At 52.4% G+C, this 143,252-nt stretch overlaps 1 protein-coding gene and 1 long non-coding RNA gene across 8 annotated transcripts; one reads left to right on the top strand and one right to left on the bottom strand.

Annotated features, from left to right (window-relative positions):
* Positions 1 to 67,777: 67,777 nt before the first annotated feature.
* On the bottom strand, positions 67,778 to 122,692 carry SRC (SRC proto-oncogene, non-receptor tyrosine kinase). Of its 7 annotated transcripts, XM_070801644.1 has the most exons (17): positions 122,447 to 122,692; positions 101,318 to 101,389; positions 91,301 to 91,437; positions 90,073 to 90,240; positions 88,368 to 88,646; positions 86,628 to 86,727; positions 85,665 to 85,682; positions 80,157 to 80,189; positions 79,203 to 79,301; positions 78,928 to 79,031; positions 76,939 to 77,088; positions 75,283 to 75,438; positions 73,011 to 73,190; positions 71,472 to 71,548; positions 70,596 to 70,749; positions 70,308 to 70,439; positions 67,778 to 70,005 (listed from the first exon to the last, which is right to left on the bottom strand). In XM_070801644.1, the coding sequence occupies exons 5-17, from the start codon at positions 88,633 to 88,635 to the stop codon at positions 69,797 to 69,799; spliced, it is 1,680 nt and encodes a 559-aa protein (XP_070657745.1). In that variant the 5' UTR covers positions 88,636 to 88,646; positions 90,073 to 90,240; positions 91,301 to 91,437; positions 101,318 to 101,389; positions 122,447 to 122,692; the 3' UTR covers positions 67,778 to 69,796. The 7 variants fall into 7 exon arrangements, with proteins under 7 accessions (XP_070657745.1, XP_070657744.1, XP_070657743.1 ...); XM_070801643.1 differs by lacking the exon at positions 91,301 to 91,437; XM_070801642.1 differs by lacking the exons at positions 90,073 to 90,240; positions 91,301 to 91,437.
* Positions 122,693 to 122,763: 71 nt separating this feature from the next.
* LOC109567429 (uncharacterized) lies at positions 122,764 to 125,552 on the top strand. Its single transcript, XR_002182018.2, has 2 exons — positions 122,764 to 123,207; positions 124,541 to 125,552. It is a non-coding gene; the product is annotated as an uncharacterized lncRNA (long non-coding RNA).
* Positions 125,553 to 143,252: the final 17,700 nt, after the last annotated feature.

Genomic DNA, 143,252 nt, shown 5'->3' with positions numbered 1-143,252 from the left:
AATTTTGAGCATTACTTTGCTAGCATGTGAGATGAGTGCAATTGTGCAGGAGTTTGAGCATTCGTTGGCATTGCCTTTCTTTGGGATTGGAATGAAAACTGACCTTTTCCAGTCCTGTGGCCACTACTGAGTTTTCCAAATTTGCGGGAGAAGAGGAGATCACAAAAGACTTCAAGAAATCTTTTTCGGCAACGGGTATGTTCATTATCTTGACTGCTGTTGGTTTCATGGGTGAGTTGTTGTTCAGTCGCTTAGTTGTGTCTCACTCTGCGACCCCTTGGACTGCAGCATGCCAGGCCTCCCTGTTCCTCACCATCTCCCGGAGTTTGCCCAAGTTCATGTTCATTGCATCAGTGATGCCGTCCAGCTATCTCATCTTCTGACCTCATCTTCTCCTTCTGCCCTCAATCTTTCCCAGCATCAGGGACTATTCATGGGTGTACACATATGGAAAAACTTTCCAGACTTTAAGTAGGTGCAGTATTTGTATGTCAGTTGTACCTCAATAAAACTATTAAATAAATAGGAAAATAGGACTTGTACTGGTGCAGCATGGTATCAGGGACTTTTCCTCAATTTCTCATCTCTATATTCAATTTCCCTGGAACCCAGACGAACCCCTGCCCTTCCTGGGCCAATAAATTCCCTTTTTGCCTGAGTTGTTTCAAGCTTGGTTTCTGTTGCTTACAACCAACATTGTAGACATTCTGTTGTAACCAACATTGCTTACAACCAATAATCTGAATGGAGATAATGCCTGGAGTGTTTTTAAGGACAGAAGACGGGGACTGTAACCTCATCTTAGGAACCCAGAATTGGTAGAAGGTGGTCAGAGAGAAGATGCCTAGAGAAGATGATCCTTCAGCTGATTTCTCAAGGAGTCGGGACTGCAAAAGTTCCTAGACAGAGGGAGAAGCGTGAACAATGCCATTGAGGACAGGCACTGTGAGCTGTGTGGTTGGGACATTTGGGGGCTGCCTGGAATTTGGGGTGAGAGAGGCACTGTTGGAAAACGAGACTGAAAATTCAACAGGGAACAAGATATTTGTTTTGCAGGGATCTCACTGGCTTCCATGGTGGCCCAGATGATAAAGGATCCTCCTGCAGTGTAGGAGACCCGAATTCGATACCTGGGTTGGGAGGATCCCCTGAAGAAGGGAATGTATTCTTGCCTGAAGAATTCCATGGACAGAGGAGCCTGTCTGGCTACAGTCCATGAGTCAGACATGACTAAGGGACTAACACTAACACTAACTAACAGGGGCTTGGAGAAGCACGTGGACTGAGGAGGGGTCATTGCCACGGTTCAGAGTTGACTTTGAGGAGCCCGTGGACACCTGGGGGAGGTGACCAGCAGGGAGTCAGGGCTAGAAGTCTGGTTCTCAGGTGAACATGTCACCTGGATCACAGTCAATGGCTGTGACTTGGGAAGCCTTAGAGGTAAAGAGAGCCCATCAGAGTCTGAAGATCTCCAACTCGCAACTTCAGGGGCTGTAGAGCCCGGGGCGCCTACAAAAGCCGTGGAGAGAAGGAAATGTCAGAGCCACATGGCCACGTGAGCAGAGCTGAGAGCAGGTTGTCATGGAAACTGAGCTAGCGAAGCATTTCTAGGAGAGAGGGATCAGCAGGACCAAAGGTAGCAGAAAATTCCAAAGCATTGAAAGCTGAAAATTTTCTTTTGATTTGGCAATTAGAGGGACATTGATGAGCTTAATAAGAATAATTTCAGGGGATTGTGGGCCAGTGAGGGGGGAGAGATAGAAAGGGATCAAGGAGGTAAAATGGATCAGAGTTGGTGATGGGGTGCACATTGGAGGAGGAGGGGACAGCGTCAAGCAAGACACCCCTGCCCAGGATTCTGGCCTCTGAAGGGACTGGACAGTAGTGGGCAACACTGAAAGAGGAAGATCTGTTTGGGACATCTTTATCTAGTGAACATGTTTTGGCTTTGACAATGTGCCAGACACTGTTCTAAGAGCTTTACTTGTATTACTTCATTTATCCTTGTAACTATCCTATGAGGATAGGATAGCTACACACTCATTTATCGCCATTTACGCATGAAGAAACAGACACAGAAAACAGACACAGAGGTGGAGAAAGTTGCCCACAGCAAGGAAGGGCAGAGTATGGATTTGAAGCCAGAAAAACCAGGCAAGTAGGGGTGAGGTCCCCGACCCCTGCCCCAAGATAAACAAATGGGGATCAAGGAGGCAGGTGGATCTAGGCTGGGGATGGGGTGGGGGGCTGGAGGGGGCTCGGGCTGGAGGTATAGGAGCAGCCCCACACAGGGGAGGGCCTTGATTTGCCTGCAGCCAGTGCTGGTAGGGGGTACATACTGGGGGTCACTGGGTCCAGAAGGGGATCAAAGCTTTAGGGATGGGTGATACTGCGGCCCAGACCATGCCAGCATTTAGATGAATTTGAGCAAATTCCAGGAGATAGGGAAGGACAGGGAAGCCTGGGGTGCTTCAGTCCATAGGGTTGCAAAGCACTGGACATGACTTAGTGGCTGAACATATGCACATCAGGGAGATTGGAAAGGCAGGGAAGGGGCCTTTCCTGGTGGTCCAGTGGCTAGGTCTCCATGCTTTCACTGCCTGGGTTCAATCCCTGGTCGGGGAACTAAGACCCCACAAACCTAGGGGCTGGTTTGTGGGATCTTAGGACAAAAGAAGAAGCAGGGCCAGAGGGTAGATAGGGTAGATGGGGATTCAAAATTCAAAACCTACAAAGGAATGGATGTCAGGTGACAAATGCCCCTCGGGGGCCTCTGCCCCTGTCTGTTCCCCTGGTCCCCTCCGTAAAGGCAGCCAGCATCTCCTTCCAGAGGCAGAAAAGAAAAAGTCACCATGTGGAATTCTGGAATTCACAGGAAAAAGAAATCTCAGAGTATGGAAACTGAAGGGGAAGGACGCCTTGCCAAGCGAGTGATGGAGCAGAGGGACACAGGAGCCGGGGGTCCCATGGGGAGCAGGGAAATTAGTTTTGGACGAGAACGCATGTTTCATTGAATGGAACAAAATTAAATCGTCCTCCTGCTGCCAAGTACCGTGAGCTCAGCCTTCTCCTGGCTCTCGGGGCGCCCGCCCCCGGCGGCTGCTCCCGCTCCCCGGAGTCTGTCCTGCCCCACAGCTGGAACCCTGGCCCTGCCTTTGAAACACTCCACACCTGGCAGCCGAATTAATCCCGCCAGCTGCTCAAGAAACGTTTTCTGACATGAAATGAGATGTCTGAAAGGCAGCTCAATCTTCTTTTTTAATTACTGAAACCAATTGGAGTGTCAAGGGCACATGAATGGAAGCTCTAGGGCTGAGGGACAGGAGGTGGCCGGGGGCGGGGGTTGCGGGGGGAGAAGCAGGGCAGAGACCAGGCTGCCCACCCTGAAAGTTCCTGAAGCTCTGGCTGCCTGTGGTCTCAGAAAGTGAAGCTGCAGCTGCAGGACCATCATTCCCAGAGTTGCCAGGCCCTTCTCATGGTGAGTGGGGGTGTTTGCCCCCCTCACCTTAGCAGAGCCCCATTCATCAGGGCAGGGGCTACACCACTCGGAAGCCCAAAGGACTGAGATGCACTTAGAGTTGGGGTCACTGTGTCCCCTAGTGCCTTCCCTCAGCCTCCTTCTGTGACTCCTGCTGATGCCCCCCACCCACTGGGCTTCAGTCCTCTGGTTGTAGAAACGGTGAGTGGGCTTTGCAGGGAGAGCTGGCACTGGGTGACCTCTCCATGCTGGCTTCCACCATTTTTGCCCTGACCACGTTGGACTCCCGGCATCCATCTCTATCTCTAGTGATGCCCTGGTGGCCACTTAGGACCCAGGTCACTGTCCATGGGACCCCATTGTCCAAAACATTCCAGCATCATGGCACCAGAGCAAGGGGGCACGTGGGGTCAGTGGGCCTCCTCAAAGACAAGCTTCTGGTAGGTTGAAGGGGTGAGGGCGGGGCCCTGGGGTCCTCCTAAACCTGGCAGGGGGTGTGTCCTTGGGGAACCAGGAGTTCACAGGTGAGTCTTGCACAGCCTCACTGAGTGCTGAGAGCTGCATCCAGTGTGGTCCCTGCCACCCTGGCAACACCTGGCCCCCTATTCCTGCTGCCTCGGAAAGTGGCTTTCCAAGGCCTCATTAAGTGCCGTGATCCCTGAGATGGAGGAACCTGAGAAGCTGTTCTGAGGCACTAACATTTTTTATGTACATTTTAGGCTTGTTTTGTTTGTGGCTGCACTGGGTCTTAGCTGTGGCTTGTGGGATCTAGTGCCCTGATCGGGGTTTGAACATGGGCCTCCCCCATTGGGAGTGCAGAGTCTTAGACACTGGATCACCAAAGAAGTCCCATTTTAGTATTTTTAATTGAAAATCAAACCTGCATGGAGTGAGTGCCCTGGTTTCCCTCCTCAGAGACCTCCCCTGTCACCAGGTTGTCATGAATCTTTGGGACCCTCACCAGGCTGACATCAAAAGAAGGGGAGTGGAGAGACTGGAGGTGCACAGAATGAGTTGACCCATCAGATGTGGGGTGCCTGAGGGAGGGCAGTGGGGTGCTAGAGCCTGGGCTCCCACCTGGGCTCCCATCAGTTCTTCAGCATTCAGCCTTCTTTATGATCCAAGTCTCGTATTCGTACATGACTACTGGAAAAACCATAGCTTTGACTATGTGGACCTTTGTCGGCAAAGTGATGTCTCTGTTTTTATTACACTGTCTAGGTTTCCCCAGTGGCTTAGCTCATAAAGAATTTGCCTGACAATGCAGGAGACAAGAGATGAGGGTTCGATCCCTGGGTCCGGAAGATTCCCTGAAGAAGGAAATGGCAACCCACTCCGGTATTCTTGCCTGGAAAATCCCATGAACAGAGGAACCTGGCTGGGTACAGTCCATGCGGTGGCAAAGAGTCAGACATGACTGAGCACACAGGCCTAGGTTTGTCATAGCTTTTCTTCCAAAGAGCAAGCTTTTCTTAATTTTATGACTGTTGTCACCATCCACAGTGATTTTAGAGCCCAAGAAAATAAAATTTGTCACTGCTTCCACTTTTTCCCCTTCTATTTGTCATGAAGTGGTGGGACCAGATGCCATGATCTTAGTTTTTTGAATGTTGAGTTTTAAGACAGCTTTTTCACTCTCCTCTTTCACCCTTATCAAGAGGCTCTTTAGTTCCTCTTCACTTTCTGCCATTAGAGTGGTGTCATCTGCATATCTGAGGTTGTTGATATTTCTCCCTGCAATCTTGATTCCAGCTTATGATTCATCCTGGCATTTCTCATGATTTACTCTGCATTTAAGTTAAATAAGCAGGGTGACAATATACAGCCTTGTGGTACTTCTTTCCCAATTTTGAACCAGTCAGTTTTTCCATGTCCAGTTCTAACTGCTGCTTCTTGACCCACATACAGGTTTCTCAGGAGACAAGCAAGGTGACCTGCTATCCCCATCTCTTCAAGAATTTTCCACAGGTTGTGATCCACGAAATCAAAGGCTTAAGCATAGTTAATGAAGCAGAAGTAGATGTTTTTCTGGAACTCCCTTGCTTTCTTCATGATCTAACGAATGCTGGAAATTTGATTTTTCCTCTACCTTTTCTAATCCCAGCTTGTACATCTGGAAGTTCGTGGTTCACATACTGCTCAAGCCTAGCCTGGAGGATTTTGAGCATAACCTTGCTAGCATGTGAAGTGAAAGCAATTGTATGGTAGTTTGAACATTCTTTGGCATTGCTCTTCTTTGGTACTGATATGAAAATAGACCTTTTCCAGTCCTGTGGCCACTGCTGAGTTTTCCAAATTTGTTGACATATTGAATGTAGCGCTTTAACAGCATCATCTTTTTGGATTTGAAATAGCTCAACTGGAATTCCATCGCCTTAAACTAGCTTTGTTTGTAGTTATGCTTCCTATGGCCCACTTGACTTCACCTTCCAGGATGTCCGGCTCTAGGTCAGTGATCACACTGTCATGGTTATCCGAGTCATTAAGATCAATGGCTCACATCAAAAAAAAAAAAAAAAGGCCATCAACACCACATTGCCGATTCCCAAACATCCAGCCTACCCAGCCCAGCACTGGACTCCACATCCAGGTAATAGCAGCCACCTGATGTCAACTGTCCAACTCATGCTGAAATGTGGGATTCATCCCTGACTCCAGTCCTCCCATGCCTCTCCTGACAATCAGAACCAAGTCCAGCCTGTTCAGTCTGGCTGACATTTCTTAGACCTGCCCCCTGATTTCCATCCTCACTGCCTGGTCCAGGTGCTATTCTCACTCTGCTCAGGACTGCGACAACCCCTGACCTCTGCCCCCAGGCTCACTCTGGCTTAAAACAATCTCCGCTGCTTCAAACAATCAGTGGCTCCTCACTGCTCTTAGAATAAAAATGATACTGCATGATTCTGCCCTCTGCCCTCTTTTCCGGCCTCATCGCCCACCATCCTGCCCTTCACTCACTACTCTCCCACTGCAAGGGCCCATTAATCCCTCCCATGTCATCCTCTACTTCCTGCTTCAGGGCTTTTGCGCTTGCTATTTTTGCTGTTTGAACTAACCTCCCTTTGCGGTGTGCCTCTCTCTCATAGTCAAAGCTATGGTTTATCCTGCAGTCATGTTTGAATGTGAGAGCTGGACCATAAAGAAAGCTGAGCAATGAAGAACTGATGCTTTCGAACTGTGGTGCTGGAATAGACTCTTGAGAATCCCTTAGACTGCAAGGAGATCAAACCAGTCAATCCTAAAGGAAATCAACCCTAATATTCATCGCAAGGACTGATGCTGAAATCGTTCATTGATTTCCTAAAGGAAATCAACCCTAATATTCATCGCAAGGACTGATGCTGAAGCTGAAGCTCCAATACTTTGGCCATTTGATGAAAAAGGCCAACTCACTAGAAAAGACCCTGTTGCTGGGAAAGATTGAGGGCAGGAGGAGAAGGGGATGACAGACGATGGGAAGGTTTGATGGCATCACTGACTCAATGGACATGAGTTTGAGCAAACTCCAGGAGATGGTGAAGGACAGGGAAGCCTGGTATGTTGCTGTTCATGGGCTTGCAAAGAGCTGGACACAACTGAGCGAATGAACAACAACAGCTCTGTCTACTTCAACCCACTAACACCGGTGAAGGTTCTGTCTCGGCTCAGACATCACTTCTCGGGGAAGGCTTCCTTGAAGGCCACCGTAAGCACCTGGTCTGTCTCCCTCATTGCTTATTTTTCGTAAGATTGCTTGTCAGTAGGAGTCTTTTCCCCTGCAGACGGGATGCTCCATGAGGACCAGGATTGGGGCTGTTCTATTCCCCAGCATTTTCTTTTCTTGGCCATGCCACATGGCATGTGGGATTTTAGTTTCCCTGATCAGAAATCAAGCCCCTGCCCCCTGCAGTGGAAGCGAGGAGTCTTAACCACTGAACAGCCAGGGAAGTCCCCCTCACTAAGTATTTTCTGATTGGCTAAATGTATCCAAGTGGAGATATTAACCAGCAGCCACCCTGTGCCAGGCAAAAATGCAGGAGATACAGCTGAAGATGCCAAAAACCCTTGACCACATGGAGCTCACAAGCAAGGATAGGAGACAGACAGCCAACAGGCACACAAATAACAACATCCTTGCCTTCAGTGATCATAAATGTGATGACAAAATGCAGGATGAGGGCAAGAGGCTGAGACTAGCTAGAGTTTTTCCTTGCTTATGGGTTGGGGGAAGGGTCAGGCTGTTTAGATGGGATACGCAGAGAAGGCATCTCTGAGGAGTTGGCATTTGGTCAAAGATGTAAATGACACGAGGGAGTGAGTGATATAAGGACCGGGGGGAGGAAGTGTGCCAGAAAGGGGGAGTGTATTAGTTTGCTAGGGCTGCATAACAAGTACTACAATTTCAGCAACAGAAATTCTAGGGGCGAGAAGTCCAAGTTTAAGGCACTGGCAGGCTCAGCTCCATCCTAAGGCTGCAATGGAGGATCTACCCCACATCTTCCTCCTGCCTTCTGGAGGTTCTTTGGCGTTCTTTGGCTTGAAAACAGAGCCATCACCCTGATCTCCACTATCATCTTCACCTGGTTTTCTTCCTATCTGCCTATCTGTGTCTAGATTTCTTATAAGGACATCAGTTGCACTGGGTTAGAGGCCCACCTGACATCAGTATAACCTCATTTTAATTTATTACATCTGCAGTGACCTTATTTTTAAATAAGGACAAATTTGGAGATGCTGGGGGTTGTGACATCAACATATGAATTTGGGGGAACTCAATTCAACCCATAACAGAGAGACTTTAGAACAAGGGACCTGCAGTTGGTCAGGCTGATGTGCTCCCAGAATGGCAAAGGGCCAGTGTGGCTGCAACAGAGAGCAAAGCTGGGAGTGAGACAGGCAGGCACCCCAACCTTGTTGGTGTTTATTCCAAGTGCAGTGGGGAGCATCGTGGCTCTGAGATATGATTTCCATTTGTAAAGGCCCTTCTGGGGACTTCCCTGGTGTTCCAGTGGCTAAGACTCTGCACTCCCAATGCAGGGGGCCATGTTTGATCCCTAGTCAGGGAAATGGATCCCACATGCAGCAACTAAAGAGTTCCCATAGCCACAACTAGAAGACTGGGTGCAGCCAAATAAATATTTTAAAATATATATGTTCTGGCTGCTGTGTGGAGAAGGATGTGGGGGCCCTTTCAACTAGAGAGGGGGTGAGGAGGCCCAACTGGAGTGCAGTAGGAGACAAGACACCATTACAGAAGGACAGGCTCCAAGTGTCAGCTGGAAGAGCCGGAAGGCCAGCAGGATTCCTGGAGTCAAGGGCTCTGGGGACCAAGGAGGAGACACGCTAGAAGACCTGAGCCATCTGTGTGCACCCGAGTGGGGAGGGGGCTGGGAGGTGTCTGGCATGGTTGGCATCTGGGGGGCTTAGGTGGCTTGGCCTACAGCTCAGAGACCAGATCTAACCCAGAACTCAGGCAGAGAAGGAGGAGACAGTCTGCAAGGCAAAGACACACAGAGGAGAGGAATCAAGAGCCTTACCCTAGAACTCACCGCCAGAACGGGGCGCTGGATACAGGGAGAGAAGCCCAGAAAGGCTACTCAGACAGGGCTAAGTGGGGGCTAAGGGGGACAGGAGAGGGTGGTCTGCCAAACAAGGGAGCAGGAAGGTGGGAATGGAGAGATGAGGAGAGAATGGTGACCTCCAGGCTTGGCAAGCTTTGGGAAGCTTGGGGGGACCTCTGTGAGAGAAGCTTTTCAGGAGAGGGGGTTGGGGAACAACCAGTTGAGAATACATACACCGCCCCCCCCGACCCCGAGAAGGGAAGGCAGGAAAGGGAGAAGAGCATGGGCCAGTGGGGCCCTATTGTCTAGAAAGTGAAATGTAATATACTAGTTTTCTGAGAACACACATCAGGGACATTGAGCTAGTGGGGATGTGACAGCTAGGGGCCAGATGGGGCCAAGGGTGTAGGTGAGGGGATTATCATCAGACATGTGTTAAGTTCGACATTTAATTAAACTGCCTCTCTTTCCAGAAAGCTTGATCCCTCTGTGTTCCTCTCCATGGTGATGGGGCCCCACATAGGTACCAGTTTCATCTTTCATCATGGCTGGGGGCACGTGTTCCCCACCTCCTGACACTCTTGCCCACTTGCCATGGTTGATAAAACCAATGAGTGCTGAATATATTTATGTTCAGTTCTCAGTCATGCCTGACCTTTTGTGACCCCATGGACTGTAGCCCTCCAGGATCCTCCATCCATGGGATTTCCCAGGCAAGAACACTGGAGTGGGTTGCCATTTCATACTCCAGAGGATCTTCCCGACCCAGAGATTGAACCTGCATCTCTTGTATCTCTTGCATTGCCAGGTGGATTCTTTACCACTGCGCCACTTATTTAGTTTTGTATTAAAGCTTAGTACACAAGACGTACAGCAAGCAAATCTTCCCTTCTCTAAGAAATCTTCCTGACCCAGGGATCCAACTCAGACCTTCTGCATTGCAGGCAGATTCTTTATCTTCTGAGCCACCAGGGAAGTCAAATGATGAACACATCCATGTAACCATCACTCAGGTCAAGATAAAAGCAATTTCAATCCCCTAGAAGTCTTCCAGTTAGCACCCACCACCCCGTGTGCAGTGTGGCCAGAAAACAGCTACAGCAACAAAGCTGTGGCACGTCCATCCAATGGAACAGTTCTCTGCAATAAAAAACAACAAATACTGAAACTTACAACAACGTGGATGAATCTCCAACGCATTATGGTGAGTAAAAGAAGCCCGACCCCAAGAGCTATCCACTCTGTGATTCCGTTTATATGACGTTCTGGAAAAGGCAAAAGTGCAGGACAGAGAACCATGGTAATGCTTGAGGGAATTTGGGGAGGTGGATGAAATGTTTTATATCTCAATTATGGTGGCGGTTATGTAACCATATGTAACTACTGTGTAGGGTAGTAATTACCATCCTGACTTCTCTATCACCCAAGAGTGGTTTTGCTTGTTCTCGAACTTCACATGAATGGAACTGGTGTATACAGTTTTGACAAATGCATATAGTTGCATAACCGCCACCATAACCTACAGCCCATAGGGTCGCAAAGAGTCGGACACGACTGAAGCGACTGAGCATGCGCGCACACACGGGTATGCAGCGGTTCGTGTCTTTTGCCTGTATTTTTGTTGGGTCGACTGGGAGGGTTTTGAGTGGAGGAAGGGCATGATCAGATGTCAGATATGTGTTCGAGGGCTGGCTGGAGGGGACCAGAATGGATGAGCCTGTGCCCTGGGACCTGGAAGGAGTTGGCGCGTTGTCTGGACGTTGTCTGGCCACACCGGGGGTGACTATGAGAATGGGGGAAGGAGAGAATCTGAAAGGAGTGTGAATGTATTCAGGAGGGACTGGTAAGCCTTGGCTGTTGTGATGTCCACTGACCTAGATCAGGGTCCCCAGAAGCAAAACATAGGACAAGCATTTAGAGACAGATGGCTTATTAAAGAAGTGGTCTGAAGACAAACTGGTAAGGGAATGGGATGTAGGACAGGAAAGGGGAGGAGACCCATCTCAGATAGGTCCTGCAGAGTGGAGACCCAGCCTGATCCCCTGGGGAGTTCAGGAGGGTTAGGCACACGTCCAAGTTATCACTTCTGGAAGGAAGGCAGCTGGACTTGCACACGCTTGCACCAATCAGGCATCGGCTGAGGGGCTTGGGGGTGCAGAGTGGGGCTGGAGGATGGAGCCCTAAATCCCCATGCACTTTTGGTTCTTAATACCTGTGGGGTGAGTAGCTCCTGACGGATGCCTAAGAATAATTACCCCCTAAAAGCAACTGCATGTGTGAGTTGTGGGAAACCAGACACACCAAAGGTGAGGATTAAAGGGCACAAAAAAAGCCAGTCAAAAGGGATCAGGAAGGATGCCGACAGAGTATCCACACTGTCCAGTCCCGATGACGCATCATAGCACCGAGATCAAGGCAGGCACCTTGCTGATGCTCAACAAACCCTTCGGACTGAGTGAGATGGACACTCAGGAAGAAGGGCCAATTCAAGAGGAAAAAGGAAGGGTTTGGTTTGAGGCCTGATGCCCCCGAGGCAGTGAGGGGGCAGTGGGTGCTTTTAACTAAGGGCCTGGTGCTCGGTTGGAATTCCAAATGGTTGGAATTCTTTTTATTTCAATTTGCTAACCAGGTGTCTCAGTGGGTAAAGAATCCGCCAGCAATGCAGGAGACACAGGAGATGCGAGTTCAATCCCTGGGTCAGGAAGATCCCCTGGAGGAGGGCATGGCAACCCACTCCAGTATTCTTGGTTGGAGAATCTCGTGGACAGAGGAGCCTGGCAGGCTGCAGTCCACGGGGTCACAACAAATCGGACACGATTGAAGCAGCTGAGCACGCAGGCACTGGTGCTCGGAGCGGGGCACAGGAAGGGGCGTGGAGAGAGAAGAGGCAGAAGGAAGACTGAGCCACTGGGAGTGCAGGGAAGAGGAGCCACAAAGGGTGAGAAGGTGGCCAGAGATGGGAGAGGGAGACCAAGAGAGACGTTGATGCTGAGGAAATCCAGGGGCGACGAATTTGAGGAAGTAAAGGTTGTCGGCCACCTGGGTTGAAGCCGCTGGCGGGGACCCTATGGGCCGGACTGATGACACCCGCCGGGAAGGTTTCACTTGCCTTGGAGGGCCTGGAGCGAGCCGGAAGGGGCAGCCAGAGACAGACCTGAGAAGGGGCTACTGCAGGCAGAAGGGGCAGGAGCGAGGACGGCTGTTGTAAGAGGGAAGAAGTAGGCGGGGAGGGGGGCGGGGCGGGACGTTGACAGGATCCAGGCCAGGTGGAGGGATTAGTTTTAAACAATACCTCAGTGTTGGGCTGAGCTGCCTGAGGTGAATTAATTAAGTCCTCAGCAGGAAACGTTATCCCCGTGTCCTGGGTGAACTTCCTGGGGTCTCGAATCCTCCCGGGGAAGGGGGGTTGCATCCTGCCTGGGGTCTCCACTTAACTGTGACCACTGCTGGAAGCCCCCCAAGTGGGCAAGCGGGCCAGCGAGTCCCTGGGAGCCCTTGGGAACACCAACCCGAGGGGAAGAAGGTGAGGCCGGCAGGCAGGATGGCAGCGGCTGCAGAGAACAGCTCTCCCAGGAGGGCGAGGAGAGGGACCTGGGGGAGGCCAAGGAGGCGCCTGGGGGCTGTTGAGAATTCTTATGGGCAGAGAGAAAAGAGCAGGCAGAGAGGGAAGAAACGGAGGAAGAAGAAGAAAGGGGGTGTGAAGACCAAGAAGAGAAGGGCAAGGCACAGCTGGCCTGAGACATGGGAAAGGTGCTGGCAGAGCGCTCCAGAGATGCTTGGGAGGGGAGTGGGGGGACCGGGGGCCCCCACAAAAAAGCCTCTGTTTACTCCACAGAGAAGGAGCCCAGGTTGTCTGTTGAGCCTGGGGAAGAAAGGGGCACAGGGGTGGGGGTGGTTCAGGCAGAACAGCTGTTGCAAGGGTAGAAAGGGAAGGAGTTTGGGGACCACTTGAGGGGGTGCTGAGCTGCATTTAAGACCTAGCTGAGGTTGGAGAAAATGAATCTATGTTGGCGCCAATCAGCGTGGTGATGTGATTTTCGCCTGCCGTTCTTGGCAGCCCAGAGGTGGAATGGAGAAAACAGACGGTTTTCTGAGCTCCTGCTCATCCACCGTCCAGTTTAATCTGCTGGCAACCTTGGCCGCCTCTGATTTACAGATGGGGAAACTAAGGCCCAGGGAGGGGAGACCACGTGCCCAGGATGTTGCAACAAGGAAGTAAGGTCGAGCCCAGCCTGAGAACCTGGAGTCTCTGCTTGGGGCAGACCCCCTGGTCCTGGTGCCTTCTTCTGGTTTGCAGCTCCTTGCCCCCCACCACCCAAATACTAACTGAGCCCACTACCTCGTATGCTCAGAACTGCTCAGCTCAGCTTTGCCTGCTCCCTGAAACCTCTCTGCCAGGGACCAGGAGGAAACAGAGGCTCAGAGATGGCACGTGATTAGTCTAGGGTCACACAGCATGTGACTCAACATCATTAAGATGTCTCCCCAAATTGATGTATAAATTCAACACACCTGCAATCTAAATCTTAGTAGGCTTTTTGTAGACATCGACAAACTGATTATAAAGAAGATAAAGAAATGCAAAGAACATAGAATGGTCTAAAGAATTTTATGAAAAAAAGAACAAAGTAGGAGGACTTGTGGGGCTTCCCCGGTTTCTCAGCAGTAAAAATTCCACCTGCAATGCAGGAGACCAGGGTTCGAGCCCTGGGTCGGGAAGATCCCCTGGAGGAGGGCATGGCAATCCACTCCAGTATTCTTGCCTGGAGAACCTCATGGATATAAGAGCCTGGCAGGCTACAGTCCACAGGCTCGCAGAGTCAGACACAACTGAAGTGACTGAGCACACAAGCACGCATGCAGGAGAACTTGTACTACATAATTTTGAGACTTACTATAAATATACAGAATTGACTATGTGTGGTTCTATTCGATCAAGTGGAATAGAACCACGCATACGTAGTCTATTGATGTTTGGACAAGAGTGCTGAGACAATCAATGGGGAAAGGATGATTTTTCTCAAATGGTTTGGGAACAATTGGAAACCCATATGAAACAAAATTAACCTCAACTCTTACCTCACACTGTGTTCAGAATACATAAAGAACTTCAATAACTCAATACTAAGATTGTCAAGCTGTTTTTTTTTTTAATTGGAGAAGATCTGACCAGATACTTCACCAAAGGAGATATGAGTGGAAGATAAGCATGTGATAAGATGCACAACATCATTGGTTATTCTAAAGATGTAAATTAAAACCACAAGGAGATACCACTACACACCCACTAGAATGCTAAAGTTAAAAAGACTGACGATATCAAAGTTTGCAAGACTGTGAAAGACTGACGATATCAAAGTTTGCAAGACTGTGAAAGACTGACGATATCAAAGTTTGCAAGACTGTGAAACAACTGGAACTCTCATGCATAGCTAGTGGGAAACATTTTGTCAGTTTCTTATAAAGTTAATTGTGCACAAACCATTCAATCCAGCAATTCCACCCCTATACATTCACCCAAGAGAAATGAAAAACTTGTGAATACAATGAAACACACAATGACCAGCTCACAAACATCATAGTAGCTTTATTTGTAATAGCCTAAAACTAAAAGGGAAAAATAAATGTTCATCAACATGCAAAAGGTTAAGCAAAATTTTATCTATTTACACATAGGAGTACTACTCAGCAATAAAAAGGAAACTTATACATCCAACAACATGGATAAAATCTCAAAAACATTCAGTTCTCAAAAACATTCAAAAACAAGTCGCTCAGTTGTGTCTGACTCTTTACGACCCCATGGACTGCAGCATGCCAGGCTTCCCTGTCCAACAGCAGCTCCCGGAGCTTACTCAAACTCATGTCCATTGAGTTGGCAACACTGAGCAAAATCAGTCAGACGCAAAACAGTGCACACTACATGATACATATAAAACTCAGGAAACTGAAAATCTAATCTATAGATGATGGAAAACAGATGATTGATTACTTGAGGTGGGGAGTGGTGGGAGAGTGACTGTCAAGGGGCATTGAGAGGAATTTCTGGAGGGATGGAAAACTATATCTTGATTGTAGTGATGTTTACATTGCTGTAATACTTTGTCAAAACTCAGCAAAATGTACACTTAAAATGGATGCATTTTATTATATATAAATGTTATACCTCAATATTTTATTATTCTTTATTATAGTATATAAATTTTATATATTTATATATTATAATAATTTTGTTACAATATAAAAATTATACTTCAAAGTATTATTTAAATTGTCAACACGCAAAAAATTAGAACTCTGCGGACCTTATACTTACTTCGTGGTTTTTCAATTGTTTTGTTTATTGTTTGGGTAGATGAATCATAATTTTGAAGACCCTGAAGGCCTTACGCCAGCCCTGAAGGCTGGGAGATGCCAGCACTGAGAGCAGAGAGTCAGTTCACCCGGGGAGTGTGTAAGGATTAGAGGAGGAGGAAAGGAAGACACGGGACAGACAGACAGACAGACCCTACTCAGAGCTAATACATGCTGTTGGTGGAAGGATAGGTGGGCAGACAGATGGAGTGTCTGCGAGAGTGGCTGCGGGTGGGAGCCAACCCAGACCTGGCCTGGGCAAGACGTGACCCACTGGCGGGTACACACACACACACAGAGACACACGTGCTGACACAACAGAGTGAAACTCCGCAAACTGCACAAAGAGAGGAGGAGTGAAGAGGGCCCCCAGACACACACACAGCAGGAACGACTCACAAGCAGAAATTCAACCAGGCTCCTCTGGAAAACGGGAAGGAGAGCGAGCCACTGAGCGAGGTGAAGCCAGAATCAGTGAGAGGAGGGGCAGGAGCGGGGAGAGGGGCTCAGACAGACACACAGACAGGCGAGATTCCGACACAGCCCATGGGAAGGCATAAACACAGACCCACACGTGCGAGCCCGCCCAGGCTCCAGCACCTGGAATATGCTCGGTGTCTGAGGCCAGTGGATGAACTCATGGGAGGGGAAGTGGGTCTGAAGTCACCGAGCAAATGAGAATTAGAATGAGAAAACCCATAAGTGTGACCTGTGAGACACGCACCCACAATTGCGACATGGCATGAGGACCAAATCTAGAAGGACAATGAGACAGTAAGAGAAACAGTGGGGAAAGGAAGGAGACTCAGAGCCGGAGGCTCAGAGAGGCGGACGCCTGCACACGGACGGACAGATAAACAGGTGCTTCGTAGCCTTACATGGGGACCCCAGACAAGCGAGACACTGAGGGAGGCTGTGCATAGAAGCCTGCCTGCCTTCTTTCCTTCCTTGCTCCCTCCTCCTTCCTTCTCTCCTTTCTTTCCTCCTTCTTCCTTCCTTCCATCTAGCTATCAGAATAATTCACAGCAATCTGATAATGTGGATCCATATGGGAGAATATGTTAGAAACCAGGATTTAGGGTAATCCTTCCTGCAATGTTTTACTCTTTTTTTCAAGTTGAATGTATTCACACTATCGCTTGGATAATTAAAAATTAATTTTCCGAAGAAGGAGAATGAAAGAGGAAACAAAGACAGAGTCGGAGAGAGGAGATACCCACAGGCAGATACGTCTATTTGTCCATCCATCCTCCCCTCCAGTTACAAACATTCCTCAGCCTCTCCTCTGTGCTGAGAGGCAGTGAGAACTCAGAATCAGTCCCTGCCCTCGAGATGTTCATGGTCTGATGGGAAAGAAACACGTGCCTCCAACACACCCATGTGCCTTGTCGTTCCCAGAGACGCCTGCGATACTGTACCACGGGGGCTCTCAGGGGAGAGGGGACACTGGACTTCATCAAGAAGGATGAGATGCCCGAGTCAAAAGCAGCTTTGCTGTTTGTCTGGCAGACCAAGAGAAAGGGCATCTGTGCAGAGGGCCAGCTTGAGCAAAGATGGGAAGTTGGGAAACAGCCCGTGCTTTCCTGCCACTGCAAGAGGGAACCTGCCAAGGAGGGCAGCGGGGCAGGGTACTGACCCAGCAGGGGTCAGGCCAGTAAAGGGAGAATTTTGCCAAATGGGAGATTTAGGGAGGTGGCTGGGGCAACTGCACCCAGTGTGGATAGGAGGGGCAAGACTGGAGGTCGGCATTCAGATAAGACAGCGATGGACTCCTGGGGACAGAGGAGGGTCCCCGTTTGTAACGGAAAGGACCTGACAGCCCTATGGCGGGACTGGGTGTGGCCAGGACTCAAGAAGACAACTGTGACTTACTCGGGGCTGAGAAAACCAGTGTGGAAATGGCAGGGAAGAGTCTTCAGATGTCCATAAGGAGCCCCCATCGCCTACTCCCCTGCTCGGGTACATGGATGAGCAGGTCCCTGTTCAGGGAACTGAGCTCTGGAGAGCATCAGCACTGGGTGTGGGAGGGTATGGGTAGATGGAGGAGAAATGGCAGAGAAGTGGCCCGAGGGTTGGGAAGAAAGCCAGGCGCATCCAGACAGAGCGTCTGGAAGCAAAGCTAGGCACCACAGTCTGGGCTGCTGATGGGCCAGTGGAAGTGAGCAGACAAAGGGGACATGGGGCTTGGCAAGCAGGAGTCTATGAGGGCTAGCTTAAGTACCATGATGGACTCAGGGCCACTGTGGTCAAGTGCAAAGGACTGAGTGGGGGGGGCACAAATAGAGGGAATCAGAGCCGAGGGTTCCTTTCCTGGCTCTTGTATGGCTTGAGAAAGAGAGGATGGAGCAAGAGAGAGAAACAGTGGATAAGGTCTCTGCTCGTGTTGGAGGAAAGTGGACCCTGAAAGAGGGGAAAGGATGCTGTTGCCAGGGCAACCGTATGGGCCATGGAAAGGAAGAGGAGCCAAGGAAAGCTGAGAGACTTTGGAGGAAGAAGCAGCCAGACTTGAAGGATGGAGGCAAAGAGAGAGTAAGGCTTGGATTCTTGTTCCTAGAGATGGAGGATGGGGAGCGCAGAGGAGCAGTGGAGAGGATAAAGTCTGGTCCGACTTGGTGAGCCTGTGATGCTGGCGGTATGACTGAGTGGGGCTGGGCAGGGGACTGTGGATGTATGTGGCTGGAGCTGAAGTATCTGGGAGAGGGGGAAGCCAGAATGGAAATGTGGGGCATTTGTGTAGAAGAAATCTCTGAAGTCATGGAGTGGACATGAGAGCGCTTGGAGGGGGACACACAGCCCTGGGAAGGCTCAGCCCTGGACAGATACAGTCCCAGGGAGCACTACTAGGGAAGATCAGGAGGAGGGAGGCGAGAGACTGGTTTGAAGAGATGGCCAAGGCAGACCATACACTAGCACACACACACACACAAGAGGGATGCTAAGAGTGACTTAGAGACTTCAGAATTCCCCATCTCTCCATCATTGAGCATTTGATCACTGGTCTTTCTTCCCCCGGGATTCCTTAGAACTCATCCTGGGGCTTTGGAACTCCCATCCTCAGAGTGCTCAGGTGCCTGATGGATGTCTGCTGGTGGATAGATGGATGATGGATGGATGGATGACTGGTTGGCTGGCTGGATGGTACAGTCATCCAATCATCCAGCCACACGATGCCACAGCAGGGGCTGAGAGGATGGGGGGCTTGAGGAGCCCCTTGGAGAGTTGGCAGGGAGGGGGAACAGATGGGCCATGGGTAGCTAAACAGGAGTATTCAGAGACAACTCAGGGCTCCTGGCTGCAGGACGGCACCGGAGAAGCAGTGACATTCTGTGTTAATGAGAACAAGAAAGAGGCTGGTTGGGGGGCATGGAGATGATGAGATGAGTATGAGGCACCTATGGTGGGGACCAGTCCACGCTGGCTCCAATCTGTGGCTCGAGAGAGAGAAGGGGATGGAGCAGTCCTGAGGTGCAGGAGGAGATTGGGGTGTCCTCCCAGAGGGCAGGAGGTAAGTTTGGACACAGGCCAGGTGGTGTGAGAGGAGGGGCATCGAGGGAGGAGAGGAGGAGAGACCAGACAGACAGACAGATCCAGGTCCAGAGGTCACCTGCCATTCTGCGGACAGATGGGTGGATGTGCCATCAGATGACGAGTGCATAGGAGTTATGGAGGGGTTGGGAACCAACCCTGACCATCTCTGGAGAGATGGGACTCACAAATGTGTACAAGCACACACGTACACACACAGAGAGAGAAACACAGAGAAAGAGCAAAACTCCACAAGCTTCCAGAAAGACAGAGAAGGAGCTGGAGGGGAAAGCAACAGGCGCACACGCACGTACACACAGCCGCACACACACGCAGAGCAGGAATGACAGAGACACTTGCGAAGCAACATTCAGTGAGGCTCCTCAGGAGAGCGGAGCGAGCGTGGCGGAGCGTGATGAAGACGGAGGCGGGGCTGGGGGCACATCAGTAACAAAGTGAAAAACCAACATGAGGGGGACCCTCAGGGAGACTGAGGCAGGCCGATGCAGAGATACGGCAGACGTGTGTGCACGCGCGCGCACACCCGCACAGGTGAGCAGGTGAGGGAGGGAGGAGTGGGAGGAAAAACCTGCCATGGAGCCTCAGAGAGAGGGGCCCTGTGATCCTTGGCCCACACCAAAGCAGACAGCACTTGTGACCCTCAGGACAAGGACCAGATCTGGAAGGAAGAAGAAATAAGGCAGAAGGAGGAGAGAAGGAGAGAGGCAGGCCCGCGGACCTCCGGACGGGCAGCCATGTGCAAGCTCAGACAGACAGACAGAAAAGGACCCACCTACTGGAGAGGGCAATGGCACTCCACTCCAGTACTCTTGCCTGGAAAATCCCCTGGACGGAGGAGCCTGGTGGGCTGCACTCCATGGGGTCGCACAGAGTCGGACACAACTGAGCGACTTCACTTTGACTTTTCACTTTCATGCATTGGAGAAGGAAATGGCAACCCACTCCAGTGTTCTTGCCTGGAGAATCCCAGAGACAGGGGAGCCTGGTGGGGTCACACAGAGTCGGACAGGACTGGAGCAACTTAGCAGCAGCAGCAGCAACTGGGGTCATATGGACACATCCTGGAGGGATGACCCCAAAACCAGAAGAAGTGAAAACAGCAGGAAGGGATGTCTGAGCACAAACTTCCATGGCAACTCTATCTGTCACAGTGAAAAAGAGAAAACAGCCTATACATCCTTCCACAAAAGGGGAGCTTATCAAATGCATGTAACTGTATTCTGGATTGTGCTCTGGAGCAGATTTTTAAAAGAGGGTGCATCCTGGACTGGGCTAGTGGACTGGCTCTCTGGGTGGGGGTGTGGAGCATTCCCAGTCTGTAGCTTTTGTTGATTTCTGTGGCATAAGTACAACTACCAAAGCCAATTTCAAGCTACGAAAGAGCTATCACTGGACAGAGTTGGAAAGAGATGGCTGGTGTTGGCGGTTGCAGCCGGAAGAAGCAAGCTCCAGCACAGGGGCCGTGGGTCAGCGTGTTCATGAAAGAGCTTGAAGACTGGCCGTTGGTTAAGAAAACTTGCTGGCAAAACCTGGGAACGGTAAATAGCACGTGTATTTAAAACACTCTGCCCCTCCCCCGCAGGGCAATTCTATTTTATGTAAGTAAGATGAAATGGACAGCTGCACATAGCCTGGGTCCCAGTGACTCCTCTAGAGCAGGCTGGGGGTAGTGGCGGGGCAGAGACTTCAGTCTTTCCCATCATGCTTTAAATGTTTGCAAAGAAGACACCTTCACATATCACATGTACAATGAAAAACTGCTAGGTTGGCCAAGAAGTCCATTCAGGTTTTTCCTTAAGATGTTACCAAAAAACATGAACAAACTTTTTTGGCCAACCCAGCATCATTTTAATCAGAAAAGGAAGAAAACTGGAGAGGGGAGAAGGGAGAATGAGAGGAAGGAAGAGGAGGAAGAGGTCTTCAGATCTTTGGTCTGTCTGTCTGTCTATCCAACTACATTCCTCAATCCCCTCCCCTGTGCTGAGACACAGAGAAATCAGATGCAGGCCTTGTCCTCAAGGAACTCACAGCCCAGGGAGGTGGTGGGTGAGGGTGGTGGGGAGGTTGGGGGAGACTCCCAGATGGTTAGACACATGCTCCTGTATGCCCTGAGCATGCGGAATCCTCAGTCAATAAGGTGGGGTCCCCAGGGAGAGGCTGACAAAGACTTCTATAAGGAGGATGTGGGCCTCCTGGAGAGCACCCGAGACCCTGCTCAGCAGAGGTCCAGCAAGAAGGAGGGGTGTCGGGTATGGTCAGCAAGAGGCAAGTCACCCAGGCCCTCCAGAGAGACCACCCAGAGGAGCAGACAGGGGGAAGGGTGAGCATGGGTCCTAGGAGAATGCATACAGAGGGGTGGGTGAAGCCAAGGAGGCTGCAAAGGAAATAGAAGTGCCGCCCCCCAAGCCACCAAGGTGAGCACAGAGTGACTGCCATGGAGGCTGCAGAGGACCAAGGGCTGCAGAAGGAGTAGGGGGGTATAGCCAGAGCTGAGAGCCCCTCCTCAGCTGTTCCGTGGATGAAAAGAGAAAGGGCAGGAGGGAGTTGGGGGGAGCACAATGTCAAGGGACACTGACTCTCAGGTGGGAGAGATGTGAGCGTGTCCACCTGCGGAGAGAGCCCAGGGAAGGACAAGGGAAGGGGACAACAGTTGCCAGGGCAACAATATTTACCGGAAGGATGAAGATGGGACTTTGGGGTAAGAATCAGCCATAAGTTGGACATGGGAGGCAGATAGAAGGGAAGGGGCTAATCTACATTTGGGGACATGCAGGGAACACAGAGCTGGTAGCAGACAGTGAGTCGATGATGCTGGTGGGGTCTTCAATGCATGATACTTCAGAAGAGGGGCCTAGAGTGGACTCAGAGACATGGGGGCATCTCTTTCACATATAAAACCCCACACACTGATACTCAGAGTGGCATGTAGCAGAGCTCCCTGTGCCATACAGTAGGCCCCTGTTTGTTATATCCATCTAAAATATAGCAGTGTGTACCTGTCCATCCCAGACTCCCTAACTATCCCTTCCCTCCAATCTTTCTCCAGGAAACATAGGTTCATTCTCTAAGTCTGGTGCGCTTACCCCTATATTTTTATTACAGATAACTGCTTCCTCGTGGACTCAGCTCCACCAGGATGTAACCTGGGTTGTGAAGTCTGTGTCCTCAGCAGAGCATCCAGTAGGTGTTCAGTGCATGCTTGTTGGATAGATGGATAATGAACAGATGGATGGATGGGAGGAAAGGAGGGGGAAAGAGAGAGGGAAGGAAGGAAGGGAGAAAAACAGATGAATGGATGGATAGAAGAAAGAGTGGAGATGCCTTGAGATGCTCTAGGTCTGCATTGGTTTCAAATATGAAGCTGCATCTGGGGCAGAGTCCAGGCAGTAGGAGAGAAACAAGGGTGTCAGCCAGAGGAGCAGGGCCAGGTCAGGGAGCAGGGGCCCCGTCCATGGGAAGAGTGGGGAGGTGGCCAAGAAGGAAATGAAAGGACAAGGACTGACCGTGCCTGGAGCTCAGTGAGCAGTGTGTGTGCAGACAGGAAAATGGATGGACAGATGTGGTTTACACAAGGGATATCGGCCACATCCTAGGGAGGGAATGGGTGCGGGCACATACATAAACCACGCACACACAGTGAGACTGACATGAAGTTAGAGAAAATACCACAGATCCAGAAAGAGAGGGCTGAGGGGGTGGGTGGCATGTGCAGACAGTCACAGCTGGGAGGATGTGCAGACTCAGAGCAAAATTCAAGATCGCTTTGGAGAGAAGGAGGGAGCCTGGCTGACAGAGACGAAGACAGGGCAGAGAAAGGATAGAGGGCAGAATCCTCGGTGAAGCAAAGAAGAAGGCGGCATGGATGCAGGAGACTCGGGGGTGCACACATGTGGTGGCACATAGGAGGCGATGGCTGGAAGCGGATGGACGGATGGACACTTGGGGTGACAGGGGAGACAGAGGGCCTTAGAGACACAAGTGGCTGACATGTGCGTGCCCAGACAGACAGACAAAGAGGGACACATGTGCAGTAGGCTAAGGACAGATGCTGAGAACCCTCTAGAACTATGCTAGCACGGGGGTCAGTAGCCACGTGTGGTTCTTGAGCACTTGAAGTGTGACTAGTCCGCATTGAGATCTGATGCGAGTGCAAAACACACACTGGATTTCAAAGCCTCTGCACCTTAAAAAGGTGAAATAGTTCATTAATAAATATTTACATTGATTGCATGTGTGTCCAAGGATGTTTTGAATGCATTGGATTAAATAAAATATTTATTAAAGCTAATGTCATCTATTTCTTTTTACTTTTTAAAAAGATTTTTATTGATTTATTTGGCTGTGCCAGGTCTTATTTGACCATCGTCGTTGTGGCTTATGGGATCTATCTAGTTCCCCAACCAGGGGTTGAACCCAGGCGCGCTGTATGGGGAGTGTGGAGCCTTAGCCGCTGGTCCGCCAGTAAGGTCCCTCTTTTTACTTTTCCACGTGGCTGTTACTGCTGCTAAGCCACTTCAATCGTGCCCGACTCTCTATGACCCCATAGACGGCAGCCCACCAGGCTCCCCCGTCCCTGGGATTCTCCAGGCAAGAACACTGGAGTGGGTTGCTGTTTCCTCCTCCAATGCACACAAGTGAAAAGTGAAAAGGAAGTCGCCCAGTTGTGTCTGACTCTTAGCGACCCCATGGACTGCAGCCTACCAGGCTCCTCCATCCATGGGATTTGCCAGGCAAGAGTACTGGAGTGGGGTGCCATTGCCTTCTCCACCACTTGGCTGTTAGAAAATGCAAAATTCTATACATAGGTCGCATCATATTCCTACTGGACAAGGCTGGGCTAGAACCTTGAAGAGGGAGACAGAAGAGGAGGCAAGGGGCCTGCGAGTTGGTGTCAACCTTGTATGGAATGGTGATAGAGTGAAAACAGTGGAAACAAGTTAAACATCCATCAGCGAGGGATCAGCCAAGCAAACGCTCTTGTCAGAGTCCTCGGGACACTTTGCTTTGGATCTAAGAACAGCAGGGCCTCCCCATGAGCTGCCAGGGAAAGTAAATGCAGCTGGTCATCGAGTGAAAACCCCATACAGAACTGTATACACTTAAAGTCACATTTAGATTTTGGGGGGAGGAGAACTAAAAACACTGCATTTCTATGAGCACCTAAGGAAAAGGGTCAGAGGACTTTCCCCCCACCCAACGATCCCTTCCATTTCCTGGGTGTTCAAAGAAAACATAGCCTCGTCTGTAACATGTTAATATGTAAAAAAAAAATCGTTCAGTTGTGTTATTTCTGTAATGGAAAGTTAATTATTTTTTAGAAAAAGAGAGAGAAAGCGAGGGCAAGAGGGAGAAACTAACAAAGAAAGATGGAAAGCCGCAGGCAAACAGAACTTCTGTGTCAATCTGTCTGTTTATCCTTCTGCCCAAACATCCCACAGCCTTGTTGAAAGAATCACACCCTGCCCTCAAGAGTTCACAGTCCAGTTCGGGCCAAGACCTCCCCACACAGGTGTCAGGCCTCCCCTAGGTGGTGATCATGTGGGCTGGGGATGTCGCCAGAGGAAAGGGGTCAGCAAGGCTCCTTCAGGGACGACAGAGTGCTGGGTCCCCAGGGATGCCAGGCTGTAAGTCAGACCCAAGGGAAAGGCATTCCTGGCCAAGGAATTCCAGCATGAGGAAAGGCCTGGAGATGGGAAATAGGTTTTCTAAGGACTGTAGGTGGTTCAGGGAGCTGGGCTAAGACAGAAGAGCCTCCAAGAGACTCAGGGATGAGGGAACTGACACCTGGTCAAGGGAGACCTTGAAGCTGGGCCAAGGGCCTGAGTGTGGTAGAAGGACCCTGGGTAATGACCAGGCTTGGGAGGGGCAAGCTGGCCAGGCATAAGTCTTAGAAAGGGTGCCCACTATTCACAGTAGCTGAGACATGGAATCAACCTCAATGTCCACTGACAGATGAATGGGTAAAGAAGATGTGGCACCGAATACACACTGGAATATTACTCAGCCATGAGAAAGAATGAATTTGTGCCATTGAAGCAACATGGCCGCAGCTAGAAATTATCATACTAATGAAGCAAATGAGAAAGAGAAAGATAAATACCATATGATGTCACTTGTACATGGAATCTAAAATATGACACAAATGAAGTATCTATAAAACAGATCTATGTTGTATCTCACCAACATAGAAAGCAGACTTGTGGTTGCCAAAGCGAAGGGGTGGGTGGGGGGATGATGAAATCAGAGTTACATATTGGGGCTTCCCTGGTGGACCTAGTGGTAAAGAACCCATCTGCCAATGCAGGAGACATAAGAGACGTGTGTTTGATCCCTGGGTCAGGAAGATCCCCTGGAAGAGGGCATGGCAACCCACTCAAGTATTCTTGCCTGGAGAATCCCCATGGACAGAGGAGCCTGGAGGGTAAGAGTACCTAGGGTCGCAAAGAGTCAGTCACGACTGAAGTGACTTAGCACAACAGAGCACATTGGTGGCTCAGAGGGTCAAGCATCTGCCTGCAATGCAGGAGACCTGGGTTCAGTCTCTGAGTCAGGAAGATCCCTTGGAGAAGGGAATGGCTACCCACTCCAGTATTCTTGCATGGAGAATTCCATGGACAGAGGAGCTTGGTGCAGAGTCTGACACGACTGAGCAACTAACACTTTCACTTTTTCACTTTCATTAGCAGATGCAAACTATTAGATATAGGATGGATAAACGGCAAGGTCCTACAGTCTAGCACAGGGAACTGTATTCAGTATTCTATGACACACCATAATGGAAAAGAATATGAAAACATACACATACATGTATAACTGAATCACTTTCTTGTACACCAGAAACTAGCACGACGTTGTCAAACAACTCTACTTCAATTAGAAAAAAGTTTTCTAGAAAGAGTACTCAGGCATTTGAGTGGGCATGGCAGGAGGAAACTGACCTTTAAGTTTAGAGATCAGGCTGGTGGCCTGATGGGGGGCAGTGCCAGGAGAACTGGGAGAGCTTTGGGTTACTCAGGAGGTAGAGAGGCTGAGTTGTAATGGGATGGATGGTGTGAGGGGAGGAGTAGCCTGGGATTCTGGACCAAGTTGGATAGTGTTCCCCCAAATCCACATCCTTCCCAGAACCTCAGAATAGGACCTTATCACAGAGAGGGAAGTTGGCCATGTGAAGGCAGAGGCAGAGACTGAAATCTGATAACTTAACCACCAGAAGCTAGGAGAGAGGCATGGGACAGATTCTCCCTCTGTTGTTGTTCACTCGCTGAGTCCTGTCCGACTCTTTGCAACCCCATGAACTATAGCACCACAGGCTCCTCTGTCCTCCTCTGTCTGTCGTAGTTTGCTCAGATACATGTCCATTGAGCTGGGTGATGCCATCCAACCATCTCATCCTCTGTTGCCTGCTTCTCCTCCTGCCCTCCATCTTTCCCAGCATCAAGGTCTTCTCCAGTGAGGAGGCTCTTTGCATCAGGTGGCCAAAATATTGGAGCTTCAGCTTCAGCATCAGTTCTTCCCATGAGTATTCAGGATTGATTTCCTTTAGGATTGACTGGTTGGATCTCCTTGCACTCCAAGGGACTCTCCCTCTGAATCCTCAAGGAAAAAAACCAACCCTGCACACAACTTGATCTTGGACTTCTAATCTCCAGAACCAAAAGGGGATACATCTCTGTTGTTTTAAGTCACCCAGGTTGTGGTACTCTATTATAGCAGCCCTAGGAGATTAACACAGGTTCTGACCAGGCAGGTGGGCAGGTGAGAAGGGGCAGGAGCGCATGGATTTGGGGAAAGGAAAGGATGGGGTCTGTGGTGGTCACACCAAGTGTGAGAAGGTGCGTGTGGATGTCCACAGCATTCTTCCATGTGCCGCTGGGGCTCTGCAGAGAGTCTGGAGCCGAGAGAGAGAGTGTGTGCACTTACTGGGAGGTTAGCATGTGGACAGGTAGTGCCACCTAGGGGGCGGGAATGTCCTCCAGGAGATCAGGCAGTGCAGGAAGTGCAGAAAGAAGAGAATCAAGTCCTAGAGAGCAACACAATGAGGAGTGGATGGATGCAACAAGAAACAAAAAGGAAACTTAGGAGGGACTGCTCAAATATGGTCAACTGGCGGTCAACATGGGTGCCAAGACAATTCGAGAAAGATTAGGCTCTTCAGCAAACGGTGCTGGAACAACCTGACATCCACCGGCAATAGAAGGAACTTAGACCCCTATCTCATACCATATCCAAAAATTGACTTAAAATAGATCGTAGACCATAGCTCATGAAAGAGGCTATAAAACTCTCAGAAGGAAACATAGGCATAAATCTTCATGACCTTGGACCACAATGATTTTCTTAGATATGACACCAAAGGCACAAGCAATGAAAGAAAACACAGATAAATTGGGTGTCATCAAGATTTAATATTTTTGTGCTTTAAAAGTCACCACCAAAAAGTGAAAGACAACCAACAGAATGAAAATGTATTTTTTGCAAATTATATATCTCATAAGGGACTTGCATCTAGAATATATATATATATATATAAAAAAACTATTACAACTCAATAATTTTAAAAAGTCATGTAGCCCAATTTAAGAGATGGGCAAAGGATCTGAACAGACATTTCTCCAAACAAGTTCTACAAACAGCCAGTAAGGACATAATGAGATGCTCGACATCATCAGTCATCAGGAAAATGCAAATCAAAACGTCAATATGATACCACTTCACACCCACTAAAATAACTATAGTCAGAAAGATATATAACAACAAGTGTTGGTGAGGCTGTGGAGAAATGACCAATCTCAGTGAAGGTACTGGAATCCTCAGCACCAGGAGTGTTGCTTTGGAGAACAGTCTGGCAGTTCCTCAAAGAATCAAGCATAGAGTTATCATATGGCCCAGCCATTCAATTCCTGGTCTATACTCAAGAGAAATGAAATACTACATAACATGCCCACACAAAAACTTGTACATGGATGTTCATAGCAGTATTATTCATTAAGAGCCAAGAAGTGGAGACAAGCAAAATGCCTTTCAACTAGTGAATGGAAAAATTTTATGTGGTCTATCCACGCAATGGAATAGTATTTGGCAAGAAAGGGAATGGAGTATCCGGTACATGCTACAACATGGATGAAAACATGATGCTAAGTGAAAAGAGCCCGTCAAAAAGGACTACACATTGCATGATTCCACTTCTATGAAATGTCCAGAATAGGTAAATTCATAGGGCCAGAAAGCAGATTGATGGTTGCCTCAGGCTGAAGGGGATGGGGAAGGAATGGAGGTGATGGTTGAAGGGTGGGGGGTGTCATTTTTGCAGGATTGAAAATGTCCTGAAGTTAATTGTGATGAAGGATGCACAATTATGTAAATACATTAACAACCATTGAATTGTATCACTTTAATGGGTATGTAAATTAGCCTCAATAAAGTTGTTTAAAACACAATAAGAGGTAAGGACTTCCCTGGTGGTCCGGTAGTTAAGAGTCTACCTTGCAGTGCAGGGGAAAGGAAAGGAAAGTTAATCCCACAGTCATGTCCAGACTCTTTGCGATCCCTTGGACGGTAGCCCGCCAGGCCCTCTGGCCATGGAATTCAGGCAAGAGTACTGGAGTGGGCTGCCATTGCCTTCTCCAGAGCCCATGGTACACAGCTATTGAAGCCTGCACTTCTACAGCCTGTGCTCCGCAACAAGAGAAGCCACCGCAACGAGAAGCCCACGCACTGCAGCTAGAGAGTAGCCTCTGCTCGCCACAGCTAGAGAAAGCCCGCACGCAGCAACACAGACCCAGTGCAGCCAAAAATAATTAATTAATTTAAAAAATAGAGCCATAAGAGGGAGTGCCCAAGAGGCAGGGGGGTGGTGGGGGGAATGTGAGTAGAGGGTGTCCCATGAGGAGAGAAGGAGGCAAGATAGGAAGGGCATCCGGATGTGAGGTTGCGAAGGCAGAGGCCCTCAGTGGGCTGGGAGGTGAGTGGGGAAGCAGGGCCACCGGACCCCGGAAACGAGAGGCTGGTGGGGTTCTCCTCCCACACTGGGGTGGGCTCAGGACTGACCGTGCACAGTGGGAAGGCTGAGGGGAGGGTGGTCCTCCCCAGCTCCTCTGGGCCTGGGAGGTGGGGTGGGGGAGGGGAATAGGTGCCCGGTGGGACAGGCACTAGGGAGAAAAATTCTTTCTCCTGGAGAGAGTTGAGTGTTCATCTGGGTGTTGGATGTTGCCTTGGGGACGGAGAAGAGAAAAAGACTCTGGGAGAGACAGTCAAGGGAGGAGTTGGCAGGAAGACTGGAGGGGGGAGGTCAAGGTGTAGCAGGGGGAGAGTCTTGGGATTTCTTACCCCAGAGCTGGGGCCACAGGGAGCCTGCGCAGGGAATGGGAAGGCGAGGAGGAGGCTGACTCTGCACTGGTTTGCATTGCTGGGGCTGAGGAAGCTTCCGTGGATGTGCGGGTCTAGTGCTTCCTCCGCAGGGGCTGGAGTGGACGCAGAAATGAGGCAGCCATCTCTGTGGGGAGAGGCTCTGAAAGCCCTGGGGCTGGACGATGTGGTCCTGGAGAGAGAGGAGGGAGGAGGGCACAGTTCTGGGGAGCACAGTGTAATGGGAGTATAATGGGAAGATGGGGGAAAATCCAGTGACGAAGGGAGCAAGACAGGAAACAGATCCCTCCTTTTCTCTCTTTATTTCTCCCCTTCCCCATGTATGTACACACACACACACATCACACACACCTGCAGCTCAGAGTGACAAAAAGATTTGAGACTGCTTTATCACTGTCTTCTCATGGTGTGTTAACTTACCCATGTCCTCTGGGGCTCTGAGGTCCTCAGCAAAGAACCCAGTGGATGCTCAGTAAGGTTAGAAGGAAGGAAGGAAGGATAGATGGATGGATGGATGGATATGACCCAAGCATAAAATTCTTCCATCTGAGCTGAGGCAGGGGCTCAGAGGATGAAGAGGGAGTCTTAACTTGTGCTTTGGAGGGAGACTTGGCAGGAAGAGGGCAACAAGTGGGCCATGGAGATAAGAATAGGAACAGCCAGAGATGACTTGGGGTTCCTGGATGTAGAGCCTGGGGTGATGGTGATGTGCAGTGCTAATGAGAACAGAGATCATCAAGGAGGTGTAGAAACAGTGCATGGGGCTGAGGAGCTGGGTAAGGGCTTCCGCAAGCTCAAGTTTGTGGCTGGAGGGAAAGAAAAAGAAGGTCTGGGCTGCCAGTGGAGGGAATCCACACAGAGGACAGTGGACAAGTGAATCCAGGAATGTAAGTGTGGTGAGCAGAGATCCTGGGAGGTGAGAGAGCAGGAGGAGGTGGGGAAGGACAGGACAGACAGACACTGCACTAATTAAGCAGTTTATGGATACCTACAAGAGCCAGCTGATAAACAGACAAGGAAAGAGACAAAGAGGGTAGGAGCCAACTCCAGTCATGTCTCAGAGGAAAAGACGAGACCCACACGTGTTCACACACGGTGAGACGGAGCAGAGAAAGGACATGGGTACTGGCACCCGCTGCAGGGTGCTTGTGGGTGATGGATGGGTGGATATGGGTGGGTGGATGGATGGAGAGATAGATGGAGTAACTCAGGGAGTAAGAATAAAATCAGATAATGGAACCCGAAAGAGAAAGACTCATGCATGGCCACTCTGCTGGTCACTTTCCCGATAACAGATTTCCCACGGGGAAGGGGTGGGGGAACAGAGTGGGGGGGCATCAAAGAGAATTTCAAGGCTTTAGAACAAAACTCCACAAGCCCCCAGAAGAGAGAGAGAGCTGCGGGGGAAGGGCAGGCAGCCCAAGCACGCACACACATATACGCAGCAGGAATGACGCACAGCCTCAGAGCAAAATTCAATAATTCTCCTCTGGAGAGAGGGAAAGAGCAGAGATGAGCAAGACACAGTCAGATACAGGAAGAGAAGGGGGATTAGACATCAATAAGAAAGTTGAAAAGAAGCGGGGGCAGCAAGACACGCGGGCAGACAGAGGGGGAGCAGGCAGAGACCGAGGGCTCACGTGTGCGCACACGCACCTCACCAGGCACCCCACCCACTCAGGACACGGGGAGACATGCCCGATGGTGGATGGATAAATGGATGGATGAGTGGAGGGGGCTGGGCAGATGAATGGATGGAGCAACCTGGAGACCAGAAACAAAAGCTGACAAAGGGCCTGGACAGAGAAAAATTTAGATGTCTTCTGCTGGCTCCTCCAGTTCCCCGCTCCACGCTTCTCCTCTGCTCCAAGAGGTTGACTACCCTGACTACCGCCAGTGGCCTCCCTGCTCTCCGGGTTCCAGCTGGGTTTGGCTCCTGGGCTGCCCTGGCAGGAGACTAGTGGAAGAGGAGAGAGATTCCCTGGGTCACCTCCTGCCTGCCAGTCCCTAGACTGATGTCGCGGCTCCTCTCAGGGCAGCCCCTCTTCAAAACTATTGCCTCCAGTTTCTGGGCTTTGTACCCATCCCTCGTCCCCTAAAGAGCAGAGCTGGCCACAGCCTCACTGCTGTTGTCTCCAGGTCTCTGTAAAAACCCTCAGGGTTTTTCTATGACCACACTTGGCAGCGTAGAGTCTCTGTAAATAAACTCTCCTTGAATGCTCCTAACTGTGAATGTTCCATTTCCTTCCTGTTAGGACCCTGACTAATACAAACGCACGATGAGAGCAGACAACATAAATGTGTATATATGTGCACACTCACACATCCTCACTTACAGGGACACAAAGTAATGACACATCCAGAAGGAACAGGGAGATTGGATAAGCTGAGCAAATGAGGAAGTCAAGGAGAGACAGTGACTCAGAGACCCGGAGGCAGACAGAGAAGGGACATGGGGACACGGATGTCCATGGCGATCCTGTTTTAATGGCAAAAAAGTATAAATCATCTAAATGTCTTTTACCAGAAGAAAGGCTAAATAAACAATGATACGGCTGTTCTCTGGGCTTCCCCTGTGGTGGCCCAGCTGGTAAAGAACCCACGTGCAATGCGGGAGACCTGTGTTCAATCCCTGAGTTGGGAAGATCCTCTGGAGAAGGGAAAGGCTACCCACTCCAGTCTTCTGGCCTGGAGAATTCCATGGACTACAGTCCATGGGGTCACAAAGGGTCGGACATGACTGAGTGACTTTCATTTTCATTTTCATGGTTGTTCTCTGGGATACCATGCAGCTCGTAAAAAGGCTGGTGTACACCCATATGCATTGAGAGGGAAAGAGATCCCCCAAAATTGTTTAGTCAAAAATCTCACAGCTGGTGAGAGGGAGGTCTTCCCTGTGGCTCAGTGATAAAGAATCCACATGCCAATGCAGGAGACACGTGTTTGATCCCTGATCTGGGAAGATACAGCATGCCTCGGAGCAACTACGCCCATATGCCCCAACTACTGAGCCTGTGATCCAGAGCCCTGCAAGCTGCAGCTACTGAAGCCCACATGCCCTACAGCCTGTGCTCTGCAACAAGAGAAGCCTCCGCAATGAGAAGCCCTTGCACTGCAGCTAGAGAGCAGCCCCCACTTGCCAGAACTAGAGAAAAGCCCGCAAAGCAATGAAGACCCAGCACAGCCAGAAATGAATAATTAAAATTATTATTTTTTTAATCTAACTGGGAAATTCCTTGGAGGTCCAGCAGTTACAACTCTGCACTTCCACTGCAGGGGGTAAACATTTGATCCCTGGTCCAGGGAGCTAAGATCCTGCAAGCCACACAGTAAGCCCCCCAGCCACACAAAAAATCTCACTGAACAATATACGTAGCTCAAAATAATCTCTATTGGGAAAAGTGCCCTAAACTGAAACCTACCAAAAACATTTTCCATTTCCATAGGAAAAAAGCATACACATACATATATACGTATCGTATATACACATATGTGTGGATCTAGGAATGTGTGTTTATGTATGCATGTATATGTGTCTAGGATGGAATGATACCTGCGAAAGTAAGGACCTGTGGTCTCCCCCAGAGGAAGTGCTTGGAGAACAGGATGGGAGGAAGTTCAAAAGGACCCCTTGGTCTTATCTGTGATACTTCATTGTTCATATGAAGATGATGTGTTCGTGTGTCACTTAGGCAATTAAATACTAATTTTTCACAGGAGAGGAAGAAGCAAGGGGAGCAGGAGAACAAGAAAGCTGCGAGAAGAGAAGAGACCTCTAGACAGACACAATTTCCGTCTGTCTGCCCCTCATCCTCCCCTCCTGTCACAGCTATCTGTCAGCCCCTCCTCTGTGCTGAGACATGGGGACCTTGCTCCAAGACATCCAAGCCCAGATTGGGTGTCTGGGTGTTCCAGATGCCCTGGAGGTGCTTCGCCCTGGGAAAGGTCAGCAGGCGTTTCTGGGAAGGACACAGATCTTCCTCTGGATAGACATTGGGAGGGGAAGGGGAGGCCCGTGGTGGCCATGCCAAGGGGAGCCATTCCCTCCAGCCAATGGACATAGGGGCCCAGCTCAGCAGGATGAGGCTGGACCACAGACACAGTCATATGTGGCCAAGGTAGGAACGGTCCCCAGGCCATGGGAGGCGGGGAACTGACCTGGAGGAAGCAGGCAGGCAGGTGAGGAAGGCAGGGAAGGGTCGTGGAAAGCAGAGATGCTGCAGCCCAGGGAGGAAGAGAACCTTCCATTAGAAATGGAGCAGAGACAGCTCGAGAGGTGGGAGAAAAATCAGGACCCTCGTTGTTCCAGAAGCTGAGGAAGAGCAAGGGTCCAAATGGCAAAAACAGTCTCCAGAGGCAGGGTCCCTCTGGACTGGCGGGGGTGGGGGGGAGAAAAAATCAGATTCTGTTTAAAGGTCAATGGAAGCCTTGATGGAGCACCATGATGGGCTCAAGTCAGCTGCAGGTGGTTGCAGGGAGGCGGTGGGGAGGATGGGGAGAAAGAGCCTAATGTTTTCTCAAACCAAGCTCTTTTGTGGACTTAAGGAGAGAGCAGACAGGAGGTATTGGGAACAAAAGGTCAATGGAGGGAGGTGAATGTGTTTGTCTCTGAAAAACCCAGGAGAGGGGAAACATGGTGTTGCCAAGGCAACCACGCTGACCAAGGGTGATGGAGAGAAGTGAAGGGGAAGATGGGAGTGGGGGTTCCGAGGAAGAATCAGCCAAACGTAAAGGTGGGAGGCAGGATAGGAGAAGGGGGCTTCGATTTCTGTTCCTGAGATTGGGGCGGGATGAAGTTTGGAAAGTCAAGGATTTCCTCCCAGACTTTGGTGAGTTTGTGATGCTGGTGGGACACCCACGTGGGGATGAAAAGATGTTTAGATACATGGGCCTGGGTGGACACAGACACGAATGAGGGGATGTTAGTGGTCCCCAATGTGGATGGCATGGCCCAGAGACACGCAGTGAGTGGAGATGAACAGAAGAAAACACAGCCTGAGGACAGTTATACTAGAGAGATACAGTTTGGAGTAGACACCCAGAAAGACCCCACTACACCCCGAGTGTGAGACTCAGAGACCACAACTGAGGGAGCCTTTATCCCCCTCCTCATTTTCTCCTGATGGAATAACTGTTTTGTCTTCCCCTGGACTCTTGAGTCTCCTCAGGTCACAGCTTGGGACTTTGAGCTCTTTGTCCTCAACAAAGCACACGGTAGGTGTTCCACTGGCATTTTTTGAATATCTACTGGGTATGTGGGTAGGCGGGTGGATGGGTGGGTGGACGGGTGGGCAGCTGAATGGGTGGATGAATGTCATCCAAGATCCTGGGTCGTTGCTGAGGCAGGGTTGAAGAATCAGGCAGGGGTTCTTGAGCAGTCTCCTGGAGGTTCACTTGAAAAGAAGGGGGACCATGTGGGTCATGAGTGGTAAGAGAGAGAGACAGAGATCATTTGGGGTTCCAAGCAGTGGAGTGACATTCAGCACTGATAAGAACAGAAAGCAATGCCCATGTGGGGTTTGGAGATGCTGTGGGAGTGTTGTGATGCTCTGGATTTTAGACACCCAAGGGGCGTCACAGCCAGTGTTGGCTCAGAGAGGCTCACATCTCCAGGAGCACAGTGGGGGATGCACACAGGAAAGGCATGGCAAGATGGTCCATGGAATATGTATGGAGTAGAGAGGAGCCACAGGAGTGGACCAAGGCACCGCAAGGTGGGAAGGTGGGTGGAGGAGGAGCAAGAGTTAGAGAAGAACATGGCGAGACTCAGGACACCGTGGCTCAGAGCTCTCCAAGAACCCCATTAACAGATGGGCAAGTGGATGGATGGATGGATGGATGGGTGAGTGGGTAGACAGATGAGTAGATGGATGGGTGAATAGATGGGCGAGTGGATGGATGGATGGATGAGTGGATGGATGGATGAATGGATGGGCAAGTGGATGGATGGATGGATGGATGGATGAGTAGATGGATAGATGAGTGGATGGATGGATGAATGGATGGATGAGTGGATCAATGGATGTGCGAGTAGATAGATGGATGAATAGACAGATGAGTGGATGGATGGATGGATGAATGGATGGGTGAGTGGATGGATGGATGGATGAGTGGACGGATGGATGAATGGATGGCCGAGTAGATGGATGGATGAGTGGATGGGTGGATGAGTGGATGGATGGATGAATGGATGGGTGAGTGGATGAATGGATAGATGAATGGATGGATGAGTGGATGGATGAATGGATGGGCGAGTGGATGAATGGATGAGTGAATGGATGGATGGATGAATGAATGGGTGGGTAGATGAATGGATGGATGAGTGGATGGATGGATGAATGGATGGATGAGTGGATGGATGGATGAATGGATGGATGAGTGGATGGATGGATGAATGGATGGATGAGTGGATGGATGGATGAATGGATGGATGAGTGGATGGATGGGTGAGTGGATGAATGGATAGATGAGTGGATGGATGGATGATGGACAGACAGGGAGACAGATGAAGCTGGACAGAAACGATGGGCATCAACTCAGACCGTGAACACACATGTACACACACACACACACACACACACACATAGTGAGACACAGAGAAAGAAAGACCACCCCCAACCCAAGCCTCAGAAACAAGAGAGAGAAAGCTGCAGGGGAAGCAGCAGCTACACACACACACACACACACAGCAGAAATTATGCACAAACAAAGCAAAATTCGATCAGGCTCCTCTGGAGAGCTGAAGGAGATGAAGCTAGAGGCAGCAAGAGAGCCAGCAGCAAAGTTTCAAAATTCAAAGAAAGGGAGCAGAACCCCCAGGGAGGTGAGGCGGTGAGGGTGTGAGGCACAGACACGCCGGTCCAGGACCTCCTTTCAGTCCAGGACCTCCTCCAAGGAGATGCTCACTCGTGTCTTCAGGGAGAGAGATGAACCAAAGGGGCGAGAACCAAGCCTGAGGAGGGCCCCAGACAGAGGAAGGACCTGTGCCCCCCAGGGTGCAGGGCAACTCCCCAGAGCTCTGGTCTTAGCCCTCGGCTTCCTCCCAGCTCTCAGCCCCCAGGAGGCTGGGCTGTGCAAAGGCAGGCAGTGCCTCCCAGCCTGAGACCCCAGCTTCCCTCTGAGTTTGGCCAGAGGGGCCATCTGGGGAGTTCGGTGTGTTCAGTCCCCTGGACCTCAGGCTGCTGTGTCCTCTTCCTCTCGAGGCAGCCCTGTCTACACGATTTTGGAAACTTCTCCCAGTGATAGTAACAATTCACTGCCACCATTCCTAGCTTCCTGCCTGATGGTCCCCTAATCCACACCTCGGTACCTTTGTCAACAGAGCCTCCTCAAATGCCCTTCATTGCGGAGAGTCCTGTTGGGACCTGACTGAGGCAAGGATGGGAGCAGGGGTCAAAGGAGACTTCAGTCTTGGATGCTGTGCTGTACTGTGCTTATTCACTCAGTCATGTCGGACTCTTTGCAACCCCATGGACTGTAGCCCACCAGGTTCCTCAGTCCATGGGATCCTCCAGGAAAGAATACTGGAGTGCGTTCCTCCCAACCCAAGGGATCTTCCCAACCCAGGGATTGAACCCAGGTCTCCTGCATTGCAGGCAGATTCTTTACCAGCTGAGCTACCAGGGAAGCCCCAGTCTTGTATAGGAAACTTTAATTTTTTTTTTTTTTACAACTACAAATCAGTTCTTTTATCACCTATGGAATTTTAAAATTATTTTCGAAAAGGAGAGATGAAGCCGGAGAGGAGAGAGAACAAGAAAGTGGAAGAGGAGACCCACAGACACCTGCCTGTCCAGCCTCCCTTCAGAGCAGACCCCAAGAGAAAGCCAGCCCAGCCCCAGGGAGCCAGCCACCCAGCAGGAGAGAGATGAGCACAAGCACGGGGCTTGGTGCTGCCCGGGGAGCACTCGCTGAGCCCCACAGGGCCCCAAGGAAGGGGTCAGCAGGGGCCTCTCTGGGGAGGACCCTGAACCCAAGGCCTTTTTCTCTGCACAAGGTGGGAGTTGAGAGAAGGAGAGGGCCTGTGACCCACTCCAAAGGGAGCCTCCCTCAGCCAGCATGGGGGTGCAGGCTGGGCAGAGTGGCCTGAGCTGGGCAGAGCTCAGCACAGTTCCAGAGAGGCAGGAGCCAGGAGAGGGCCCTGGGGAGCACTGAGACCCCGTGGAGGCTGGCAGGGTAGTAGGGGAACCATCCAAAGGAAACAAAGGGGGCACAGCCTGAGACGTGGGGAGAAACCAGATGTCTTCAGTGTAGGCAATGCTGGCCTCCAGCATCAGAGGCCTCTTGGGGGCTGAGGGGGTAACGAGTGAAACCGGCTAGCTGGTCATCAATGAGCAGGTGGAGGAGGCCTTGCTGGGGGGCTGCAGGGTTCATAAGTGGGGGCCTAATTGCAGAGGACAGGAGAGAAAATGACCAGGGTCTGACGTTCTGCCACCAGGTCATCTGCAGATGGAAGGAGAGAGAAGGCAGGAGGGAGACAGGGACTTCTCTCCTCAGGTGGGAGGGAGGCAAGCAAACCCACCTACCAAGAGGATCTGGGAGGAGGGGGAGAGGATGACCGTTGCCAGGGCAACAACACTGGCCCTGAGGATGGGGACGAGCAAGGAGAGATGGGAGAAAGCCTTTGGGGAAAGAATAGTGAAGAATTGGGGGCCGATTAGAGGTGGGGGCAGAAAGAGGCGCTGGAGGGTCAGATTTCTGGCTTTGAAAATGAGGGGGAGTGAAGAATTTGGTCGTGTTTTGATAAATCTGTGATGCTGCTGGACGTACTTGCAGCCAAGGAGGGAACCATGGATATTTAAGGTCTGGAGCTTAAGCTGAACAAAGGGCCTGGGTTGGGGGTAGGGAGGAGACATGAGGTGAGGCAGCATCTTGTGGAGGGGTCCCTTGAACCCCAAGGAGTGGACAACAAGGCCAGGAAGAAAGAGGGTGCAGCTTCGAGGAACATCAATGCTGGAACCACACCAGGAGGAAGGAGAAGGGTCTGGAAAAGTGGCCAAGACACACACACAGACATACACACACAACAATGCTGAGACACAGAGTCATGGGAAGCCCTGATCACCCACGTTGCCTCAGAGTGCCTGGAGGACGTGGGCTTTAGGACCCAGGTCCTCAGTAGAGACCCAGTGGGTACTTAGGGCAGGTTAATGGTATAGGTGGAGGGATGGATGGATGGATGGTCCAGGCAGCAAAGAGCTGATGACTGTAGCTCTGAGAGGCTGAGGGGATGTGGGGGGAGGGAAGCGCTGAGCAGCCCCTCAGAGGGAGCCTTGACAGGAAGAGGGGACAGATGGGGGTGGACGGCAGTAATGAGCGAGTCAGAGATGACTCCAACTCCCGGCTGTGAAGCCCCAGGTGGTGGTGATGCACAGCGCTAACGAGAGTGGGGAGAGAAGCACATTTGGAGGACTGGGAGATGATGCACTGGGTTTGCATGTGAGTCCAGAGTCAGCACAGGAGAGGGGAGAGGATGAGCAGGGAGGAGGCTGCAGGAAGAACACTGGGGTGTCCATGCCAAGAAGAACTTTGTGAACTCATCCAGGAAGCAGGTGAAAAGTAGGAGAGAGAAAGATCCAGAACAGGAACTGGGGGTCTGTCATGTGAGGGCGTGTGAAGCAGGAGGTCCCAGGGAGGAAAGACGGTCAGGACGGACAGACCCTATACAGCAATGTCGTGGATAGACGGACAGGCAGACAAACAAACAGTCGTGGAGGATGGCAGAGAGGGTGGGAGCCCATGATGACCCTGCCTCAGAGAGAGAAAGTGAAAGTGAAGTCGCTCAGTCGTGTCCGACTCTTTGCGACCCCATGGACTGTTGCCTACCAGGCTCCTCTGTCCACAGGATTTTCCAGGCAAGAATACTGGAGTGGGTTGCCATTTCCTTCTCCAGGAGATCTTCCCAACCCAGGGATTGAACCCAGGTCTCCCGCATTGTAGGCAGACGCTTTACCATCTGAGTCACCAGGGAAGTACTCTTCCCTGAGAGAGAAGCAGGACTCTTCCCGGAGAGAGAAGCAGGCCCCAAACACGTGTGCACATGTGCCTGCTGCATACCCACGGTAAGACAAGGAGAAAGTAAACTTTACAAGCTTGAGAAAAAAGAGCCGGAGCTGAGGGGGCGGGCTGTGTGCACGCGCGCACACACACAGTCACAGTAGGAATGACGCACAAATGCAGAGCAAAATTGAATAATGCTTTCTCAGGAAAGTGGGAAAGAGCATGGCTGAGAGACAGAGATCAAGACAGAAGCAAGAGGAACAAGATGATGTGTAAGTTAGAAAGAAAAGAAAAAGAAGGAAGGTGAAACCTGCAGGGGACCTACAGGCAGCAGGTAGAGACACGAGCACACGCTCCAGCACACATCCCCTAACACACACACACTCTCTCCCCCTCTCTCTCTAAGCTCTGCCTCTAGAACAGCCTCCATGTGTCTTTCTGGATGGATGATAGGATGGAGTAGCTCAGGGGGTGAGAACAAAACTTGAGAAGGTCCCCAGAGACAGGAAACTTCCTCAGATTATCCTAATTTGATGGTGACATCAGTTTCCTGGTGGGACCTTTACTGATCCACCTGCAGAGTGGGGAACAGGCAGCATGGAAACACACGCGCACGCACACACACAGACGCAATAACTAGGGCCAAGTCCAAAAAGAAATGGGAAAGATAAAGAAGAAACTAAGAGAAAATGAAGCAAGGAAGAAGATACACAGAGCTCTCAGGGAGCCAGGAGACAAACGAATGCACAGACGAGGTTTGGAGTGCCCCTAGGACCTGGAGAAGTGGGAGCCAGAAAGAGACAGCACGTATGCAGTACCATCTTATCTGTAATGATGCGAGAGTGAAAACAACCAGAATGTCCATCCTTGGTGGGGAAGAGCTAAATAAACTCCAGTGCAGCTCTTCTCAGAAATCCTGTGAGCAGAGAAAGAGAACTGACTGCGATATACGCTCTAATAAGGAAAAGGAGCCCTCGGAGAACAGTTGAGTGTAAAAGCCCACAAGAGAATCATATACACAGTATGAGACAGTTTCTTTTAAAAACAAGAACAGCGACAGTATTTTGAATACTGTTTACCAAACTATTCTCTGAATTTTCTAAAGGAATGTACATGCTTCCATTTCCAGTTATTCACTGATTTTTGTAGATTGACTTTGTATCTTGTGACCTTGCTAAACTCACTTAACAGTTCTAGGAGTCTCTTTTGTAGGTTCTTTAAAAGTTCCTATGTAGACAATAATGTCATCTGCTAAGAGAGAGAGTTTTATTTCTTCCTTTACCATCTGTATGTTCTTTTACTTCTTTTTTCTTGCCATATTGCACTGGCTAAGACCTCCAATGGGAGGTAATAAGAGTGATAAAAAGAGGATGTCCTTGCCATGTTCTGATCTTAGGAGGAAAGAAGTCTTTCATCACTGGGTATTATTTTGGCTGCTTTGGTACTCGTGTGTGTGTGTGTGTGTGTGTGTGTGTGTGTGTGTGTGATGTACTTTTTTGATAATGTTAGTTTCTGCTTGGGAAGGGAATTGAGAACCAAGATGTAGGCTGAGAAGGAAAAGGGAAGGGAATTTAGTTTCATATGTAGTGTTTTAATATTTTAACATAATATACTTGTATATCACAGAAGAGACCAAAATGTAATTTTTATTAAAAAATAGAGTGAAGTGTGGCTGAGAGGGGAGAAGGAAACTGATGAAGGACAAAGAGAAAGAGGAAACTCACAGGTACAACTCCTGTCTGTCCACCCCTCCTCTTTCCCCAGGCCTAATGTTCCCTAGCCCCACCTCTGTGCTGACGTCCAGAGGAGAAATCAGACGCAAGGCTCAGTCTGGTGGGGAGAAAGCCACCCAAACCAAAGACATGCCTGGATATTCCTGGGATATGATGGAAGATTGGGAAGGAGGCTGTCAGGGTCTTCATCAAAGAGAATATGGTGGCTTATTCTTAGAGATGGGCTTGAGAGGGGAAAGGATAGAGGCCATTGCAGCCTTGCTGACAGTGAGGAAGGAACATCCATGGGAGCCTCTCCATTGGGCAGATGGATTTTCTTTTTGCAATAGAATAGAGACTGCAGATCTGGTGGACAGGAGGTCAGTAGAGGGATCTGCCAAGCATCATGGCGGACCCAGAGGAACTAGAGGTGGCTATGCTAAAGCCAGGGCTTCCCAGGTGGCACCAGTGGTAAAGAATCTGCCTGCCCATGCAGGAGATGGAAGAAAAGTGAGTTCGATCCAGGGGTAGGAAGATCCCATGGAGAAGGAAATGGCAACTCACTCCAGTATTCTTGCCTGGAGAATCCCATGGGCAGAGAACCTGGCGGACTACAGTCCATAGGGTCACAAGGAGTCGGACACGACTGAAGTGACTTAGCACACATGCACGCATGCTAAAACCAAGGCTTCTGAAGATGGAAGGAGAGAGCAGCCAGGAGTGAGACAGGACAAGATGGAGTGTTTCTCCACAAGTTAGAGGAAAGTGAGCATGTTCCCCTGCTGAGAGCAGCCTGGAGAGAAGGAGAGCATGGCTGTTGCTAGGGCAACCATATTGGTCATGAGGACGGGCAGGAACAAGGGGAAAGGCTGGAGAGAGATGTTGGATGAAGAGTCGGCAAGAAATGGGAACTAAATTGGAAATGGAGGGCAAAGGAAAAGAGAAGGTGATGTTTAGATTTCTGATCTTGAAGAGGCAAGGTAGGAACAAGGGAGAGGGTGGCGATGCTGAAGAGCTTGATCTTGTCTTGGTAAGTCTGTGATGTTGCCGGGGCATCCAAGTGGGACTGAGGAAGGAACAGCCAGTATGCGCAAGGGCGTTGCTGCACGGAGGAGGGTCTCAGAAGCCCTGGACGTGGAGAGCTCTTGGAAGGAGAAGAGCAGGAGGACACAGTCCTGGGGAGCGCCTAGAGCCTAGTCTGGAGGGCTTGAAGGAAGAAGGAGGTCTGAAAAAGTGGCCAAAGCAAAAAAGACAGATGTCACCCCCAAAACACATAGTGTAGAGACCAAAGTAACAGAAAATCTTGGGATGCTCCATCACATGTCTCATAGAGCAGTGATGATTGGTCTGTTTTTTCCCTGGACTCTGATGAGCTCCTGCAGGACTTGGGCTGGGGCTTTGGGGTCTGTGTCCTCATCAGAGACCCAGAGGTGCTTGGGGCTAGTTTGTTGGTTGGATGTATGAAGGCAGTGGTCCAGGCTTCAGTTTTCTGGGCCTGGCTGAGGGAGGGGCTGATCAGACATTGGGGGGTGGGTGCTGAGCAGCTTTTGGAGGAAGATGCTACAGGAAAGAGAACAGATGGACTGTGGGTGGCGGGAGAGTGAGGATTCGGAGATGACTCGGGGCTCCTGGCTGTGGACCCAGGCAGGCAATGACACTCAGCGCTAATGAGAACAGGGAGAGAAACCCATTAGAGGTGAGGAAATGATGCGGTGAGCTTGTCATATTCTACGTTTGAGGTACAAAAGCCAGCTGGGAGTTGGCTTTGAGTTTTCAACATGTGAGCAAAATGGGAGTCTGTCCCAAGGGCAGGAGCCCATGATGAGGAGTGGGTGGGGCCCAGTACACACACCTGGGGGCCCTGATTGTGAAGGCAGGTGGAGGGACAGGAGAGGCAGGTGGGGCAGTGGACAGCAGACAGCCACGCACTTACACCACACACACACACACACACACGCACACACACACATCCCTGGCATGAAGCAGGTGTTTAATAAACCTCTTGTGGATGAATCAATAAATAGTTGGACAAAGTGTGAATGACAGTGACCTAAAGACTGGGAACCACCTAAGCCCAAGCCCCAAGGGAAAAGATGTGAGAGGCCAACAGATGCTCACACATACACACACATATACACACAGAGTGAGAGTGTCACAAAGAAATGGCAAAACTACGCAAGCTCCAGAGAGAGAGGGAGCAGAGAGGGAAGGTCAGCAGGTGCTTGCACACACACACACACACAGAATTGCTCACAGACTCAGAGCAAAAATTCAACAAAGCTCCTCTATAGAGAGAAAGGAAATGTGTCTTTGGAGTGAGATAAAAAAAGAGGCCGTGAAGGAGGGGAAAGGGGCCCTCAGACAGCAGGGACACAGTTATAGGCACACTGCACACACACTCACATTCTCACTGATTGGCACAGAATCCAGCACTTGTTAGATGATGGATGGCTGGATGGACGAATGGATGGACAGATGGCTGGATGGACGAATGGATGGATGGATGGGATCAATAAGTAAATAGATAGGTAAGGGGATGGATGGATGGATGAGATCAATAAGTGGATGGATAGGTAAGTGGATAGATGAATGGATGGGTAATCCAGAGATGAGAACAAAATTTAATAAAGGGCCCTGAATAGGAGTGATTCATATATGTCCACACACCCACATCACACAAATACATTGCTTAACATAGCATCCACCCCAAGGTATTTAAAGATGGAATAACTAAATTAAGTAGTAAACTAACAATGGAATGAATGAATGAAGCAAACCAGAAACCAGATTAAAACTCAGTAAGTAAGACTCAAGAATAAACCACGGTGAGACAGGCATACCCAGACATGGGTGTGAGTTCACACACACACACACACACACAGGATGATACACTCACAGTGGAGGGCCAAACCTGTGGGGGCCTGGAGAGAGAACTCAGAAGCTAGGACAGAATAACTAACACTGCAGAGCCAAGCAAGGACACCAAGGGTCAGCTGGAGTGCAGGGTACAGGAGGAGAGCTGAGAAACAGCAGACTTGACAGGGATGAGGTCACCAATGGGGTCATGCACGTGATTCATGAGCATTTGTAGAGCACCTACTATGTGCCAGACACTGTTGAATGAGTAGATTAAAGCAGGGAATTTCTACTGTAGGAGACACAGCTCCTCTTCTCCCAGAACTGATCTTCTAGTACAGAAGACAGAAAAAAGCCAAGTAAGTCAGTGAGATGTGAAAGTGTTAGTCGCTCAGTTGTGTCTGACTCTTTGTGACCCCATGGACTGTAGCCTGCCAGGCTTCTCTGTCCATGGAATTCTCCAGGCAAGAATACTGGAGTGGGTGTGGCTATTCCCTTCTCCAGGGGGTCTTCCTGACCCAGGGATCGAACCTGGGTCTCCCACATGGCAAGCAGATCCTTTACCACCTGAGCCATAAGGGAAGCCCCAGTAACTAACTACAAAGTCTCACGTGATCAGAGCCAGATCAATGTTAGACTTTGGCTCAAAGCTTGGGTTTTATAGTCAATGCACTGGGAACCATTAGAGGGGTCTAATCAAGCTGTGGCCCGATCTGACTTATAAGATTCCTCAGGTTCTGCATTCAGGAGTAGAAGCAGTGAGCTCAGGAAGGAGGCAGAGCTATTATTGTCTCAGAGAAATGGTGGGTGCTTGAGTTAGAATGGAACAGATGGGGTGAAGAAAGCAGAACGATTGTGGGTCCTCTGGAAGTTCAGTCTGTGAGACTTAAACCAGTGAACTGACCGTGAATATGTATGAATGATGAGGGTAACAAGGGACTCCTAGAGAACTTCCAGGGTTTCAGGGTGGTGTCATCTATTGATCTGGGAGAGAAACTGAGGCAGGAACAGGTTTTCAGGGAAGATGGGGTAGTTTCAGCTTTGGGGACAGTGAATTTGTGTGTTGTGTGTTGACCATCCCTGCAGAGGTGCTAAATGGGCAGTAGGGTCTGAAGTTAAGGGAAAGGTAGCTTCTGGGAGTCATCAGAGAATAGAGAGTATGTGAAACTGTTGAATTGGAGAGACTGTGTAAATGAAGACGAGAAGTGGGCCATTTAGAGGTTGGGGGAAGTGGGAGGATCCAGCAAAAGAGACCAAGAAACTAAGAAATCAAAAGAATGTCATATCATGAGAGTCAAGGAAAGTGAATGTTTCAAGACTGAGGAAGTGTTCAACCATATCCAATACTGCTGATGGGATGGGAAGATGAGGACTGAGAACTGACTGCTGGATCTGAAGACGGAGGCCGCTGCAGACACTGTCAAGAGTAACGTCAATAGCAAAGGTGGGAGTGCAAAGCTAACTAGAGGGGTTAGAGAAAGAATGGTGGGGGATGACTTTCAAGGTCTTGTTGAGATCTGAGAAATGCTCGAGAGTATATGAGGTGGATTGACAACAGGTGATGAAGGCTTGGGAATAGGATGGCTTGAAGTTGGGATTTTGGAATTGGAGCTGTTGTTGCAAGGTCAAAGAGAGACCATGGTTAAGGTCGAGTGGAGGACAAGATTGTTGGCACTTGGGAGACCATGGTAATGGCTGCACCATCCATGGGCTTTCTTAATGGTTCAGTGGTGAAGAATCCACCTGCAATGCAGGAGAACTGCATTCAATTCCAGGGTCAGGAAGATCCCCTGGAGAAGGGAATGGCTACCCACTCCAGTACTCTTGCCTGGAGAATTCCATGGACAGAGGAGCCTGGCGGGCTACAGTCCATGGGGTCTCAAAGAGTTGGACATGATTGAGCAACTAATACACACACCATCCATGTGGGTGGTGAAGTCATCAAGGATGACCACAGGACTGGGAACAGAGAGAAGAACCAGGAAACACAATCCTCAGTGATTGAGAGGGTGCAATGGGAGACTGGAAGAGGACCACCCCAATGAGAAATGCTGGTGCAGCGAGCAAAGCAGGACCGAAAGTGATGTGAAGGTACCACCCTCCACGACAGGACACGTCCTGTTTGCAGACCCAGGGATCCCAGCCGGAGAAGGACGTCTGGGGAAGATGTGGAGTCCACTTTGGGACACATGGAGTGGCAGGTGCCTGGAAGAACATCCAGGTGGAAGCATCTAGAAAATGGCTAATCACACTGATCTGAGGCTCAAGATAATGATGAGGCAGGAAATTAAAACTTGAGAGTCATAGCGTTTGGGTGGTTACTGAGATAAGGGGCAGGGAAACAGGTAGGAGGAGAAATGAGAAGGGCCGGGGACACGGTCTTGGCAAGGAGGGAGGGCAGCACGTCCTTGTTTTCGGTTCAGGTGGTGGGTGCGTCAGTTACGGAAGCGAGGGAGGCAAGGTGGGAAGCGGGGTCAGGCTCGGGGAATGGATGGCAAGGTCTCATTTGGAGCATGTTAGAGCTGAGTTGCCCGTAGACTCCCATATGGAGATGTGGGTTTGGTGGTCTGGGATTTGGGCTCTGGCTGGAAGTCATGAGCATAAGGCTTGCTGGGACTGGATAGGATAGGACTGGATGAATCAAGATTCCTAAGGAGAGAGAGACAGAGAGAGAAAATCTCCGAAGACTGAGCCATGGGCTTGCCAGTGTGTCATCCACACTTACAAGGGGTTCTCCAGCTTTCTCCAGCGGCTAGTCACGAAGGACACGAGGGGTGGGGGGTGGCAATGAATGTCCTGTGAACTGAGAGCAGCGATGAAATGCGGCAAAGACTAAAATTTAAATGTCTATTAAATCTGGCAGCAAGGAGGTCACACCAGTGACCTTGCTGGGGGTGGATTGCTGATCCCAGTGGGGGTGGAGGCAAGGGCTGGCTGGGGTGGGGTCAACTCTTTATCTCAAGCTTTGCTGAGAAGAGAGGAGAGAGATAGAGCTGTAACTGGGGGAGAGATGGGGGTCAAGGGAGGGCTCTTTTTCTAGGATGGGAGAAAGGTGCATGCTGGCCGGAGGGATCCAAAATTGGAAGGGTATTCATCCTTCCAAAAGTACAGCCTATGAGACAAGGAGGTGGAGGGTGTTACTGAGAGCAGGACAAGAGAAGGAAGGCGCAGCCACTGGGTCATTCATTCAGAAAATCTCTAATAACAACTATCCGTTTAATCCTTAATAACAGCTGCGGATGGTGAGCCTGGCCCTGCCGTAACAGCTTTTCAAAATTCATCTAATCCTTGTGACACCCCACGAGGAACGTGCTGTCAGCGGCTTCACTGGCAGAAGAAGGGCCTTGGAAAGGTGACAGGTGTTGGAGCAAGAAGTGGAGGGATGAGCACGGAGGTAGGGGGCCGGGGAGGGGGCTGCACCGCAAGAGGGGCTGCACGGGGGCTTCCGAGGGGCTCCCGGAGGGAGAGGCAGCAGGGAGCCGGCAGATGGCTGTGGGCAGAGGGAGTTGAGGAATCAGAGATGACTCCAGACTCCTGGCTGCAACCCTAGTGGGCACTAATGAGAACAGGAGAAAAACAGGTTTGGGGGCTGCAGAGACAAGGTGATGGGTTTCAGGCATCCAGGGAGAGGCCCAGCCGGCGCTGGCATCGTGTCTTTACCCTTGTGGACTACAGAAGCAGGGGACATACTGCCCAGCAAGAAGGGGCAGAGTGAAGAGACAGCAGGCTCTGGGCAGGACAGGAGAAGCTGAAAAGAGAGAGATTTCAGGGCCCTGGAGAAAACTGCTGAGAGAAAAAGTGCAGAACTGGTACCACCTTGGTTCGCTTAGAGGATGACTCTGGACCCAGGTAGCCTGGCTCGAATCCCACCTCCACTACTTACTTGCTGCGTGAGCTGGGACAAGTCACTTAACCTCTTTGAGTCTTGGTTTCCCCATCTGTAAAATGGGAATAAGAATATTATCAAGAATCATATTGTAAGGATTAAATGCAAAACACCCGTGAGGCATTTAGGACAGTTTCAAGCATGTAGTAAGCACGGTACAGGATGAGCTGTTATTCTTTCAGATGTGGTTATATTCTGTCTCACTCTGCCCCTGAGTACCCACAGCCCTTAGGAAGGCAGATATACAAAAAGAGAACAGCGATGTGACCTGAGATTTGTTTTAACACCCACACTGGTGAGAGAGCCCGGGAAGCCACTTACTAATAGGGGATCAGGAAAGATGTTAGTGAGGAAGGGTCATTTGAGCTGGGCCTTGAAGGATGCATACGAGTCTGCAGGTGGAGAAGAAAGGTTTTTCATTCTTCTAGCCACTCTCCAGCATTCCCTAAGTGCCTCACTCATGCCTGGCCTTGTGTGAATGTTGGCGGCCAAAGCTCCAGAGAGGGCCTGAGTACCAGACCAGTTCCTCTTCACGTCACCCCCAGTCTCACAGGGAAGGCAAGCATGGGAGAAACAGATTGTGATCTGAGAACGTAGTACCAGCAGCCACCAGGATGTGCCCAGAAGGTTATGGGAGGGACACCAAAAAGGAGCAGAGGAGGGAGAAGTAAAGGGAATGACAAGTGAAGGAGAACTGCAGCCCAGGTGGGGCGCAGTCACAGCCAAAGCCTTCAAGGCGGGCACCCGTGTTATGAAGGTCACTCGTGTCCCCAGCCTTCCCTCCCCCGTCCCTGCTGCCCACAGGCCTCCGAGATTCCCCTTGCTCCCTAATTCCTTGAGTATTTATTGGACAACTCAGAAGAACCACTGCTGGGTGGGAGGGCGGGAGGGAGTGAAGGAAAGAACAGATAGAAGGGACCTATAGTGTGGGGTGAACTGCCGCAGAGAAGAGACAGGGTGTCAACACAGCGGCAGCAGAGCTGACCAGCACGCGCTGGGCACTGCCACATGCCCACCCTGTGCTGAGCCTCCTTGACACGAGCCATCCCATGGAGCCTCCGAGCTCTTATTGTCCCCATTTTGCAGGTGGGGACACTGAGCTCTGAGAACCAGCATAAGATGTGATCAGGTGTCGGGCACTAAAGTCCAGAGGCTTGTTTACCTACTGTGTCCTGATGAGAGGCAGGAGACAGAGGCAGAGCCCAGGGCAGAAGAGACCACTGAGTTCTCTGAGCCAGCCGCAGGAAGAGGCTGGGTGGGTTCAGACCGCCCCACTCCTGCTGCCCTCATCCCACTTTCTGGCCCCCAGCTCCTGCGAGGCCGAAACAAGAGTGAAGCCCCTCCATGCCCAGGCCCCTGGTCCTCTGCCGCTCTCCTCTCCCCAGCTGCACAAGGAAAGCTTCTAGAAACTCCGTCCCATTTCCCAGCTCCACTGGCTGGTGGAAGCTGTGCCCTCCACCTGCGGCATCCACCCAACCCCTAGCCCACCCACCAACTCTCCTACATTCTTAATGAAAGTCACTCAGTCGTGTCCGACTCTTTGTAACCCCATGGGCTGTATAGGCCATGGAATTCTCTAGGCCAGAATACTGGAGTGGGTAGCCTTTCCCTTCTCCAGGGGATCTTCCCAACCCAGGGATCAAACCCAGGTCTCCTGCATTGCAGGCGGATTCTTTACTAAGAAACCCAAGAACAAAGGGACAGGGCAGGAAAGGGTTGGTGGGACACTGAAGGCTGCCAGCATCCTGATGGTGGCAGCAGAAGAGAGAGAGAAGGGAGAGGAAGGGAGCATGGGTCTTTCTCTGTCTCTGCTGCTAATCAACACTCCCCACCCCACTCCCTGCTATTTTTTCCTCTGGGTTTCTCTGTATAGCTTCCTCTCCTCCCCCATCTTGTATACACACACACACACACACACACACACAGGGACACACATCTGATAAAGCCCCAGAAGGAGGAAGGAACGGAGGGAGGAGACTGTCAGACAGACAGACCTTCCCAGACAAAGACATTCAGTGTAGACCAGCTGACAAAGACACACGGGGGTGTCCCAAATGGGGACCCCCCAAATGCTTCCAAAGGAACAGGTAAGTAAGAACAGAGTGAAACTGAATGTGCAGAGAAAGACACACACAGAGAAAAAAAAAGTTCACAGATACAAGGAAGATTGTGAAAAGATCCCCAAATGTTAATAGTGGTTCCTTTCTCTCTAGGAGCTGGGATTACAGGGGATTTTTATTTCATATTCTTCTGCACATTCTTTCTGGTATTTTCCACCTTCTCTGCGGTGAACACATATTACTTCTGAAACCAAAGGAAAACAATAAATGTCATTTCTGAGAGGGAGAAAACGTCCTCGGGGTGGGGAGAGGAACAAAGCTTGCCAAAGCTGCAGAGAAGGAGCAAGACTGTGGACCACACGCGAACACACATACTCCACACCCACCTGCACACTCATGGGCTCACACACCGCTCCACATTCACATGTACTGCTCCCAACAGGCACACACACAGGCCCATTTTTTATGCTCACAGCGTGAACAACCAGAGTGAAATTCCAGAAGTCTCCAAGGAAGGAAAAGGATGGAGAAGGGGAGGAAGGAGAGGCAGCCAGGGAAGTCCAGAGATGGACGGACAGACACACACACACACACACACACACACACATGCACACACGACCCTCTAGCCCAGGACATGACTCAGCGCGGCCACTGACAACAGGCCCCTAACACCTTCATTACTCTGATGGTGGCTGTGGTTATAACTTCCGCGAGATTTTCTTATTACAATGGTAATAACGTAATTTGTGTTGCTGGCAGACAATTTAGAAAAAAATGATGCTCTATTTTTTGAATGAGCAAAAGAACTTATGAATGGGAATGACCAGCGGAGACACAGGGAGAGCAAACTGTGAGGAAAGCACAGAGAGGAAGTGAGAGAGGCAAGAGCCTGCAGAGGGGGACGCACATCCGCGAGCGCAGGCACACAGCAGCGAGCGCAGGCACACAGCAGGGCAAGAACAAGATGGCGATTTTAAAGGCTGTGGAGACAGGGAGGTGGCACGCAGACAATCAGGCAGATGGGTGTCCAGGGATTCAGACACATGGACACGAGCGCAACATGCCTTCCGCCCCCGAGCTCACAGAGACTAGGGATAAAATTCCGGGAGACCTGAGCAGTGGGAGGGGACCTGCTATCCCACAGACACACGCTCTCCGGGTCCCAGAGTCTTTAGGACGGGCTTTATGAATGAATGAGTGTAGATGTGGGAGATACCTGCCCCCATGGGGAAAGCAGAGCCCCTGCAGACAGAGACAGGCACCCAGAGACAGAGGAATGGACGGGGAGAGACAGAGAGGGGCTCAGAGTCAGACCGGAGACAGCGACACAGGCTGAGAGGGGCAGGGAGTGCGAGACAGAAGGGGGGACAGAGGAAGGGGCGTGGGGGGCTAGAGTTCAGCCCTGGGGCCGGGGCCCCGCCTCTGGGAAATGGGATCAATAGGAGACTTCTGTTGTTTTCTCCAGGCTTCTCTGTATTTTCTAATCACTCAATCATGAAGATGGATGTATGACTTTGGGGATCAGGAGAAAACATGTGCCTTGAAAGAAAGGGAACAAAAGAAAAATGGTACAGAGATTGAATGGAGATGAAGCTACAGAGAACAAGCAGGGGAGTGATCAGACACATCCACGTGCACACGCACACACACACCATCCCTCCCCATCCTGGGACTGAGGACAGCCCCGCCCCCACCAAGGGGAGCAGGGAGCAGTAGGGGCAGGGCAAATAGGCAAACAGAGGCTCCAAGCCCCAGACCTCCTCACACACCTGCACTCATACAGGGAGAACAAGCTCCTGGAGGAGACTGGTGCGCATTTATTGATCACCTACTGTAAGCTCAGGGTACGGTTGGTCCCCTCAAGCCTGCTGCAGTCTTGGGGGGTCAAGTCTGGGCTGACCCTGAGGCCTGGGCAGGGAGCATCTCCCAGAGAAGGGTCCCAGAGCCCAAGAGCTTAAAGCAGGGTCCGGGGTGGGGTGGGGGGAGGAAGCAGAGTTTGCCAAACAGATGGGGCAGAAGGCCTGCGGCGAAAGGGGGCCTCGCTTAGCAGGCAGGGGGAATGCTTGGGCACAGGGCAAAGGCTTGGAGGAGCACAAGTGTCTGGTGAGAGAGAGAGAGGCAGAGACAGAGAAAAACAGAGGGAGAGAGAGGCAGAGACCAGAAGGAGGCGGCAGCGCCCCTGCAGCCTGAGCGGAGGGCCTGGAAGACCTCGGAAGCTGGCTTTGTTCTTTGCACGATGAGAGTGAGGGGTCTAGGGGTTAGGGTTTGGGTTAGGGTTTCTGATTCCTGATGGGAGCAGAAGCAGGAAGAACAGAAAGGAAACCAGGGGAGCCTTCCAGAGAGAGACGAGGTGCCCTGACCAGGGAGGGAGAGGGGCAGGTGAATTGAGAGCTGCGTGGGGGACAATGTTTGCAGGATGGGTTACTATGAGGGGAGAGGGGCCCAGCTGACCTAGACAGCTAGAGGAATGATGGAGAGCCCCAACTCCAAGAGGGCTTGGGAGGGAGGGGTTAGATTGGTGGCACCTGCCAGATGTGAGGGTATGAGGACCCCATCAAGCATGGTGCCTCAGGAGGCGGTGAAGTCACAGCTGTGGGTGCCGTCAGGAAGACACTGGTCCCCAGGCAGGGCACCCCTGGGAGTTCCAGCAGGTTAGGGGGTGGTGGAGGGAACAGGAGACCCAGGTGTGATGACACACTCACGGATACACACATGTTCACACACAGAGACACAGAGCCCTGGAGGAAGGGGAGCCCGAGAGGAGGAAGGTCAGAGGGAAACACGTGGCATGAGACAGAGTCAAACATGGGCACATCTGGAAAAGTCGAGGAGGAAGGAGAGGGAGGCCAGGAGACAGACAAAAGGCCGAGTGTGGCGGGAACAGAGAGACAGAGAGGGTGACGGTGCTGGGCAGACGGGGAAGAGGGATGAAGAGCCAGCGATGCGGGAGAGACCCCGAGTTAACGGAGGCTGAGAGATGGACAGTGGGGACAGAAAGACCAGAGCGGGAAGGGAAGCAGGGAGGGGCGACCCTACTCTTTCCACCTCCTGCTCCTAGAGCCCAGGCAGACTTCACTAACGCCTTAGAGACAGAGAGGGAACCGGCTGGAGGGAGGGGAAGAGAGAGCGTCACACACACACATACACACATACACACACACACACAGCCCAGCGCACAAGAGAGACTGGAGCCGTGTTGATTGAATAGAGGGCTGAATGACGGAGACTCACAGAATGAACACAAAAGCAAGAACCCTGCAGAGAGAGGGGCCGGGCCGAGCACGGGGCTCCTCTATCTCTGTCTCTCTCTCCCTCTCTCGCTGTGTGTGTGTGTGTGACACACGTTCAAAGAATGACAATGACCCCCGGGGCTGAAGCAGACAGAAAGCAAGGAGTACAGTGTGGCGGGCAGTCAGATGGACAGACAGAACAACACATACCCCCCCCCCACCACACACACACGACAAAGCATCTGACACTTGAAAGGAGCGTAAAGCTACCTAACGCTTCAGAGAGAAAGGCAGGAGAGAACACAGAGCAGGAGGCTCTCAGAGGGGTGGGCAGGGGTCCCCCCAGGGGGAGGCACCATCCTGGGCACAGGCGACCCAGAGCCTGAACTGACGAAAGGACGCCAGCAGCACACAGTGGGGCAGGGGCTACTCAGGAAACCCCTTCTTTCCTGAAGACACTCACTCCACTGGGGGTAGGGGGGCCGTGGGGGAGATGACTTGGATCTGATTTCTGGAGCTCTGAGGCAGGCCAGGAAGCAACACTAGGGACAGAGCGGTGAGAACTCCATGGAAGAGGTCTGGGCAGCTGGCGTCGGGGAGCTGGAGGAGCGACAAGGCTAGAGAGACAGTGGGGGCTGAGGCCTGGACTTTGATGGGGCGGGGGATGAATGATGCTGGATAGACATGGTAGGACAGACGTGCTCAGAGGCGTGTTGGAGAAGGAGCTGGTGTCTAGAAAGTTTGACCTGGGGGACCCGGGGATGGTTGGCCAGCCAAGGGGCAGCAAGAGACAGGCTGGCAAAGGCGAAAGGCAGTGAGATTCAAGAGATGGCCATGGTAGGCAGCTCAGGTAGGGAGGAAGGGAGACACAGCCTGGGGCGTCCAGGGTGTGCAGCCAGCCCGGGGAGGCCCAGATCACCCCCAGGAACAGGAGGGCCAGGCAAGGGAGGGTCAGTATCCCAAGACAAAGCAAAGTGAACAAGGTGTGGTCTCTTCTCGCACTGGAATAGTATATAGCCATAAAAAGGGACCAAGTCCTGACACAGGGGACAACATAACCTCAAAACCATTACACTAAGTGAAAGGAATCAGACTCAGAAGGCCACATATGGGAGGGCTCCATTTATCTGAAATATCTGGATTAGATAAATCATTAAAGACAGAAAACAGATTGGTTGTGACTGGGGACAGGAAGGGGGACGGGAAATGGGGAATAACTGCTTGATGGTCAGAGCATGTTCTTTCGGGGGGTGATTAAAAGAAAAAAGTTTTGTAACTAGATAGAGGTTGCACGACATTGTGGAGGTACTAAATGTCGCTAAATTGTTCACTTGAAAATGGCTCATTTTATACACATTCCACCTCAATAAAAAAGTTTGTTTTATTAAAAAATAAGGACTTCCCTGGTGTCCCAGTGGCAAGACTCCACACTCCCCATTCAAGGGGCCAGGGTTCGATCACTGATCAGGGAACTAGATCCCACATGCTGCAACTAAGACCCAGTGCAGCCAAATAAATAGGATTAAAAAAAAAAAATTAATTCACCAATTAGTTCACCAAGCAGGCATGTGCAGAAAGGGATTTCCAGGTGGACGGAACAGCACCTGTGAAAGTGGAGAGGCATGCGGGCACATGGTGGGGGTGGGAGGAGGTGTGGCAGGTGGAGGGGCTTAGAAGCCAGAGGAGAGGATGGGGCAGGGAGTGGGTGGATGGGGCAGGGAGTGGGCGGGTGGGGCGGGCTTGAACGCTTCTTGGAGGCAAGCGCCATAGAGACCCATGAGGCAGGAGAGTATATGAGCAGAGCTGTTTTGCAGAGCTGTGACTGGTCCCCCAAGTGGGCAGAGCAGGTCCCCAGGGTAAGATCAGAGACTGGAGGAGACCAGAGAGGATGCGGGCATCAGTCACTCAAGTGGGGGCTGATGAGCTGTGAGCAGCAGGCACTGGGGTGGAGGGAGGACTCAGCCAAGGCCCTGGGACTTGGGGACCGGTTAGGCACAGGTGACAGCTGATGGGGTCCCCAAGGCTGTAGCTGAGGGCTGCCTCCCTGGAACTGGATGGACAAGAAGAGGCACTTCCCTGCATCCCAGCCAGGCAGGGCTTAGACATCAGGCTGTTCAATGAGTCAGAGAACATGTACTGAGGGCCTTCCCCAGGCCAGGCAGTGTTCTTGAACCTGCAGACACAGCAATGAACAGACACTCCCTGCCTCTTCCGGGGGCCTACAGTACAGTGGCAGAGAGGATGGTGTGAGAGAAAGAAAATAAACCAAGAAACTCATGGATAAGATGATAGCTGCAGGACTTGGAGAATGAGCTAATGGTTGCCCGGAGTGGAGGGACAGTCGGGGTGTTTGGGATGGGCATGTACACACTGCTGTACATGGATAACCAACAAGGACCTACAGTATAGCACATGGAACTCTGCTCGATGTTATGTGGCAGCCTGGATGGGAGGGGGCTTTGGGGGAGAAGGGACACATGTGTATGCATGGCTGAGTCCCTTTCCTGTTCACCTGAAACTGTCACAACATTGTTGGCTATGTGTGTGTGTTAGTCACTCAGTCGTGTCCAACCCTGTGACCTCACGGACTGTAGCTCATCAGCTGCCTCTGTCCATGGAATTCTCTAGGCAAGTACACTGGAGTGGGTTGCCATGCCCTTCTCCAGGGGATCTTCCTGACCCAGGGATCGAATCTGGGCCTCCCGTATTGCAGGCAGATTCTTTGCCTCTGAGCCACCAGGGAAGCTCCTAATTGGTTATACCCCAATATATATAAAAGGTTTAAAATAAATAAAAAATTTTTTAAAGATGAAAGCTGCAGTGTAGAGTGCTCTGAAGACAAAGACAGCAAAATAAGGTAAGAAAAGCTAAACTGGAGGATTCTGTGTGAGGCTCAGTCATCAGGGAGGCCTCTCTGAAGAAAGACAGTGGAGCAGCGGTCTGAGAGGTGAGCGAGCACACAAATCTCAGGACAGAGCGCTCCGGGCATCTGGAACAGCACATGCAAAGGCCCTGGGGTGGGGCAGCACATCTCAGTCAAGGAGAGGCAAGGGCAGGGTGGCTGGAGCAGAAGGGCAGTGGGCAGGGGCTGGGGGAGTAGCGGGTAGCTGAGCCCTGCCTGCAGCCAAGGCCATTCCTGTAGGTACCAGTGGGTGCCTTGGTTTTGAAGGGGAGTGTCCCCCAGGGAGATGGACCCTAATGAGAACACGAGGAATAAAAAGGACAAGGAGGACCTGTCAGGCCCCAGCCCTGCTGGCTCTGCCCCCCGCAGGGTTGGTTGATTAAGACTTGATTAAACCCTGAAAGTTTCCCCAACAGATTCCCTCAGCAACAGAAAAGCAACAGGAGGGGCGAGAGCAAGGTGCTTTGGAGAGATTCACAGAGACTCAGGCCAGACGCAGAAAGAAAGGAAAGAAAGCTTGAGAGGTTCCAAGGGAGAGCAGGGAGCAGCCAGGCGGGACCCCACGCCGCCAGGGGCTTGGGATGACGCACGCTGCCGGCCCACGCAGGCGTGAGGTGTGACATACAGCCCACGCTCAGGCCACCGGGCACAGACCGTGACGTGATATCCCATCAAAGCTCCCAGGAGCGGGGACACAGAGAAGGGAGGGGAGGGCGAGGGAGACACGTGAGCTGGACAGCCCAGCACTGGGGGGATCTGGGGCCAGACAGACAAGGAGCCCCGAGACAGAGAGGGAAGGACACATGGACAAAATCATCCAGACAGACCCCTCCACTCAGAGAGACACAGCCAGAGACACGGTGATTCTCACAACACATGGAGATACAACCAGGAAGGACTGTCCCTGAGACACATAGATGGACATCACGCACACATGTGACACCCCACACAGACAGGAGACACACACACGAGGAGACCAGCACACACTCCTGTTCTTGGGGGCAGAGACATTCAGAATCCCCGGTCAGGACACACAGACCATCAGATAAACACAGAAACCCAGAGAGACAGACATACACATACACACAAATACAGATACCAGACAGTCAAATAAATACACACACAAACGCATCCACAGACACCAGACAGGACGACCAGATAATCACACGCTCTGGTGCATGGGGACAAACAGACAGACCTCACAGGGAGAGATACACAGACCCTCAACCTGAGTCAGACGGGAACACACACACACGGACATGTGGAGAGACGGGAGGGACACCCGCAAGGGCGAGACGGAAGGACAGGGAAGTCGGTGGAGACGAGAAGACGGAGGTGAGGCCAGGTGCCTGAACCACAGCCTAACCAGGCTCGAGGGCTCCCCTCCACTCCAGGGAGCCCAGCCACGGATACCCTTTTGACTCTAAAGTCTACCCCACAGCAGGGGGACCCTTTGACTCTAAGGTCTACCCCACAGCAGGGGGACCCTTTGACTCTAAGGTCTACGCCACAGCAGGGGGACTGAGGGATGGAGGGTCCTCTGCCTCCCTCACGTGCCCCCCCCCACCACCCCATCGTGGAGCAGCAACCGTGTTTGTTGGCCAAATCCTCCTGCCGTCAGATGCAGGCTGGAGCACAGCAACAGGTGACAGGTGACAGGACCAGACACGGAGAAGGAGTCAGCAGGGAGGGGGTAGGGTCAAGCGACGCAGTGTCCTCGGGCTGCAGAGGATGGACTTGTCTGCAGCGTCAGACCCGAGTTGGCTGGAGGGTGGGAGAGGCCACAGCGAAGCCATTTCAGGGGGTCAGGAACACAATGCTGACAGCCAGGGAATGAGAGGGAGGTGCACAGAGAGACAGCTCTGGGACGGGTGCTCTGCAGGATGGGGGAGACAGATCGGTGGTGGGGAGACGGACCTGGGGCTCAGCTCAGCTAGAGACCCCGATGGCAGCTAGTTGTGGAGCAAATAGAGTTTGCAAAGAGGTCTGGGGAGCTTTGAGGGGCAGGAGGCGAGGGGGTCAGGCCAGGCACACACACACACAGAGCGCTGGCCAGTGCTCATCCACCCTCCGAGACAGCGAGGGAAGAAAGGAGAGAGAGAGGGAGAAACAGAGCCAGGCGCACCTGGAAAATTCTAGGTGGAGCCCCCAGGAGTGGGAGAGGAGGAGAGAGAGGCAGAGGTGGGGGAAGCAAGCAGGAGCAAGGGGGAGGTGGTGGGCAAGCACACACACAAACACACTCTCACGCACACATACACTCCTGCAGTGACGCACAGAATAGAAGCAGAATTCAATAATGACTTAGAGCGGAGCGAGCAGGGAGGGAGGGAGGGAGGGAGTGGGTTAGACACACACAGCCTGTCTCAGGAGGTATTCAATAATTGTTGATCGAATGAAGGAACAAAGATGAGGGACTCTCAGAAGGAAAGCTATGCCTGAGAAAGTTCCGAAGCGGGTAGACAGAATGTCACACATATACACAGTGAGAAAAAAAAAAAAATTCCCAATCACGTTTTGGATTTAAAATAATGAGAATAAACAGTAAGAGAGTCAGAATAACCGGTTTGCTTGGCGGTTGGTGGTGATCCTGAGAGAGAAGGGGGCTGCTGGGGGCTGAGATGATTTGTTTCTTGCTCTGGGATGTGGATCCACAGGTGTAGACCCATGTAAAATTCATCGAGGTTTTTCATTTAAGATTTGTACATTTATGGTATGCAAGCTCTACCTCAATTTTTTCTAATGAGAGAAAGAGTTGATAGGAGACGGAAGGAAAGATGAGTGTCAGACAAGAGAAGGACAGATGCACGCGCGTGCACACGCACACACAGACACACACAATGTAACAATGTCCAGGTGAAAACAAACCCTGACAAAGTCTGACGAGAAAGGAATTAAAAAGCTAATGTGATGGAGAGAGAAAGCCCAATGCCTAAACCCTCACATGGAAGGAGAGAGAGACCCCAGAGAGACCTGAATTGGGAGCAGGGTCCACAGGGCAGGAAAGAAATTGCCAACTTTGGCCCTTTGAGCTGGAGGTGCCAGGGGTGGGAGCTCCCGGGGCAGGTGTCCACCACCAGCCGTGAAACAGCCTGGCCAGGATGGGTCATCGGAGGTGGAGTTGAAGCAAGCATGTGGGGGAGAAGGGGGCAAGGAAGGTGCTGAGTCTGGGGTGGACTTGAGGGGTGCAGGGGCCAGGCTTGCAGAGGGTCCCAGGAGCAGCGGTGAGCTCAGATCTGGAGCTCACAACTCAGATCAGACAGACAGGCAGATGGATAGAGGGATGTGCTCAGGCATGAAGTGAAAGGAAGTGCTGGACAGAGTCTCAGAGACGGATGGAGAAGGAGAAAGAGAGATATAGAGGGGAGTGGGGAGATAGACAGGTCGGCATGTGTGGAAAAAGCAAAATGGAGCCGGAGAAGAGGGGGAACAGAGAGCAAGGGGTGCAAGGGACTCTGTCACACACACTCATTCACACACACACACACACACACTCACACTCACAGGAGGTGTTCAGCATGTGCTGACCGAAAGAAAATACAAAGGAACTACCCCTCAGCTTGGGAGCAGAGGATTCAGGTAAAGTGGCCGAGGGGACACAGTGACAGACGGCTTGTCACACACAGATACACACACACACACACATACAACCTCTCTCTGTGAATCCACACGCAGGACCAGGTTAGCTTTCAGAACTGCCTTAGAGACTGGGCAGCTACACACTCACACCCAGCAGAGCGCTGGCTGAACAGAGGGACAGATGCAAACCGCTCAGGGCATGAGCACAAAGCAAGGACCCGAATGAGAGGGGCCAGGGCAGGGGGCTACTGGGGCCCTTAGTCACTCCGTGTCTCACACACACACCTGCCAGGGAAGGACTGATCTAGGAAGAGCCTAGATGCTAAAGGAAACACAGCCCCCTCCAACGGCAGGGACCCCCAGAGTAGAGTGAAGGAGATGGCCGCCCACACTGGGGATTCCGCAAGAGGCTCAGGGGTCAGATGAGTTAGAGCCCGGCTCGGCCACATGGACACACACACAAGCCTGAGGGCCCCACCCAAGTGTTTGGGGCGGGGCGGTGGGTAAGTGAGTGGGGGGACACATTTTGGGACCCAGACACACGGGCACACAGACGACCGTGAAGTCACATCTTGGCAGAAAAAATGAATTAATGTGGGTAACACAGAGAGTTAACCTAAAACTAAGGATGCAGATAACGTAGTGCGCGCGTGCTCGGTCACTTCAGGCGTGTCTGACTCTGCAGCCCTGTGGACGGTAGCCCAGCAGGCCCCTCTGTCCATGGATCTCCAGGCAAGAATACTGGAGTGCTGGAGTGGGTTGCCATGCGCTCCTCCAGGGGATCTTCCCGACCCAGGGATTGAATCTGCGTCTCCTGCATTGGAGGCAGATTCTTTCACCACTGAGCCACCGGAGAAGCCTGGGTAACACGTAGAGCTAACCTAAAACTGAGAGGCAGAGGCAGAGAGAGACAAAGAAAGAAGAAGCAAACAGAAAGCCAGAGACACTGAGACAAAGACAGGAAAATAGAGAAAGGGAGAAAGGCACTGAGGCGGGGTGTGGATGCAGCGGCGACAGACACGAACGCAAGAGGGGCCCAGACGCCATAACCAGAGGAGCGGCCCAGAGCCGGGTTTGGAAAGAGAAAACGGAGATGGGGGCTGAATGGAGCAGGAGAGGAAGATCAGCAGGAGACGGAGAGGCGCCCGGGCCACCAGAGCAGCGGAAGAAGCAAAGGAATGAGTGAAAGAAAGATGCCTGAACGGACGCGAGGGACCCTCAGCACAGCCCTGGCTGGCTTCAGGGGGCAGCCAAGGGGTCAGCAAGGGAGGCATGTGCCACACCACACACACACACACACACACACACACACACACACACACACACACTCACACACCCCACACCATAAAACACATATCACTCGACACACATCACACCACACACACACACACACACACACCACACCATACAACATACATAACACATAACACACACCACCCCCACACACACACTGCTGCTGCTGCTAAGTCGCTTCAGTCATGTCCAACTCTGTGCGACCCCATAGACGTCTGGCAGCCCACCAGGCTCCCCCGTCCCTGGGATTCTCCAGGCAAGAACACTGGAGTGGGTTGCCATTTCCTTCTCCAGACACACACCCCACACCATAAAACACACATCACTCATGACACACACCACACCACACACACACACACACACACCACACCCCCCCACACACACACACCACATCCCACACACACACACACACCACACCACAAAACACACATCACTCATGACACACACCACAGTGCACACACACACACGCACACCCCACACCATAAAACACACATCACTCATGAAACACCCCCCACATACACACACATCACACCATAAAAAACACATCACACATAACACACACCATACCACACACACACACCCCCCACACCATAAAACATACATCACTCATGATAAACATCACACCACACACACACACACATCACACCATACAACATACATAACACATAACGCACACCACACTACACACACACATCACACCATAAAACACACATCACACATAACATACACCATACCACACACACACACACGCACACACCCCACACCATAAAACACACATCACTCATGATATACATCACACCACACACACACACATCACACCATACAACATACATAACACATAACGCACACCACACCACACACACACATCACACCATAAAACACACATCACACATAACACACACCATACCACACACACACACACTCCACACCATAAAACACACATCATTCATGACACACATCACACCACACACACACACACACACTCATCACACCATACAACGTACATAACACATAACACACACCACACCACACACACACACACCACACCATAAAACACACATCACACATAACACACACACCACACACACACATACACCCCACACCATAAAACACACATCACACATGACACACACCACACAGCACACACACATATACCACACCCTACAATACACATCACACATACCACACACCATACCACACACACCACACCCCACACACCTCACAAATACTACACCATACAACATATCACATGCTGAACTACATACACAAAACACGCATGACCCATACACACCACACAGGTGTGTGAACACATGAACAATTGCAGGAAGCCCAGAGAGAAGACAAGGTTTCGAGAAGTCCCAGAGAAGGGGGAAGGAGAGAGCAGGAGAGGAGCAGTGAGGGCAGGGTTCCAGGTGCCTCTCTCCCCTTCCTGGGGTCAGTCTGGAAGTCTGTCCAGCTCCCTCTCACTCACTCTCGGCCCCTCCCCACCCTCCCAGCACACAATCACACTCTCCAGGAAAGGGGCGAACCAGGGGCAGAGAAAAGAGGGGCTCGGTGACTGTCCTGCCCCCGGGAGCGCTTCCCCTTCCCGCATTCTCCTCCCTGGCTTCTGCACCTGCTGCCCCAGGGCCTCAATCAGCCCCCTCCTGGGGGGGAGGTGCACTCCGGGCCCTCTGTTCAAGCTCGGACCGGCTCTACTCTCCGCAGACAGTGGGCCTTTCTGCATCTGTTCTGCTCATCTGTCCTTCCGGACACTAAGTGCCTGGTCAACAGCTGCTCTGCAGCAGATTTTTCTCACCCCTGAACCCCAACCCCCAACCAGGATCAGGCACACAGTAGGGGCTCAGTGGCCATGTGTACAATGAAAGCTTACACACCTGAGTGACAGCAGAGCTGGAAGGCGTTAGGACGAATGTGGAAGGGAAAAGCCAAGGGTAGAAGAGGAGGGCAGAGGGAGGGAGAGCCCTGGGCGGGGGACGGAAAGATGTGGCAGGCACATCTGGAATAATCTAAAAGGAGGTACGGGGGTGGGGCGGAGCCCTGGAAGCTGGCGGGCAGTGGGTGAGGGGTGAAGCACTTGGTGGGTACAGGCTAATACACGCACGCGCGCACACACACACCCGGGCAGGGCAGCTGCTTCATGACAAGTGCTTTATGAAGAGCCTGAAGAGCCCAGGGAATGAAATGAAACACCCACCCCCAGCACTCAGCAAGAGAGGGGCTGCAGGGAGAGAGCCCACACTGGAAATTCAGTAAGCCTGCAGGTCCCGGAGGCAGGTGGCCTGGGGGATAGACAGGGAGCTAGACCCCTGCTCCCTGGCAGACACACAGATGCCAGGGCCACACATGTTTGTTGGGGGAATGAATAAATGAACAGGGGACCCCAGAGCAAAAGACAAACCTGTCAAGGTGAGAGAAATGGACAGAGAGCGACAGAGACTCAGGGGGCGGGGGTGCGAAATATACTATGGGGCTTTGATGCTCTCATATGGAAGTCAGGGGCAGACCTCAGGGGGCAGGGCGGAACCCATAAGATCCAGAGAGGGTAGAAGGTGCAGAGGACATAGAGCATGCCAGCAACAGCTTTTGCCCAGGGTCAGCACAGAGAGGGCACTCAGTACATCTACAGCCCACAATACCTTTAGGGGCCCATGAAAAATGTTTTAATTTCTTTCAAAATCAGGAGAAAAAATGAACTTTAACACAAAGAAAATGTTTTCATATATAATGTTAACATATTCCTCTTTATATAAATGTTGTAAAATACCATTTTTTTTTTGGTATCTTTATGGAGGAAAGGGCCCACGAAGGCAAAACTGACCAGGGCCCATGAGTCATCATGGAGCCCTAGTTGAGTGCCCAGCCTGGGATGGGGTAAAATGAGGCAAAGTCTAGGACAGACCCTACAGAAGGGAGTGCTGGAGCCAAGGGAACCCAGGGAAGGGGCAATCAGGAAGGAAGGAAAGATATGTCAGGCAATCGTGAGGAAGCTGAGGCTTCCTCCACCAGAGACAGGCTTCTTCTGAGTAGGGCCAGAAGTGGGAAGAGAAAATGAAAGACCAGGGCAGAGGGAGGCTGAGTGATCGCTGACTGGGGCCCAGGATCAGGGAGGGACCAGACAGGAGTGGAGTTGAATTTGGAGTGGAGGGTGCAGTGTCCTGGGGATGGTTGCCTGGGAAACCGTCAGGGAGGGAGGCCTAGAGATGGAGGCTGGAGGAAGCGTGGGGTTGAGTCGGGCCAGGATGGGGAGCAAGCAGAAAGTGACCCTTGAAACCAAGTCCTAGGAGCCCTGGGAAGAGGAAAGGGGGCAGGGGGAGGTTCATTCATACACACACACACACACACACACACACAGAGAACGACAAGAAAGGGAAGAAGAGAAAGACATTTAATAAATCTGCAGGGAGATGGAGGTGGGAGGTAGAGAAAGAGACCCACTGGCACAGAGACCCAGCCGCAGACACAAGGACACACACACACACACACACACACACGGGGACAGGACAATCAGAGAAAAAGATAGGCATTTAATGACACCTCAGCAAGGGGGAGGCAGGGCAACAAAGGCAGACACACAGACGGATGGACAGATGGGCAGAAGGCAGAATCCTGGGTCCCACTGGACATACTCTGAGGGAAGCACAGGTCTGGCAGTGGGTGGGAAGAGCCCCAGTGAGAGAGGGCTGGGGAGAGTGGGATGGACAGATGGACAGAGCTTCATCTCCCCTCCAGATCCCTCACCACCACACCACCCTCCACCTCCATCGCTCCATCTCTGTGTTTCTCTCCCTGCAGGTCTCTCTCTGCCTTCCTCTCTGCAAACCACAGCTTTCTGAAGACCCAGAGAGAAAAATGGGAAAAGAAGACAGAGATGGGAGAAAAAGACGAGGGACCTTGTGTGTGTCTCTGTATGTGTGTGTGTCCAACACAAGGTCTGGTTGGACTTTTAGGAGGGAGGGGATGAAAGGAGCAGATGAGCAAAAGGACCAACAGCAGATTGAGGGGCGGGGCACAGCCTGGAAGGATCAGGAACACACAAGCCTCATAACACACCACATACTGCACACATCACACACACACTGCACACACTAGAAGTGCCATTCGTGGGAAGGAGGTCAATGAAAACATGGAGAAAAAGAGGCAGCGCGTAGAGGGTGTGTGGAGCTGAGACAGATACACAGGGGAGTGCCTTTACTCCCAAGGCCGCCTAGCAGGACTGGGCCCAGGGTCCATCTTTAATGTAAGTTTTACATATGAATGTCTGAAAGAATCAAGAATCAAGCCCAAGAGCCCAGGTGACAGCCAGTAACAATAGGCCAAAGGATGAAGAGACAGAGAGAGAGACAAGGAGACACTGAAGCCAGTGGGTAGAGGACAAGCAACAGTCCCAGATGGACACACACCCAGAACCATGTTCCACCCTCTCTAGGTGGTGGGAAGGGGTACATAGCACAAATTACCGTGTTGTTGTTGTTTTTCTGCCACATGGCAAGCAGGATCTCAGGTCCCTGACCAGGGATGGAACCCATGCCCCCTGCAGTTGAAGAGCAGAGTCTTAACACTGGATCACCAGGGAAGTCCCAATTACCACCTTTTATTGTATGTGCTTTTCTGTATCTTTCCTACCCTGCTGTAAGGAATGTTTTGTGTTTGTTTTTTTTTTGCAAACATCTTATTTTTCTCAAAAAGAAAAAAAAAATGCAAACCACTGAAACCTGGACGGGAAGGAGGAAGAGTGAGGAGGTCCCAGGGTCTCCGATCCCCTGGCGAGAGCTGGACTCTGAGGAGGGCGGCAGAGGAGGAGCCGGCAGCAGGGCGGGGAGACGGCGGCCAGCGGAGTGGGCGTCACGAGCCTTTTCACTGTCTCTCTCGAAGGGTAGAGAAAAAGCAAATTGAACAGAAGCCTAGAGTGAAAGTCAAAACCAGAGAAGGAACCAGCGATAGGTGGGAGAGACAGGCTGAGCCTCTGCCTCCCTTCCCTGAGCAGATGGCACCTCTGTGGGCCACATTTGGGTGCCTCAGCCAGAATTTCCCCAACCCTGTTTTCATTCTCTTGAGAGAGTTGTGTGAACCACTATGACAACCTCTGCAAGTTCCAGGGGCGTTAAAGAGAGCTTCCAGAGGTGACTTGTGGCCTCCGAGACATGTTTTGAAGGATGAATAGGAGTTTGCCAGGTGGCAGAGAGGCAAGAAAGGGCATTCTCAGTGGTGGAAACAGCCTGGACAGAGGCACCGGGTGGCGGGAGGGCTTGGGGAAGAAGCAGAGGCTTTGAGAGATTGGTTAAAAAAAAAAAATCTGAGACAGAAACACACACAGAGAGACTAGAAGAATAGAGATGGCCGTGAGGCACAGAGAAAAAGAGAAACTAGCAGCAGGGAGAGACAGACACATACAGACACACAGACAGACAATCAGGAGCGCACGGGGACACACAGAAAAACACGAAGAGAGCGTGGTGGTGTGGGGGGAGGGGGAGGGGCTAAGGAAGGAAAAGAAGCACAGAAAACTGTCAAGACAGCCAGAGAGAGAGCTGGAGAGACGAAGATAAAGAAACACAGGCCACTGAATCGCATGGAGAGAATAGGGGCTGGGTCTTCTCCAGGGTTCAACCCTCCGCCCTGCGCCGAGCTGCGCAGGCGCACTCCCGACCCTCATCCCGCTGAGGATGCCGAGGACAGGCGCTTTGTCCCCGCCAGGGGCTGGGGCGCATCCCAGGCTGATCGCATGTGTCCCTGCACCCCGCCCCGCCAACCGTGTGTGTGGGCCCTGGCCAAGCGGCTGGCATTCTGTGCACGTCCTGAGCCCACAAGCATCCATGTGAACACACACGATGCACAGTGCAGACAAGAGAAGCCCCGTCATTCAATTCGGGGTCCTGGCCCCAGTAGCCCACAGATTGAGGCAGAACCTCCTGAAGTGGTATCCACGCAGTACTCACAAATCACATCCTCACAGCTGGAAAAAAGCAGGTTCACACATTTGCGCACACAACCCCAGGAGCCCAGACTCACAGGCCACCTGGACACATGTCCACACACCACCACAGGCGTTCATGAGCACACAGGCCCACAGGTGTACCCACGTGAGCACAAAGACACTCCCAGGAGCGCACACTCACTCCCATGCTCCTACCTCTGCTTCCAAGACACATGCACACCCATGGAATCTCCAGATGTCCATTCAGATCTGGACATTGTGGTGTTTGGCTTGTGAACATAACAGCAAACAGAGAAACATCCCAATTTTGAAATCTGTTTTTAATTAAACAGATTAAACAGTGTCATTAGGCCAGAGGTAACTCACATGGATAGGTGTGTGATCTGATAAAAAATACATTTCTTCCTATAGACTGTTGCAAATGAATTTCCCGGGGCCGTGTGCCCTGGTGGAGGGGACAAGGGAACAAAGGAGGAGTCTTTGGAGTTTTCTCCAGAATACCCAGGGCTTTTGCTGACCCAGTCTCACCACCCCCACCCTCCCAGGCACTCCTGGGAAACACACAGCACACACACAGCCACAGCTCCCCCTGGGGACATCCACAACTCCACAAGGGCATGACAGCCCCATAGGGCCCCGAGTGTCAACTGCCACCATCCACCCAGGGCATGCTACTGCTACTGCTAAGTCACTTCAGTCGTGTCTGACCCTGTGCGACCCAATAGACAGTAGCCAACCGGGCTCCCCCGTCCCTGGGATTCATCTGAGTCCTCAACTGCTCACACTTGGAGAGTCCTGGGCTTCACCCAGACACAAGCAAGGTTGCTGCCAGGCATGGTCACTCCCCAAACACAGGAACAGATGTTCACACACAGCCACACTCCAGAGGTCTCCAATCTGATTATGTCCCTCCCTGACCTGAAGCCGTCCAGCCACCGGTGCTGCCTGCACAAAGGCTCCTCTGACACAGCCTGTCCTCCCATCCCACCCCCTGTCACGCTCCAGCACACAAGAGATACTCAAGAAACCACTGGCCAAACTCTGAGGTCTGTTTGTGTTTAATCAGACAATATGCAAAGTATTTACAACCAATTCCAAATTCCCCCCTCCCCCACCCCAGGCCTGGGCCATGGAATGCGGGACCCCCTGGCCCTGCCCAGAGCCGGGGGTCCCCTAGGCCTCTGCATAGTCATCTGAAATCTACAAAACACTGTTCGCTTAAAAAAAAAAAAAAAAAAAAAGGACAGTATTAGGATACCTTATACAAAGGGCGCTGGGCAGTTGGAAGGGGATTTGAGAGCACGCTGGAGTGAACCCAGATTTTGACTGGGACAGACAGGAGAAGACTTGGGTAATACACATGTATGAAAGGAAAAATTGAAATTTCATAGGCAGGCACCACTTGGCCTCCTTCCCCACTGGCAGGGCCTGGCTGGCTCAAGAACCCCTGGCAGCAGGAACGTTATTGCTATGATGAGGGGCAGGGGGTGAAATGTACATGGCTGGGGGACAGAGTAGGGGACATTTTTACATGTTAAATATGGACACACATGGAGGAGGAACACACACGTGTACACACACACATACACACACACAGGGGCCCTTGGCAGAATGCCTACAAAACTGTCAGCTGCCCCATTTAAGAAGGGCAGGATGAGGCCCAGGGAGAAGCCACCACATAGCCCAAGGGCCAAAACACGGTCTCTTGATGCCACGGGCTGGACTCACCACGTGATGCCAGGCCATAAGGTCTGGACAGGAGTGGAGTAGTTGCAGAGGCCATGGCCACATATGGAGGCAGACACTGAAGCCCAGAGAAGCAGCAGGGGCTGCCTGAGGTCACACAGCCAGTCCTGGTATGTGGCAATAGACAATCTGTCCTCTCTCACCCCAGCCTACGCACTCCCTCCCCTACTCGTGAGTTAAGGGTGCCAACTTGGAGAGGAGAGCAGGGGCCAGGCATTGAAACAACACAGGACAAACTGGGGGAAGGAGGACCTGGGGTTCCGTCCTGAGGCCAGGGTCTCACAAACACTTGGATCTTCCTTCTACTTCTGCTTGATTGCCTCCAGAGCCTGTGAGCTCCTTTTCATGATTGGCTAGCGCCAAAGATAAAAAACCACCCACATTCTGATTAAAACCTGCTTCCCTATCCTTATACCCTTCATTTCTAGCTCAGCCCCACATCCACCTCCACTTTCTCCCCCGACAATAGCCCCACTGAGCGAGCAGTGGCAACAGGACTCTGTCTGCTATCTCTGAGCCATTCTCAGGCCCCTTGTCCCCTGGGCTACCCCAGTCTGTCCACAATGCCTCCAAGGACAATTGCAATGGTTCCTGAGGAAGACAGAGGGAGCACCGGGTTCCAGTTCCACCTCAACCCTGAAGTGCTCTGCTGCCTCGGGCAAGTCACATCCTCTCTCTGGACTCAGTGTCCCCATAGGTAATACGAGGACAAGGAACTGATGATCTCTGAGGATTCCTCAAGCCTAAGAAGGGCAGGGTTTGAGGACGGTGTCCAGCCCCACCCACGATCATCAAGTCAGGCTAGGCCTCACCAGCCTGGGAGCCACCAGCAGAGAGGGCTGGACCCAGGAGCCTTCCGCAAACAGGCGATTCAGAAACGGACGGATGGGCCAGGGCGGCAGGCAGGCCGGGGGCCAGGGGCCCATCACTCCTCTTTGGAAAGGCTCTTTGGCCAGCTCTGCAGACAGACCTGGGGTGGCGTGGAACTGGCAAGGAGCCAGTGCACGGGGTGGGCTGAGACTAAGAAAAGGGCACCCTCAGCCTCAGCCTTTCTTCCCAGGGTCTCCCGCTGAGACATCCAGAGCTCCAAGAGAGAACGCAGGGAGGGGGCGTGTTTGTGGGCGGAGCCAGGACAGCAGCCTTAGGCCCCGCCGCCATGGCGCCCCCAAGCCCCGCCCCACCACGGAAGAGGGCGGGGCCTCGTCACTGGCAATTCCACGGAACGCGGGCAGGCAGAGGCAGGCAAGACCCCGCATCAGGGGCCACCCCGCCCAGGATCCAAGCCGAGAAGGCAGTCTGGCCCGGTAGCCCCGCCCTATAGGTTCTCTCCGGGCTGGTACTGGGGCTCGGTGGACGTGAAATAGTCCTCCAGGAAGGCCTGCAGGTACTCGAAGGTGGGCCGTTCCTCCGGGTCCTTCCGCCAGCACTGGCACATCAGGTCATGCAATGACTCGGGACACTCAGGAGGGCAGGGCATCCGGTAGCCCCGCTCCACCTGGTCCAGCACCTCCCGGTTCACCATCCCTGCGGGCAGAGGGAGGCGTGAGGCGCTAGGGGAGGCAAGTGGAGCAGAGGGACGTTGATGGGGACAACAAAGAGGGGTTCCTGCTTAGGGGCAGGGTGGCTGTGACCATAGGTAAGGCCCTCCCCAAGCCTGGGAGCCCTGAACAATGACAGAGCCTAGGATCAGAGGGTCACCTCCTTGTTATGCAGACGGGGAAACTGAAGCCCAGGAGGGGCTTTTACATGCCCAAGATCTCCTGAGCAGGGGGGTCACCAGGGCAGGGGCAGAAGGACTAAAGATGGGCGGCGGGGAGTTCTCTTACCAGGGTAGGGCACCCGTCCCTTTGTTGTGAGCTCCGTCAGCAGGATCCCAAAGGACCACACGTCTGATTTGATGGTGAACCGGCCATAGAGGGCAGCTTCCGGAGCTGTCCACTTGATGGGGAATTTGGCACCTGTAGGAACAAGAACGGTCGGGGGAGCTCAGGAGAACATCACTACCTCTCTGTCGGGCACCATTCTGGTCCCCACTTGACAGAGGAAGAAACTGAGGCTCAGAGGAGGGGTGTGACTCCCAACGGCCACATAGCATCGGCTGGGAGCCTGCCCACCTTGCCGGGCTGTGTATTCGTTGTCTTCAATGAGTCGAGCCAGCCCGAAGTCAGCCACTTTGCATACGAGGCTCTCTCCAACCAGGATGTTGGCAGCCCGGAGGTCTCGGTGGACATAGTTCATCCGTTCCACATAAGCCATGCCTGAGGCGATCTGCAGGCAGAACCCGGGAGTCTGATTCAGAGGCCACCCTGTGCCCTTCCCAGATCACAGGGCACATCCCCAGGGATGGGGTCATCCCCAGGAGTGGACAACCAACCAAATGCCCTGCCCTTCCCAGTTTTTCAGGCAATGAAACCAGTTTACAGTAAACCCTGTTGGCACAAAAAGCGGAACCAGTGCCTGGCCTAAGGAGGGAGCATAGGACAAAGGGGAGGCACAAGACAAGATGCAACCAGGGAAGTGGGATGACCATGAAAAAGAGACCCCAGACGCTCCCAGAGACACAGATGAGAACCAGATCCTGCCAGTTGTCCCAAGTTCCCTTTCTGAGCCTCAGTTTTCTCATCTGTCAAATGGAATAATAGCCATCCTACCTCCTCTGATTAAGTGGCTGTTGAGCACTGCCTGCAACAAGCAAGTACTAATACACGTTTGTTGAGTGTACTGACACTTGACAGAGAAGAAAACTGAGGTCTGAGGTCCCATAGCAAGTCAGTGACTCCTGATGCCCAGGTAAGGGCTCTTTCTTCTGCCCAGAACCACCACTCACAGCATCTGTAAGTGGTCCCAGTAATACATAGGATGAGATCAGTGAGGGTGGGGGCAATCAAGGCAAGTTTCTTGGAGAGGGCACTCAAGAGGCCAGATGTGGCAGAGCCAGGTGGGCGGGAGAGCTCAAGGCCAGATGTAGGAGGTGGGAGGGGCTGACTCACCTGTGCAGCCATGTCCACCAGCTGAGGCAGCCGCAGGTACTTGCCTGTCTCCCCCTTGAGAAAGTCCAGCAAACTCCCTGGGCAGAGAGAAAGCAGCTCTAGCTCCCACTCTGTCCTCCCTGAGCCAGGAAGCAGTGATTCCCAGATCTTGTCCACTGGGGCAAGCCAGTCTTGCTTTAACCATACAGCAGATTTTATGTAAACCTATCTCTGAATAAAGTCTGTGTTTGTCACTCAAAAGGCAAGCAGGATGGGAAACAACCAAACGTTCACCTCTAGGAGAACAGAACTGTTGTACAGCCATACTATAATGGCACAGCTATACTATAATGGAATACTACTAAGCAATCAAAAAGGAAGAAACTACCGATAATACACAAGAAAGAAAACCCGTGGATGTAAAAGATTTCATATATGAAGTTCTAGAAGAAAGAAATCTATGAAGACAGAAAGCACATCAGCGGCTGTATGGGTTTGGGACTGTAGCATACTATCTGCAAAGGAATACAAAGGTGTTTTCTGGGGTGATGGAGATATTTATCTCAACTATGCTAAGAGATACACAGCATATCCATTCATTAAAACTCACTGAACTGTACATTTTAAATGGGTGTTTTTTTTCCAAAGGTTTTTTTTAACGTGGACTATTTTTAAAATCTTTATTGAATTTATTACAATATTGCTTCTGTTTTATGTTTTGGTTTTTTGGCCATGAGGCATGTGGGATTTTAGCTCCCTGACAAGGGATCGAACCTACATGTTCTGCATTGGAAGGCAAAGTCTTACCCACTGAACCACCAGGGTGTATTTTATCATATGTAAGTTATACCTCCAAAAGTGGAATTTTGAAAAATAATTATTTTCAAAACTAAGTAAAAGTCAAGCCAGGAACTTGACCCAGGTGTGGCTCAGCTTGGAGGATTCAGGGAATTTTCCTTCCAGCCCTAGAAATGGCAAACAGCTTTACAAAAGCAGCAGACAGGGGGACACTGATGCATTGTGGGACATCACTAAAAACAAAATGAACCGAGAAAGGCAACCTGCAGTTTAATGTTCCATGGATGTGGGAAGTTGATTCTTTTCATGCATTTCACCTTTAAAGGCATGCACTCTAACTCACAGACCTAGAAAACGAACTTATGGTTGCTGGGGGAGAGGGACAGTTAGGGACTTTGGGAAGGACATGTACACACTGCTATATTTTAGATGGATAACCGACAAAGACCTATTGGATAGAACAGGGTACTCTGCTCAATGTTATGTGCCAGCCTGGAACCAGGTGAATGGGAGAGCTCAAGGGAGGGAGGCCCGGGGCAGAAGGGATACATGCATACGTATGACTGAATCTCTTTGCCTTTCACCTGAAACTGTCACAACATTGCTCATCCCCAACACAAAATGTTTTTGATGTTATAAATAAATAAATAAAAATTTTAAAAAATAAAGGCACACACTCATTCTAGATGTGGTGGGAAGTGAAGCGCGTCCCACCTGCCCTGTTGCAAGGACCCCCACCAGGGCCCTCCCGGCTTCCCTCACCCTTGCTCATGTACTCCGTGACAATGTAGATGGGCTCTTCGGACACCACGGCGTACAGCTGCACGAGTTTTTCATGCCTCAGTTTCTTCATAACCTGGGCCTCCTGCAGGAAGGCCTCCGGAGACATCGTACCAGGCTTCAGGGTTTTGATGGCCACCCTGGTGGTGCCGTTCCAGGTACCTGTGTGGACAGGTGTGCAGGTTGCCTCAGGGGAGGACCCCCATTCCCATCTCACAGGGATGCAGGATCTGCCTGTCTGGGTACCAATGTCAGCTCTGACCTCCCAGGCCAGGTGACAAGCCCAGCCTCTTTCTGAGCCTCAGTGTCACCATCAGCAAAATGGGCAGAACACTCCTCACAGGGCACGCTCAAGAAACAGTAGCTGTTCTTAGGACTCTTATGATTAGAAATGTCCCCAAAAGCAGCACATTCGTCAATTCAACTGCCCTCCTCGGGGTGGTCATGTTCCTTCTGGGTGACACACTGAAAGGTGGCCTAGGTGTTCACAGCTGGTGCGTGTGCACTGGTGGGGGATGGGGGTGAGACAGAGCTGGCCTCAGAACAAGGCCCCAGAACAAGAAGCTGTCTCAAGCCACACTCGCCAAAAATTAATTAAAGCCTTACACCAAGTACAAAGACTCAGAGGTCAGACTGGCAGGAGTTTGGCTCCCACCTCTGCCCACTGTCAGCAGTGAGACCACAGGTGAGTCAGTGCCCCTCTAAACCTCGATTTTCTCATCTGGAAAATGGGGATGCTATAATCCATCTATGGGGCTGCCAGGGCTGCTAAGCCCACTGGGAGCACCCAGTTAACAGCTGCAGCTGTCATTTTATTATCTGGTTTTTCAAACTGTGATGCCTCGGGGAAAGCTATGTTTTAAACCAGTGTGTTTAATCCCTGTTTGGTCCCAGCCAGGCCTGAGGATCCTTTGATGAGTGGCCTTGGCCCATGCCTCACTATCTCTGGGCCTCCATCTGTGGGTTGGGGCTCAGGCCCATGTCTGCAGTCCTCCAGCACAGGCCCTCTGGAGATATGTACCAGGCTCTTCATAAGTCTGTCTGGATCATCCAGGGAGGAGCGAGAGCCTCCTCCACTGATTTCACCGCACAGCTAAACCAGGAATGAGTTTTGCAGCCACCAGAATGGCGGATGCTATCTCCGTTTTGCTCGGGTTCTCTTTTTTTAAGATTTATTTATGCATTTGACCACTAGATCTTAGTTTTGGCACACGGGATCTTTGATATTTGTTGAAGCATGTGAACTCTTAGTTGTGGCTTGCGGGATCTAGTTACCTGACTAAGGACTGAACCTGGGCCCATGCATTGGGAGCATGGAATCTCAGCCACTGGACTGCCAGGGAAGTCCCATCAGTTCCTCTCTTTGTGCGTGTGCTTTGCATCTCCATCCCCTCTCCCCAGCTCAAAGCCAGCAGCTCCTCTTTCCTGACCTGGCCTGACCTCCAGCCTGTAGGCCCCTGTCCCTGCATTGAGCCTCCCAGGAAGCCCCTCTGCTCTCCTCCATCATCTCTTCCTCATGGGAAGGAAGTGGAGGCAGTGATACACCAGAGCTCAGATGGAACCGCCTTGAAAACTGCACACGGTCATCTCCCCATGGGATATGCGGGCTCACAACAGCCAGGCCTCCCTCACCACAACCTCTGCGACACGTGTCCGCAGAGACCAGTCAGCAGAAGGGGGCCTGGGTTTTGTCAGGGCTGCACGGCGTTTGTTTTCAAGGACAGTTTGGCCATTTCTCCAGAGTGAAACAGGAGATCGTTAACAGGCCAGGAACCCTCTAGACTGCACCTCCCGGAGCTCCATCTAGGAGCTGAGGTTTCTCTTCCCACGGCTGAAGTTAACGTGGGGACACGTGTAGGGCAAGCATTCTCTCAATCCCCCAGGGGGTCCTATTACCCCCCGCCCCCGCCAGCCCCATTTTACAGGTGGGAAGATCAAGGCTCAGAGGGAAGCCACCCGGCCCAGACCACAGGGCATGTCACTGGGGAATCACGATGCCCAGCCCCAAGCAGTTCTCAGAAAACGGGTACCACGGCAGCTGGAGGCATGGCTTGCTGGGGCCCTAGCTTGCTACTGCCCACCACTGGAGGAGTTCCACGTTGAGAGTAGGACCCACAGTTCACAGAGGTTATAAGATCATGGAAGCAAAGGTTGGGGGACTCATGGGGCCTGGAGAAGCCACATGGGACAGACATCTGCCTGGTTTTCAAAGGGGGACAAAGCAGGGGCGGGAGAGCCGGGGGCATGGCCTTACCCATCCACACCTCTCCGAAGCAGCCCTGGCCCAGCTTGACCTCCAGCCGCAGCGACTCCCGGGGGATCTCCCAGGCATCTTTGGCCAAGCCTTGAGTCTGCGGCTTGGACGTGGGGCACACAGTGGTGAGGCGGTGGCAGAGGCCGTCAGCGTGTTCTGAAGACAGAGACAGGGCAATGGAGTTCAGGCCTGGCATCCACGCAGGGTCACCGTGTCCCACGGTGTGTGTGTGTGTGTGTGTGTGCGTAGACTCACACACTGCATGCACACAGGCTTCAGGGCCACACAGGACACCCTCAAGGCCAGGCGTCCATACCTGTGTGTATGCACTGCCCCCAACACGGGCCCACAGTGCCTCATGCATCTGCTCCCCGAGTCATTCGTTCATTCATCTGACTTTAAGGGGGTGCCAGGGAGCCAGTGGAAGCCTGCCCTCATGGAGCCCCCAGTCCAGGGGGGCACCCAACTTTCCCATATCACCTCCCAGGACCACAAGTGTGACAGAGGAGAGCTGTACATGCAATAGCAGGTGGGTTGGGTGGAATTCTGGGAGGCTTCCTGGAAGAGGTGGCACCTGGGCTTGTATTTGCAGGAGGGTGAGTGGTCAACTAGGGAACAGCCCTCTGGGTAGAGGGCACACTGCCTCATCCATGTGCAAAGGCCCTGAGGCAGGAACAAGCCAGTGGGTTGGAGGAGCTGAACGGAGGTCGAGGTGGGTGGGGAGGGCTGCCAAGGAGTGAGTAGGGGAAGGAGGGCCCCACGTAAGGCATGGAGGCCAGTTGGGTTTAGACCACCCAAAACCTGACGCCACATGGGGGTCTTTCTCCTAAAATTCCAAGGTAACCAACCCCTGGAGGGTTTTGATCTGGGGGAACCGGGTTCAGAATAAATACAGCGGTGGCCAAAGGGATGGAGGTGGACAGCGGCAGATCCTTGAGGAGTCAGGAGGCTCAGCTGACAGAGGAGAAGGGGCTGGCGCTCTCAGGAAAGGCCACACGTGAAGGCTGTGGCCACATGCCAGACACCCAGGTCCCCACAGGACTGTCCCATGGGAGCACACAGGCCAGGACACCACTGGAGTCCACCCAGGCAGCCCGGACATCCAGACGGACTGGCCACAGCCTTGCACACATGGCCTAACCCGCGCCCACAACCTGCGCCTGTGAGCTCCCCGCCTGCCACTCGCTCTCCCCCTCTCTGCTGCGATCAATCTAGACGCCCCCTCGTCTCCTGGTAACCGGTTCTAACCGGTCCTAAGGCTGCAGGGACAAATGACACCGGTCTATGCCCCCCTCCTTCCCGGCTCACTTCTCCAGACAGCCCCCTCCTCATCAGGCAGCTTCGGAGGAGGAGGACGGAGGGGTGGGAGGGGGTGGGGAAGGCAGAGGGAAACCAGGGAGGAGGGCATGGGAGGAGGGGAGTGGGAAAAGGGGCACAGGAGGAGGGGAGTGGGAGGAGGGCGAAAAGGGGAAAGGAAGAAGCAGGAGGGGAACAGGAGCTTTCATCCTCAGGGTGACAGGAGTCCTGGACCTGGTTGGCTCCAAAGCCCCCAGCTCAGGGTCTGCAGTATGGATGGAGACCCCCACCTCCCAGCCGCTCCCGGGCCCTTCCCTCCCCTGCGCCCAGCTGGCAGCCCGGAGGCCGGCCGGCACTCACTGGAGTAGTAGGCCACCAGCTGCTGCAGGCTGTTGAACTGGGTGCGGGAGGTGATGTAGAAGCCTCCGCTGTCCAGCTTGCGGATTTTGTAGTGCTTCACGTTGAGGCCCTTGGCGTTGTCGAAGTCAGACACCGAGAGGCAGTAGGCGCCTGCAGGACAGGCCGGAGAGGGGCTGTGACCACCACGCTCGCTCGCCCATGGCCGCGGCGCTGAGCACACCTACCCAACACGGGACAGAAGGCAGGCACAGACGGAGCCAGGTCTGGTCCAGCCTGTCTCTGAGCACCCAGCGCCTGGGCGGCCACTGGGGCAGAATCAAGTGACAAAGGGCACGTGACTCAGGAATCTTTCCATGCACCTTTGACCTGTGAAGCCCAGATGTGCATCCCAGCTCTGTGACCTAAGCAAGTGACTTGCCCTCTCTGGGCCTTAGTTTCCTCCTCTGCACAAGCAGGCTACTCCCCAGGCAGCTGGGCAGATTCAGTGAGACCACATATAAGAAGGCCGGGTACACAATAGGCGCTCAGTAAATGTTTGTGGGGAGCCTCATAGGAATAGCCCCAGGTAGCTGTGTGTCCCTGGCCTAACTGCCTCTCTTCTCTGGGTCTGCCCACTGTAGTGGTGTCCAGGCCCCGCCCCTCCCTGAAGACTCCAGGCTTAGGCAGGAGCCGGTGGTTGGCTAAGGCCGGGCTGCCCTGGGCAGGAGACCACATACTGGGCGTGGCCTGAAGGGCGCCAAGGCTCAGCTGGGCCAGTCCGGGTGGCCCCTCCCTGTTGCCCTGGAGCCTAGAAAAGCTTTGGGCTTGAAAAGTTTCCTTCTGCCCAACAGGCCTGTTAACCTGAGCCCAAGAGATGCCTGGGGTGGCATCAGGGAAAAAGGCTGAGCGCCAGAGGTGGGGGAGAAGGCTTCAGTGGCCAGAGAAAGCGCTTCTAAGTAAACAGCATACAGGCATCATTCTAGAAGCCCAGGCCCCTCAGCCCCCACAACCTCTGGACAATCCTCAGGTGGGGTTTACAATATCCAGTGTCAAAAAGGGAAAATGAGGCTCAGAGAGGCAGCTAGCTTCGGGTCACCCACCCAGCAATTCAGACACACACAGAACCTGTGGCTGGGTCTCTAAAGCCTGCACTGGACAACCATGACTTTCTGCAGATGGCCCAGGCCATGTGCTATAGAAGCCACAGCACTAAATCTAAAGCCAAGCCCTGACCACGTGTGCACACACCACAAACATGCCTGTGTCCGGTGGCCATATGCTCACACAGGCTCACGCTCTCCAGGCCCCCAGGCACAAGGACAAACCCACAACAATTCACTCCCACACAGCATTACACAGACAACACCACCCCAGGTGCACACACACACACGCCTGGACCCACATGGCAGGCACAGCCACATGACTGCTCATAAATGCACACACGTGACATGGACACTCTGCTTTCCCATCTCCCACTGAGCCCCAGGCCCACAGGAGCAGGAGCTTCGTCGCCATGGTGATGGAGTCTGCAACCCACTTGCAGAGGGGCTAGAGAGAAAGGGGGTGATCATTCTCTGGCAGAGGGGAAGGACAGGAGAGAAACAGAGGCCAAGACTACTGGGAGAAGGGCAAAGCCAGGTCCCAGTACCCAGTCCAGCCCCTGAGGCCCCTGGGGAGAGGGAAGAGAGAGGGCCATTGCATCAGCACCCTCCTTGGGAACAGCCTTTGGCTTTTTGACCCTCAGGCCTCCTGATAATGTGTGTCCATTCCTTATCTGAGCAACCTGAGGCCAGAGAGACTGGCCTCTTTTGTTGCACCTTTTGCGGCATCTTTTGCTCACCCCAGATAATTCAGTGCTCTTCAAATGTACCTCCCTGCCGTTGATCCTGGCTTTTTCTCCAGCTGGAGGATTCTTCCCATCCCACTCCATATACCAAACTCCTATTCATTCCTCAATACCCAGCTCAAATAACCCACAAAAGGTTCAGTTCCCAGTAGAAGCACTCATACCTTTCGTGGTCTCGCTTTCTCGCACTAGGAAGGTCCCTCTTGGGTTCTCTGCATTGAGCAGTAACCGCTCTGACTCCCGTCTGGTGATCTTGCCAAAGTACCACCTGGGGCGGGAGGGAGGGGGATGGTGCTGGTGGTCCAGGATTCTGCCCACCCACCATGCCTCTTCCTGGGATGTGGCTGGGGCAGCCAGCCCCTCCACTCTAGCCCAGGAGAGAAGCTCTGAACCAGTAGCGATGATGGTGAGCAAGCAGGAGGCCAGAGTCAATACTCACTCTTCAGCCTGGATGGAGTCAGAGGGTGCCACGTAGTTGCTGGGGATGTAGCCCGTCTGTCCTGTGCTGAGCGAGTGGGCCAGCCACCAGTCTCCCTCTCTGAGCAGGGGGAGAGGGAGGGAGCAAAGGAGAAGGAAACCATCAGCAATGGGCCCCGGGGCGTGTGGTCTTCAGAGGTGCTATGCTGGGGGCTCGCGAGGCTGAGTGAGGTGCAGGGAACACGGAGATCAGGCCACTCACCCCTTGCCAAGCTGAGCTGGCCTGGGACTCCTCCCCTCCCTATCCCAGAAACCTCCTGGCCAAAGCTGACTCAGACGATGAGGCCTGAACTCACAGGGGCAGAGTCCTGAGACAGGAAGTGATCGGCTGCCCTGCAGATACCCCAAGCCATCTCAAGATGCCAAGCACCTGCCTTGGGATTTAGGGAGGGAGCTCCCTGTCTCTGGGGAGCAAACAAGTTGTAACAGGAGAAGCTTCCTGCCTGAGATGGATGGCGAATCAGACCTTCAAAACCTCCCCAAGCCCTGAGATTTTGAAGCCCAAGCCTGGGAAGTGGCGAGACCTGAGTGGAGGCAAAGGATGGTCCTTTTGGGGCTTGGTGACAATCCAGGCGCTCTCTGCAGAGCTGCCACTGCAGCTGGAGCAATGCTTGCCTTTGTCACAAATCACAGGTCACGCCCACCAGGCTCCATGACTGAAAACTACAGGCCTCCTCCTGCAGCCTACCCAGCTATGGGGAAACTGAGGCCAGAGGGGGCTGGGACTTGCCCAAAGTCACACAGCGAGTCATGTCAGAGGGAGCTGAAGTGGCAGAGCCCCAGTGCCCAGGGCCCTTCTACACTGATTTCCCCATGAGGCAGGGAGTGTGATGGGGACAGGGTGATGGGGCAGGAGAAGCCCCCAGCAGGGTGGGTCCCCTGGGTCTGGTGGGGAGCAGGGAAGGGGCAGAAGTACCTTTGCAGCCATCTGAATGTGAACCAGGTCTGGCTGGAGCGGGGGTCCAGAGACACAGAGGAGGGAGGAGAAAGCGAGAGCCCAACAGGAAAGAAGAGGCAGAGATGGGGGTGGTGAGAGAGAGAGAGAGGCAGAAAGAGCGAGGGAGAGAGCAGAGTGCCAGGCGGTGCTGGGGACAGGGGAGGGGGGACAAGGCGGCAGCCACAGGAGCCTCGCATCCAAAGCAATCAATGGAGGCAGGGAGAGGATTGATGGGAAGGGAGGGGAGGCTGATGGGAAGGGCTGCCTGGGAAATAGGGCCCAGCCCCCTCCAATTCCCACTGTACAGATGGGAAGACTGAGGCTAGAGACGCAAGGGCCTCTGCTCAAGGCCACACAGCCAGGCCCAGGTTCCTAACTCCCAGATGAGGAGGAATCCTTCCCTACAGGGAGCTGTAGAGCTGGATACCTTGCTGAGCTTCTCACCTCAAGGCTGCCTTTGACCTCATCACAACCCTGAGAAGACACACAGCCAATGGATGTGTCCCCTGCTGCCCATGATCGGGATCCAAAGAGAAAAAGGCCCTTGCCCACAGCCACAGTCTGGACTTGAACCTGGATCCCTGGCTCCAGGTTCTTCTGAGCTGCCCCACCTATGCTCTTCAGCCCATTTTGAAGATGGAGAAGTTGAGGCCAGGAGAGAGTGGGGCTGGGCGAGCTCTCCGAGAACAGATGAGTATAGGTGAGCATCCCAAAGTCAGCCAGGTGAGCCCAGGCTCGACCAGAGAGTATGAATCCCATCTGGATGGAGTGAGATTGGCGCTGTGGGGCTGACTCAGCTATACAATCATTGCACGCATGCACACTCAGGTGGGGGCACAGGCTCACATGGGAGTCTTGGCAGGAGACGGGGGGCCCCAGAGTAAGGTGGTGATGCCCACCTCAAGGAAAGAAGCCTGGAGGTGCCCCGGACCTCCATCTACCTCTCTGTGTGTACCCACAGTGGATGGGGGGGCCCCTCACTGTCTGTCCTATTTGACTCTCAAGACTGCCCTGCAAAAAAGGCAGGCCTCAGCCCCTAGATGAAGAAAAGGTGGCTCAGAGATGTCTAGGGGGCCAGCCCAAGGACACACAACACCCAGGATGGAATAACCCAGCACTTTCTTCGTAGAGTTGGTGAAAATGAGGCACAGAATGGGTAGAAACTTCCCCAAAGCTAGCGGAGATCTTCCAGCCCAAAGCCTTCACTTCAGCAAGGGGAAAACTAAGGCACAGAGAAGGGCGATGATTTGCCCAAAGACACACAGCGAATCCACAGCAGAGCAAGGGTGAGAACCTGGGCCCCTGTGTGCCCACAGCCAGTCTTGGCCGGCCCCCTGGACCCCTGTGCCCTCCCCAGGCCCCTCAGACTCAGAGACCCTCAGGGAAACCAGGGGAAGATGGAGGAGGAGGCAGCAGGGCTGGGGGCAGGGGACTGAGCCAAGGTCTAGGTCAGAGACTACGAAATGCGGCAGATTGACAAAGCAGAGTTTGCAAGCTGGCTGGCCTTGGGAGAGGCCCCAGCCACCTACTCACAATGGAAGGCTGGCAGCAGCATGTGCCCAGAGGCTGGCCAAGCACGGCCCCAGAAGCCCCTGAAGCGGGGGTTCAGCCCTGCTGACATTACCCAGACTGGCCCAGCTGAGCCTCCAGCTCCCCGACACCAGCCCATGTATGAGTCTGGGCTCACAGTCCAATTTGGGGGTTTTATTTCACAAGGACAGGGATGGAGGCGTGCGGAAAGCTCACTAAGGATCCACGGTCCAGCTTCAGCCTGGACCCAGCTCGAGAGGTTTCAAAGAGCCTGAGCGCCAGAGTCCAAGCATCCTGGCGCCAGCCCAGCTCAGCATTGCAGGCATGACCTTGGCCCTACCTCGGTTTCCTCATCTGCAGGATGGGGATACTCATGCCTCCCTCCGAGGATGTAAAATTGCAGCACTATGCCTGGCACACAGTAGGTGCTCAATGTGCATGAGCTGATAGTATCTTGGTTTGGCTAAAAAAAGAAAAAGAATGAAATCTGCAACTCTATGGTACCCCTCCCCACTCTCAACACGGCTTTAAAAACCAGCACGCAGCTCAGTTAGTCTCCAATAAGGATTTGCTGTGTGACTTTGGGCAAGTTCCTTACCCTCTCAGCACCTCTATAAAAAGGAGGTAATAGTCATAAAATCTCCCTTGCAGGCAAAGCGTGTAAATCAGTCAGCATCAAGCCAAGAAGTGGCTTGATCATCTGTGATGATCATCTGAGCCTCAGTGTGCCCACCTGTGAAATGGAAATATCAAGCCCCACCTTCCGCTGCCAACGGTCTGGAAGGTTCAAACCTGCCTCAGACGGCTGTGAGCTGGCTCTGCCGAGGGCCAGGGACTGCCCTCACAATGAGGGGCCCCATAGCTTCCCAGATCAGCCCGGTCTGGTGGGGACTCTGATCTGAGCTCAGAAGTGACAGTGGTGTTAACCTAACATGTTGAGCACACTTACTGCATCTCACACCTTTCCTGGGGCCTGGGTCCCATCAGATAGGGAGGAAGAAGGGAAGGAAGGGAATCACACATTCCCTGCCTGACCCCTCACCTTCCCTCACACGGCCAGAGAAGAAAGTACTGGACCAGGAGTCCCCGAACTACGATTTTACACCCCAAGTGCTGTCACTAGCTGTGTGACTTCAGGCTACTGACCTCACCTCTCTGAGCCTCAGGATCCTCTTTTTAGAGCCTAATCCTTGTGGCTAATTCAGGCAGGCATGTGGACTGGGAGGGTGGCAGCTTTGGAACCTGGGGAATTAGGACAGCTTGCATTGTTCTATTTAACTCATGTGGGCTGTTGGGACTGACCAGAGAAGCGATTTGGAGCTTGCAGGCGAGCCAGGGCAGCTGGGCACAGCTCAGACAGTCAAGTTTCCGAGCCTTGAGGCCTGGACCCCTGCTTGGTCCTCGGGGAGAGAGCAGGGTGAGGCCGAGGCAGATCGTGCGAGGAGGGCAGGAAGAGGTCCCTCGCCCCATGGTGGGGAGTGGAACCGAAGAGCCCAGGGCAAGGGGGCAGAGGTCAGTGCCCGCTGGAGAAGCTGCTGGAATAATCGGGGTGGGAGGAAACGGCAGTTTGGGAAGCACCCCAAAGTCAGACCCGAGGGGCTCTGGCTCCTAGAGAACCAGGACAGGGGCTTAGGGTGGTCACCCCTCAGATGGGCTTCCTCCGACCCAAGGCCACACAGCAGCCAGAGCTCTAGGTCCAGGACCACGTGGCATGGAGATCCAAGGAGCAGGGTCTCCAGGCAGCTACTGTGAGGACTCCAACCCAGCCAGCCCTGGCCCAGCCCCAACAGGCTCAGCTTCAAGCTCTCCCTCCCCGACTCCCAGCCCAGCCACAGGCTAGACTCAGAAAGTCCCTCACTCCTGCAGGGTGTGGGGTGGGTGCAGGGGGCTCACAATAATGGAGCTTAAGCAATAACGGTACAAGGACATGCGGGGTGTTCCCAGGGTGAGGTATGAAACCTCACGCGTGGGTAGCCTATCTTCCACTAAGGGAAGCAGGACAGGGATGCTTCCCTGTCCCATCCCCGATCCTGTTACCCCTCCTCTTCCTCTAATGCCAGCTCCCCACCAACTCCATCATCACCCGACTTCTGAGGCAGAGGAGCAGCTGAGTGCTGTGATATGAGGAAGGGCTCCCGATCCACCCCCACTTTCTAATCGGGGCACCTCACTGCCCCCCATGGGCTTCCCATGGACAGATCTCCATCACTTCCGGCCCTCCTGGCAGCCCATCCTGGAAGGCAGGAAGAAGGAAAGGAAGGGGCTGGCAAAGGACGAGTGAAAGAGGCAGGATCAAAGTTTCCAGAACTTTCCTCTGGCCACACCTTTGCTCAAGCTGTGAGTTCCCTAAGAAGCCCTTCCCATCGTTGCCAGTTGAGATCTCCCCAGCACTTCAAAGTCTCCTCCAGCCTGAGGCACCATCCCGCCCAGCTCGGGCCCCTCCCTCCTCCCAGCTCCTCTGCACCTGCACAGAGCCCCTCCTCCAAGGGCTCAGGGTCATGCCTACCTCCCCGCCGCCCAGCTCTGCCACTACTAGCTGTGTGACCTTGAGAAAGTCATTTCACCCCTCTGGGCCTCAGTTTCCTCATCTGTAAAATGGAGCCAACAAACATTTCCACTTCCCAGGGCTATGGTGCCTTTTAAATAAAACAACGCAACTGAAGCGGTCAGCGTGAGCACAGGCCCACAAGCAGGGCACAAGAAATGGTGCTCCAGTACCACCTGGGTACCCCCAGTGGGGTGAGGAACATGGGGTGGGGGGCCCCAAAATGTGGCAGGCACAAGAGCGGCCCTCAACAAGTTTCCAGTTTGGGGGTGGGCAGATGGAAACAGCTGGAACCAGGAGAGAACTAGAGTGGCATTGGGACTCAGACAGCAGGGGTTTGGGGGAGCTGGGAAAGGCCCCTCCCCTTGGGAGAACAGCTTAAAGAAGACAGAGAGCTGCTGCCCAAGTTCCAATCCTGGCTTTGCTACTTGGTGGCTGTGACCTTGGGCAAGGGCCTTTACATCTCTGAGCCTCAGTTTCCTCCTTCCATATGAGGAATCAATATGGCGATGGCCCCGCCCCCATCACTACAGCCCTGGCAGGCGGAACGGCAGCAGAGTAAAAGACGTGGGTAAAAATGCCTACCCCTCTTTCCCCCTTTGCCTCACAAGGAAGGCACTTCTGAGCTGGATCTTGAGGGATGAGTAGGAGTTTGCCAGACCAATGGGAGAAGGGGCCTTTCACGCAGAGGGAACAACATGCATAACAGCAGGCAGGCACGAACAAGCAAGAAATGACTGGAGACGGTGGGGATGTCCAACCTCCTTAGCCAGGCCTTCAGGGATGCTCCAGGATCAATCCCACTCTACCCTCTAGAACCTTCTCGCCCTTCCATAGCCCTGAAGGCATGTAAACCCCTCCAGCACTGCACCCTCCCAGGAGCTGCCCTTCTGTGAGGGGTGCTGGCATCTACCACCCCACTCCAGCACCTCTGCTTCACTGTGCTTCCTTTGAGGTCCTGCTTGAGTCTCCCAGCCCCTGGTCACCACCAGAGGTGGGCACACAGCGCGGCCCCCTAAAGACCAAGCTGACCCCAGCCCCGCCCTCCACCGGCCACGGGGCCCGGACTAGGGCCAGTCCCGCTATACTCTGGCCCCAGGAGGACGTGGCCTTCTCCACCCAGGCCTCCCTGGGCCCAGCGCTGGCCCTGCATGCAGCTGGCACTCGGGGGGAGCTGAGCGAGCAGGAGGTGGATGGGGAAGAGGTGTGACGGGGAGTGACAGGGGTGATGAGAGGACCCTCCCCATTCTCAGCCTGGGGGTGCAGCCTGGTCCAACTCTAGGGTGTGAGGACGGAAGCTGGGGAAGCCGGAGGGGGTGCAGCCAAGGGGGTGCAGGCGGAAGCGCATGCAGCCCCACCCCCACCAGTGAAGCACCCCCACCCAGCCCGCCGCCCTGGGAGCGCGTACACACCTGACATCCACCTTCCTCCTAGGGCCAGCAAGAGAGAAGCAGAGAGGGAGAAGCTGAGAGAGAGCTGGAGGGAGCAAGCACGGGCCAGGAGTGGGGCAGGATGGGAGGTGGCAGAGAGGGGAGAGCAGGCCGTCCAAGGGCAGGAAGGCAGCTGGTGTGGAACTGTGCCCCGCCCTCTGTTGCCAGCTCCGCCCCTACTGTGATCACCCCAGGGCACGGCACCCAAAGCCTGTACTCCCCAACCCCCATGACAGGTGCTGCACCCCACTCCCCACTGCACTCTGGGCGGGGAAAGGAGAGGAGGAGGAAGGAGGCGAAGGACCCCATCCCCTGGCTGAAGCCCCACCCCCCTCATCAGTTCATCACTCACAGGGGCCCCAGCCCCCCCATTCATCAGCTTGGCCCTAGGATGCCCCATGCCAAGGCTGGAGTCCTGGAGGGGGGCATGGATGCCACCCTAGGGTGCCCTGCCTTCCACATCCTATGCCCCCATCCTCCCCATGCCCTATCCTGACCTCTCTCACGCTGGGTCCCTAATATGGGTCCCCCAACCCTGCCAATGTAGGGGCCTCCCTCTACAGCTGAAGACTCATTTTCTGGGCTGCCCCAGGCGCTCCAGCACCTCTGGGGGCACAGCCTTCAAGTACAAAGGCCCTGCTGTTTGTAGCCCCAGGTCCCGGGCCCAGTCCTGTGCTGACCACACACCCCTCTGTGGGTGCTGGGATCTGGAGCACCACGCTCTGTGGACCAGTTACCAAACCCAGATCCCTGTCCCTGGAGCCCTCTCAAAGCCCCACCCACCTCATCAGGATGCCTGCCTCATCACCCCCACAGGCCCCAGGATGCCCAGGATGGGTTCCCTGGACCTCGGCTGCCTTGACGTCCAGCCCCACCCACTGCCCATCAAGCTGGCTCTGGGATGCTCAGAAGTGGCTCGGATCAGGGTCCCCAGGGGGCACTCACGTGTTGTTGACAATCTGAAGCCGCTCCCCTTTCTTGAAAGACAGGTCAGTCTCTGTCCGCGACTCATAGTCATAGAGGGCCACGAAGGTGGTCACTCCGCCTGCTCAGAAGACGGGCGTGTCAGAACGGCCAAGGCCCTGGCTGGCGGAGGAGAGCCCTGCACCCTGGGGGTGGGGGTGGGTCCCCCACTGCCAGCCCGGAGGCCTGCTTTCATTTACAGACGGCAGGCTTCTACGCATGGCCCCTGTGTCTATGTGTCTGGCACAGCCGTGAGGGCACGGAGGAGGCACGTGGGTCTCTCACGTGCGTCTGAGCGGGTTCAGGTGACGAGCCCAGCGGGTGATGCTCGGTGTCGGCTTCTGTTTGGTATCTGTCTTCCCCCCAGAACCCGAAGTCCCCAGTAACAGGCATCTTTGTTTTGTTCCTAGAGTCTGGCGCATAGCAGGTGCTCAAGAAACAACCATGAGGTGAATGAAGCAGTGAATGAAGGGAAACTGCCCCCTGGGGAGGTGGTTCTGTGACTCTCTGTGTGACTCTGGGTGCTTCGGGCCATCAGGGACGATCCTGGCTGCGGGTGACTGTCCCTCCTGAAGCCCTCTCTGTGCCCATCTTAAGTTACAACCTCCATCCACACATCCCCCAGCATCCCTCCCTGTCCTCCGTGTTCTTGCAGAGCAGTTACCACCCACAAACACACGGCACAGTTCGCACAACTCGCTCTTCACCTCTCTTCCCCAGGAGGGTTTTGTCTGTTTTACACACTGCTTGTGTTCCTGACACCAGAAGAGACCTGGCACACAGGCGGGGCGCCACGACTGTCTCTTGAACAAATGAATGGCTGTGTTTGTGGGTCCATCTGTCCCACTTGGGTGCACGTCTGTGTTCTCACTGCACGTTTGTGCATCTGCGAGTCCGTGGGTTCTAGCTGAGCATGTGTGCACTTCTGAAGGGCTGTGACTGCACGTGTCTGTCTCCATCTGGGAGTAGAAGGCGTTTCTGCGTATGTGCATTTGTATTTGTGTGCATCTGCGTTGGGTGTGTGGCTGTGCCTGGAGGGTGCCCATTCCTGCGTCCCTCTGTCTCTGTGTCCACGATGGAATCTTCAGCCTAACATGTGCACGTGTCCTATATGGGTGTCTCTGAATGAGCTGCCGACTGTGTGTGTGTGTCCGTCTGAAGGTGTCCCGGTAGAAATGCCCGTGTTTGTGTGAGGGTCTTACCTCTCCAGAACCACATCTACATCTCTTACTAAGCCTCACTCGCCCGGGGCTGCTGTACCCCCTCAATACCAGCAGAGGGCGCAGGGGCGCATCTCGTAGCTTCTGGCCTCTGAAGACCCGAGCTCGCTCTCTCCTAAAACCTGCCCCGTCCCCTTGGCCACTCACCGCCTCCAGTCCTGATCCATCTCAAGGCTAACCAGAGCGAAAAGGAAAGCCTCAGACCTGGTCCTCGGGCCTCCCCAAGAAGCCCCCGGCTCTCTGGGCCTCAGTTTCCACCTGCAGCCCTTTATCTCTAGGGCCCTTTATACTGTGCACCAGAATTCAGCCCTAAAGGCAATGGCGTGTGCACCACATTTTCCAGTTTATAAAGCCTCCAAAAAACTCCCAATAGGCCCTAAGACCAAGTAACCCCTAGACTCCTCCCCATCATTAAGAGAAAGAAACAGCAGCCCAGAAAGCGGGCATCGCTGCCCTCCGGGGCACACCGCCACCCGGCATTCACACTCCCAGGCACACTGACCAGACAGGGGCCCCGCCCTCTGCGGGGAGGTGACTGTGTCCGAGGAGTTGAAGCCTCCGAACAGCTTGGGCTCAGCGGCTGCAGGGGCGAAGGCCGTGTTGGGGCCGCGGTGGCCATCAGAGGAGGCTGGCTTGCTGGGGGTCTGTGAGGAGGGGAAGGCACCCCCACCGCCGCCGCCGCCGCCGCCGCCTCCGTGGGTGTTCTCAGCAGACTCCAGGCTGCGGCGCCGCTGGCTGGCATCCTTGGGCTTGCTCTTGTTGCTGCCCATGGTCCTGGAGACTAGAGAGGACCCTGAGGTGAAGGACTCTGGGAGCAGACAGGGCTACCTGGGCCCCTTAGCCCGCACTTCCACTCATTCTACAGATGGGAAAACTGAGGCCCAAAGAGATATCTTTGGGTAAGTTACCTTTCAGAACCTTAGTTACTCCATCTACAAAATGGGAATTGTGATGGCACGCATAAAGGGCTTCCTTGGTATAAGGTCAAGCACAGAAGAAATGCCTCATAATCAGAAGCCCTAACTGCACCCCGCCCCCTTCTCCTGAGACACCGTGTCCGTCCCTCCTGGACAGGGACAGCATCTGAGGCATGTGTGTGTTCCAGGCACCCAGGAGAGGGCTGAGGGTTTGTTGAGTGAATACATGGTTGGCTGAAACTGTCCTACACCAAGGAACGAGGTGCTAAAAGTTGCAACCAGGGCAGGGGTATAGCAGGCAGCTGGAAGAAGGAGAGATGGCTGATAGCTCATTCCAGCCCCAGGGCCTTTGCACATGCTCTTCCTTCCACCTGAATGCTTTTCCTTGACTATTTCAGCAGAGTAACTCATGTGTCTTTCAGTTCTCAGCCCAAAGGCAGCACGTGGGGAGTGGGAGGGAAACGTTTGGGGTGATGGATTATCTTGACTATGTGGATGGTTTCATGTGTGCATCCATGTGTCAAAATCTATCAGACTGCACCCCTTAAACATGTGCAGTTTACTGCATGTCAATTATACTTCAATAATGCTCTTAAGGAAAAAAAAATTCACCTCCTTTGGATGTGCTCCCAAACTACTTTCACTGGTTTAAGTTCCCTTCCTTTTGTGCCTCTTCTTGATAACATGAGGCTTCCCTGGTGGCTCAGACAGTCAAGAGTCTGCCTAAAATGCAGGAGACCCAGGTTATGTCCTTGGGTTGGGAAGATCCCTGGAGAAGAGAATGGCTACCCACTCTAGTATTCTTGCCTAGAGAATTCCATGGACAGAGGAGCCTGACGGGCTACAGTCTGTGGGGTCACGTGACCCAGTGTGTGTGTGTGTGTGTGTGTGTGTGTGTGTGTGTGTGTGTGTGCACGCGTGCACGTGTGTGATTATATGATTATTCCTATGGGCTTTTGTCCATCTAGACACATTGCTGCACTCCTAGTACCTAGAAGTGGCACATAGTAGGTGCTCAATAAACAGCTGAATGAATGAGTGAATGTGTGACTATTGAAGAGTTAGGAGATGTCTAAGCAGGAATCTGGGTGGGCTAGAGATCAGGAAACACAAAGAAACTCAAGTTGCAAACTCCCCAGTGATGACCATCACCCCACCACCCCCTTTTGCTCCCTACGTCCCCATCTACAGGTGCTGACTCCCACCAAGCCTGGCCAGGGTCTCCCCACCCACTATGGCCACCCCTCGCAGCTCCCTCATCTTGGCAGCCCCGATGGGTCACCACCTCACCTGGTGGAAAGCAGGGGCTATCCCAGAGGACCTGGGAAGCAGCCTGAGGTCAGAGCACGAACACCAAGTGTGGAGTCAGGGGTCGTGGACTAGAGGCCCTGCTCCACCTCTGCCTGCTGTGTGACCCTAGGCAAGTCACTTCCCCTCTCTGGGCCTCAGTGTCCTCATCTGCAAAGTAGGGATAAAGCAGACTTCTCAGGACTATTGAGGGGATATGATTAGAAAGAGAAATCAGGAACTTCCCTGGTGGTCAGTGGCTAAGACTCTGTGCTCCCAGTGCAGGGTGCTTGGGTTCGATCCCTGCTCAGGGATCTGACCCCAGGTTCAGATCCTCTGTGCCACAACTAAGAACCAGCACAGCCAAATAAATAACGATTTTAGAAAGAGACATTGCCAAGGCGCTGACCCTTGGGTCATGATTTATCTGGCTCTGACTCTGGCAGGCCCAGTGCTAAGTGCTCCCAGACCCGAAAGATCCTTCATTCCTCTCAAAGCAAGAGAGAGAGTGAGGCCAGGTATAGCATGGTGGGCTCCGAAGCCAGACTCCCTTCTCTTGGATCCCAGCTCTGCCCCTAACTGGCTCTGTGACCTCAGGCAAATGACTTAACTTCTCTATGTACCCCATTTCTTCATCAGGAAATGACTGTGACAACTGAAGGCAAGGCAGAGTGCTGGGAACACAGTAATCACCCTGCCACACCAGCTATTACTGACACTGTCATTCTGGACACACTGGCGACGTGAGTTCCAATTACTCCCTCGGGGATGCTGCAGGTCCTGGAATCAGTCCAGAATTCCTCTGGGAACCCATGAATGGGGAAAAGTCCCCATGACTGGCTGGGGCCTCGGGGAAGACTGTTTGCCCTAAGCACTAAGCCCAGCTATGCGATGCCCCTCCCTAGGTGAACCTTAGCCAGTGCCTCTAACCCTCTGGGACTCAGGCTGCCTATCTACACAATAGGGGTGTGGCCTGCATGCTCCCTGGGGGCCAACCAGCTCAGAGAATGTGGGGCTGGGAAGGCCCTGGGGAGACCTGTTCAAAAGATCACCAGGGGAGCAACATGCTGATGGGCCTGGGAAAGCTGATTTCTATGGCAACTCAATCCCTTGAGGTCATGATGCCCAGCAGCGCTCATATGGTTGCCGTCCTGTGGGACCTACTGACCCAGTAGCCCACAGCCCCAGGCTTGATGGAAGCTGAGCCCCAACCACCATACCTCCCACTCACCTGCTCCCCCGGAACAGTATTCACAGCACCAACTGTGCAGTAAGCCCTCTGCCAGTCACCATAGGGGGACACAGAGATGGACTGGCCAGGTCCTGTCTCAGGGGGTGCATGGTCTAACAGTGGACTTGTTTGCAGGACTTTGAGAGGAAATAAAAATATAAAAGTTTTTTTTTAATTTTAATGAAGAACTTTCTAAAAGCCCAAATTTTCTTTACAAGGAACTAAATGATAAAGAATGAGCCTGCTGTCACTAGAAGTAATCAAGGACAAGAAAAAGAGTCCTTTGACGTGCCATGGAGGGCGAGGGACAGCCAGGGCTGCACCTCGGAGGCCCTTCCAGCACCAAGAGGATGCATGTGCCCTCTTGGGAAGGAGCAAGGAAAAAAGCTCCTGGCCTCTAAGTTCTTACACTGACCAAGAGGACCACTCCCCACTGAGGCATTCAGAAAAAGCATAAGGGGCCTTCAAGACTAAGGTGGCCTGGGGCCTCTGACTGCAATGTTTGTTGGTTTGGTGGGGTTTGGGTTTTTGTTACACAATGATTATACAAGTACCATGTGTTTGGAGAGAGGTGGGCGGGTTGAGGTCAAGGGCAAGAACACTGGAGAAGACCATCTGTGTGAGTTCCAGCCCTACAAGCCCAGTGTAGGACCTCGTGCCTCAGTTTCCTCCTCTGCCAACTGAGGATAATACCAGTAAGTACCAGGTCATAGGGCCACTGGGAGGATCCATGAGGAAGTACACAGAAGATGCTGGCAACATGCCAGCCCCTGGGCATGGCGGTGGACTTCCTTCCAGTGTCATATAAACATAAGACCGAATCCAGGGACCCCACTAGTGTGCTTGACTCCAAGCTCCCTCCAGGCAGGACCAGGTCAGATCCATTTCCTTATCCCCACTAGGTATTCTGAAATATTTGTGGAAGAGACAAAAGACTAAATGCAAAGACTAAGCACTTTGCATCCTGCTTTGTTCCTGCAATGCCACACGGTCAAGACCATGTATCTGAGATATTCAAAGTCTCCTGGAACCTGGACCTTGTACTGGGCCCTGCTCTAAGCACTTTGCAAATATTGACTCATCAAATCCCCATGATAATCTGGGAGGTAGACATTAATAGTGTCTCTATATTATTGATGTGGAAGCAGAAGCACAGAAAGGTTGAGGCACCTGCCTGAGGTCACACAGCGAGGGTGAGAATGAAAAGAAATGGGGACATGAAACCACATTGAGCAGGTAGGAATCAGGGGTTGCTCATGGGGTCCACCTCCTGCCTTCTGGACCTCTCCTTCACACAAACAGCCAGATAGATGCCCATGGCAGATGGGGCATGACTGGATAAGGCAGCCTAGCCCCGTTCCTCTAGAAAGACCAAGATTTCAAATTTTTTAAAAATATATTTATTTATTTACTTGGCTGCATCGTGGCTCTGAGTTGTGGCACGTGGGATCTAGTTCCCTGACTAGGGATAGAACCCAGGTCCCCTGCATTGGGAGCGTGAAGTCTTAGCCACTGGACCACCAGGAAAGACCCAAGATTTCAAGCTCTGACACAGCAGAGTGTGCTAGAAGGACAGCACATTTAGGGAGGGATCCAGTCCCTGCTAGGGTGTGTCACCTTGGGACCGACCATCCTTCCAGACTGTGGTCTCCTTTCTTGAAACAGGACTCTGTCTCAGGGCCCAAACACTAAGTCACCATGAGCTGCCCATTTGAGAAGGGCTAGCTCCACACATCTCTTCCGCCACTTGCTCACTCCCAAGCAGAGATAGATCCCCCCTGGGGTTCAAGAGGAAGTGGGGAGAGCTCCATACTGGGGATGTGTGAGGCTCCCAGAGGAAGGCGGTCCCTTTCCTCTGGGGACCTGCTCCTGACCACAGGCTCAGGACAGAGGACCTGTGCTGTCAATACCGTGACAGGCCCCAGGATGCCCTACAGCAGTGGTGCCCAACCTATTGGGCACCAGGGAACAGTTTCGTGGAAGACAACTTTTCCATGGACCACAGTGGGGGGTTGAAGATGGTTTGGGGATGATTCAAGCCCGTTACACTTACTGTGCACTTTATTTCTAATATTATTACATTATCTCCATCTCAGATCATCAGGTATTAGATCCGGGAGGTTGGGGACCCCTGCCCTACAGCACTTCCCCATCAGTGTCCCCAGGGCTTCATGCTCAGTGGGCCCCAAACTGACTTAGCATCCTCCTCTAAGACTGCCCCGCACTCCACGTTTCCGTCTCAGGGCTGGTTCACGCATCCTTCCTTCCAATCTTCCTCATACACATCCTTCCCCTCACCCTGTCTCTACTCCCTCGAGGCCAGGCCCTTGTCATCCTGACCTGGGTCAGCAGTGGAGACCCCTCCTCCAAAAGCCAGCGGCATCTCTGTAATCCACACAAACAAATGGGGCTTTTGTTCAAAACTGTCCACGGAAAACTGGAAACGACCTAAGTGTTTATCAGATGGGGACCGGATAAATAAGGGATGGTCCATTCACCGAGTGCACAGCTGTGCAGCTAAATAAACAGAAAGAGTGCTCCGTGTGGCCTGGGAAGATGCTCATGATACACACTATTAAGTGAGAAGAGGAAGACAGCACTGTAGAAGGTCCTCTGGGCCATCAGGGGCCTCAGTTTCCTCATCTGGAAAATGGGGACAATAGTGCTACCTAGGTCCGAGGGTTGGTGGAAGGATTAAAGACACAATGCAGGCAAGGGCGTAGTGGGGTGCCTGGCATGTAGTACACAGCAACTCCAATTATTTCTGTAAATTCACGTGTGAGTGTGTATGTGCGGATACACACACACGTGCTATAGAGGTTTAGAGAAAGTTTTGGAAGAAGTCCAAGTTCTTCACAATATTTCATCCAAAGGTGTGAAAAAGGGAAAGGAAAATCCCTTCTTTATGTTAAGTGTTGTATCACTTGGGCTTCCCTGGTGGCTCAGTCAGTAAAGAATCTCCCTGCAATGCGGGAGACCTGGGCACAATCCCTGGGTTGGGAAGATCTCCGGGAGAAGGGAATGGCAACCCACTCCAGTATTCTTGCCTGGAGCATCCCCAAGGGCAGAGAAGCCTGGCGGGCTACAGTCCATGGGGCTGCAGAAGAGCTGCACACGACTTAGCAACTAAACAACAAAAAGAATAAAAGTAAAACAGACATTTTCAGACAATTAAATACCAACATGGGCTTCACCGGTGGCTCAGATAGTAAAGAATCTGCCTGCAATGCAGGAGACCTGGGTTCGATCCCTGGATTGGGAAGATCCCGTGGAGAAGGGAATGGCAACCCACTCCAGTAGTCTTGCCTGGTGCATCCCATGGGCAGAGGAGCCTGGCGGGCTACAGTCCATGGGGTCGCAAAGAGTCAGACATGACATTTAGAAATTACTCTCATCATTTTTTTTCAATGAGTCTTAAAGAAACATATAAGCGCTTCCCATCATCCTCTCTGGATGAGGCCTAAACCCTTCACCCGAGTCCACGCGGCCCCTTGAAGTGGGGCTGCGGCTCCGCCCCCCAGCCCCCTACAGGAGGGCACCACACACTCTCACCTCCTGGCCTTTGCGTAAACTGTGCCCCTCTGCCTCGTACGCAGACACAACATCCATAAGAGTCCAAAATAGACTGTAATTCAGTCAGGACATACCCACTCCTTCCTTCCTGACTGAAGAATGTCACCTCCACCTTCTCTAAGGGTGGAAGGAAGGCCGGGAGCTTAGGAATAGAGTGAGGACTCCAGTCAGACCTGGATTCAAATCCCAATGGAGTCAGCCCCACTATCTATTAGCTAAATCTTCTCCGGCAAGTCACTTCACCTCTCAGTTTCCTCATCTTTAAAAGGGGGGTAGGACTTCCCTGGTGCTCCCGTGCTTAAGAATCCACCTTCCAATGCAGGGGATGTGGGTTCGATCCCTGGTCCAGGAACTAAAATCCCACACATCACGGGGCAACTAAGCGCACACGCCACAAGGACTGAGCCCACACGCCACAACTAGAGACCCAACACAGCAAAAAAAAAAATAAATAGGTGAATATCTTTTAAAAAATAAAATGGGGGTAGTAATAAACTTAACATCTGAAATTAAGTGAGAGAGTCCATGTGCCAGGCAGAGAATAAGTGCTCAATAAGTCGCTCAGTCATGTCCGACTCTCTGCAACCCCATGAACTGTAGCCCACCAAGGATCTGTCCATGGAATTCTCCAGGCCAGAATACTGGAGTGGGTAGCCGTTTCCTTCTCCAGGGGAATCTTCCCAACCCAGGGATCGAACCCAGGTCTCTTACATTGCAGGCAGATTCTTTACCATCTGAGCCACCAGGGCAGCATGGCGAGTCTGGACATAAATACTTTTTAAAAAATAAAATAAAATGGGGGTAGTAATAAACTTAATATCTGAGAATTAAGGAGAGAGTCCATGTGCCAGGCAGAGAATAAGTGCTTGATAAACAGCACTCACTGTCGTTTGCTGTTATTACCGATACAAGTGACCCGAGGACAAATAGCAAGATGAAGCAAGAGTAGATGGCAGGGACCTGAAAGCCGAGCACAGAACTGAGAACTTTGCTTGCAGTCCATATCAATTGTCCCCGCAGCACAGTGAAGTGGGGGACTATAACTACACCCTCTTTACAGATGGGCTCAAAGTTCAGAGAAGCCGGAACTTTGCCTGAGGCCACACAGCAAGCCAAGTGCAGCTGAGTTGAGATGCTCAGGTTCAGGGAAGTGCAGTCAGAAGGTACCTCTGGGGCCCCGCTGATGCTCTGACTACCCCAGGCGCTCCCACCACTCGACCATCTCCACCTCCTTAACACAGAGGCAACTTGGGTCAGAGGTCAACCTCTAACATCACCATCCATATCTCCGGATCCTCCAGGGAAGAAGAAGCTTTACGGAAGGCCTGGATCCAGAACACCAGATTCAGAAGCCAATTTACCACTTTCTAGTCGCACAGCCTCCAGGGGGCCTCAGTTTACTCCTCATCAAAAATGGGAATCTATAATTGCACCTACATGATTAAGCTTGAGAGGAAATCATGAGGTAATACTCATACAGTGCCTGGAACACAGGAAGTGCTTCCTAAATACTTGCTATTATTATCATTACTATGGAAGATTTCTTTTCATATCCTTGCTCTCTTTTCTAACAACTCTTTTAATTAAGCAACAGCTTCCAAAATTCCTAGTATGTGCCAAGCCCTGTGCATGACCCTGGACAGAGTATCTGGTAGAACTGATTGGAGCCAAGGCTTACAGAAGCCACTTCATAGGGAAAGAGTCCAGAAAAGACAAGCATGTCTACGAGTTAACTTTGCTCTACAATGCTTGCCAGTGCAATGAGCTAAGAAAAAGAAATGGAAGGGATAAAGAGAATTGGAAGACAGAAGACGAGTTTCATCATGTGCAGATGTTATCAATGTATATCTGAGAAATCCAAGAGAATCTGCGATAAAACTATTGAAGAAAAAGTAAACTGAGTAAAACAGAAGGAAATTAAATGTAAATATCCCAAAGTCAATAATGTAGCTACACATCAACAGCAATGAGGAGATAAAATGAAAGAAAGCTTAGCATGACAAAAATATCAGTTCTTCCTAAGTCAATCTAAACACTGAATGTGATCTCAATGAAAATCCCAGCAGGATTTTTTCTCTAATTAGGCAGGTCAGTTTTCAAGTTTATGAGTAAAGGTATAAGAATAGCCAGGAAATCATAAAAAGAAGAGTAGCTAAGAGCAAATAGCCCAACCAGAGAGTACAACTTACTGACAAATTACATACGGAAAACTGTGTGATATCACTACAAAAAGAGACAAATTAATGGAGCAGAACAGAGGGGCCAAAAATTGTCCCCAAACACATGGGAATTTAATATATTACGAAGGTGGCATTTTATAACAGTGAGAAAAAGGTAGGCTATTTTTAAGACGGAGTTGGAACCAACGATCTTCCTTCAGGAAACAATATTGGAGCTCGATCTCACTCAACATGCCTATAAGTTCCAGATCAATCATATTTAAACTACACAAAAATGGCATCCAGATGGACAAGAAAGTAAAACTATTCATAGACGTCAGAATTTTGTATATAAAAATTCCTAAGTACGCTAAAAAGATTAGGAGAACTAAATAAACAAGTTCAGCAAGTTGCAAAGTACACAATTAATGTATAAAATTAAAATGTATACACTAGCACAATAAAAAATCCAAAAATTAAATTAAGAAAATAAATTATAATATCAAAAGAAGACTTAGAAATAAAATTAACAAAAGAAGTGCACAACTTATACTCTGAAAAACACAAAAATTGTTGCAAGAAATTAACTAAATAAACAGGATGAGAGCCCACATTTGTGGATCAGAAGACTATGCATTTTAAGATGGTTCAGTTCAGTTCAGTTCAGTTCAGTCGCTCAGTCGTGTCTGACTCTTTGTGACCCCATGAATCGCAGCCAGGCCTCCCTGTCCATCACCAACTCCCAGAGTTCACTCAAACTCACGTCCATCGAGTCGGTGATGCCATCCAGCCATCTCATTCTCTGTCATCCCCTTCTCCTCCTGCCCCCAACCCCTCCCAGCATCAGAGTCTTTTCCAATGAGTCAACTCTTTGCATGAAGTGGCCAAAGTACTGGAGTTTCAGCTTTAGCATCATTCCTTCCAAAGAACACCCAGGACTGACCTCCTTTAGAATGGACTGGTTGGATCCCCTTGCAGTCCAAGGGACTCTCAAGAGTCTTCTCCAACACCACAGTTCAAAAGCATCAATTTATTAAGATGGTAATAGTCCTCAAACTAGTCTATAGGGTCAACACAACCCTTAAAAAAAAAAAAATCCTAGCTAGCTTCTTTGCAAAAACAGACAAACTGATCCTAAAATCATGCGGACGGTCAAGGGACCCAGAAAAACCAAAACAATCTTGAAAAAGAAAAACAAAGTTGACGGCCCACACATCTCAGTTTCAAAACTTGCTGCAAAGCGCTGGTAATTAAGACAGTCTGGTATTGGTATGAGGACAGATTTAGAAATCAATGGGAGCGAATTAAGAGTCCAGAAATAAGCACTCACATTTATGGTCAATTGATTTTTGACAAGGCTGCCAATATAATTCAATGGAGAAAGAAGACTTTTTTCAATTAAGACTGTGGAACAACTGGATACATTCAGGCTGAGCACCTTCCTCAAAACCCTACACAAAAATTAACTCAAAATGCATCACAAATCTAAATGTACAGGGTAAAACTTTAAAAAATCTTATAAGAAAATACAGGCATAAGTTTCAACACCTTGGATCATGATGGTTTCTTAGACATGACACAAGCAACCAAAGAAAAACACAGATAAAACTGGACTTCATCAAAATTAAAAATTTGTGTGTGTCAAAGGGCACCATCAACCATAGGTATACTATGGCTGTTCATGGTGATGTTTGGCAGAAACAAACACAATATTGTAAAGCAATTATCCTCCAATTAAAAATAAATAAATTTAATTATTTTAAAAAAAGGGTGGGGGGACACCAGCCAGAAAGATGGAAAGATGGGAATTACCTGGCAGTCCAGTGGTTAGAACTCCATGTTCCCACTGTTGAGGGCCTGGGTTCGATCCCACAAGCTGCATGGCATGACCAAAAAATTTTTAAAAAGAGAAAAAAGAGAAACAGACTTATGGACACTGTGGGGGAAGGAGGGGAAGGGATGAATTGAGAGAGTAGCATTGAAATAAATATATTACCATGTGTAAAACAGAGCTAGTGGAAAGCTGATGGGGTAGGAGGTGGAAGGGAGATTCAAGAGAGAGGGGACATGTGTATACCTATGACTGATTCACGTTGATGGATGGTAGAAACCAACAGAAAAACACTGTAAAGCAATTACCCTCCAATTAAAAATAAATTAATTTTAAAAGAGAGAGACAGAAAGTAAAAAGAATCCACCAAATGTGAGAAGATATTTGCAAATCATGTATCTGATAAGGGACTTGTGTCTAGAATATGTAAATAAGATTTACAACTCAACAAACAAAGAGAGAAATGACCCAATTTTAAAATGGGCAAAGGATTCAAATAGACATTTCTCCAAAGAAAATATACAAACGGTCGATAACTGCATGAAAATATACGCAACATCATTAGTCACCAGGAAAATGCAAATCAAAACCACAGTGAGATAGAGCTTCACACCCACGAGGATGGCTATAATTGAAGACAGAAAACAACAAGTGGTTGGAGAGGATGTAGAGAAGTTGGAAACTTCATACATCACTGGTGGGAATATGAAATGGTGTCGCTGTTTTGGAAAATAGTCTGGCAGTTCCTCAAAAGGTTAAACAGAGTTGCCATATAATCCAGAAGTCCCACTCCTAGGAATATACCCAAGAGAAAAGAAAACATATATCCGCATAAAAACTTGAATGTGTCCATAACAGCATTGTTCATAATAGCCAAAAAGTGGAAACAATCATATGTCCATCAACTGATGAATGGATAAATAAAATGTGGTATACCCATATAACAGAATATTATTTGGCAAGAAAAAGAAGCGTGTACTGATACACGCTACAGCTTGGGTGAATCTTCGGAACATGCCAAGTCAAAGAAGTCAGACCCAAAAGGCCACATATTACACAATTTCCTTTACATGAAAGATTCAGAATAAACAAATCTATAGAAACATAAAGTAGATTAGTTACTACCTAGGGCTGGGGGAGACAGGTTTGAGGGGCCATGGGGACTGACTAAATGGGTTACACAGTCTCTTTCTTGGGGGGAGGGGTAATGAAATTGTTCTAAAATTGATTGCAGTGATGGTTGTACAACTCTGTGACTGTACTAAAAACCATTCAATTGTACACTTCCGGCCGGAGATAAATTGGCAAATTGGGACTGACATATACACACTACTATATATAAAATAGATAACTAATAAGGACCTGCTGTATAGCACAGGGAACCCTATTCAATACTCTGTAATGACCTATACGAGGAAAGAAGCTAAAACAAAGAGTTAATATATGTACAACTGATTCACTTTGCTGTACAACAGAAACTAACACAACCTCGCAAATCAACTCTACTCCAATACAATTTTTAATAAATACACAAATTGTACACTTTAAATAAGTGAATTGTCTGGTATGTGAATTCTATACCAATAGAGAGAAGTGAAAGTCGCTCAGTCCGGTCCGACTCTTTGCCATCCCATGGACTATACAGTCCATGGAATTCTCCAGGCCAGAATACTGGAGTGCGTAGCCTTTTCCTTCTCCAGGGGATCATCCCAACCCAGGGACCGAACCCAGGTCTCCCACATTGCAGGTGGATTCTTTACCAGCTGAGCCCCAAGGGAAGTCCAATAGAGGTGTGATATTAAAAAGACAAAGCACTACACCAGAGGCCATCTGTTAAGATCCATCTATTAGATTGGCAGGTTCCCACATTCTAGAGCAACCTGTGTTGGTGACAGCTAGGGGAAGCAGAGGGTGGGGTGTGAAGGTTCACCAGCACCCACTTCCATGAAGGGCCATCTGGCCACATCTACCAAAATTACAACTGCACACATTCTCAGACCCTGCGATTTGGGACTATCTAGTGTTCCTCACACAGGGCCACTAAGTGTACAATGGAAGGCATGCATCACAGAATGATCTGTAATAAGCAAAGCAATCTTAACAAATTAAATAAAGCACTGTCTCCATCCACACAATGAACACTATGTAACCAGGGAAAAGACAGCAGTAGCAGAAAACGATCTCCAAGGCACACTGTCAAGAGCAGTCAGGTGTAGACTACAGGATACACCATGTGTGATCATTTGTGGTTTTGTTTTTTTTTTAACATACATGCTTCCATATACGCCCTGGAAGGACATACTGGAAACGCCTCCCCATGGCTGCCTCTGGCAAGGAGATGTGAATGCCAAAGAGGCTTTGCTTTTCCCTGCCTTCTTCGGTACTGCTTGAATTATTTTTTACTGTGTGTGTTAATGCTTTTTCTTTCCTTTTTAAGAAAAAAGACAGGCTTACCTGGTTTCAGATCCTGGTGTCGCTGTCTCTCATAGCTGGGCAAGTCACTTCACTTCTCTGAACCTCTGGATTCTGCAAAGGGAGGGCTAATAATAGTCTCCACCTTGCAAGGTTGTGGTGAAGGATTAAATAAGACAAGGCCCCACAGGCATGCACAGGGCCCCCACTGTTTCTGTGTCTGGCGCCTAGTGGTAGGTGCGTGGTCCGTGTGGGTTACTAATATGTCACTATGGACGCCAAGGTGGATTGTAACAGGTGCCACCAGAGAGCCTCAGACTAAGTGTTCAGAGCATCAGCAATCCCCTCAGCCTCGGAGAAACTGGAAGGGCTTCCTGGGAGAGGCAGCATGTGAAAAGGACTTCAAAGTCGAGAAGGAGGTCCACAAGCAGAGATGACTGGGGCTGGTGCATCCGGCAGAGAGTCGCGCAGGCAAAGGCCGGGAAGTAAGAAAGCCCCGGGTGTTTGCGCAACCGTGCATTCACTGCCTCCTTCACCAAGCTCAGCTGAATATTGACTCTGCTAACCAGGCACTGTCGTGGGACAGACAAAGCCAAGTAGCTGGACCAGCCGAGGGAGGAAGTACAGTGTGTGGAGACAAGGGGCTGGGGCAGAGCCACACCCAGCTCCAGGTGCTCAGAGAGCAGACCAGGAAAAAGAGGCTCAGAGAGGGACAGAGGCCACCTAAGATCACACAGCACCTTCTCAACTTCCGGAAAGGGCCTCTCCCAGCTCCACCCTCCCTGTGTCTCAGAGGCCTGGAGAAGAGGAAGCCTACAGGGGCCATCCCACAGTGTGCTCAGCAAAAGGAGGATACAGATGCCATCACAAAGAGGAGGGACAACTGGTTCTCAGATGATAACAGCACCTGGTTGATGGGTAGAGAGGCTCCTGTGTACCAGGCACCAGGCTGAGAAGTACATGCGGTCCACAAGCCCAAGTGAACCTTCTGCAGCCCTACATGGTCAGTCCCATTTTGCAGATGAGGAAACTGAGACCCAGAGAGGTCAAGTGACTAGCCTAAGGTCACACAGCTCAAAAGAGACCGCATCAGCAGGCAGACCATCTGCTTTTGTCCCAGGGCCTATCCCCCGAGGGAGCCACTGCCAGGGCCTGCATCAGCAGTCATACTCCTTCTTAAAAGGGCCCAGGGTGTAAGCTCTTCTCAGCCAGTCCAGGAATGTGTCCTGATAACAGGACCAGGGGTGGGAGGGGTGGGTGGTGGAGGTTGTGCGGGGAAAGTGGGGGCAGAGGAGGGGGAAGGCGGGGGAGGTGGGGGAGGGGCACAGCCCATCTGCATCGTGCCTCTGGAGGGAAGGGAGCAAAAATAGCCCCATCGGGTACCCGCTGGAGCCAGCTGGGTGGGGTGCAACATCCTTGTGAAGAGGGATCCTGCCACGACCCATGGCAGGGCCCCGAGCAAGTCAACCAAAGCCTCGTTCAGTACCATTGCTATTGTTCAGTTGCTCAGCCACGTCCGACTCTGCGACCCCATGGACTGCCCCACACCAGGCCTCCCTGTCCTTCACCGACTCCTGGAGCTTGCTCAAACTCACGTCCATCGAGTCGGTGATGCCATCCAACCATCTCGTCCTCTGTCGTCCCCTTCCCCTCCTGCCTTCAATCTTTCCCAGCATCAGGGTCTTTTCTAACAAGTCAGCTCTTCAGTACCATGGAGACACACAAAAGGATCCCGGGACAGTTATGAAGGCAGAGGAGCTAACCACGTGTGCCCTGGGCACTCAGGCCATGCTGGATAAATGGGGCTCCAACCATCACAGCTACCTTATAGTTTCCATCGTTACTGTGGAGCTCTCCAGTTCTCACAGGGACCCTGCTTCACAGAGAAGATCAGCCCAGTCTCCCAGACAAGGCAACAGAGAGAGGCTCAGAAAAGCCAAGCCAGGTGCCCAGGCCACCATCCAAGACAGCAGAGGACCAGCTGGAGACCCTGGCTCTCCTGGCCCCGGGCCACTGTGGCCCCTCTCTCCAAGGGCACCGGTCCCAGCTGGGCTCTCGCAGGGAGTTACTACACCAGGGATTTAAGCAGGGCACTCAGCCAGTCCATTTCCAACTAGGGGAATGGAGGCCAAGACACGGGGAATGGGCTGGTCCACATAACCCAAGAAGAACACTTATTTTGGAATGAACCTCTCAGCCCTCTGAACCTCCAAGGCTGGGTCCCCAGCTGATGCCCCATGCCTCCTCGCAACAGCCCTAGGCGGGGCAGGCACCACCAGCATGCCATGTCCACCGGGGAGGAAGTTGAGTCTGGGGGAGCCTGGGAGAGGGGCCAGCCCTCATGCCCATCTCACAGATGGGGGCCGCCACCCCTGCCTGCCTCCAGGGACCTCCCTCATGTGGCAAAAATCTTCTCATTCTCTTTTTTCCTTCAGCCTTTCAAAAGAATGACCTGCTCACCTGAGGTGTTTTTGTACAAGCAGATTCAGAATATAAAAAAAAGTCCTACTTCAGAGAAGAGAATATGAATAATGACACTGATAAGATAACAGAGGAAGCAATAGCTAATACATATTTAGTGCCTACTGTGTCCTATGCTTTCAACCCATTTTACAGATGAGGAAGTGGAAGTAGAGAAAGGCTAAATAATGTGATTAAAATCCCACCTCTTATTAAAAAAAAAAAAAAAAAGAGGGAGGGAGGAACTTGCTTGGTGGTCCTGGGGCTAGGACTCTGCGCTCCCAATGCAGGAGCCTGGGTTCCATCTCTGGTCAGGGAACTAGATCCCATATGCTGCAATTAAGAGTTCGCATGCTGCAACTAATGATCCCCAAGTGCCACAACTGACCTGGTGCAGCCAAATAAATAAATATATTTTTTAAAAAATCCCACCTCTTGGGACTTCTCTAGCAGTCCAGAGGTTAAAACGCCGCACTTCCAAAGCAAGGGGCACAGGTTCAATCCCTGATCGGAGAACTAGGATCCCACCTGCGGTGCAGCGCAGTCAAATAAGTAATTTTTAAAAATATCCTGCCATCGGCTGTTCCACTGCGGGCTGGTGGGGTGGAACGGGGCATGCTGATGGTGGTGTGGAGACCTACACCATTCCCCCTCATGTCCTCCCACCTGGGGTTCATGTCCTCCCACGTGGGGTTTACAGTACTCCTTCCATACTCCCAACAGCCCTGGAACCACTTTAGGTGTCACTCACTTTACATGTCAGCACATGGGGGGCTCCAGCAAGCTGCCCCAGCCAGGAAGTGGAGAGCCAGGGTGCCAAGCCAGGCCCCAGGATACCAAAGCCCACCCTCTCTCCACCATACCTGCAAGGAGGCATGGGAAGGGCCGTGCAGGAGGCGGACACAGAGCAAGCAAAGGCCCTGAGCCAGGAGGGTCAGATGTGCAGGGGGTTATCGAGTGAGAGGTCTGGACCGAGTGGGTTCCAGCCTATCTGGGTCGCTGCAGGCTTTTGGCCCAGGCACGAGGAGGTCTGAGGGAGGCCCCGAGAGGGACACGTCCAGCAATTTAGGTCATAAAGACCTGAAAAATTGAGAGGGGAGCCCATGAAGATTTTCTCAGGCCCTGGAGCATGCTGAGCGGGATGGGGGCAGACTATTGAGACTTCATCCTACAGCGATCCTGTCAGAGCACAGTGGTCTCCAGCCCCAGAGGAGGCACCTAAACCACGGTGGACTTCCAGGAGGAGCGACATCTTACTGGAGGTCCAAAGGTAAGCAGTTTATGAAAAGAGGAAGGGGAAGCGTGATCCAGGCAGAAGCAATTGCTTGGCCAAAGGCCCAGAGGTGGGACCATTGAAAGAAAGGCAAAGGGTCAGTTTAAGTCATGTAGCCTCAGTTTCTCCAGCAGCAAAATGTGGGGGAAGGGCACACAGTGGGTGCCTCCATCTCCCCCACCCCCTCCTCCTACCACCTCCCTTCTCCAAGGCCCCTGCCCGAGAGGAAGGGCACTGGCAGCCGGTTCTCCCGCCATGGGAGCATCTTTGAGGCTGGCAGGATTGGGAGGCTTCACTGACCTCCCCCTACCCTTCGACCCCACAGGCCAGGCCAGGCTGCCCAGCAGGCGGATGGGGAGGGCAGCTGAGGGGCCAGGAGACGACAGTCCCAATCTCAGAGAGCTTTGTAAGAGATCCCCATTCTCAGATGTGGAGGCAGAGGTCCAGAGAGGGGCACACTCAGCCTCAGGCCACACAGCACAGTTGAGTTAGGGGTTCGAAAGAGGGTGTGGGACGGGGCTTGGACTGAAGATTCTTGGCACACCAGGCCTAAGGGCACTGAGGTGAGGAGGAGCTGGAAGAGGAGATGCTGGGCCCCAAGGACCACGCATCAGGCTGGTCTCAGGGACCCAGCCAGGTACCGCCTGGCCTGGCCACCATGTGGCTAAGCAGAAGGCCTCCCTCCAAATCTCCATGTGATCTCCGCAAATCACACCCACTCACGGGCCTTAGCATCTGCACCTGGGCAGAGGCCCTGGCGTGCCGAGGATTCTTTAACAGACGCCCCCCGCCCCGGCCCCAGCATCAGAGTGACCCCAGGGAACACTGAGGTGACGAGTTTTGCTCTGTCCCAGCTTCTCCAAGGTCATGCCTCCCAGGCACCCCCAGCCCCGCCGGCTGATGGCTGACAGGTTCCGGGGGAGACAGCTGCCAGCCGGCCCCTGCCCACGGCACCCGCTACTCCTGCCAGCAGCTCTGGCTGCGTCCCTGCTCTGGGGACACACAGTGTCCCTTCCTCCCCACCCCTACCCCAGCCCCCGCAGGGACACGGGTGGGCAGGAGCAGCTGGCAGCCAGGCCCCTCCACATGGCTGGCCCTGAACTCAGCCCCCCACACTCAGAGCCTGCAGGTGCCACCCCGGACGTGTAACCTCCAGAAGGTCCAGGCCTCCCTTTACTCATCCATGAAATGGGGACCTCTGGGAGGTCTCTGAGAGAGATGGCGTCCGAGCCTGAGGCCAAGGACAGAGGTAGCAGGATGGCCAAAACCCTTAAAGCTCCTACGATTCGTTCATCGGATCAAGGCCAAGGCTGGGGGCGGGGGTGGCTGCTGCAAGCTCCCTCCTCCCCACCCCTTGACCCTCCCTGAACTCAGAATTACGCTCCAGCCTCCAGACCTTTGCACCCTGCTGTTTCCTCCTGAAGCAGCACAGCGCTGGCCCCAGCCAACTCCAGGAACTCCAGTGCCCACTTTGAGCCTGACCACAGGCCATACTTGACCCCGCCTGCCCTCGACTGAGAGAGGTACCCTCTTTTTCTGGGCTCACATAGCCTCCATCACATAGAGATTAAGCATTAGACCGCCTGGGTCCCAAACCCAGCTCTGACCCTTCCTAGCTGTGTGGCCTTGGAAAAGTGACTCTACCTCTCTGTGCCTCCATTTCCTCACTTATAAGACCCCACATGCTATGCGGCACAGCCAAAAGAAAAAACCAAAAAGGAAGACGAAAGAAAATAATACAAAACAAGGTCTGAGCCCCTACCCCTTGCCACGAACCGCCCCAGGCTAGGCCAAGCACTGTCACACTCTCCACTCGCCAGACCAAAGCAGCAGTTGTCTCTCTGATCTGGGGGCTCCATCCTTAGTCCCCACAGTCTGCTTCCCACACAGCAACCAGATGCCCTCAGAAAGCCTCCTGGAGCCCCATTTCACTGGGAGTAACAGTCAACGTCAAAAGGATCCGGAGGCCCTCCCTGACCTCCATCTCTCTCTGTCCTTTCCTCCTGCCATTCTCCCCCTTGCCCACTCTGTTCCCCTGGCCCCCACGTTGTTTCTCCAACACTCCAGTGCACCCCACCTTATGGTCTTTGCACTGTCTGTTCCTTCTACCTGGACTCTCTTGCCTCAGGGAACGACCAGTCTCCTCCCTCCCCTCCGGGGACGTGAGCTTCTGGGAGAAGTCTTCCCCCTGCGTTCCCATCCCTCACCATCCTATCTAATCAGCTAATCACAACCCATTCTCTATCCCAGCCAGTCTTCCCAGCTTTATGTTTGACCCATGACACGCTGGCAAAGATTGAAAGCAGAAGGAGAAGTGGACGACAGAGGACGAGATGGTTGGATGGCATTAGCGACTCAATGGACGTGAGTTTGAGCAAACTCCGGGAGATGGTGAAGGACAGGGAAGCCTGGCATGCTGCAGTCCCTGGGGTCACAGAGAGTCAGACACAACTGAGCCTATCAAGTTCTTACAGACCATGTGCGTATTTTCCTTATTTGCTCTGCTTTTATCTCCCCAACTAGAATGTCAGCTTTGTGAGACCACATTTTTGCCTTGTTGCTTCTTTGCTGAATCTCCAACCTCTAGAACATGGTCTGGCACATGGTGTGTGTTAGTCTCTCAGTCGTGTCCGACTCTTTGTGACCCCATGGACTGTAGCCTGCCAAGCTCCTCTGTCCATGGGATTCTCCAGGCAAGAATACTGGAGTGGGTTGCCATTTCCTCCTCCAGGGGAATCTTCCTGACCTAGGGATCGAACCTACTGCACTGCAGGCAGATTCTTTACCATCTGAGCCACCAGGGAAGCCCCCCTGGCACCCAGTAGTACTCAGTAAATATTTGTGGGAGGGAGGGGTAGATGGAGGGAGGGATGGAAGGAGGGAGAGATAGAAAGAGGGATGGAGGCAGGAACAGAGGGAGGGACGGATGAATGGGTCCTATCCGGAGCCCCCTAAGATAAAGAGATACAGGCCTCCGTCCCAGGTCTGCCCAGCTGCACAACCTATGCCCCAACTACAGCACTCTCCTGCCACTGCCTGGCCTGTCCCCTGGGCAGAGCCTCTGACCTCCCTGGTTACACGGGACAGTGTGCAAGGGTGAGACAGCTCTAAGCCACGAGCCCCGCCCCGCACGGCTCAGGCACGGACTGGGTACCAGGGATGCTTGCTGCATGAGCCAGGGGTTACTGAAGCGTGAGCCAGGGGCCATCCACGGGCCAGGGCAGCCAGGACATGTCTGGTCCTGTGTTCCCGGTGCCAGCACACGCACAGCTGTCAGACCTCAAACCGGCTCCGCCAGTGCGGCCAGGGCGGGATGGGCACTGCAGGCTCAGGCTGGCATGGCGGGCAGATGGAGGGGCGCTGCCTGAGCGGGGACCCACCCCCCGGGAGGATGATGGTTCAGCAAGCGGATCGTGCTGCTCCCACTAACCCCGGCCCTGTGGAGATGGAACTGTTCCAGTCCAGGCGGCTTTTAGGTTTCTTTCTGGACAGGAAGGAGACCCCCTTTCCAGACCCTAGGTCCTGACCTGCTTTGTAAAGGGCGGGGTCCCTTCCTGAATCACCAACAGCCCAAGAATAAGGACGATTCTTCCTGTGCCCCATGAAACCCAGTTCCAAGCCCTAGGACCTGTCCTCAGCCGGGAAGCCCGAAACGGGGAAAGAGGCGATGTCGGAGCTCGACAAGGCAGCAGGCGACCTGGTTAGAGCCCCGCTCCTCACCCAGGCGCAGCACGGCCCTCGGCCAATCCAGGTGGGTCCAGACCGTTTCCCCAGGGGGAAAGCAGCGCCGGGCACGGGTTCCAGGGACTTTCTTCCATCCCAACCTCCAGAGTTATTTAGAAGAGGCCACTTTGGTGACTCCAGCCCTCCCCCAGAGCCCACCCCTGGGGTGGACGTGGCCAGAGCCTAGACTTGCACACACGTCCTTACTCCTCACAGAAGCAACAATAATAAATAGACCTGCTAGTTACTGAACACTTTACTCTGTGCCTGCCATGCCGGCTTTACAGGCACTGTTTCATCTGGTCCTCCCACCAACACTGTGAGGTAGGGACCGTTACTGTGCTCATTTTCCAGCAGAGGAAACTGAGGCCCAGATCACATGGCAAGTTGGAGTCCAGGTCCCCAACCCCACCCCTGAGGTCACACGGGCAGCTTCTCTCTCCCCAAGACAGGTCAAAGTAGGAAAGAAATCGCAGGTACCCCCTGAAATCTATAGCTGGAATTGGAGGAGGTGGGCAGGGTCCATATTTCCGAAATCCATAGGCCTTCCTGAGTCATGAGAGGCCAAATCCTAACCCTGCCCCTATTGTGTAACCCAGGTCATGGGTGTACCACTCTGAGCTTCAGTTTTCACATCTATAAAATGGGTAGGATCCTGCCAGGTTAGCCTAAGGTATACCATTGCTTAAAGGCACAGAAGGGAGGAACTTTCCTGCTGGTCTAGTGGTTAAGACTTCAGATTTCCACTGCAGATGGCACGGGTTCGATCCCTGGTCTGGGAACTAAGATGCCGCATGGTACGGCCAAAATATTTTCAAAACTAAAATAAAAATTTAAAATAAATAAATTTCCTCTTCTAATAAATAAAAATTAAAAAAGCTTCAGGAGCCAGAAGACTCAGTCCAGCCCTCAGGACAAGGTGGAGAAGCTGCTTGGCCTCCGTGCCTCCAGATGGATCGGGGGGAGGAGAGTGAGCAAGAACAGGAAGCCAGTGGCGTGTGGTGTAGACTCAGCCCCACATCACCAGCAGCCCAGAGAGGAAGGATGATTCTTCCTGTGCTTCACGAAACCCACTTCCAAGCCCTGTCACTCCCACCTCCAAACACAGCCTGAATCCACCTCCTTCCCTCCCACCAGAGTCACCCCTCAGGTCAACCCCTCAGGCTGGCTGGTTGCCTGCAGAGAGTGTCTCTGAAATGTCCATCTGAACCCATCCTTCCTGCTTGACGTCCCTAATAGCCCACACTCCAAGACGAAAGACAAAGTCCTCACGGGGGCCTCCAAGGACCCCAGTGGACACTACCCGGCCCACGCCCCTCCCCTCCTCCCGCTCTGCCCACACTGGCCACTTCCCCTTTCCCTAAGAACCTGCTACACGCTTGCCTGGGAGCCTTGGCACTTGCTGTTCCCTCCACCAGCGCCTACTTCCTTCGGGGGCTTTACTCAGACGTCTCCTGCTCAGAGAGGCCAGTCCTGACCACCGGTTTAAACAGCAACACACTCAGCCAATCCCGCTCTCTCTTTGAGTCTCATTTCAAAAGCCACCTCCTCACAGGAGGCCACTCTGACCTCCCCCAAGTGAGAACCTTCCACTTCTCCTTCCTGGTGGGGACCATAGCTGTGATGACATGACACACTAGATGAGTACATGTCTGAGGAGGAGGACCGGGGCCACTTCTATCTCACTCCCAGCCAAATACTCTGCAGTGGGTGTAACAGTCACAATACTTCACAGCCGGGATGCTTGGGGCCATCCGGTCGGAATGGACACTGGCCAAAGTATAGGGCCTAGCATGGAGTCAGTACTTGGTAATTAATGATGAATGAACAAATGGATGGATGGAGGGACGATGGATGGATGGAGGGATGGTGGATGGATGGAAGGATAATGGATGTATGATGGATGGATGATAGATGGATGGATGATGGCTAGATGGATGGATGGATGGATGAATAAGTGAACACACCGTGGGCCTGGGACTTACCAGAGATGTCCAGGGCTCTGAGAAGGTGGCCCAGAGAAGGGAAGGGTCCACCCTAGCTCACCAGCCAGGCTCTGCAGCTGGAGTCTCTGCTCCTGCACAGCCCGACTTTCATTTCCCATCCTCTCGGTCTAAGGAAGCTCCTTCCCCCCGACCCTGGGGAATGAGTGAGGAGGAGGGGCAGATGGCCCCCTGGCTCCCAAAGAGGGGGTCGCTCCCAGGCTCCATCTGTCCCACCACAAAGGGGCTTTGTCCTCAGTGCTGAGAGCCTGGGGCAGACCGGAAGCTGCCCCTCAGCCACCCAGCAGGTCCCAGCACCCCCGGTCAGCTGAGCTAACAGCTCCAAAGCCGGATCCCAGGGGCTGGCATGGTACTGGGCACAGCCTTCTAAAATCTCATTAATCCTCCCTGAGAGCCCTAGGAGGGAGGTTCTAGGATGACCCCCATTTTTATGTATGGGGAAAGTGAGGCAAAGTCACTTGGCCAAGGCCTCCCAGCCAGCACAGAGCAAAGCCAGGATTCAGACCCAAGCCCACCTGGCACTAGCATCTTCAGCCCCTGCTCTCAACTCGCCCTGCCTCTGGGTTCAGAAGGGTGGAGGCGCCTTTTCTGGAGGCACAAGTGGGCAACCACACCTGGTCCTTCACCCTTAGAAGACCGCTGCCCTTTGGAGGTTTACCCAACAAGGGAGAGGGGGTCGGGCTCTGAACCCGGAGCCCTCGCTCCATGCCCAGCCCATGCCCCAGGTGTCTTTGCAATCTGCCAGCCAGGCCCCAACACGCTTCCACCACTTCCTGCCAGGCAGGCATCCACAGGGAAAGGCTGGGCGGGCAGACAGACCAAGGGGTAGACTTCCCCCACCCCTCACCCGCCACTCCCCTGTCAATCCCAGACCTGCTATGTACCTCCCTGGCACCCACCTTCTCTCCAGGCCCATCTGGTCTCAGGGCAGTTACCAGGGCCACTTCACCAAGGCCACAGTGCCAACGGGACACCTACCCTCAGTGGACACTAACCACAGGGCCAGGCAAATCAGTCCTGCCCATCACCACCACCACCTCTGCCTCTGTGGCTTCTCCTTGCTGCCCAAGGGTAGTGTGTAGACTCCCCAGGGAGGGACTCCCAGCCCTCCATTGATTGGCACCAGCCACCTGCCAGGAGAAAGCTCTGCGGTTCTGAACTCCAACAAGAGTAGAGCTACTCACACTGTACCTTCAGGCCTTTCACGAGTTCTACCTGCTCCCAGAGAACCGTTCCATTCTCCCAAGGATGTCATATGTATCGCTTCCTCCAGGAAGTCTTCCCTGACTCACTTCTCCAAGACCCCAGACCAGCCCCTCCCTTCTGTCCCAGCTAGGGGCTCTTGATCCCTATCTTGAACCCCAGCCTATGTGGGCTGCCTTCACTTGGCAACAGTAACTGAGCACCTGAGCCCAGCCTGATCCTTCTCTCCGCCCTCCCTTCACACCTTCAGCAAGAGGCCGGCCCTGCTCCCAGAAGTCGCAGTCCGAAGCCTTGCCTGACCAACCTCATCACCGTCTAACTGTCCTGGATCTGACCTCCCCAGTTCCCCAGATCTTTGCTCACCCTGTCTGTTCTTGCTGGCAGGCCCTCACCCTTCTCTTTCCCTCACGAGCTCCTGCTGCTCCTGCTGCTGCTGCTGCTGCTGCTCACCCTTTAAACTTCAGGCCAGGTATCACCTCCTCTGTAAAGCCCTTCTGGCATCGTAACAGCTGCCCCAGTTCATACAGCATCTACCTGGTGCTGGGGCCATGATCAGGGTCTGTGTCTGGCTCCCCTGGGGTGTAGGCTGCTCCCAGAGTGCCTCTTTGGGGTCCCCGGCACCCAGAACAAGGCCCAGATCTCACCAGCAGATAGTCCAAACGCCAGCTGCCAACCCCCTGCCTGGAGAACCCACGGGCAGAAGCCAGGAGCAACTCCCAGAGGCAGGACTGACTCCTATTTTGCCCACACTGCCCACAGATCTAAGGTAGGGGTGGAGTGGGGGAGGGGGGCTTTCCACCAATGGCCAACTGGTAACCAAACCCACGTCGTTTCTAAAACTAGGGCACAGGAGAGAAATGGGAGCAGCAGAATTGTCCCCAAATAGAACGGTGGCTCATCTGGTTCCAGGGCCTCCGGGAACACCTGGCGGGGGTGGGGGTGGGGAGGGCAGGTGGCCGCTCCCAAGGCTGCAAAGGGAGATCTGAAGTTTGGAGAACGGGGAGGTCGAGACCACTGCAGCTGGAGATGGTGGTGCAGACACCCCGCCCACCTCCCTCAGGGTTAGTCCCAATCCAATCCCACTTGCCCCCACCTACCCACTGGGTGCTCCCTAAACTGTCCCACCTCCCAGCCTTTGCTCACTTGCATCCTCTGCCCAGAATGCTGTTGCCCTGGCTGTCGGTCAGAATCCTGCCCTTCCTTGGCATCATGGCCACCGACTGGGCACTTAGTATAAGCCTGACACAGGTAGGCACCTGGGGGGAATGAGCTTATCAAATCTTCCCAACAGTCATATGAGGAAAAGACTCCTGCCCCCATCTCACAGATAAGAAAACTGAGGCTCAAAAAGAGAAGCCATTGGCTCAGGACACAGAGCAGAGGAGGCAGGTAGACCAGATGGAAGGTGGTGGGACCTGGGTGGTGGCAGCCAGAGGACCACCCAGGAGGTCTGACAGGCCTGGTTCACCTTTCTATGTCAGCCCAGGCTTGGGGACTTGGCATAGCTCAGGGCCAGAGAACCTCACTGGCCCAGATAGAACAAGAGCCCCTACATCCTTCTGACCTTCCCCTCAGAGTGGCTGGGGACTGAGGAGCCACCCTGGGCCAATGTGATACAACTGTCTCCCCTCAAACACGCACAGACCCACCGCACAGATGAGAAAACTGAGTCCAAAAGGGGACAGTTTTCCCATCCGGAAAGTGCGATGTGCCCCAGGAACTCTCTGGCTGATACACTCCTCTATGGATTGAACTGGTGGATACGATTTCCTTTCTCTGAGTCTCAGGTTTCCTATTTGGAGACTGGAGCTGTGATTCCTCCCCATGTGTGCTAAGTTGCTTCAGGCGTGTCCAACTCTGCAACCCTATGGGCCATAGCCTGCCAAGCTCCTCTGTCCATGGGATTTTCCAAGCAAGAATACTGAAGTGGGTTCCCTTGTCTTCCTCCAGGGGATCTTCCTGACCCAGGGATCAAATCCGCATTTCTTATGTCTCCTGCATTGATAGGCAGGTTCTTTATCACTTTTCCAGTGCTACCTGGAAAGCCTTGATACAAATTATAATAAAGTAACAGCCAACACATATTGAGTGTTTCCTACATGCTGGCATTGCTCAGAGCATCACGCATAAGGCCTCACTTGATCCTTAGAACAAGTCTGTGATGCAGATATTACCATCAGGCCTGTTTTTCAAATGGGGAAACTGAGGCACAGAGCAGTGAGCTAACTCACAAAGTCACACAGCTAGCATGGAGGCAGAGGAGAAGGCTGTGGGGCTGGGGACGGCGGGGGGTGGGGTGGGGCTTCCCAGGGGAGTCCCTGGCCTTCACACTGCCCCGAGAGGAACAGTGGGGACGGGGCTGGAGGAGCGATCAGGGGTCAGGCAGGAGGAACAGAGGACGGGGCAGGGCAGGCCTGCAGTATTCAGGAGGCCCTGGGTCCGCAGCCAAGCCACTGTGCTTTTGCTCCTCTGAGCCTCTATTTGGTATAATGGGGCCAGAACTTCTGCCTTGCAGGGACACTGTGGGGACGGGACACGGACATTCGTCTGCCACTGAGCGAGGGCTCAACTATGTGCTCAGGAAAGATGCCTCAGGGCTGGGCCGATGGCTCGCTGCCCCTCCAGGATCTGGGTGGTATCTGATTCTCTGCTCTGCAGGGGCAGGAAGGGGGGTACAGCCTACCTCTTCCCTAGAGGGAACCCTCCGAGCTCTGCCAGCTTTCCAGGCTGTGTGACCTCGGACAAATCACTTCCCCTCTCTGAACTTCTGGCTCCTCCTTTTGCTACTAAATCAAGGCTTTCACAGGTCCCTGAGGAAGGTGGTCCTCCCTGGAAGGACTGAGAGCGTATGCAGGGAGGGCAGCTCAGTTCAGCCTGCCTATGCGGAGAGAGCAGTGCCTGGCATGATGCTGCCTTGAGACCTCCATGTCTTCATCCTGCCAAATGAAGTCTGCTGGGTTTTTTATTTTGGCTGCGAGGCTTATAGGACCTTAATTTCCTGACCAGAAATTGAACCCCTGCAGTGGAAGTCCCAACAACTGGATCACCAGGGAATTCCCCAAATGAGGATTATTAGATAGTCTGTCTCCCTCCCAGCCCTGCTGGGGATGATCAAAGGCGATGGTGAAAAGAGCTTGGTAAACTGCAAAGCGTGGCACCCTTGAGAGTGATGACGATCACTGTACTCCCTTAGAGGCAAGAAGAATCCTGCGACTTGCCATCTAAGGTAGAATGTGCTACAGCCATGAGGGAAGGCAGAGAATGGGGGGGTGGGGTACAGAGAAGCTTGGAAAGTGTAGACTTGGGTTGGGGCACAGGGTGGTCAGCCAGAACTTTCCAGAGGCAGAGACATCTCAGCCACGGGAGAGGGCGGGAACGCCTGGCAGCAAGACCCGCAGAGTCAAAGCATGGACGCTAGACTGCCCGGGGCCGGCAGGAAGGCAGCCGATGATTCAGAAAGGCTAACGGGTCACCTGAGTGAAAGGGGAAAGTGGGAGGCGACAGGGTGGAGTGGAGGGAAGAGCGTGGTCCAGACCACCACCACGTCCAGGAGCCCTTGCTGTGGGCCCTAGGCCCCTCCAGCCTCTCTCAGCTTCAGCTGTGCCTCCCCCAAAACACAAGAGTGGTGACAGTCCCTGACTCCAGGCCCAGCGGGCAAAGATGCAAAGCACGCAGTGCTCAAACAGCAGCCACTTTTGGAGAAATGGACCCATTCAGTAAGGGAGTCCTTGAATGCCAGGGCTCAGGACACTCAAAGGCCTTCACAAGCCACAGGAGGGCAGGCGCTGAGGCAGGAGGCTGGAGGGAGCTGGAGGGAGCTGGCGGCTTGCAATTGGTCCGGCCACCAAACCTCTCTGTCTATAGTTAACCTCCCCGCCCCCCATCCCCGCCCCAGTGGACAAGCCTGGACACGGGCGTCCAGTCTCAGGCCTCAGGGCTCCTGGATTCACTGGCCTGCAGAGACCCAGAATTCCTGCCTCATCAGGGAATTACCTTCATAATTACAGGCACTCAGAAATCCTAAGCACGGACTGCGTGGGGGCCCTGCGCCAGAGCAGACACACATTCTCTCGCCTGACCCTCAGGCCACCTGGTCGAAGTTGCATTGGCCCTGCCATCCCCACTTCAGAGATGGGGAGACTCATGTTCAGAGCCACCATTTCCCCGCAATCACACACAGCAAACAAGGGGCACAGCCAGGATTTGAACCCAGAACCCATTCGGTCCAAAAATCTGAGTGGAAGTAGCGTCCATGGAGCACCCAGGTTATGCTGATTCTGGGAGCTGGGCAGTCCCTGCAAGTCCCAGGATTCCAGATCTGAGTGGAGATCCACCAGCCAGAGCCGGAAGCCTAGGGAGGCAGGATCGCCTGTCAGCCCAGCCACACACCCATGCTATTTCGGGCAAGACCTCAGTTAAGCTGAGCTCCCATTCAGTGGGACTCAGATGCTACACATTGACCAGCAGCCAGAAAGCTGGGCTCACACTCTGATGGGTGATTGTGGCTCCAGCTCTTAGCCTCTCTGAGCCTCAGTTTCCTCTTCTGTGTAGTAAAAACAAAAATTCCTCCCACCCCCGGATGACACAAAGGTTGGAATGAGTCACCTCACTGTGACCTGGACCTTGACATCAGACAGAGTAAAAATCAAGACTGAGAATCTGGATAAAGCAGCCGGAAAGAGGAGCTCCCCAGGTGGTTCAGTGGTAAACAATCTGGGGCCAATGCAAGAGACATGGGTTCAATCCCTGGGTTGGGAAGATCTCCTGGAGAAGGAAATGGCCACCCACTCCAGAAGAATTCCATGGACAGAGGAGCCTGGCGGGCTACAGTCCATAGCGTCACAAAAAGTCAGACACAACTGAGCGACTAAACAACAAAACAAGCCGGAGAGAAGATAAGCAGGCCTTGACAGAGTAGACCAAGCTTCCGGATGCCACTCCAACCCCGATTTCCATCCCATAGCAGCAGGAATCCGCCTGCACCAGCCTCACAGCCCAGCAGGTCTGAGGACCCCAAACACCCATCCCCACAGTCTCTCAATAGCCTCCAGCCCCACTGACATCCCCAGGCCCACCCGGCATCAATAAGGACGCAGCCGGAGCCAGCCCCTGGAGATCCCCTACTAGGATCCCTGTCTCAGAACCTCAGGAGGGAAGAGCCCTCACCAAACAGATGAGGAACCTGAGGAACGGAGCACAAAGAGGCTTGGACAGGATCACTGGACTACTTCTCCTCTCTGGCTTCTCATTTTATTCTGGAACTCTGCTGGACAGTTTCAAGAGGAGGAGAGGAACTGAAGCCCAGGTTGCAGGGGAAGTCACTTGCTCAAGGTCTTGCAGCAAGGAGCGGGGAAATTGAGGTTCTGACTTCCAGCTCTGGGATCTTCCCCAAACATCTACTCCTTGACTCAGCCTCCCCGACCCCCGCATTGTATTGTGGGGCTGTATTGTGAACAAGCTGGCTGGGTGGGGAGAGCCCCGGATGAAAAGATAGGAGATGTGCATTTTTCACCCTGCTTGAATACTATGTCCTGGGTCTTTCTGGCCTCAATTCCCCCATCTGTGAAAAGAAAAGCTCAGAATAGATCAGGAATGACAAACTCATGGCACATACACAGTGATATCTAACACTACTAATCTATCACAGCACTCTTTCCCATGAAGTCTCCGAGTGGGCCTCAGCATGTTTTTTAACAGAGCACAGTCCAGGCCTGGGGGATCTGAGTCCTAGGGCCACCCCTAGATTGGGTAACATCTGAGTTCTCCCCAAGGGAGGGGAGGGTTTCACAGGTGGCGCGAGTGGTAAAGAACCCACCTGCCGGTGCAGGAGACATAAGAGACACAGATTTGATCCCTGGATCAGGAAGATCCCTTGGATGAGGGCATGGCAACCCACTCCAGTATTCTTGCCTCGAGAATCCTTCGGACAGAGGAGCCTGGCAGGCTACAGCCATAGGGTTGCAAAGACTCAGACATGACTAAAGTGACTTAGCATGCACGCAAGGGAGGAGAAGGGAGAAAGAAAGATGTAACATTTACTGGATATCCAGTAGTTTCAAGCGCTGGGAGACATTTATTGATTTAATCCTAAGGAGGGAGGTGTGCACAAGCTGAGGTTCAGAGAGGCTGAGTGATCTGCCTTTGGACAGACAGCTGGGAACGGGGCCTTGAACACAGGGGAGGTACCTCTGGGGTCACCCTCCCCAGGGATAGTGATGCAGAGCCAGCCACCAGGTGAGAGCCTAGGTTATGGCCTCACCTCGTCCTCCTTTTGGCCCTACTAAGTGCAAGCCCCATGCCCATTTTACAGCATCAGAAACCGAGTCACAGGAAGGGGGTGTCAGCTGCCAGAAAACGATGGACTTGACCATGTATCTAGCTGTTCCCGCCCCATTCATCCAGCTAATGTGTGCTAAACGCTTTATTTCAGTCCCCTTGGGACACCCCAGGAGCCATGACTCATACCATCCCACTTCATAGATGAGGAAATTGAGGTGCCCCCAAAGGAAGTGGCCCCCAACCCTCTAGGGGCTCCAGTGGAGACCAGAGTGGTTTACCATGGAGATAAGTGGGGAGGAGCAGTGGAGGGGAAGTAAAGGGCTGGGGGAACCCAAGAGAGATAGAGGCTGGGTGGCCACACAGCTAAGGCAGGAAATGAGGCTCTGGTCAAAAGGCCCAGGGCAGGGGATGAAGGCCTCTGAAGGGTCTCTTAGGCCTGCAGAGGCACGGGAGGCCCTGCCCTGGACTAGGAGCCCAGAGCCCCAAGCCTAGGTTCAGCCCTGTCACTTGGCAACTGGGAGACCCTACCAAGTGTCTTCCCCCTCCGGGTCTCAGTACTCACAGGTGGAAAATGGCCTAATATCACTGAAGGCAAGCTTTCCAAAAGTTGGGACAAGCTGGACCCACAGAGCTCTCCCCAACTCAGCCTCCTCACACACCAAGGGCAAGGCAGGACTCCGGTCACCCAGTGTATGGATGGCCTTGGCCACCAACATCCTTTCTGAGGCCAGCACCTTCAGAATTAGTGAGCTCATCCCCTCGAAGCCTTCATGGGACAGCTGGGGAGAGGTCAACTCATCAGGGCAATTGACACGCCCAGTGTTCACACCGCACAGGGCAGGTCCCACTCCCCCGAGGACCTGCTGGTTCCAGGCAGCCCTCCTTGAACCCTCACTCCATAGGAAGATATTGACTCTTCCCATTTTCAAGACAAGGAAGCTAAGTCTCAGAAAGACAAGATGAATGAGCCAAGGACACCCGGCAAGCAGGCATGGTCAGAACTTGAATGCAGGCCTGTCTGACTCCTGAGCCCTTACCATACCTTAGTCTCCAGCTCCCCAGCTGACCCCTTCCTGCTCCCAGCCTCCAGCCATTCTGCATGGCACTGCCCCTACCCCTGGCTCTCACCCTTTCCTGCTTTCCTGCTACTGAACTCCTACTCTACTCTCAAAGCCCAGCCTCCAGTGCCTCCTCCTCTTGACACCTGATCTATGCCCCCACAGAATACCTAGAGTCCAGCCCACAGATTTACTTCTCCCAGGTGACTTGGTCAGCTCTGACCTCCCTGGTCCCCAAGTTGGAGCTGTTCACACAGGGGACACCAATCAGCGCCTTGTGCGAAGATGGAAGCCAAACTTTCCCAAGGCCCATGTGGCCCCACATGGCCCAGCCCTGCTGATAACATCCCCTCGTTTCACCTCTCATCTGCTCGTCTTAATTTTCTGTGCTCCAGACTCACAGGCTTTCCCATTGTTTCTCCAGAACAGCACACACTCCCTGCCTCAGGGCCTTTGCACATGAGTTCCCTCTGCCTGGGAAGCCCTATCCCCAGCTCCATGCCTGGAGGACTCCTCCGTGCTTCTTTCATGATTCTTCTGCACCCCACAGCTCTTTCTCAACGCTTATCACATCTGTGATTATACATTCATTTACTTGGTAACTTGTTTGCTATTATACTTGGCTCACTCTCTAGACTTACATTTCTGGGCAGCCAGGACTGTTCACAATTCCCCAGCAAGGACCCACCCAAGCTGACCACTCCCACACACGTCCCAGAGCCTCCCCCAGGGGCCCTGGGACATGTCCGAGCTGAAAGGAAGAAAGAATACTGTGTCCCCTTCTTTGTTGAGGAAAATGTTGCTCCCTGCCCCCTCCGCCGCCCCTGTCACCACCTCCTGGAAGCCTCCCAAGGTCTCCTACAGCTCCCACTGCTAACCCATCACACAATGCTCAGCTCAAGATCAAAGCTCCTAGAACATCATAGGTACTCAACACAGGGCCATGGATGCTTGTATCTCAGCAGGTTTGGGAAAACGGGGTCAGTTGAGGTTCAGGGAATGGGTGGTTGGTCACAGACCACTGAGCCATCTCCCTCCTGGCTCCTGGGGTTTGAAGGAGCCAGACAACCTCCCCCTACCCACCACCCCACCACTCCCAGGTCACAATCAGGGTAGAAGCCAAAGCCGGAACTGGCTATGAGCTGGGGATACTTCACGCCTGGGAAGAGGCTAGGGGAGAGGAGGAGAAAGCTGGGAGGCCTTCCTGGAAGAGGTGGGCCTTAAACGAAGCCTTAAAGAGCAAAAGCAGACAAGCAGCTCCTAGAGGAGAGGGCACTCCCGGCGGGGAAACCTTCAAGAGCAAAGGCCCAGGGGTCATACTGGAGGGCCTAGGCAGGCAGTCAGCTGAGAGAGGTGATACACTGTAAATCATTTCCTTGGGTGGAAAGACCACATCACCACGGCACACCACTTCACCCAAAGGGCCTCGTGGCTTCCGCACAATCACTCATCGGAGTCTTTTCCAACACTGTCGTGTGCCTGGTCCCATACTGAGAAACACCCATTCCTCCATCACGGGAAGGGAACAAGGGCAGCCAGACTGGGGACTCTGAGCTCTAGGCTCTTATTCCAGCTTCAAACTGTGTGGCTCGGTCAAGTCACTTCCGCTCTCAGAGCCTCAGTCTCTTCCCCAGCAAAAAGGGGATACACAAAAATCCCTACCTCCTAGGAGGTACTCGACAGATGTTAGCAGCTATCATTCTCACGAGCCCATTTTACACTGAACAACACTGAAGCCAGAAGGAGAAGCGAGTTGTCTCAAGCGCTGGGTGGCAAGATTGCACTGAGGCTGGTTCCTCCTCAAGGGGTTAGGAGGTGGCTTTGGGGACACCGATCCGCCCTCTTCTGGGATAAGCCCCACAAGAGCCAGCCATCTCATCTCATGCCCATCTTTTTCAGGCCATTCATCCAGTGCCATGCTCATTTATTGAACACCTACTACATGCCAAGGCCCTACCTGCTGAAGTGCCTACAGGTTTCCCCTGGGGATCCCCACTGCACACAAGCAGACTCAGAGAGGCGGTCCTTTGGCCCAGGTAACCCAGTGTGACCAGAAGCCTAGGTCTTGTCTCTCCAGCCAGAAAGCCAAGATGAGGCTCAGCAACAGCATCAGCCTGCTCCATTCTTGAAATCAAGTCTGATCTCAGCTGACTGAAGCCAGGCCTGGAGTCACCTCAGGTGATCCAGAGACCATTGCCCCAACTGGACAGTGTCCCTGAAGCTGGGGACACCTCACCCAGGGCCACACAGGCTCTGTCCACTCTCAAGTCTGCCTGAAGGTCCCAGAGGTTGAACTGCTACCCCACAGGTGAGGACCTTCTGTTCACCCAGTCCTTCCACCAGCCCAGTAGGCCCAGCCAGGCTCACAGCTGGACCTGAGGAGGGCCCCCAGCTCAGAGAGAGCAGGCAGTTGCTTGAGGAAGCACAGCAAGGGTGAGAAAGCAGCGCCCCGCTGGGACTCCAACCCACCACCAACCCCAGCCCAGACAGGCAGATGGACCGGCCTGGGGGCGAAATCTTAAACTTTTGCCAACTTCTGAGCAGACAGGAGGTAGGACCTGCCCAGAGAGGAAGCTGGGGGCTGTGGGCAACTGGGACCAACCACAGTTTGGCCCAGTCCTTTCCAGGCCGGCAGCACCAGGCCCTACCCGAGGCCCCACGAGGACAAGGAGACCCTGGTGTCCTGGCCCGGCACCCCCTGCCCGGCGCCCCCCAGGTCCACCCTGCCGGCCCCTCTCCACCTCCCATCCCGGGCTGGGGGCGCCAGGCTGGGTAGCGGCGGCCAGAGGCGGCGCCGACTGGTTCAGATTTCAGATTTGGCCTAGACCTGGCCTGGGGGCTCAGGCCCGGCTCGCTGCTCTCAGGGGGCCCGCAGAGGGAGGGTGAGCGGAAGGGGGGGTCCTCGCGCGGACAAGACCCCTACGCCCCCAACCCAGCCGCCTCCCCACCCGCGGCATCACAACAAAAGGCCGCGCCAGGCAAGTCCCGGTGCGCCCGCCCGGCGCTCCGGGATGTCCTCTCGGCTCGAGGGGTGAGGGTTGCGGGGGGGGGGGGGGGGAGTAACCCCCGCGGCCCAGCGATCGGACGGCAGGGTGGTCCCCGGCCGGGGGGGCTACCTCACGCGGGCCGGGAGCAGGGAGCCGGGGCCGGCGGAGGGGCGGGGGGCGCTCACCTGGACCGGCGGGCAGGCGGACGCACCGGGCAGACAGACGCACTGGCAGACGGACCGCCGGACGGCCAGGGGTTCGGGCACACGGCGGCCTGGCCGCTCCGGCTCCCGGGCCGGAATGGATTCCGGGCCGGGAGAGACAGATCGAGAGAGAAAGGGAGGCGGAGGAGGAGGAGGAGGCGGCGGCCCGGGGAGGGGAAGAGGAGGGAGGGAGCGCGCGAGCAGGGAGGAGGGGCCCGGCAGGGAGGGGGAGGAAGGAGGAAGCGTGCCGGGACGAGTCCCCGCCGGTGACCTGGGAGAGTCCCGCGCGCGGCCTCCCCACGCCCGGGGTCCCGGCGGCCAGGGAATGGAAGGGCGGGGGCACCGGCCACGGAAGCCCCGCCCCCACCCCGCCCTGAGAGTGCTCCCTACCCATGGGGCACCCACCCATCAGCTCTCAAGCCAAAATACCCTCCCCAACTCCTCCCAACCCACCCATCCAATTGACCCCAAATCTACCTCTCATGAAATTATTACTAATCATCAGTAACAGCAGCACTGATGGAGCCCTCATTCCTTGCCAGGTGCCATGCTAAGCTGTTCAGGTCAACTTTAGAATCTATTCCTACCAACCAAGTGGGCTGGGCAGGCCAATGATCACCCCCATTTTACAGATGAAGAAACTGAGGCACAGAGAAGGGACTCACCTGACAAGAACCAGGTCTTGGACCCTGGCCTTGACCTGAATTTCCCAAACTGGGGACTGAGACGAGAAGGACAGTGTGGTAAGTAGCAGCACTTTTATCTTACTAGATATGCATTCATTTTAATGTGCATCAGAAGGGGGAAAAAAAAAGTAACTAAGAAGCCAGTAAGTTCCAGATAAGGAACTTATAAGGGGCTTCCAGTAAGCCCCTTAGGAGGGGCCAAAGCAGGTATTTAGTGGCAATTATACTTCCGTGGTGGCTCAGATGGTAAAGCGTCTGTCTACAATGTGGGAGATCTGGGTTCGATCCCTGGGTCGGGAAGATCCCCTAGACAAGGAAATGGCAATCCACTCCATACTATTGCCTGGAAAATCCCATGGACAGAGGAGCCTGGTAGGCTACAGTCCATGGGGTCGCAGAGTCAGACGTGACTGAGCCACTTCACTTCATACTCAGTGGTAAAGAACCTGCCTGCCAGGGCAGGAGGCACGGGTTCAATCCCTGGCTCTGGAAGATCCCCTGGAGAAGGGAATGGCAACCCACTCCAGTGTTCTTGCCTGGAAAATTCCATGAACAGAGGAGCCTGGTGGCAGGTTTCAGTCCATGGGATCCCAAAGAGTCAAACGCAACTGAGCACGTGTGCTAGTCCCACCCTTGGCTTTTCACAGGTCCTCCTGGGATTACTGCACAGGGGAAGGTGGGCCTGAATCCAGCTTTGAATACCACCATCTGCCTCTGTTTTCCTTCTCTGAAAGTTTTCCCATTTCACAGATGGGAAAGTAAAGCCCAGTCCGGGTCAAACGGTAGAAGCCTGGACTTCTCCTGAGAGGAGCAGGGAGGGAAACTCGAGACCACGGGAGGCAGGGCCTCAGGGTACAGTACAGTATCTGGGAGACCAGGAATGAGCAAGGCCTTAAACTGGACTGATCTGGGTTCAAACCTAGACTGGTTGCCCAGCTGCCGTACCTTCTACGAGCCCGTCACCTTCCCCAGCCCAGGTCCCCTCGCCCATGAAACGGGAGTAAACATGTCCACAGACAACTTCTGGGAAGGTTAGAACTGACAGGAGTGAGGGTGGCTGAGGTTGTGCTCAACAAAGGTAAATCGCTTATGGTTGGTAAACTGAGGCCAGAAGGGGAAGGGGCTGCTTGAAGCCCCACAGCAAGTCAGCAATAGAGCCAGCACCAGAAGCCAACCCTGGCTGGTGAAATGGCTGCAGGTATTTGCAAAGGTGGTTTAAAGATTAACCCCAGCTTCCTAGGATATTCTGGGCGGGGCCCTAGCTGGAGGAGCAGGTTTCTCAGCCCTCATTCATTCCTCAGACAGGCCTACAGGCCTTTACTGGGGGGCCTGGGCTGAGGGCAGGATGTTCATGCAGTGGTGTGCTGAAGCTGGCTCTTCTCTCGTGCAGGAGCAGATCGGGTTCATCTCTTCCCAACTCCACATTCAGTGATATCATGCTGGTAGCTTGACGTCAGCAGAAGTGGAAGTTTTAACACCGCAGAAACCAGCAGACACGACAAATCAAGGCTTTTTTTTTTTTTTAATTCCAGAGAGCTAGTTGTTAAATATTTACCAGCCCATCACTAGATTCATCCCCAGGAGTTCAGTCGAAAGTTCTGGGCTTCTTCTAAAGCTTGGATGACAAGAGCGCTTTAAAGCATAGACTTTGGACCCACAGACCTCGGTTCAAGTCCCGTCTCTGCCACTTCATGGTTACATCTCCTTGAGGGGAGCAGAGTTTCTTTGAGCCTCACTATGCCAACCTGCAAAAGGAGCTAAAGAGAGTGCTCCCCTCAGAAGACTCACGTGAACGTGAAATGAAGCAATGTCCCCGCAGTGTGTCTCAGCCCTTTTCACACCCTACCGCTGTCTTGGAGGAGAGGGGGCAGCTGGGACCCCTCTTGGCTCTCTGAGCGCATATGTGGCCTTCCACCTGGAGCCACCAGTGGCTCGGCTCAGCCGCTGAGGTTCTCAGGAGGTCTTTTGGGAGGATGTGGCCAGCACGGTGGTTTCATGATCGAGCGTTGGAAGAGTTCGTTATTTTCAACCACCCCTCTGGGTCTTCACTCAGGCTGTAACCCCCACCAGGAATGCTCGCCCCACCTCTCTAGCTTCCCGAACGTCCCAGTCCATCATGGTCCTAAGTAAGTGTGGCCTCCTCCAGGATAAGTTTCCTGACAATCTTCTGCTGGAGGCACACCCCGAGCCATTTGGGAGTGTCTGTCCCCACCCAGAGGGCAGGGACTCTGGCCTATTCCCTGGCACAGAGTAGGCACTGCCAAGCGACACTGTCTGGCCAAGACAGCACTGGGATTAGGGATATACATACAAGAGTTCTAACTCTTCCATTCATTGACTATGTGATCCTGCCCTCTCTGAGCCTCAATTTACTCATCAATAAATTGGGAGCAATAACCTTACCAGGATTATGCAGGCGCAAGAGTTGCTTGCTGGTCTAGCCTGGGGAACTGGTGAGTGACTCTTTGTATATTATTTTGCTTAAAAGATTGTTAGTAAAACAGCAGCTCATTGCTTCATACCTGCCAATCATTCATCTTTGTCCATGGGCAGCAAGCACTGGTCACTGATAATATACCCAGCCCCGTGCCAGGCCTGGAACACCAAGAGGGATAATTTCCCAACCCCAAGCACCCAGCAGATGACAGATGTTATTGATGTCAACACTGTGGAGATGGTGAGCACCAGCTGTATACAGTTCTCTGTCTCTGGAAACCTCCTCTCTTTTCCTCCCCCCAACCTGGGTCAAAGCCACAACCGAGGGCAGGATGGAGCATGTGGGGTGAGGCCTGGCTCCTCACAGCTGGCAGCAGATCCGTGGCACCTCCCCCAGGCTATTCGCCTCACCCACCCTGAGCCCAGCACATCCTTGGAAAGCCACTGGGAAGCTGACCCATCCCAGGCGCTGGGTGGGAAATTCCAGACCCGCCCTCTCATTCCCTAGATAGTCTGCTGCAATTGGAAGAACCAGGCTCAGGGCTACAGGACAAGGTGGAAAAGAAGACAGACTCTGGCCTGAGGCTGTGAAATGGGTTTGGCACCTCTCGTGGCACTACAATTTACAGTTTAGACAGAGATGTCCAGTGCATCAGCCTCGCCAACTGCTCGGGCCTCACTTGGGAAGCCTCAATCAGTTCACTTCAGTCTAGTTGCTCAGTCGTGTCAGACTCTGCGACCCCATGGACTGCAGCACACCAGGCTTCCCTGTCTATCGTCAACTCCCAGAGTTTTCTCAAACTCATGTCCACTGAGTAGCTGTTGCCATCCAACCATCTCATCCTCTGTCGTCCCCTTTTCCTCCTGCCTTCAATCTTTCCCAGCATCAGGGTCTTTCCCAGTGAGTCAGTTCTTTGCATCATGTGGCCAAAGTATTGGAGTTTCAGCTTCAGCATCAGTCCTTCCAATGAATATTCAGGATGGACTGGTTGGATCTCCTTGCAGGCCAAGGGACTCTCAAGAGCCTCCTCCAACACCACAGCTCAAAAGCATCAATTTTTCGGCGCTCAGCATTCTTTAGAGTCCAACTCTCACATCCACACATGACCACTGGAAAAACCATAGCTTTGATTATGGGAAGCATGACTTTGACTATGGGAAGCCTGCTTCCCTGTTATCACAGCAGCTTGTTCCACCCTGAAGCGCCTGCTCTGGTCCGTCTGCCTGGAATGCCCTCTACCCGCCAGCCCCTGGCTAAGCCGTACTCTTCCTTCCTCTGGTTAGTCAATATTTACCGAGCATCTACTATGTGCTAGGGTCTGTGCTCTGCACATTCACCTCTGGGATTCAGTAGTGAACAAGCCAGGTCTGGTCTCTGCCTTGGAGATGCTCACAGTCTGGAGGAGCGGGGAAGAGTGATGGTGTGGTGGTTGGCACAGTGATGGGTAAGCACTGGGGGGTGGAGGGATGGGGCTCTGACTCTGCATGTGTGATGGAGTCCGGGTGAAGGAAGAAGGTTGTCTATGGAGAATATAGAAGCCGGAGGAAGTAGTTGCAGGTGAAAGAGGGGCAGAGAAGGCGTTCCGGGCAAAGGGGTCAGCATGAGCAAAGACACAGAGGCTGAAAACCCTGTTCGGAAGCAGGCTCAGGCAGTGCTAAAGGAGCACAGTGTAATGAGCAGTGGGTGCCTGGGCTGGGGGAAGGGAGGTGGGAAGGGAGGCTAGGGGGAGCCCTGAAGATGCTTGAATGTCAGGCTTGGCTTCTGTCCTGGAGGCAATGGGAGCCATGGAGGGTTGGTCGAGAGGTGCTGTTCCTGAGCAGGGAGCAGATGGAGGGGTGGGAGGAGCAGTCTGGGGCCTCTGGGTTGATGGCAACTACAGCTGAGGACCAGCGGAGGTGGAGCCCCTGGCTTACAGGGTGTGTGTGTGGGCGCAAACCTATATTCCAGGGAGTGAGGCCAAACTGGCCCGAAGGCCTAAGACCCAGGATGCCAAGGGAGTGCCCCCAATCCCATGAGAACCAGAAGGAGCTGGGAGCAAATGAGCGTATGTGTCCTCAGAGGCCGGCCTCCGGAGGGGTGGTCAGCCAACTGCAGGCTCCTGCAGCATCTGCCCACCTCCGGGGAGGGATGGAAACAGTGAGCGCCTGAGCAGATAGAGCCCAAGCGAAGACCAGCAAGTGACGGCGCTGACCTTGGAATGCCACCCGCACACTTAGAGTCCTCGCAGCCCACCTTCTGGGTCTGCACGGTCACTTCACAGATGGAAATGTGTGATTCCAACTTCTATTCTCAGCCTGGAGTCTGGAGACAGAACAGAGGCTGCCCATGTGAAAATAGGGGAGACTCTTGCCCCCCCCCAACTAAGAAACTCAGCTATTCTTCACATCACTCCCCTCAGCTGAGGCCCAGAGGGGGACAGACACTCTCCCAAGGTCACACAGAGAGTTATTGGCCAGCAGAACCTGCCCTCCTCCACCCCAAGCCTCCTTCTGCCAGAATCTCAGAATGTTTGTGAGAAAAGATAAAAGGAACCAGGGCCCTTGATCTGCCTGGCCTGGCAGGAGGGCAGAGGGCAGGGCGGAAATCTGCAGCCAGAGCTGTGACCCCAGACATCAGAGGGGGTGAGAAACCTGCTGAGCTGAGAGGAGACAGTCTGCAGCAGAAGGGCTTCACAGAATGCTTGTGAAAATAATCAGCGTCGCAACAGCCCACAGTGACCATGGCCGGAGCTCCCTGGGCAGTGCCCTGTTCTGGGGTCTGTGCATAGCAATGTGCTTGTTCGTCACGGCACTACAGGGTAGGAGCTATTTTTATTCCTACTGTACAGATGAGGAAACTGTGGCGAGGCAAGGCAATGTGCCCTGGGGAGGGAGGGCAGGACCTCGATCTCAAGCCCTCCTGAGTCTGAAACTCAGGCTCTGTGGTTCTGTCCCACCCAGACCTTGGGCGTATTTCACGTCCAGTAGGGAGAGGCGAGACCCACAGAGCTGGACGCCACCCCTGACCTCTCCTACCCTGAGCCTCTGCTTCCATCTCATGGAATGTCTCCATCTCCCACATTTCCCAGGTCTGTTGGCTAGATGGAACGTAGCAATGTTCTGTGGGAGTACTTTGAAAAGTAGATACTAAAGAAGAAAAAAATGGTAACTCAAGGAGGGGTGCATAACTCCCAGCTCATTAGATGGGGGGTGCTCACAGTGCCTTCCTTCCTCCAAGAGAGGACAGCATGGGGTTGGAGGCAGTAACATTACCTTGGAGAGACCTGATAAACACTCCCTCAGCCAGGTGGTCAAGATCTACATCAACAGGGATAGGGCAGGATGATAATATGCACCCTTGATATGATATGATGAACATAGCACTTCACCTCTGTGGTCTTCCTCCCCCAAATCCACAATCCCAATGTCCTCATGAGAAAGACATCGGACACAGGAGTCCAAAGACATTCTACTAAACAGCAGACCAGTTCTCGAAACTGTCAAGGTCATAGAAAACAAGGAAAGTCCAAGAAATTTTCACAGCCAAGAGGAGCCTAAGGAGACATGATGATTAAATGTTATATGGCATCCTGATTGGGATTCTGGAACATAAAAAGGACATTAGGGGAAAACTTAGCACTCTGAATGAACTATGGACCTTAGTTAACGATAGTACACTGAGATTGGCTCATTCATTGGAACAAATCTACCATCCTGATGGAAGATGGCAGTTATAGGGGAAACCAGTTGGGGAGTATATGCCATGTTGGGCTTCCCTGGTGGCTCAGCGGTAAAAAATCTGCCTGCAATGCAGGAGATGTGGGTTCGATCCCTGGGTGGGGAAATCCCCTGGAGAAGGAAATAGCAACCCATTCCAGTAGTCTTGCCTGGGAAATCCCGTGGACAGAGGAGTCTGGTGGGCTACAGTCCCTGGGGTCCCAAGAGTCGGACATGATTTAGTGACTAAACCACTGCCACCATATGCTCTGTTATGTTCTTTAACAAAGGACAGAATTTTAGGATAGACAGGAAGCCAAGAGAGCTGTCACTAAACATTTCCTTTTAAAACTTGGAAAACCAAGGACTGGGGAATAGAAGAGATTTTCCCAAGGTCATATGCAAGTTCATGACAGCCCGAACTAGGATCAAGGGTTCTGGATGGCACAGGTATTTATCAAATACCTACTGTACACAGGACAGCAGCCTAGGTCCTTGAGAGTTTCAGAGTTTTGTCCATAGGTCAGCACCTCCCCTGGGCCAGGTGTGCAGGGACACAGACCCTGCCCATTGAGGGCTCTCAAACCAGAAGGGGAAGCAGATACTGAAACACCCTGAGCAGGAGAGCCAGAGAGCCATGAACTTCCATGTCTGGAAGATTCAGCCCCACCGTCTGCAACCCATGTGATCTTGCTAAGCCTCACGATGCTGCTTCATGGAAAGGAGCTGGTGATGGAACCTTCTCTCCATGATGCTCAGTGATGCTAAGAGGAGGCGATAAGGTGTTGGAGCTCTGAGGGATCTAATACAGCACTTTGGGCCCTGAAATTTCTCCATAAACAATGATTCCTTATTTTCAAGAGCAGTCTGAGTGCTGGAGAGCTAAGAGAGGGAGCGATTTGTCAAGTTGCTTTGGTGGGGCTTTCTTGGGGGTCTTCCTAGGTGAAGGACCTTTCAATTGGGTCTTGAAGGATGGGAAGGAGTTTGCCAGGGAGAGAGGATGTGGAAACTGCAGCCCCAGCTGCCAGAGTTCACCACCTGGTCTGGCAGAGAAGGAAACGCATCGAGCAGCTCTCTGAGGGCATTCCCACTGGATGGGACTTCCCCATTTCTTGGCCTTGATGCCTCCTTCCTGACCTCCCCTGGGTTTTCGGGTTCACCACTGCCTTGAGTCAAGGGCAGAGGCAGTGGGAATGGGCGAGGGCGGGGGCGGCCACCAGAGCTGAACAACTCCAGGACTGTCTGGAAATGAAACCCAGCCCTGCCTCCCACTCACCAGCTGAGTGTCGCTTATACAACTTCCTCCTTCTGCTCTTGTTCAGGAATTACCCTGGGGCCGGGCTCTGCTGGTTGGGGGCACTGCCCCAAAGTCTGGGCCCAGAACCTCCTGGGGTCTGCTCTGGTCACTCAAAGACTCAGACACTTGGTCTCGTGTCCCGCCCCTGCCCTCCAAAATACACTTTCTCCTTCCTACCTCCATTCTTCTGCCCGTGATTGCCCGCCCTCTCCCCTCCACTAGTCCAAACCCCAGTTGCCCTCCTCAGCCCATCCTAAGCTCCTCCCGGAGGCCTTCGGCAGAGACCCCTCCTGGTCCCTGTATCCTCTCTACCCATTCGTGCCTCCTGCCTGGCAGGCAAATCAGCAGCGAGCAAGACTGGCACGAACCCTGTCTTTGTAGCAGGGGCCTCTAGGCTCTATGTCCCGTGCATCCTGCAGGCTCTGTCCACACCTGGGATGGTGAATTGGAAGTCTGGTACAGCCTCTGCACTGTGTGATCTTGGGCAAGTCCCTTCCCCTTTCTGGCCAGTGTTGTTTCCATAGCTGCTGAGGGGAAAGGTTCAATGCCACATCCAGGGAGCCTTAATTAAGGGAATAGGCAGGGGAGATGGAAAGGGTTGCCCCACCACCCCCCATTCTGTCGACCCCAATACAAAGCTTCCCTCTGAGTGGAACGGGTGAAAGGCAGACTCAGAGCATCGGTTCATCGGAATTTCTGGGTGGAAACAGACATGGGGGCCTGGGAAAGGAGGCTATGAGGTGGCCAGACATCATGATTAAGAGCAACTATGAAGACAGGGCTTTGAATCCTGCCTGGATAGTTCTGTGGCCCTGGGCAAGGCACCTGACCCTGTCATCCTCACTGGTATCATTTATAAACTAGGGGTAACTGTACACATTTCCTTTGGTTTTTAGAATCATGACACATGCTTCTTGTTCAGTCACTCAGCCGTGTCCAACTCTTTGTGACCCCATGGACCGCAGCACACCAGGCTCCCCTGTCCTTCAGTATCTCCTGAAGCTTGCTCAAACTCATGTCGATTGAGTCGACGATGCCATCCAACAACCTCATCCTCTGTCACCCTCCTTTCTGCCTGCCCACAATCTTCCCCAGCATCAGGGTCTTTTCTAATGAGTAGGCTCTTCATATCAGGTGGCCAAAGTATTGGAGATTCAGCTTTAACATCAGTCCTTATTGAATATTCAGGGTTAATTTCCTTTAGGATTGACTGGTTTGATCTCCTGGCTCTCCAAGGGACTCTGAAGAGTCTTCTCCAGCACCATAGTTCAAAAGCATTAATTCTTTGGCACTTAGCCTTCTTTATGGAACCATGACACATGCTAGATGCTCAGTAAATGGATATTATTACTATTGTTATTGTTATTATTTCTGGTGTAGCCAGTTTACGGTTCCATTAGAAAAGTGGACAGCTGTGACAGTCTTAAAATTAGCAGTGTACATCTATATATTTTGCCCCGAAAGGGTTCATACTCTACTAGTACATTTAAATGTTATAGTATTAACAATATAATCCCATTTCTGTTTTTAAAAAAATGTGGGAGTAGGGAAAATAAAAGGAATAAACACTACCACGTTTCGAGCAGTTGTCCCAGGGATAGGGGGATGAGGGGCAACTCACAGATGAGCTTAATAATTTTTTCTTCTGTGCTTATCTTTATGTTTTAAATTTTCTAAAATGAGGTCATGATTTTTGTTGTTCAGTTGCTCAGTCGTGTCAGGCTCTGCAACCCCATGTAGCACACGAGGCTTCCCTGTCCTTCCCCATCTCCCAGAGCTTGCTCAAACTGATGTCCATTGAGTCAGTGATGCCATCCAACCATCTCCTTCTCTGTCGTCCCCTTCTCCACCTGCCTTCAATCTTTCCCAGTATCCGGGTTTTTTCTAATGAGTCGGCTCTTGCATCAGGTGGCCAAAGTATTGGCGCATCAGCTTCAACATCAGTCCTTCCAATGAATATTCAGGATTGGTTGAGGTTTTGATTCGGGGGCAATAGAAAGTGGTAGAGATTATTTGTGACTCAATCGGCTGCCTCACTGGTCTGGACGCCCAGGGCCAGGCCTGGTCATAGACTCCACCGCTCAGGGCTCCTGGGAGCCAAGGTCCATGAGGGTGAGCTGGCCCTGCACCTGGCCTCTCCCCACCCGATCTGGGTGACCCACCCCCACCCTCCACCCCCAGGTGCCTCCACATGGGATCCTGTGGCTCATTTTGCTCCTGGCCCCACCTGATGAGGAAGAGCCAGGCTCCCGGGGGAAGTGCCTGGTTCTCTTCCATGATGTTCTGGGGCCCTGCTCTTTCTCTTTCCCTAGACCTTGGCTCACCCTGTGTATGTCCACAGGCCCTTCCAGGATGGGGCAGAGGCAGGTGATAAGGAGGGGGGCTCCTTGGCCCGGGGCCTGGGTTTGGGGCCGAGGGCACAGCCCATAGTAGCCCGGGAGGAGCCCACAGTCTGCAGGCTCCCACTCATCTCCATCTTGGTCCGGTTCTCCCAAACCAGAGCCTGAGGCCACACTCCTCTGGGAAGGGATTGCAGAAGCCACTGGGAGGGGACAGGAAGAGACGCAGAAGAGGACAGGCCAATAAAGGAGGTTGATCCAGGCCGGAGGCCACAGGCGCTCCAGTTCCTCTGAGACCTCAAATGAGTCTCAACACGCCTCCACAACTGTCCATCCTACGGAGATTTTGTCCCTCAGTTCTGACTCCCTTTGGCTTCGGGATAGCCCCCAGGCTGTTAACTCCCTCACATTCCATGACCAAGCCTGCTCCCTGCCTCCAGAGAGCCAGAGGGAGAAGAGTCCAGAAGGGAGCACCCACCCAGCTTCACCCGAGCCCCCCTCCCATGTCTTGGTCTCTCTCTCTAGAGCTTTGGACCTGTCTGTCCATCATCCTCCAGATCCTTCCCCAGGACACGCTCCCCTCTCCCACTCTGGCATCCTGGATACTCCCCCACCCCCAGAGCTCAGGTGAGCTTGGAGCATCCAGACAGCATCTGGGCCTCTTCATGATCTCCCGGCCTCTGGTCTCCCCATCCCCCACTCTTCCTCTAACAGCCCTCACCTTCCTATTTTCAGGACACCACTCTGTCCTTCAGTGGCTCCCCTGTGGCCTCAGGCCACAGCCCATAGAAGAGGCCACACAGGGCCAGACAGCCTCTCCAGTCCTGTCTGCATCCTCCCCAGGGCTGAACCGAACCAGCAGCCCTGTCTCACCTTTGCTCTCTATTCCACAAGGGATGATCCTTTCCCTGCCTCTCCTCCCAGGTTAATCCTCTTCATGTTTTGGCCCCTCCCCTGACACCCCTCCACCAGGCTTCCCTGGTGGTTCAGTTGGTAAAGAATCTGCCTGCAATGCCAGAGACCCGAGTTCAATCCCTGGGTCGGGAAGATCCCCTGGAGAAGGGCATGGCAACCTGCTCCAGTATTCTTGCCTGGAGAATCCCATGGACAGAGGAGCCTGGCGGGTTATAGTCATGGGGTTGCAAAGAGCGACAAACACACATACACAGTGATTCCCCCAGTCTGGGTCAAAGTTTCACAAACCTCATCTGCCTGTCTCACAAGGAATGTCCAGTTGACCATTCCCCCCACCACGGGCTGAGAGCTCCGAGTGGGTAGAGTTTGGGCCAGGGTCATCCTTGTACCCCAGCACTGCCCCTCCTTACCCACAGGGCTTGACACTGAACAGGCCCCAGGCTTGTCAGGACAGGAATCTCAGGCCTGGATTTCCCAGCTCCACAGAAACACTGCCTGGCCTGTCTCAGCCCCTGCCTGAGGCTAACACATTCACTCAGCCTTCCATACCAGGAACTGGGCCAGCCACTCAGGTCACACTCCAAGTCTGGCCTCACCTTCTCCCCGTACTCCTGCTGGCTCAGGGAGGGGCTCTCGGGGGTTGGGGATCCCAGAAGGAGCCAGAAAGGAGCCTGGCCCTTCCCTGTCTGATACCTCTCCCATCCCAATGACGGAGTCTGGGGACGCACCTCCCCACAACCCCAGTTTGAACCAGGTCTCTTGCCGCCTCCTGTCGCTGTGGTCTGTCCTCAACTTCTACCGCATCTACCTCCCAATAATTAAACATATTTAATCATCCCTGGTGGCTCAGACAGTAAAGAAATCACCTGCGACGCAAGAGACGTGGGTTTGATCTCTGAGTCAGGAAGATTTCCTGGAGGAGGGCATGGCTACCCACTCCAGTACTCTTGCCTGGGGACTTCCATGGACAGAGGAGCCTGGCGGGCTACAGTCCGTGGGGTCACAAAGAGTCAGACACGACTGAGCGACTGAGTACTCGCAACCATCCAACAGGTAAGAGAGATCCCGGGGCCTTGAGCCTAGCTCCCCTTCCGGCTTCTCATTCCTGGAGGTTCTGGCATCTGTGTTTTCAGGGCCTTGGGGGCAGGGCTATTTGACTCAGTGCAGCTCAGTAAACACGGTGGAGCACTGTCTGCAGTAGGCAATGGTGCCAGCCAGGCTGCCTCCCTCCCCGCTGCCCCTGGGGCCCAGACGAGGAGAAGGAGTCCATCTACCTGTTGGGCACAGGAAACCCAAGGCCCAGAGAGGGTGAGAAACTTCCCCAAGGTCACAGAGCCCAGGAGCAGAGATCTGGTTAAGGACTTGGGAGTTGATTAAATATTTACTTTATCATCTTGTGGGTACACATGGTTGATAAAATACACACAGCTCCTGCCTGTGTGAAGTTCACCGGTTGGTGTGAGGGGTGATGGATAAAAAAGGCACAAACCTATAGAAAGGCGGATCGTGCTACCTACTAGGGTGAGAGGAAGCCTGGAGTGTGATGGGGAAGAGTGGGGAGCACTGAGGACAGGAGGTTTGGGAGGGCTTCTCAGAGGAGATGAGTTTTAGCTTTGAAATTTGAAAGATATACAGAGTGGCCATACAAGGATTTAGGAGGAAGAGCGTTCAGGCAAAGGCCTTGAGGTGAGAATGGGCTTGAGTTGGTCTGGGTGGAGCAGTTGGGGTGGGGGCTGGCGTGGGGCGCAGGCAGAAAGGTGAAGCTGGAGCCTGGAAAAGGGCCTGGAGTTTCCTGGGCTGTAGCGAGAGCCTTGAACTTTATTTAAATGCACTGGAAAGCCTATAGATGTTAAGCAAGAGGGAGTGACACGATTCAATGTATGTTTTTGAAATATCCCCCTGGCAGCTGCTCAGAGGGGAATTACAGGGGGGCAGGTAGGAGCAGAGAGGCGGGCGAGGAGGCTGGGACGCCCTCTTGGGGGGTGGTGAAGGTGGCTCAGCCCAGGGGGCGGGGGCGGGGGAGATGGCAGAGGGGCAGGGGAGGTGGAGAAGAGCATGATTCAACTGCATGTGGAGGAAGCGCCCACAGTCCTTGCTTGCATCGGGAGCGTGGGCGCACACAGAGGGCGGAATCGAGATGAATCCCCAGGCTTTGGGTTTGAGTGGATGGAGTTGCTGTTAGCTGAGATGGGGAAGCCTGGGTAGGAGCCAGCTGAGGGCAAAAAGTCACAAGTTCGGCATTGGCCAAATTATGTTGGAAAAACCTTTTAAGTATCCATGGTGATGTGGAAAAAATGAATACTTCAGCCAACACTCATTGCACACATTCTGCATCAGGCAATTTAATCCCTTCATCAACCCCTAGGAATAGGTACTGTTATTATGCCCATTTCCTTGATGAGGAAACTGAGGCTTGGAGTAGGATGTAGCGTATAGGATGAGAAGAAAGCCAGGCAGAGTTTCAAGACGCCCTCATGTCTAAAAGACCATGGGCGGGGGATGCCTCTGAAGGGAGTCCTGGGCTCCCAGAAGGTGGTTCTTCTGGATCATCCTGATGTTGCCAGGGGTCACGTGAGAGAAGGTTGGGATGACAGAGTGTCCAGGGGGTGGAGACACAGCTTGGGTGCAGAGGAGTAGGGGCTGGGAGCTGGATCACAAGAGCTCAGGAAGGAACGGGAAGGGGAGAGGAGGACAGAGAAAGTGGCCTCACATTTTCCAACATCTAAGTCTGGCTGGAGAGGGCAGGAGAGAGACGGGGGCAGCTAACAGGGGCTGAGGGTCCTGGGCTGCCGCCCTGCCCATCTGGGGGCAGGGACACCCATTTGCCAGAGGGATGGACACTTCAGAATAACTTCCTTTCTGATACAGTCCAGCCGGCGGTGCCCCAGTTCTGTGTTAGCATGGAGCACTCCCTCCCACCCGTGGATTTTCTGCAGGGGACCCAGGACAGGGTGTGGGGTTAGGGGAGGCAGATGACTCACTGTCACTTCTCTCAACCCCCAGTATTCCCACACAAACCAGGGCTTTGTCAGAGCCAAGAGGTGTGTGGGGCACCCTGGTGCTTCCTGGGGACTGTGGGCCTGTAGGGGACCAGGGTGCTCAAATGCCAGAACAAGGAGCCTCACCTGGCTGCTGGACTAGGCGCCCTCCACGCTTAGAAACTTAACATCAAAAGGAAGTGGGGTGATGGGGAGGAATCGGGAGATTGGGATTGACACATGCATACTATTGATACTATGTATAAAATAGATGACTAATGAGAACCTACTCTATAGCACAGGGAACTCTACCTAATATACTGTGGTGACCTGAATAGGAAGGAAGTCCAAAAGGGAGGGGATATATGTATATGTGTGACTGATACACTTTGCTGTACAGTAGAACCTAACACATTCTAAAGCAACTATATTCCAAAACATTTAATTAAAAAAAAAAAAGAAAGAAACCAGCAAACACTTTCCCCACTTCAGAAAGTCCAGAGTGACCACAGCTCTCAGCTGAGTTAGCCATCCCCCTGGAAGTATGCTCCTGGGAGTTTTAGGCCCAGAGTGGGGAAGGGTCTTGCCCAACACCTCATTCCATTGGTCAACCCCTCTTTCATCAGTGCCACCAGATGCTAATCCTCTGGCATTGTCACCTCCTCCTGGAAGCCTTCCCTGATTCTCTTCCAGGCTGGATGAGGGACTTCCCTTGCATTCCCAAAGCCCCTCAGGTATAACATCACCAGACTTGCCTATCCGATTGTCTATCCGATTGTCTGCATGTCCACTTGGCTCCACAAATTGAGGGCAGAGGCCACATCTGATCCACAGCAGTGCCCAGCTCAGGGTCTGCACAGAGCTGAGGTGTGGGTGTGTTTGTTGAACAGATCTCATCTGAACCGAACCGGTGGTGCCTTGTGAAGGGCCACAGACTTTGATCCTTCTCTGGCTCCCAGGCAGAGTACCACATTTCGGGCTTAGCATACCTACCAAGTGGACGTGCAGAGGCACAGAGGCCCTGAAAGAAAGGAAACTGAAAGGGACACCCGGCTTCTCATGCTCATGTTCCAGGGGAGGAAGCTGAAGCTCAGAGCGACAAAGGCACGGTCCACGGGCATAACGTGAATCACGCTCAGATGGTCTTGGCCCTGTCCTATGGCTCTCCTCCCAGGAAAGCTAAAGCCTAGGTTTCCTCATCTGCAAAACTGGGCTAGATGCAGCAGCCTCTGGAAGCTCAGGCACGGTCCAGTTCTGTGAACTCACAGACGCCAGGCGCCGCGGTAGGGGAGGAGGGATCATTCCAGAGGCTGTTTATCATCTTGTCGTACCCCCTTGAGCTCTTGGAGCAAAACATTCCCAAGGAGCAGGGTGATTCATCACAGCACCATTTGCCAGTTCCAGAGAAAAGACAGACCATGAAATACATTCTGCAACTGTTAAACAGGAGACAAGGAAATTTTAAGATTAAGTTTCTTTTTAGTGGACAGAGACGGAATTGGGAGATATATATATATATAAATATATATATATATATATATATATATATATATATACATTTTTTTTTCCTCCCAGAGATTCAGGCTTTGAGGGAAGGAAACTACCATGGTTTGAGCCAAATTGTCCCCAGATGCAAGGTGGCATCCTCAGTGAACACCAAGGACAACATTGCTTTTTAAACAGCATGGAGGACTGAACCTGACAAGAGCCACTGTGAAGGCTGACTGACTGCATGTGAGTTAAAACCAAATTAGGTTGGATCCTTTTGTTGTTCTTGGCACTAATCCATTCCAGAACTCTGATGGTCAAAAGGAAGATCAGCAACTTATCTTGCTTGCTCCACTTAAATTAAGCAAAGGAGAGCTTGCTGGATGGTTTGGACATCTTGTAACTCAAGAAGACATGGAGGGAGGTAACAGGTGAGTCTGGTTGGGGGATCTAGGGGAAGCGTGGTTTAATTGCGGTGAACTTGAATGGTGAGCTTCCACCATTCACAGAAAACCACAGGAACTGCTCCAGCAGTGCAGGGACAGATGGATAACCCCATCTCTTATTTCGAAGTCACTGGATATCTATGCCCTGAGTTCGCATCTCTCATAATACAACTGTTATATTCAACTCTTTAAAAAATGGTACTTTTTGTATGTTGGTAAATGCCAGGGGTCAGGGTAGGGGGTGGGAGGGGAGATGGGAAGTTAGTGTTTAATGGGGACAGAGTTTCAGTTTAGGAAGGTGAAAAATTCGGGAAATAGATGGTGGTGCACAGTGTAAATGTACTTAGTGCCACTGAACTACACACTTAAATATGGTTAAAATAGTACATGTTACATTATGTGACTTTTACACCAAAAAAAAAATTGGGGGGGTCATAAATGATATTTATTAAGAATGCATATTCTCATGATTCAAAACCAAATACTTTAAAGGAATGGTATTCCTAATAAAAACTGACATGAAAGTGTTTTAAAATTGTAATAAAAAGCGAACATTTAAAACACCGTTGTCTCTAGAAACACAGACTTTAAGGATTAAAAGTAACTCCAAACTGTCAGAATTAAAAGCTCACGTCACAGAAACGCTTAATCAGGACTGACCAACAGATTACAATAATGGTGGTGGTTTAGTCACTAAGTCGTGTCCGACTCTTGCGATCTCATGGACTGTAGCCTGCAAGGCTCCTCTGTTCATGAGATTTTCTAGGCAACAATACCGAACTGGGTTAAAAAAAATTTTTTTTTAATTGTACTTCTCACTCCCATGACCTGACTGGGCAGAAGTGGGAGTTAACTTGACCTCTTTGCCCAAGTGAGGTTGTGTGATAACAGTAAGAAATTTCCAGAGATATGGCTTCTAATTTGACTCGGATGCCAAGAAGCTAAGTCTCCTCACTGGGACTCAAGTTTCCCCAACTGTAAAATCATAGGGAAGACAATGGGTAGAGTGAAAAGAGAGGACCCCTGAGGCATGGGCTTTGAAATCACACAACCTGGATTCTAATCTCATTTTTCTAGCTGTGTGTCCTGAGGAAAGTTGCTTAACTTTTCTGAGCCTCAATTGTCTCATCTGTAAAGCAGAGACAATAACATCTACCCATGGGATTTGCTGACAGGTTAAATAACATGATGTGCACAAAGCACATAGCTTAGTGTTTGGCCCATATGAATTTTTTTTTTTTTATGAAGGTATGGTTTATACATAGTGAAATGCTCAGATCTTCAGCATTCAACTTTGATGATTGCATAGCAAGATACAGAACATTTCAATCACTGCCGAAAGTTTTCTCATGCCCCTTCCTAGGCAACACTTCTCCCGGGGTGGCGGGGGGGAAAGAGATTTGATTTCTATCACCACAGGTTAGTTTCATCTGTTTTACAATTCCATACAAATAGAATTAGGCAGTATATATTGTATTTGTGTGTTTGTGGGGATTTTTAGCTTCCTCAGCATGACAGTTTTGAGGGTCATTCCTATTACTGTGTGAGTGAGTAGGATGCTTCCTTTATGGTGTGTAGTATTTCATCACATAAATGCAGTACAGCTTTTCTATTATGAGCTTCCCTGGTGGCTCAGAGGTTAAAGCATCTGCCTATAACGCGGGAGACCTGGGTTCGATCCCTGGATCGGGAAGATCCCTGGAAAAGGAAATGGCAACCCACTCCAGAATTCTTGCCTGAAGAATCCCATGGACAGAGGAGCCTGGTGGGCTACAGTCCACGGGGTCACAAAGAGTCAGACACAACTGAGCGACTTCACTTTCACTTTTTCCATTGTACTGGTGATGAGCCTCTGGGCTATTCCCCGTTTTTGCCTGTTATGAGGAAAGCTGCTATAAATCTTCTCATTAGAATTTAGTAGAAGACTTTCATGGACAGATTTTTCATTTCTCTTGGGTAGATACTTGGGAGTGGAATGTTGGATCATAGGGTAGATGTATGTTGCACCTTTGAAAGAAACTCCCAAATGATCTTCTGGAGGGGTTGTATCATTTCACATTTCCATCAGTGACGTATGAGCATTCTAGTCACTTCAAACCCTCGCCAACATTTGGAGTGGTCAGTCTTATGGATCTTGGTCATTCTGGTATCACATCAGGTTTTAACTCGCACTTCTCCATGACTAGTGACTCCCTGCCATGCGCTCATGTAGAAGACTTTCCAGGCAGCTCCTCTCCCCTTTGCTGCTGTGTAGCTTTCACGCTCTATGATTAGAAGGACTGACGAACAAATAAGGGGGGAGACTATGACCAAATCTACTGAAAATGTAAAGAGCTCTGCAAATACAAAATCAAACATAAGCTCAGCCTGGAATCCCTCCACTGACTTGGGTTTCCCAGGACTAGGGAGCTAAGGACTTGCTTTTCTTGAATGAACTGGGGGACAAGATCATGGCTGACTTGATGTCAGAATTTTTTTTTTTTTTTTGGCTGCACCGTGTAGCGTGCGTGATTTTTGGTTTCTCAACCAGGGATTAAATCCCTGCCCCCTACAGTGGAAGTGCAGAGTCTTTTTTTTTTTAATTTTATTGTAGTATTATTTTGAGGTTTCCCAGGTAGCTTGTGGTAAAGAATCTGCCTGCAATGCAGATGCAATACCTGAGTCATGAAGATCCCCTGGAGAAGGAAATGGCAATCCATTCCAGTATTCTTGCCTGGGAAATCCCAGGGACAGAGGAGCTTGGTGGGCTTCAGCCCATGGGGTCGCAAAGAGTCGGAGACAACTTAGCTGCTAAACAAGTGCTATTTTTTATTTTTTAAGGAAGCTCATTCTATTTCACACTGTGACTGTACCAATTTATATCCCCATCAATAGTGCACAAGGGTTCACTTTTCTCCACATCCTAGCCAACCCTATTTATCTATTTTTGATAATAGGCAAACTAAAAGACGTAGAGATATCTCACAGTGATTTTACTTTGCATTTCCCTAATGATTAGCCATGTTGAGCATCCTTTCATGTACCTGTTGGCCATTTGTATATATATTTTGTGTATGTGTGTGTGGAAAAATGTCTATTCAGATCTGCTTATTTTCTAATTGGATTATTTGTGTTTTGTTATTGAGTTGTAGGCTTTCCTTACTTTTTTTGGATATTGATTCATTATCAGACAGAGGACATGAAAATCTTTTTAAAGTTTCGCAGTTGCCTCATTTTGTTGTTGCTTCTGTAGTGCATCAAAGATTTACACTTCTTTTGTAGTGCAACAGATTTTTGATACTTTTTTTTCTTTTTGTTGCTTGTTGGTACTGTCAATGATTTTTTTGGGTAGGAAGCAGGGAGTCAACCACTGGACCACCAGGGAAGTTCCCAGAATGTTTTAATGATAAACTTGTCCCTGACTGAATAAGCACGTTCACTGCTGCCTTTTATAAACTGCCTACTCTGCTGCAGTAGTAGCACGGTACATGTCTTTACACACGGTATGTGTATTTTTACAATAACCCTGCAAGGTTGTTACATGATCTCTATTCGGTGGTCTCTAAACACCAGGTATGAATTTCATTTATTTACTTTTGGCTGCACTAGGTCTTCCTTGCCACACACGGGCTTTCTCTAGTTGCGGTGATCAGGGGCTAGTCTTCACTGCGGTGCACGGGCTTCTCATCGCTGTGGCTTCTCTTATGGAGCACAGGCTCTAGGTGCATGGGCTTCAGTGGTTGCAGCTCATGGGCCCTAGAGTGCAGGCTCAGTGGTCGTGGCTCACGGGCTTTAGTTGCTCCATGGCATGTGGAATCTTCCTGGACCAGGGATCAAACCCATGTCTCCTGCATCTGCAGGCAGATTCTTATCCACAGAACCAGGTAAGTCCAAAGATATGAATTTCTTTGCCTAACACCACACAGCTACATCTCCATGGGGTCTAGATTCAAACTGCAACTGTGGCTCCAAAATCTCAGTCAAGTTGCTTTTTATTCAGCTATGAAAAGGAATGAAGTGCTGATACATGCTGCAACATCGACGAACCTCAGAAATATTGGGCTAAGCGAAAGACGGCAGACATAAATGGTCACCCAGTGTGTGATTCCATTTATGCCAAGTATCCAGAAAGGGTAAATCTACCTTTAGACGGATAGCGAGTAGGTGGTCACCTGAGGTTGTGGGGAGAGGAGAACTGGAGAAATTGTTTAATGGCTGTGGGCTTTTCTCTTGGGGTGACAAAAATGGTTTACAACTAGATGGAGATGGTGGTTACACAACACAGTAAATGTAATAAATGTCACTGAACTGAATACTTACGAATTTTTTTTTAATGTGTTTGCACCGGGTCTTAGTTGCGGCATGTGGGATCTTTGATCGTCACTGTGGCATGCGAAATCTTTAGTTGCAGCATGTGGGATCTAGTTCCCTGACCAAGGATTGAACCCGCGCCTTCTGCATTGGGAGTGCAGTCTTAGCCACTGGACCACGAGGGAAGTCCCTAAAATGGTTAATTTTATGTTACATG

The sequence above is a fragment of the Bos indicus genome, chromosome 13 (genome assembly GCF_029378745.1).
Source record: "Bos indicus isolate NIAB-ARS_2022 breed Sahiwal x Tharparkar chromosome 13, NIAB-ARS_B.indTharparkar_mat_pri_1.0, whole genome shotgun sequence".
Classification (NCBI taxonomy): Eukaryota; Metazoa; Chordata; class Mammalia; order Artiodactyla; family Bovidae; genus Bos; species Bos indicus.
The sequence above is the reverse complement of the archived record's forward strand: the minus strand, read 5'-3'. Positions and strand labels throughout refer to the sequence as shown.

Coding starts and splice junctions, on each gene's coding strand:
- SRC (XM_070801644.1), bottom strand. CDS start 88,635: ATGGGCAGCAACAAGAGCAAGCCCAAGGATGCCAGCCAGCGGCGCCGC. Junction 71,549..73,010: donor CACGGAGTACATGAGCAAGG/GTGAGGGAAGCC, acceptor CTCTCTGCCCAG/GGAGTTTGCTGGACTTTCTC. Junction 70,440..70,595: donor CGAATACACAGCCCGGCAAG/GTGGGCAGGCTC, acceptor TTGTTCCTACAG/GTGCCAAATTCCCCATCAAG.